At 38.6% G+C, this 144,179-nt stretch overlaps 2 protein-coding genes across 5 annotated transcripts; both read left to right on the plus strand.

The window, feature by feature from the left end:
• The first annotated feature begins 4,010 nt into the window (after positions 1-4,010).
• Positions 4,011-72,123, plus strand: LOC115781262 (voltage-dependent calcium channel subunit alpha-2/delta-1). 3 transcript variants are annotated; one of them, XM_030730816.1, is made up of 42 exons: positions 4,011-4,278; positions 10,360-10,441; positions 10,645-10,761; positions 22,715-22,774; positions 23,475-23,510; positions 24,410-24,539; positions 30,607-30,738; positions 31,446-31,515; positions 31,770-31,820; positions 32,039-32,138; positions 35,495-35,653; positions 37,022-37,126; positions 38,022-38,100; positions 38,545-38,594; positions 38,698-38,787; positions 38,916-38,990; positions 39,075-39,155; positions 39,542-39,616; positions 40,978-41,037; positions 43,644-43,700; positions 43,956-44,027; positions 44,498-44,559; positions 44,909-44,985; positions 45,853-45,864; positions 47,367-47,375; positions 47,763-47,823; positions 47,902-47,993; positions 49,060-49,141; positions 51,569-51,631; positions 52,174-52,277; positions 52,761-52,850; positions 52,938-53,005; positions 53,093-53,131; positions 53,334-53,405; positions 62,831-62,983; positions 63,127-63,179; positions 63,598-63,653; positions 63,782-63,911; positions 64,539-64,651; positions 65,575-65,657; positions 65,990-66,165; positions 69,677-72,123. In XM_030730816.1, exons 1-42 carry the CDS (start codon positions 4,190-4,192, stop codon positions 69,711-69,713), a joined length of 3,402 nt encoding a protein of 1,133 aa, XP_030586676.1. In that variant the 5' UTR covers positions 4,011-4,189; the 3' UTR covers positions 69,714-72,123. The 3 variants fall into 3 exon arrangements, with proteins under 3 accessions (XP_030586676.1, XP_030586677.1, XP_030586678.1); XM_030730817.1 differs by lacking the exons at positions 40,978-41,037; positions 65,990-66,165 and having other exon boundaries at positions 43,629-43,700; XM_030730818.1 differs by lacking the exons at positions 40,978-41,037; positions 65,990-66,165 and having other exon boundaries at positions 43,629-43,700; positions 63,785-63,911.
• Positions 72,124-83,732: 11,609 nt separating this feature from the next.
• hgfb (hepatocyte growth factor b) lies at positions 83,733-103,851 on the plus strand. Of its 2 annotated transcripts, none has more exons than XM_030732505.1 (18): positions 83,733-83,869; positions 86,533-86,689; positions 86,960-87,072; positions 87,667-87,781; positions 89,473-89,621; positions 91,138-91,258; positions 92,227-92,345; positions 95,823-95,988; positions 96,086-96,219; positions 96,994-97,087; positions 98,247-98,377; positions 99,284-99,313; positions 99,812-99,917; positions 100,474-100,548; positions 100,668-100,817; positions 100,916-101,022; positions 101,419-101,561; positions 102,077-103,851. In XM_030732505.1, the coding sequence occupies exons 1-18, from the start codon at positions 83,818-83,820 to the stop codon at positions 102,254-102,256; spliced, it is 2,142 nt and encodes a 713-aa protein (XP_030588365.1). In that variant the 5' UTR covers positions 83,733-83,817; the 3' UTR covers positions 102,257-103,851. The 2 variants fall into 2 exon arrangements, with proteins under 2 accessions (XP_030588365.1, XP_030588368.1); XM_030732508.1 differs by having other exon boundaries at positions 86,536-86,689.
• Positions 103,852-144,179: the final 40,328 nt, after the last annotated feature.

Genomic DNA, 144,179 nt, shown 5'->3' on the forward strand with positions numbered 1-144,179 from the left:
GTTTGGAGTATAACACATAGCCTTTGTGCCATTTTGTTGCACCCCTGATCATGATATAGACCTGTTTTTAACATCCTATTATGATTTATTCTCATCAAGATAACACAAGATGATTTTTGTGTCTTTCTTTCTGTCTTTTTTTTTTTCATTTAAATACCCACTTTGGCTTTTTGGGGTGGAAATATTATCACCATCAACACAGCTTTAACAGCAGCTAAATGTTTGGCAATTGCATATTTCACCTGATTGATTAATATGACAGCAGAAGCTGGAGCTGGGATGATAGGTCTGGAAATAGAACGTCGGGCTTTGGTCAAGCCTTCGATGCTCTATTTAGCTGTAATTTCAAGGTATGGCCACTGTGAGGCAGAATTGACTCAAACTAGCATCTGGGGACAGTCGCTTGGCAGCCGACTGCAACTGTAAAGAAAACTTTCATGGTTAAAAAAAATGGGATGTTCTTAAAATATGACCATCAAAATTAGAGAGTTGAAAAAAGGCTATCAGGAAATGGGTCTCAGGAAAGAAACTCTAACATTACTTTTGGATATAGAAATACAAAATTAACTGTAAGGTGATGCAAATAAAATTTTAAGGGTCAAGAAGGTAGAGAAATAACCCTTTTCTATGTATATATATATATATATATATATATATATATACATAAGCAGTGAAGGAAATTATATTTCTCAATTATTTTACAATACTGTTATCAGGAATTGCATTATTATAGATAAATTATTTAGCTGAATGAAACTGATTCTAATTTGAATTTTGAAATTCTTTTTTTTTTGTCCATGATGTGGTTTATTTAGTGAAGCAAAAAAAAAGAAAAAAATCAAACCAAAAAACAATTTACTCCTTCTAAGTCTCATGTTTGAAAATTAAACATTAAAACTTAATTGCAATTATTTCTCTCTCTCTTCATTTGCTCTCAATAAATGACATTGCATATGTAAAAATTTTCACCTTGAATATATTTCATTCATCAGTATCGAATATGAATTTAAGTGTTCCCTTAATCAAATAAGTGAATTGATTCAATCTAAAGAAACACATCATACATTTATCTCATCGCTGCTACATCTATAATCAAATGTAAATGTGCATGGGTGTGGACACACTTAATAAACACCCAATCATTGCTATATCTGCACGCTACTGCATAGATGCAGAAAAGGGAGAGAGGGGGAAAGAAGATTGTATTGCAGCTGGTTTATTCTTTAAAGGTATTTCAAGTCATTTTAATACATTACCTATAGGTGGCAGTATCCTCTGCCAAATAATCCTAGACCCAGTGCAGCTGCTCTTTGACCAATTATAGTTCTACACATTATTTACTTAACATCATCAAACAATAAGTCTACAGGTTGTGCTCTGATGTCAATATTAGCTTTGAGGCTATTATTCACAAAGGATATTCTGTACTGCATGAAGATATTTTCTGTAAACTCCTCATGTGGAGTTAAAAAATATATATACACAAAAAATACATTGTAAAGTAAATTATTTATTGTATATATTCAGGTTGTTTTGGAATATATGATAGTGTGAATCATCTAACTACACTATATGGACTAAAGTACACCTGTATTCAGACAGAGATACACTGTCTTCCAGGGTCTGTCTGACAGATTTTATTCTGGTCTTTTTTCAGTGATTATTTCTCAGACTATATGAGAAGGTATGTAGCAGTGAATCCTTTTTCAGGGTGTAGTGTGAGATACTTGAAGTACTAAATGGGATTGTCTGCAGAGGAGGCCTCCATCTCTCCATCCTCTCCACACTGCTCTTTTCTCCTGTCCAGTTCTCACTATTCACTCCCATCCCATCAGCAAGCGCATCTGTTTCTCTTCTCCTTTTAGGAGAAATGAGGGTGGAAAGAGGTATAAAGGGAGAATTTGGGGAAGGTGATGTCACGAGGTATGAAGGATGAGAACAGTGAAAAAACTGAAGGGGTAAGAGCAACAGTTCAGTACAGTAAGAGCAATGGATAGGTGGGGAGGGAGAAACAAAGAGAGACAGGGGAAAAAAGGAGGAGGGGAGGGTGAGAGGACAAGAGAGATGGTGTGTGGTTGCCAAGCAACAATTGATAACCAAATCCCCAAGCACCGTGCTTGTGCTGCCCTGCCCTCCCTCCAGGCTTGAATTACACACATGTGCAAACACACACAGGCGCTTTCATAGGTTAGGTTGAATCTTTTTTGCGTTAACATTCAGTTATTCACAGTAGTGATGGCAACAATAATTTAAAATCTCAACAAAAAAAAATGACTGCAGTTGTGCCGGAGTTTGCATATACCTTATAACTTTTGAATCTCATTGGGATGCGCAGCACATCTTAATGAATTCAATATTAAAAAACATGATTGATGGGACTGAGATTTATTGGGCTCTTACTGTACTTTGCTGGTAACATTTTACTTGTGCACTGGATGTGTGGAATCAATACAGTTGTCAGCCTAGTAGTCATTCTCATGTGGGACAGTTAGTCTGCTTGCTGTCTAGGATAACTGGCAACGACTGTGCAGTCAGAGGCAGTAAATTTTCCCCTACCTCCACACTGTAGGCAATGATGAAAGGTTTTGAGGTATTTTAAAGACTAAACCCTCAGCCTGTATTTCCCTGCATGTTCTTGTGTGGGTGGTACCCCAGTTGGTCCCTTCCAGTTTTTTATTTATTTATTTTTTTTATCCAAACTGAGGTTATAAAAATAACAACAAAACTGATATATTTGCTACTTAAGCTGCCCACCTGATGGCAAGCACCGACATGGTGCTTTTTTTTGGATTTAAAAAAGGTATCAAAATTTATTTGGAAAGACCGCAGAAATTATGCTGCTTGCTCGCTATATTTTGACACCATAATTTAGCACAAAAAGTAAGGAAATGTATTATTTATTTATTATTATCAGTTATTTCCTTGCTGTAACAATGCTTCTTGGCAACAAATCTACCATTGGAAAGCCTGTTTATTCCCCCTTAAATGTAAAGAAAATGCATTTGTGGGCTGAGCAGCAGAGTTGAGGACATGGGGTGTGCCCATGAAAAACTTCTCTGCCAATGCCAAACCGCTTATTCTGTTATTGACTCTTGTTTGGTGTAGTTTATTTTATTGGATGATTGAAGCCTGAAGAAACAAGACATATTGGCAATTTAACAATTTATTCATTTAACAAAAGGGGGCTTCAGAAGCATGTGGAAGAACCATACAAAGCCACAACAGCCTGGCACCTCCTCATCACCAGCTTGGTCACACACTGCTGCGGGATGGCATCCTATCTTTAATCACCATTTGTTGCAAATCAGCCAGTGTGGTTGTGTTGGTCACTCTTGCATAAACAGCATTCCCAAGCTGATCAGTGGGATTGAGGTCAGGACTGCAGGCAGGCCATTCCATCCTCTCCACTCCCAAATTCTGGAGGTGGTTTCTGATAAATCCTGCCCTGCAGAGGTGCTGTGATCTTGAATAATAGAGTTCGGTCCCAGACTGTGGCGATGTAGGATTACCACTAGCTGCAGAATCTCTTCTTGATATTGAGATTGCCTCCAATGATGACAATCCTGAGTTTCAGCACATGGAGTTACCAGAAGCTCCAAACAAGACTCGGTAGCAAAATAAGCTGTTTGGCATTGGCAGAGTAGATTTGGCAGGTTTTTCATGGGCGCAAGACTCATACTCAACTCTGCTGCTCAACCCACAAATGCATTTTCCTTACAAATGTGCCACCATTATGAGAGCAATAGTAGATTAATTGCCAAGAAGCATTATTACAACAAAGAAATAATTAGCAAAACACTTTTTTGTGTGTGCTAAGTTTAGCTTTTATTATTATTGCCTACAAAACTACAGCGTTTTCCCTAATTGCATTAGGTTAATTAAGGGACAGAAGAATGGGAACAACAGAGAGAGAGAGAGAGAGAGAGAGAGAGAGAGAGAGAGAGAGAGAGAGAGAGAGGGAGAAAGAGAGTGGCATCACATTCAGCTCCAGTACCTGTTAGAGCGCTGGATGGCCGAGCGATCAGATTAGAGGTGTCAGTGTTCGTTTATCTGTGAGGGAGCGACAAACGGCTAAACGCGCTGCTTTCGCACGTCGCTTCATTCAGCGGTGGTGGAGGGGAGTGGAGCAGATTGTATATTGACATCCGTCGGGGAATTTCCCCTCGTTTTTTTTTTTTTTTTTTATACAATGGATTCCTGCAGGGTACGAGCCTGGGTGTTTCTGTTCCTACTGTGGCAGGACGGTTGTTGGGCATCGCAGTTTCCGACACAGCTCATGTAAGTAGGCTACAGCTCTTGTAATCCTCTTTCGATCAATTAATGTTCTGGCTTGCAGAGAGCTTGTGGTTTTGATACAGGGAGCTCCCACCCCCCCTTTTTTCTTTTCTTTTCTTTTTTTCTTTCTTTTTTCTAATGACACACGGTGTGTATAGGCTGTATGGTACGCGTGGGTGTAAGAGTGGGGTGGGCAGGTCGTTTCATTCACGCGCCGGTAGTCATTTGGATAGAGACAGCTATTTTTTCACACCTCTGCCTGCTCACATTGTTACGTTGATTAATTTTGGTTACAGTAATCAGCAGTTTGTCGCCGGTGGCTTGGCGAGCCGTGACAGCTCCTCTATGAAGTTGTAGCCTGGAGGAGAGTGTCTTTGCTTGGTCCTGCTGCTTTAGCCAATAATAAATGACAAAAGTTGGCGTTTTTCTTATTGGTCAGGAACGAGCTTGTCTACCCTTTAAGGTTATTCCTCGGTACTGTAAACTGGAGTAAGACCCCCCGCCCCTAATTTCTTTCACAATATTTCTTTTAATATAAATCTGTATACAAAAGTATGCTTAAGCAGCATTTAGAGGGTATTTAAAGTATAACATATAACTTATTATAAATGTATATGTTACATCTTGAAAAGGTGCATCTTCCCTCACAACAGGGGAAGGCCTTTTTCATTTCTCAAAAATCCGCACTTGCATTTACTCCAAAAAACTTTTGTCTGTTGTTAAATTAGGTAGCTCCGTAGATAATCTCTAAACTACTTTAGAAAAAAAAAAAAAAAAAAAGATTCCACCTGTGAAATAATATTTAGGCTATTCAAACATGACCTGCGAGGAAAGAGATTAAATGTAAATATGTCAATATGCTTGTCAGAGAGGAAATTACATTGGGGGTGGGGTAGGAGTTGGGGGGATGGGCGGTCTTACACAGGTTTTACTCTAGCAGTAAAATAGCCCAATATGGCAAAATTTGTAAATTTCTCATGGGTTTCCTTTTGATATTGTAACTCTAGAATCTGAATGACAGATGGAAAGTGAAAATTTCTTGTTTACAAACCATAAACAGTATCAGATTAAACTGTTGCTGAAATGTTGAATGGCCCACACTGGGCTGGTCGGTGTTTAGTAAGGCTGCACTTTTTTAATTGGAACAGTGATCGATGCAGCTGCAACAAGCAGCCAGAAGATACACAGGTCATTTTCAAAAACAGTCGGTGAAGCTTGATTGAAATCAAAGTACATTTTGCATATATATATATATATATATATATATATATATATATATATATATATATATATATATATATATTTCTGCAATTAATTTGCAAGGACAATCCCCTTACTCTTATTTTGAAAGCTCAGTTACTAATAACCAGCTAACCATGGTCCGTTCTGTCTTGTGTTCTTCAGACTTGCTGGCAAACTGGTCAGGTTCCCATTGTAGTGGTCCTCAATATCATTCAGCTTCTTCTGTTGAGAGGATCTCATCTGCAGAGAAGAGGTCATCCTCTCTGTAGAAAAGAGGACAAGACTCCAACTCCACCTTCTTGAACTGCAGTAGTCCTCCTTTGGCGCAGATCCTCTCAGAGGTAGAGGGCCACTCTGACCAGAATTTGCAGCAGGTGGAGAGCTGCTGTTCAAGATGGTGGAGACGGAGACTCAGTGGAGAGACATATGATTATACTGCTTGAGTTATTTATTTGTTTCTTTGTTTCTCACCCCCAGTCCCGTCGCCAGATCTCAGTCTTAAGGGGGGCTTATGAAATCCAATAGGGGGAGCACCACTATTATTAGCTTGATTAGTGATCTGGCTTGGGTGGGCGGGCCAGGGTGGGCCCAAGCGTATCAGTGGGCGGGCACGGCCCCCTACGGCCCGCCCATAGCGACGGGTCTGCTCACCCCCCTCCCACCACAAATCAAGTCTCCATCTATACACCTTTGTATCTTAATGTCCCCTCTTCTTTTTCAAATGGTTGCTAAAACATTTTGTTTAGAAGTAGAGGACGCTGTGGGGATTGCTTTGCAGCCCAGATCATCTATCAGATAGTCCTTGTTCTTCATACTTCTTTCCTACCAAATGAGCGAACAAAAAGTAAACATAAAAAGTGATCAATAAAAAATATGACTGTGTCCTGCATGCTTTTCTGCACTGCACAATACCAGTAAAGGGATTTGTGAGGAATAATTTATAAATGGGAGTATGTCTAGAAAGAATGGTAAAGAAAACTAGAAGAAGTTTCTTTTTTTTTCTTCATTTTAAAAGAAATTGGACTGTGCAAGGCAATGAGATATAACAGAATTCTTGAACATTGCCATAATGAGCAAAAGAGACATTAAAATAACTGTATTTTACACTCTGTTTTATCAAGTGCATCCTCCTGGATTGCACTGATCAAATGGATGGAGAGAAAACATTCTCATTATGGATAAGCAGTTTTGCAAACTGTAAACACCTGCTGTTCTGTCTCTTGATAATCCTAAATAGCTCCGTTGTTAAAGTAGCCGCTCTGGAGACAAAACATTTTGCATTACCTTCGTTGTTTTAAGCAACAATTTAAAGTGAACAGAAAATAAAACTGGGGCAAAAGCTTACTTTAAAGACATCGCATGGGAGTTTTTGAAGCTATTGCTCTGCTAGGAATATTTCACAGCTCTATAATTTTTTATCTCTAGTTGTTGGAAAAATAATTAAGGGTCATGAGGTGGTCAAGTCAGTTCAATCCTCAAACCCTTAACTTCACATTAAAGTGGCATTAATTTATTATTATCTAGGTCATGTTGAACAGGAGCTGAACTGGCCACCTGGGTGTCAGAGTCTTCAGAGTGAGAGCAGGCACCGCTGGTTGTTTTGGTGCAGCTGGTGTTTCCATGCCACATTTTGCTTTTCTGTCTGGACTGGACTGCTTCAGTCTTTGCCTCTATAATGATGCGTAATTAGACTGTGGTTTAATACAGCCGCCCACCGAGATACACATCATGGACCAGCTCATTACTCTCTCAAGTTCCAAAGTGATTGTAACACAACATCTGTCTCTCTTTCCTGTATTGTCTCTTTTCCTCTCTTTCTGTTTTTGTTCTCATTTGCTCTTCCTGTGTCTGTAATACGATGTAGGGCAATGCCTGACCCAGTTGCCATTGGTATACGTATTTGTGTCTGCGTGTGTGTGTTTAATTATCCAGCATTGTACTACAGGCTGCAGTAATCAAAGCCCAATGCCCAGAAACCAGAGCATAAAAATGTTGCTACCTCAGCTTAATGACATTGACTTTATTAATGTTTATTACAGGCATCTCTGAATCACCATTTTATTTTAGCCATTGAAAAGAGCCGTCCTTATGATGAGTGCGAACGCTGTGAGAGATGATGAAATGACACAGATCAGTGTACTTGTTTTTGTATAGAATAGATAAAATTAAACTAGATGGGTGACAAATATTAGAAAAAGGTGTTAGGCCGCCGTGTGCCATGTGTAACCAGAACAGCTACACCGTGACTTGGCACTGATTCTACACGTGTCTGAAAGTCTACTGGATGGATGGAACACCGTTATTGCAAAAGATGGACCCTCATTTGATGATGTTGGTGGAGATGCTGTTAAGGGCATCAGTTCAAAACTTCCCATAGGTGAGAAAGGGTTGAGGCAACAAAAACAATAAGACATGATTTACACACATTTCATACCATTCAGTGACATCTTGTGCCACCAAAGGGTGGGTGCATTGTCATCTGAGAGAAGGTGACTTCCATCAGGATAGATATATTTCATCAGAGGGAAAAGGTGATCAGTCAGAACACTTTTGTATCGATTTGCAGTAAAGCCTAATTAAATAGATTCTTTTAACATTTCAAATATAAATGTGAACTGATAGATATGGCTTTGGGGTGTAGCATTACTCTACTATTTTCCTTTTTTGCATCTCATATTGCAGTGCTTGGTTTCCATGTATACATAAAGCAGAGAAGAATACAAAGACCTTAATTCATGTGAAAACTGGACCTGTATTCTGCATCCTCAGACTGAATGTTTTATATAAATTTCCGACCAGTGACCAACAAAATATTCCAGTCATCCACATTGTACTTGTAGAATAATACATAGACACATAGCCTAGTTATCTCATCTATCTGTCAGCACCAGAGTGTTGTTTTTATCACTGAGGAGATTCCACAGAAGCTACAGTTAGGAAGTCATGTGAAGGTGCCCTTTGCTCTTCTGAATGATAAATTCCTGGAAGCACACACATAAACTGTAAGTCACAGTTGACTTGTCAGTGCTTCAGGCTTCAAGAGCTAAGGTCCACCAAAACACACACAGTGTGTACACAGTGCAGGGTTTTGTTATAAACAGTGGAAAAAATGGGATAAAATGTGTTGCAAAATACTTAAAGAAATGACCCAAACCCTGGCTGATACTGCTAAATTTACAATCCAAATAAAACTGGATGCAAAGGCAGAGAAAATTATATTTATTTTGGTGAGGTTTTCTCCCAAAAAAGAAAAAAAAACAAAAAACAAACCTACGCAAACAATTATGACTGCAACAGATCAACACAGAATAAATACAAAATATGACCAACAGCCCCATAAACACATGTACGTAATTTGTATTAGCCAGTAGGCTGTAGGTTCAGTGGAAATAACTGGCCTACATATGACTGGTAATATGTCCTTTCCTCAAATCATTATAGAATTTAAGAAGGTATACTTTTTTTCAAGTTGAAGATTGAGAAGCAAAGATATAAATCTCCTGACTTACACTAGTAAAGCTTTCCCTAAACTACCGAATTTCACATTTACTATTCCCTGTAGTATTCCCTATCTTCCGAAGTGTCTCATCTTTCTCCACAAGTGTGCTTGCTTTGAATGTTCCTCATTCACTGTAGATTTTGTATCCCTGATGCATTTTTTTCCTTGCTTTTTGATCTTCTGAACCTTTCTGTCTTGCCAACCCCCTCAGCTGTACTAAATGTCACGGTCGATGTTTTTCACGTAGTAAATTGAATGACTTTCAACACGCTGCTGCAATGACAGTTTTTGAAAATATTTTCTGAGTATAAATATCTGATTTTCAATGTTTGTTCCAGTGTGTGTGTGTGCGTGCGTGTGCGTGCGCATGTCGCTTCACCTTTGGAGACGATCACAGCTGAGTTGTGAAATGGAAGTTAATGAGAACATCTCTATCCTATCCCCTATACGAACCTGCTATCATTCTCATACACTATTAATGACAGTGTCTCATCGTGCATGTGCACTCAAATACACTTCCGCAGGTATGTCAGTGCAGCATTCAGTACACGGTAAATAAATGCATGTACAGTACCAGTGTGTCCAAACTTTTGACTGGTACTGTAAATGTGTAGAGTCAGATTATCCTAACAAGTCACTGTATCACCTCTTAGGTTCTTGACATTCTCCTCTTGCCAGTCATCATCCATGGCCACTTTATTTTGGTGGCACAGAGTGAGTAATGGGGGAGGATGAGACTAAGACAGTGTGTGGCACAGTGATAGATGTACTATCACTACATAGAAAGTTAAAAAAAAAAAAAAAAAAAAAAAAGATAAGCATCAGGTGAGCAATTTTAACTCAAGTGAGTTGGTACCATCTTTGAGTCTGTTGTTTGGTTGCTATTATATGTACATCAATGGCACCAGCAGGCTGGAAATGATTAAAGCTCTTTGAGATACACAAAAGCATGTTGGTCTTAGATACCTCCCACCTCTGTGGTTGTCCACTCACATCACTGTCACTAGTCACAACAATAACTGACACTTGTCTGATTGGTTGACTTCATGTTTGATCTCTCTGAAAGCAATTGTATTAGTTGACATTCAGTGACACATGCTTTATTAGATGACATTGTGTTTGTTTCTGGTGATCTGGGTTTGATTGGTTGACATTTTGCCTGACCCACACGAGTGATTCTCTTTGACCTTGTTTGTTTTGGCGTAATGTGACCTGATGGTCTTTTTAGATGATAGATATAAGATAGCTTGATGGACAGTTTAATTGAAATGCATGCAATGTCTCTTCTAAACTGGTTATATCTCAGTTACAAGATTGGTTGCATGCATTGTTTTGTCCCACAGGATTAAAGAATGGGTTGATCAGATGCAGAAGGAGCTTGTTACCCTGGCAGACACAGCCACAGCTGGGAAGAGCCTCACTCAGGTATAAACACCAGACTGACTTTATGTATGCATAAAATCAGAGTATAACCTGATTTTTTAACATATAAGTCAAGTCCTTGTATTTCAGTGTTATCATGCTTATTTTTTTGTGAAAATATTTATCTGTAACTAAAACAAATAAGTGTGTAAAACATCCTTTTTTTTGTATTAAATCAGCAATTGCATTTGTCTTTGTCCATCTAGATTTTTCTAAAAAACCAAAACCTCTACACTGTGGAGCAAAACGATGCGGAGGAGCTAGTGGCCAGAGCAGCCAGGAACATAGAACAGCTGCTACACAAGAGGTCTGCTGCCTTGGAGGTAAAATTCACTCCTCTCAAAGGAGCCAACTGTCAGTTTGCAGTTTGTTTGTAGCTTCTGATGCTGTGCAGGACAAACTCTTCAAGTGCCACGACAGAGAGCAGTTTTCCATCTGTTCTTCTTTTAGACTTCACCATGGATATTAAATAATCAAAATGTGATGGTTAAAAACACCGAAGATAAACTTAAGTGCATTAGCTTTTGGTGACATGGGGATGTTTGTGACATTCAGTCATTGTAAAAGTGAAGAATAACAGGGGATTTCTGATTCGAGTCAAAATAGCAACAGGAATTCACTTCAGGCACATTTAATTCATTTCAGATCAGGGACAAAAATCATCATCATAATAGCAATTTGAAAAAGATGATAAGAAATTAAGTAACTTTAAACAAACATAACACCCTGTGCTATGTTTAGATGCTGTGACAGTCACAAAACTAAAAGCAATCAGATACAATAGCTTTCTGTTTTCTGAGCTGCAGGACAGCATTATGTCAGAAGATATAAACTGCCACACTTGTAAAGTCACGATCATGTGAAATAAAGTCAATAAAAAAAGGTTAAAGTAAACATATGCTTTCAGTGATGCAAATTAAATAAAGTTTGCTGAATTAAGTGATGCATCTATGCACCAGACTGTACTGAAGAAATGACCATTTGCTCTTTGAGTAATAGAACAGAGTTGACACAGAAAAGAGATTTAAATGTTCGCATTTATTACTGGAAATACATCTGCTCTTTCTTGACTGTTTGCTTTCAAAAATAGTTATGCACACTTCTGATAGTTTTGTTTTGATGAGAGAATCTAATTAAAGGAATTTGTAATCCTGAAATCAAAGTATTGAGACTGATTACTTGTTTGATTTTTAGATTATACATTCAAAGGGCAATAATATCTACATACAGTAAAATTCAGTTGAATATCTAATAAACAGACCTACCAGAACTACCACACTTATATTATGGGGAGAAATTATACATTATATGCCAAACTGAATGATAGTCTTTTCCTAAAGTAGAACAAAATATGTAACTGTAATAGGATTATTGAGTAAGCCGTGAATAGTTAAGTCGAGTAATTCACAAGTTATTGCCCAAAACGTAACACATTATGTTACATTCACACCACCATCTGTGTATTATCTATTTGTTTGCAGATTCGTCTGGCTAAGTTTTCCAAGTGTGGTTGCTGCTTCTTTGGTCTAAGTCCAGGGCTTTTAAATGGAGTTTCATTCAAAACATTTTAAGGGGTTTTAGCAACACACTGTCTGGTGCTTCTCCAAACCTAGTTGTTTAAAGTAAACAGCTACCTAACAGTTATTCAGAACAACCATTTGTAGGTTTCCATGTTGTCACAATCTAAACCTGAGCAGTGTTTATGACGTCTTCTTGTGGTCTCTTTAGAACAAACTAAGGTGATATGTGCATAAAGATTTATAAATCTATCTTTGCTCAATAGTAGAGGATAGACACTGAATGTTAAAGGAACAGTGAGTGAAGCATATACTTGAAAGAGCAGAGAACAGGGACTGACATCTTTCTTCTTTCGGACTGAATGTGGTAATGAGAGCCTCGACCCTGGGGATGTTCTTCCCCCAGTTTCTTTTTCTTTCTTTCTTTCTTTCTTTCTTTCTTTCTTTCTTTCTTTATATATATATATATATATATATATATATATATATATATATATATATATATATATATATATATATATATATATATATTTTTTTTTTTTTTTTTAGGTCAGAGATTCTCATCTCTACTAGGCGTTTGAGCTGTCTTTGAACACCACTTTGCCTTTTTAAGGCCTTACCATTGTTGTCTTATTAGTAATGGAAAGGGTTTGTTCATGAATGTTCATAAACTTGTGTCCTGCCAAGTGTCTGTCTTGTGTTTGTTAAGCAAAGACACTCATGTTCTTATCATTTTTCCAAGTACTGGTGCCATAAGATGTGTAAGCAGCAAAGTGAGAATTGGCTCTAGTGCACAGACAAGCGATGGAAGACAGCAATGGCTGTAAGACTGGACAGTGCTACTGTGTATTTTTTGTGTGTAGAGTTCATGAGGGTGGGTGGTGGGTGGGTGGGACATCAGCTTGATGTTGACAGTTGATCCAACCCCCACACATTGATCACGTCTCACTCTTTATTATTACTCATCTTCTGAGTAACCTCAAGGCACACCGATATTGGATTCTTTGTCATGAGATGTATGGATGAGGAGATAAAATGATAAACGCATACTGGCAAAAACAGGCAGGTCAACATGAAAATAATGGATCTGTGGATTGACAGACAGATAGATAATAAGCAATGAGGAAACAAAGAATGCTGGGCCTAGTCTTTCTGATACTTATAGACCTCATACAGTAGCAGTGACAATAAACACCAGCAAACACAAATCAGAAGATGATATACAGGAAGCAAAGAGTCCCAGTAGATTTCAGTTGTGCTTTGAGATTTTTGCTGACCAATCTTCTAAGTTAAAGGTGGGCTTTTGGCTCTAAACTTTATTAAGCAAAATTCAGGAAGCGAATCTTCATTGCAACTGGGACTTCCTTTTTTTTTTATTCAGTGCCTTTGATATAGGGCTGGGAGTGACTCGCAATGTCAATATAATTGGAAATTGCCCAAGGCACTCAAGCCATTTTCACTTACTTGACAACTGCTTTCAAACTTTTATCCTTCAGTTGGCTTTTGTCTTTCTCTTTCTTTTGTCTTCTCTGTATCTCTTTATCTGATCTCTAACTCTGCATGATGGATGACCTTCCAAAGGCCACGGTTTACCTAGCCACAGGTGTGTGAAATGAGTGTCTGTTTATGTATGTCTTCTCATACTTTCATAAATAAGCGTGAGGCAGAATATAACATGCATTATTAATGTGTACTTGGCTGAACACTACTAGGAGAGATCACTGTGTCAAAGATTTTACAATGGATAACGTGGCTTAAGCCCAATGGGGATACTCAAGCACTTACACATGAAAGCATTCATTGTTTAGATTGCCCACTTGACCCACCCACTATATTATCATTTGCTACATAGTAGAATCAGTAAGGGATAATGGCAGACAGCTGTTTGATAGGGTTTAGAGACTGTACTATAGCCACTTAAACACGTATAAGCCAAAGAGCCAAAGTACCAACAACTTCTCAGTACACACCTTCACAAAAACAGTTTGATGCTGTTATACTGTTTTAAAATTGTACTTAGAATGATATCATTTTGAAAATGTTTGTCAACTATGATTGACCACTGAGTGAAATTGTGTGATACTCTCCAGACTGGATTTACTTACCTAAACATGCACATCTCTCCCTGGTACATCGTCAGCTCGTTATCTCTGTCTTTAATGCCTGAGTTCACTCTAATTAAAGCCTCAGTTACTGATACAATTGAATTGATGTTACAAGAGACAAATTCAACAAACATTGACGAAAGGGCACTGATGCACGTTCACACATCCAACTAATGGTGGTTTATACAAAATTTCTTTGTTTAATATACTGTTCATCCAGTGCCTTGTGATTGTGTGGGTTCCCTCTTTTTTTTTAGATGTTCAAATGAGGTTTTGAAATATCTGGCAGTGACAAAATTTGTCAAGTAGTTTGCTTCATTGATACCATCACTTGCATGAGTATGACATAAGGACTTACCACAAATGAAATCAATTACACACATTTCTTGGTGAGGTAATATTTCATAGGGGCTTAAGGTCCTTATTTTAAAAAATAAATTACTGCCTGACACAGCTGCAAATTAGAGTATTTACCCACCATTTTTATTCCTCAAGTATAAGCTCTTTGTACTTTTTTGTATCAGATGCACCATCCATCCAGGCACAAACTTTTTTGCAAACCCAGAATGGACCTGCACCATATTTTACAAGTTCCTACCAGTTTTGGTGATGCAGGCTGAGCATTACTTTAAGTAATGCTGCATACTGGCTGATTGTTAGATGCTTGCTCTTTGAAAGGGTTATTCCTGCACATAGAAACCACATTTCAGCTGCAGTTATTTGTTTTTACTTGAACAGTCTGCATGGGGTAAATGTGTGTCTACAATATGTGTATATGTGCGCACAATTCCTCTCTTCTCCTTAGGTGAAGGACTCTATCCATTGACTAATGAGCCACTCCACAGCATTACTTAGAGTGATCCCTCAGCCTGAAAAAAGAAAATTCTACAGGACACAGGTGGTGGTGTGTGAGACGGTTGGTGCGTGTATGTTTGTGGGTTGATGTGTTTTTGCAAAATAGCATGTCTTCATTTTGCAATGTTGGCAACATGATTGTGGCACTCCCTTACAGAAGAGAATTTAGCAACATGTGGGTGAAATAACTAATTTGATTTGAAGGTATAGAAAGAGCACTGCTAAAGCCCTACAGTATGACCTCCAGTGGACTACTCATGTGCATGTTTCTGACCGAACTGTCAGGATCAGACTCTTTGAGGATGGCATGAGGGCCCAACATCCTTTAATGGGACTTGTGCTCAGAGACCAGCATCGTGCAGTTCGATTGGGATTTGCTAGAGAACAACAGAACTGGCAGGTCTACCACGTGTGCCAATTCTCTTTATAGATGATTTTGCATGCATCATAGCGATTGCCTTGCCGTCTGCAGACTCTTCCATGCCTGTCGCATGTGCTCAGTGTGAACTTGCTCTCATAAAGGCAAAGACAAAAAGCAAAACTAGGGAAAAATCTGTCACGAAGGATAAGGAGAAAGAAATGGTCTGTGCCCACCACGTACAAAACCATTCCATTTTGGGGGCTGTCTTGTTGTTGCCTTTTCAGTGTGCCTGCTTTCACTTTCATTTGCTGAAAGCTGAGGTTGACTCACCATGGGTTATCCTTCCTTACTAGACAGATTTATATCCCTGAAGTTTAAATGACTTTGTGTTATATTGTTATTATCACATGTTCCTTAAGGCTGGTCATCCAAGTCAACTCTGGATTGTACCTTTCATTCATTACCTGATATACATGTGTATAATAATTACATATAACAACACAATATGACACAGTATGATATGCCAGTCCCATTTCTGTAGATTAAACATATTTGAAAAAAAAAATGTTTCAGCTGTTGTTAGAACACTTTCCAATATTGTTAGCAAGATGCAGTAATAATAACTCTCAGACTGCAGTCACAGCAATAACTGTATCATATCGAAGTCACACCTGTAATACTGTCACACACAAGATTGCCATGGTAATGCTACACAGTTCAATTATCCGGTTCCCTCTGTCTGAAGATGTACTTTAAGTGTTTAATGTGTTATTTGTACATCTCTTTAATAGAGTCTTTGTACCCCAGGTGTTGGACCATATTTTTATTAATCTGCTGCCTGCTGTCACAATGTTATAATAATGAGCACAAGATGTGTTTATCTCTCTGTGCGTGTGTGTGTGTGTATGTACCAATGTGTAATACAGTAATGAGTAATGGCTATGACACGATCAGAGCTATCCCAGTCTCCAGAGCAGATGTTGCTCAACTTCCCATCTTCATTGTGCGCTGATCATATTAAGCAGGCAAAAGGTATGTGCGTGTGTGTGTCTTTGTCTGTGTGGATGCTGCTTGTGTGATGACAAAAGGCGGGGGGAGGGCAGTGCAAATGGAGAATTCTAACTAGACTTATAGCAGGCCAGGGACAATAGTCTAATTCATTAATCATGAAGAAATCCAAACTGTGTTAGTGAATCACAAAATGTATTACACAGTATTTTGCTGTCTAAAGATGCTCTTTCTTCACAATTAATACTGATCAATATCAATTAAATGAGGCATGTAGCATTTTTCAGAATCAGTGTTTCCATACTATGTAATTATTACAGTAATTGAGATGAAACAAGGTAATTCGGATCAGCTGTCTTACACTAGCATGAGTGCATCGCTTCCATTCTGCTTTCAGCCACTGTTACTACCATTCATCTTTTTGACATGTTAATTCTTTACAGATCAACTTTGTAGCACTTTTAAATGTATCTTTCACTGAAATGGGTACTAACCAATAGACATGTAAATAATGATATTTAATAATTGTAATAAAACTCATCAGTCTCATAATCATAGGTAGTAAATCCTCAATACAGTCAGTCTTTTGCCTTGACAAACTAGCCCAGACAGGAAATCTTAAAGAGTAGGAAAAAAAATGAAATGAAAATATTTTGAAGATACTAGAAAATTTTAAAATTTAGATGAAGCATGAAGCATAAGCACGTAACAAGTTACATACTCCAGATATCGCCACACATAATAAAAATACAATGAGGTATATTTTTCTGACATGTTACAGTGTTCTGCATGTTTATGTCACAGTTTAGTACATGAAGCTTTACCCCGATTTCAACAGAAAACATCTTTAAAACACATCTTTCACTAACTTAAGATAACAAATCAGTTAAATAGGCTATACCTCAGTGTTAATTAGATAAAAATAAATAAGCTGGGATTTTTGTAACAATAGAGTAAGGATTGTACTCATGATTGACTAAATAGATGCTTCACCTTATAAGTATGGAGAAATCACTTTCAGGTCTCTTGGAGTCTGCTTAAGTGAAGCATGCACAGTTGGCTCCCTTCTAGTGCAGCAGCAAGTATGCAAGGTTCCTTTAGGTCAGAGTGATTGTAAATCGAAATAGCCATTTGAGGACGTATGAGAGGCTTTGGGAGGACCCTCCAAGCAGTTGTGGCTGCTCAGCCTTGCAGCGCAGCTACTGCACTACAAGGACATTGCATTGTCCGAGCGGACTGGAAAGAAAGATATTAATGCCAGCTACTTATCCATGGTGTGCACAATTCTCCAACTCTGTGGTATAGGCACACTTGGTCTCTGGAGCTTGAAAAAGGCGACTGGACTTCTTTTTGTTTCTTGAAGACGTTTCACCTCTCATCCGAAAGGCTTCTTCAGTTCTCAACCAAATGGTGGAGAGACCCAGGTATTTAAACCCCTGTGGGCGTAGTCCCCTGGAGGTGGTTATGACCCTCTATAGGCACACTTAGCAATGCATCTTTGAGATACATGCATGACAACAAAAAAATCCAGAGAAAAATAAATGAGATTGGGAGATTTACTCTGCCCATCAGCAAGTCTCTCCCATGGGTTTTCACAGCTGCAGATACCTCAGCTCTGTCTCTCTATCTCATGCTTTCTTCCTCCCTTTACCTATCTCACCTCCTTTTCTTTGGGTGCTTCAACCTTTCTGTCAGCCTCCTGTTCCAGTACACCCAGTGTTGTCTCCCTTTTGTTCAGATTCTGGCCTTTTGTCACATTTTTCTGTCAAATTGATATTTGAAATCAATCTTTTGGCTATCTGCTCTGACATCTCTCATTGCTTTTTCATGCTCACTCTGTTCTTCTGCTGCCTATCGTGTCTTTCTCCATGCAACTCTCATTTTCAACTCTTGTGCTTAATTGTATTACTGCTATCCTGTCTGTCTGTTCTTTCCACTGCTTCCCAAAATATTTTTTTCATGCTTCCCTGATTCTAATCATCTTGTTTCTTACTCTTTTTGTCCTCCTTATTCCTCCTTGTGCATGAAGTATCTATTTATGGATGAAGGTATATTTGTTGGTCCTTTTCCTAATACAGAAACCCAGCCCGTTGCTCAGTTAACCATCCATAACCCACGCAACTATATGTTTATGTCATCCCAGTGTTCATTCTTATAAGCTATGTTTTAATGAGCTTACTTTGAAGGCAGTGATCATGCTGAGTCGGAGTATTGTTTTTATCTCTCCACACTGTTTTTTGTGTTAATACATCTGCTCATTAATTATGTCCAATCCCTCTTCCCTTTTCAGACTCATCACTTTCTTTTTTCTTTCTTTTTTGTCACACCTCCCCCATTTTTACTTTCTCACCATCCATTTGAGCCACAGCTCATTATGGCAAGTAAAAAACACGTATGTGGACACATCAGAACTGAGGAAGGGTAAAATAAGAGTGAATGTGGGTGTTAATGATCATTTAGACTGTTACTACTCTTGTAAGTATTACTTTGTTGTCTGTGGGAGTGGGGCAGTGTGCACTGAACATCCTATTGATTTCAGTGTCTGAAGCCTTTAGACACACATGCAGACACACACACGCATACTCATAGGGTGTCTGGGATGCTCTGTGAGGTTTAGCAGAGCCTGTCTCATCTTCTCTGTCTATCCTTTAAGCTGTGCTCTGCTTTCTCACTAAATGCATGGTGGGCTGCCGGGCGGCCCTGGCAGAATGACAACTAAGAGTGGTGAGAGCAGGGCAGAAATATCTCTCTGTGGGACTAGCAGGACTATCCAGCGCTCAGGTCAGCTCTCAATGGCAGTAGAACAATGATCCCATACATCAGTGACTATGAACAGTTAAATGCTGTATCTGCCCTATTTGGCTCTCTGAATATTGATATGCACAGCAGTTGTTGCAGTCATCATGAGGTTATTTTTATGTTCAGCTGGGATTAAAATACAGCTAACTAACATGTTTCAGTACTGCGTCCTGTGGATTTTATCGAACATTTTTGCCTTAGACTCCATTATTCTTATGAACCTCCTCTTCCCTGTTCTCCCTGAAATCTCTGAATCATCTAGTCCCCCTGAGTACAAGACCCAGTTTTAATGTTATGTTGAACAAAATGTAACTCGGTTTTTAGGTAGACTTAGATAGCTTTTAGACTTTTAACCAGTTCATTTTTCAGTGGGAGTCCAAAAACAACTTCTCTTCCCAAGAATTGCATGCCTAATTCCCATTCTCCCTGTATCCATGCAGCCCTCTGCTGCCTATTGTATGACTGCAGGGGAGTGATATCTCTTCTCGGGTCTCTAGTGGTCTTGCACTGAAAGAGTGAGCTCATTATGGTGTCCAACTTTCACAATTAGTGAAAGTGAGACTAAACCATTAGGTCAGGCATGTTGCAGCAAGTAATCTATTAAAGTGCAAATTTGTGTGTTTTAGCAGAGTAACAGTGGCTTCTAATCAGTGGGCAGAGACAGAAATTTTCAGTAGCGCTAATGAATTGTTGTGTTCAGTCAGAGAGTTTAGCTGTCACTCATTGAGTGGCCTCTTCAAATCTAGATTCTATAGTGCAAAGCACATTTGACTGTGTTTTTGCTTTCTTTTGGTAGACTGATAACCTTTGTGTGTATGCGTTTGACAGAAAAGAGAGATAGAGAGGGATGCAAGCAAAATAGAAGGGTAATTAGGTATCTTTCCTCGCACACTCATTCTCACACTCCCTCCCCCATATCTCCCAGAGGGGAGTGGAGGCTCGTCAAAGCCCTGTCATGAATTTTTAACATGCCTGTTGGTCTAGTCTCTTAGGAGGTATGTGTAGATGTGTGTGGTTTTTGCATGTGCATGTTCATATACAGTCACACAAACCATTTCAGTCTTATATAATCCATTAATGTCAAACAAATGGCTTAAGTATGATGCACTATGTATCGGGTGTTAAACAGCTGTTGCTTATACACATGTATCATATCTGATAAAATGTTGTGCTGAGGGAGAAGCCCAAAGGAGAGATCATATAGAGAGATCCATGTTTATGGACCACTTTAAATGTGTGTTCCTGAATCTTTTTTCACTGATACTATGCAAGCATAACATTTTGTGATCTATGGCCTGGTTTTATGTGTATGTGATAAAGCTCAGTTAGTGCTCTTGTGTTACGCTAACATGACGCGATGCTACACTGTTGACATTTGGCACCTTACAAATCTCGCCAGTAAATCAAGAATGCTCCATCTTTGCTCGGCTTATCTGCTGAAGGCATTTATGTCAAACTTAGCAGAGTCAAGTTACTGTGTTGGGCGGTCTCATTTTGGGATCTCCCTGTTGCTAAGCAACATCATCAGGGGCACTAATGTCACTCTTATCTGTGACCTCATGATGATTTCATAAGTGCATCAGCATAGTTTTGAATCATGCTGAAGTACTCTAGAGCACAAAAAAAATTTTTTTTTTAATTAAAAAAAAAAAAAAAAAAAAAAAAAAAAATATATATATATATATATATATATATATATATATACATACATACACCACTTTAACATTTGTATACACAGTAGAAGACTAGTTAAGTAGACTAGTGCACAAAATACCAGTAGAAGAAAGGCAGTCGTGACCAACACAATTTTATGTGGAATAAAAACAAATGCTGTCCCTGTACCATGTGGCTATGCTTCTAATTAAAAAAAAACAAGATACCTTATGTCTGTCTGCCTTATGGAACTGCCAGTCAGACATCACTGCAAAAACTGCAACTTTAAGTAGCGCAATTAATTTAAGTATGCAGAAGTAGTCACTGACATAGTCTAAACACTTTAGTGACTGGTGGTTGCTGGCATCCAGCATTTGACTGTGATGCTTGCTACCATCAGACACTCATAACTGGTAAACATGATTCAGCACTTGATGCAGTGATAGAACACGCTTTTTTAAAAATGTACAGCCTGTATTGAGTACAACACTTGTAATAATTTCACTTTTTCACTGTTTTGTGTTATGGTCAGTGTGTGCATGTGTGTATAGCTGCAATAGGGTGTATATTTAGCTGCTGACATCTAGTGTATAAGAGTTGGAGACAAGTCTGGAACAGAGCCCAGGACTGGAGGCCAAAGGAATGGGACTGTTGATCAAAATGAAACGATCGCCGACAGCAGACACATGGTCACAGACTCACTTATACGAACATGCCCACACTTAGTAAAAACACAAATTGACAAATACTATAAGCATCTCATCCAAAGATGTATCTGTCCAACATGCCTGTTATACTTACATGCACAATCCAACAGATGGCTGTCAGAGGCGAATGTAGACAGTTTATCGTGATCATGTAAAAAAAAAGAAAAAAAGAAAAAAATCTGATTCTAATATTCAAAATGATTCTCTAAGGCTATTTTAACCTTGCTGTTGTGAAGGAAGGTTTCTCGCCCAGCTCTCTGCCTTGATTTCTGATTGTAATTTTGTTCTAACCTCTTACCTTTTCCATCTCACTGTCTCCCTGCACATAGTATCAGTTATGAAACTCGGCGCAAGATGTCTTAAAAATTGATGCAAAGCTCACGGTTAAATTAGTCCACAAATCACAATTAAAGTGTAGAAATAAAGTATTTGTCTCTCCTCTTTTTTTTGAGACATTGTTTTCTTGTCAGCATGTTTCTCAGTTCTGTTCCAGTATAAAGAAGATGAAATAACACTTTGATAGATTATAAAGTAAGCATTGCCTTCAGTGTGTAGTACTATTGGAAAGCAATATCTCAGTATGTCTAAACATCAGAACATTCATACAAAATTTTATTCTTGTAATTAGTGATAAACATTTATTTCATTGGATGTATACAGAACACATCAGTACATACTTTGTTCGCAGAGGGAAGAAATGTGTTGTTATTATGGCTTGTACTTAAAAAGTAAAGAAAATAAAAATTGTATGTGTATGTGAAATTGCAGATGACAGATGAGTAGACCAAAGGTGGGGTTAATTGCATTTATATTTCTTTGTTAATTTCCAGTTTGATTGACAGCCTTTTAAGTGGGTAATTTACTTGTTCTTCACTTTAGTCACTGATCCATTTCTTCCAGCACTGACCCCAACATTTTTTTTTTTAATTCAGTTAGCTCCATGTTTCATATATCACACTCTCTGTCGCACGCACACTTTCAGGCACACACCCACACACTACTTTCTTACAGTACAACCTTTTCATTTTGACATTCTGACACTCTGTGGCGTGGCCTTTAGCGGACAGTGAGTGCTGCAAGACCTTGATAGCCCTGTGGTTTGAGCTCTGCAAGTGAGATCATAATCATTTCTCTCTTGTCTCTAGGGTGCTCTCCACTGTGATTTCTAACGCTCTCTTTTGCTCAGATTTTCTAAAATGAGACAGATGTTTTGAAGGAGGGATACCTGGTGTAGTTTACAGTCTAAATCCTTGTCATGTTTCACTTCCCAGAAACTGGCCACAGCTGCTGAAGAGTTCCAAATGAGGCATCAGTGGAAGGATGATTTTGAGGTAACAAGGAGAGAAAATACAGAAAAAACAAAACAAAAAAAAATGATGTACATATATACACCTATTATGCAGTATGTATAGTATAGACATGGGAAAACATAACGAGACACAGATACACAAACAGTGATACATGTAGTCTGGATTTATTAGACATAAAGTAATTTGATAGTGTGAATTGTCTTAGAATGTTTTCAGCTGTCATTAGCAGTGAGTACAGTTCCTTTTGTTAGCTGGTTTATTTCTCATTATACGCCGTGTTATGATACATGCCCCTCATTTTCAATGACAGATACTTTGCCTTCTAAAAACACTGGCGGCAGACAATTATATGAGGAAAAAAAGCATTGCTCAGGAAAAATACTTGTCACTTAGACTGTTATTACATTGCTCTCAGTGGGCAAAAAAAAAAAAAAAAAAAAATGCTTACCTGGAGCATTGCAAATGGCTGCAGGGACAAAGGGACATGTGTGAAATATGACCATATCTTATTTGTTTAAGTGAAAAAGCAGGCTAGTGTCTTCATTAACAAAAAACAGAAGAAATTAATGGCATAACTAATGGCATAATAACTGCTAACAAAATAAAGAACAGCTCAGAAATGGATTAAGCATTAATGGTTACATAAATGTTAGGCTTCTTTGTGCAACACCCTGAAGCATCCAAAAAGCCTTATTCGTGCTTCTTTGTCACTTGTTAACAGGATGATGAAATTGCCTACTACAATGCAAAGGACAATGTGAGTGTGCCATTTACTATTCCTTTTGTTCTTTCTCTTTAAGTTCCTGCAAATACATAGGTCATACATGCATCAGTAATGTAGCCCCCCCCCCCCCCCCCCCCCCCCCCCCACACACACACACACACACACACATACACACACACTCACACACACACAGTCTCATCTTGTCTCCTCATTTTACTCCTGCAAAATCCACCACATTTGTGCCTGTTTTCTCTCTTATTGCCTTAGCTTTTTACTGCAGCCCCCAGTTTGCTGCTTCTTGGAGCTTTTCTTCCCATGTAGCTACCTCTCTGTCATCCCTCCTTTCACCCTCTCTCAGGTGAAGAGGTCTCTGCCATGTTTCTCCTCTAATTGACAGATGAGATGTATGAGCTGACTAGGCTCTTGCTTTATTAGGAAGCAACTGTTCGTACTATCTCTCCCTCCCCCTCTACCTCTCTCTCCACCTCTCTACCACAGTCCCTCTCTACCCTGCTTTTGTTCATCTGTATCTCATCTTTTCTTCCCTGTCTCTATTGCTTTCATTGATGTAAATTGGCAAATGCACGGCAGGAGTTATAAATCTCCACAAGGGGCATAAACAGTCTGAGTATCTCCAGCTTCTCCTTCCAAATGAAGATGAGAAAAGGGGGAAAAAAAAGCAAGACATCATCATAAAAACAGTCAATAATGTTTTTCTTAAAAAAGAATGGAGGGTGTGAAAAGTGCAACAATGATAATATCAAAAAGAGGAGTTGTGAAGAATGTACATTTAGACTGTTGTTAAAGTCCTGTTTTTTAAGTAAACCAACATTGCTTCAGTAATTAATATTAAGGTGTCTGTTATGAAATCTTAAACCTATGGTCAGAGTAGCCAGAGCTACTGCTTTTTTATCTCTTTTCTTTCTCTTCAGCTGGATGCAAATGAGACAGAGGGAAGAAAGAACAGGATTCGACCAGACTTTCAAGAGGACCCCTCATTTAAACGTTTGACTGACTACAACCACACAGCTGTCCACATTCCCACTGACATCTATGATGGCTGTGAGAACATCGTCTCTCTCTCTCTCTCTCTCACACACACACACACGCACACACGCACACCAAAGTGGTTACCATGGATACGCCCGACACACCATCCCATTATGAAATGCTGTTTACAGATTGTGCCTCTAGCAAACTTGCCCTTAGCTAAAAGATTGTTTCAAAAAAAGAAAAAAAAAAAGAAAAGAAAAAACCTCACACACATAATATGCTCTCCTGTAGTAATCTGCTGTCTCTTAGCAAAACTGCATGTCCTCAGAATGTAAGCGAACAGACGTTCCTTCAGCTGAAAGGATTTATGTGTGTGTGTTAATGTGTGTATATTTTCCCTTTTTTCAGGAACAATTTTGATATTGAATGTTTTAATTAAACATTTTAGTGGTTCTGCGGCTTTCAATTTAATATTTCATTTGACCATAGCTACAAAGAGAAGTATAAATTTAAATTAATTATGAACATAAATGTTGCAGTTTTCTAATGTCTCCAAAGAGTTCTATAATATAAATAAATATAAATATATAGATACTGACTATATTAGATATATATTTTTTGCTTGATTAGATACTTTATACTTGCTACTCTTGTTTTACACTGTTACACATTAAAGAACACAGTAGAACAGTTTAACTACACTATACACTGGATTGCAATTCTAACACAATAGTATCAGCTGCTGAAATATATCAGTGTATAAACATGAACATTTTTACAACATAGAAGGGTTCATTTCACTACACTGTCACAGAATCTGGTCCATTTCCTGGCTGCTACTCATTGAAGGTTGGTGTATGTTTACTGGACATGAAAATAGTTTCTCTAAATGGAAAAAAAAAAAAAAAAAAGGGCTTGAATGATACCCAAAGCATCGTGTATACTCATGATGTCATGATCTATGTGCTGGAGGAGAAATATGCTGAGCTTAAGACCTGAGCATTACCAGATGGAGCTGTGCAAATATCTGTGTCAGTCACAGCAGACATAAAAAGCCTAGCCTGCTAGCTCACACTACAAAGCTCATGCAATATCCAATTGTGCCTGTGTGAAAATACAGCAGGTAGCTGTATCTTGCCGTCTCGCATCCTGCTAGAGTATGTCCATAGTGAGAACATGTCTGAGGCGCAAGGCTTGTTGCGTACTGTTGGACAGCAGTAGTCCGAGGATGAAGAAACCATTAGCTGGTAACATGGATTGGGAGATATCTTATTAAAGAGTATTTTTGCCCTTTTTGTTATAAAAGTACATTTCTGATCATTTCATCATCATGTGGTGACATTTACCTTGAGTGATACAGCATAATTTAAATCTCGAGAGTCTCTCTGGCATTAGCACAGCTCAAGTTGAATGTCAGTGCCTGGCTGAATATCTTAAGTGTGGTCTGAATTATGTAATAGTTTTAAGTGGCTTTTCCTTTTTCTATCTTTTAGATTTCAACTTCTGGGGTGATGTTCTGAATATAGTGTGACTTACAATGAGAGCAATAAAGCGTTAAGTGATTTGCTCAAGGATATGTCACTACGTATGGTTCTTGAAGAACTTCAGTATCATTCTAGTCTAATTGCTTGCAGACTGGAATGTTTCTGGTTGATGTGTGTTTGTGTATGCTTATCTGTGTTTCCATGAGATGGATAACTGTGTGTTTGTGTTAAGATGTTCAGTAATTAGTGTAGTGGAAAGTAGTGCGTCAGCAGTGACTTGGAGGGACAGCAGGACGGAGTGACTTCCTCAGCATGGACTTCGACCTGCTGGGGAACCGTCTGGCCCCAAGGTTACCTGCTTCACCTTGCTGCTGACCCCAGACACAGGGGCAAAAAGAGGAAGTGGAGATTGGAAATGATAGCTGTCAGGTTTTGTTATCTATGGGTGGACAAGCAAGTCTAGTTTATTAGCATTTCGTTTGAACTTGCTGTAAATTTGTCAATTTTTCCCTGAGATCCCCGTCTGACCTTTAATCTGGGCTGGGTGCCACAGCTACTCATATTGCCTTTCTCTCAAGGATGCTGTTTATTGGTAGCCTGTAATGAGTATGCATAGATACACTTGAGCTTCTGGGACCTACCCAGGAAGATGAAAGAAGCTATAGGTGTGTATGTGTGTGTGTGTTTATGAACGAGAACTAAAACCTGGTGGTACATTGTGGAGAAAAATCTCAGGTACAGAAAAGATGAACCTGCAATTTTATTTTGAGGTTGAGACAATTTTTTTTTTCAGATTTAGGTTAAAATTAGAAACAGTAGGATTGTCTTGCTACTGAAAATTAATTGAAATTAACTAATATATTCAAAAAAGAGCAATGTGAATAGGGAGAAAAATGTATGTCTTAGAGCAAGCACACGGGCTCATATTGTGTCAGATATGGGCACACATGGAGTATGAGTATGTATTTGGTATTCCAAGTCAGAAGGTTCATACGTTATTGAGGTTTCAACTCTCCAATTTGATCTCCACCTTATAAATGTTCCAGGAATAGCCTTTGCTCAGCTGGAGAAAATTAGATTTTCCGGGTAAAGCGGGTGACAAGTTTATGAAATCAGACTCACATGTGTGAAGGGAGTATTGGATGGGATACAGACATGACAGAAAGATCACAAAAGTGTAATCTATCCATTGAGGGATAGAGTGCACAAAACAGAGATATATAAGCAGAAGCTGGACACATGTTGTGTGTATATAAAATCTAGATATTCAATATGCAGACATGAAAAAATAACTATATATCTCAAAGAGAGCATGCTAAGCTAGCCAGCAGTTTTACCTATTGCTGTGAAAAATTATTATCCTCCTTCTTGATTTCTTCATTTTTGCATGTTACATGTTTCAGCTCATGAAGCAAATATTAATATTAGACAAAGATAACCAGAGTAAATACAAAATGCAGTTTTTAAATGATGATTTTATTTATTAAGGAAAAATAGCTATCTTCATTTTGTTTTGGGGGTTTTTTTTGCCACTCAGAGCTGGACTTGCTGGTGTGTTTCAGATCATTAACCTGCTTTAAGTGTGCTTGAGCTTCAGGGTACGAACTGATGGCCGGACATTCTCCTTCAGGATTTTCTGGTAGAGCAGAATTCATGGTTCCGTGAAATTACACACAGGCCATCCAGGTCCTGAAACTGCAAAGCAGCCCCAGACCATGACACTACCACCACAAAATATGAGTGCTCGTATATTTTCTTTTTATGAAATGCTGTGTTTTGCAGCAGATGCAACAGGACTCAAACCTTCCCAAAATCTCAACTTTTTTCTCATCAGTCCACAGAAAATTTTCCCAAAAGTCTTTAAGATGTTTTTTTTGGCAAATGTGAGATAGTCTTTGTGTTCTTTTGGTTTTCTCCTTGGAGCTCTCCCATGGATGCCATTTTGGCCCACTCTCTTTCTTATTGTTGAATCTCAAACACCAACCTTAACTGAAGCAAGTGAGGCCTGCAGTTCTTTAGGTATTGTTCCAGGTTTGTTTGTGACCCAGACTGTGGAGGTCTTTTTTTTTTTTTTTGGTTTGTTTTAATTTCACAGAAGTGCCTTTCTACTAAAATTATTCCTAACTAGCAAAAAACTACCTGATGGGTGTTTGTGCCAGGCTTGCAGCATGTTTTCTTTTTTTTTTTTACCATGTATGGCAAAAAAATGCTTAATGCTTTAATTTATATGCTTAATTTATCTTGTTATTCTTGTTTTACCACTGCACATAGTCAGATGACAAAAGGCTGTTTATGAACACATAAAGACAGAATGATATATACATGTAGCAATGATATTTGTCTTCTTTGCAAGCTACACAGTCAAGATACACAGAAACCTGTTCAAGACAAAATCTAACCTATAAACCCACTGAATATATACTGAATACCCTACCTGTATACTTTTGACCCTGTATGTATAGTTTTGACCCGGTGTGGATTAGAGGAAATCCAAAATAATTTCAAACTTTTGCCCCCAATTCTTGTTTTTTAAAGTGTCTAAAGATGTATGCTTTATAATCAATACACCCTGGGAAAAGAATGGTTCAAAGAACTCATTAAATGCCAAGATCACCATGACATTCACAAGATCATTACTGCAAGATTCACACAGAGTGTATTCTTCTGTCATAGGGAGCTCAGCAGACACCTGTCACCTTTCACCCTTGGGTGTTCAGTGGGTGTAGTGCTTATGATTGGGATTCAACTGCCAGATTTATCGACAATATATACACAAAATCTGCTGTTTGTTTTTCCTCATAACTGCCTATTTTGCTGCATCTCCCTGTCCTGTCATCCAAAAAGCAATTTTCACCTTAGTTTTTGTATTTTTGCATGGCATAAAAAAATGTAGCCGATAAGCAAATTTTGTGCAGTTTGCACCTCAAGCTAATACCTGCTTAGCATTACCTATATAGTGAGTTATATTTATGTTAGCAAATATGTGAGGTATATTGTATTCATTCAAATATCAAACTGTTCTTTTAATTATTAATGGTGGGAATATTAATGTCTTGTACTTGTGACTTTCTTATGTTGAACTTACTATAAATAGTATCTACGCATGCTGTACTGTAGCTGTATAGAAATCTTTTCTTTATTAGCATTCACTGCTAGACAGTTTGTAACCGTTGTTTGTATAAGGGAAAGACTGAGATTTAAAGCAGTGAAAAAATAGAGAGAATATATATCAATCCATATTGCATATTTTTGTGACTTCTATTGCATCCATGATGTCCCACTGAAATAAAGTCATCACTAGGTGTGGATTCAGTGTGGCATACCAAGTGTATCCAGGGAATTCATTAGTGTCAGTGCCAATATGGGCAACCTGAGGACAGTCTTTCCCTTATGAAGCAGCAGTGGATTTTAACTTATTAGAGATTATGACTAACTCAGGGATATTCACAACCACTGAAGACATTAAAAGGCAACATATTACTAGTTAGAGGCTTGTAGTTTGCTTGTGTAATGCCATAACTTGGTCTGTCAGCTCAGCATATGTGAATATCTTCTCACTGTATTGAACTACGTATCTAGCTGCTTGGCTAAAAAGAGTGAGCTTATGCTATCTATCCAACTGCCTATCAGCCTTCATTCAAAAATTATACATACGGTTTGCAGTTTTATCATCATCTAACAAGGGCAGTGGTGTTTTTTTTCTTCCCTCTTGCCTTAAAATTCTAAAATTTAATGCTTAATGAGAGAAATGCATTACTGTGCGTGCACACACTGTAGGCTCTCTCCCTTTCTATAATGAAAAACATGCACTCCTGGCAACCGAGGCTTCATTAACTCTTCACTCTAGAGGAATACATGCAAATGAGCGCTGTTTGCTTTGCACATCAATGAGCCACGTCACACTCAATACAGGATACCCATATGTCCTACACACATGCATGCTACACTTCTACCCACATGTGAAGTTGTACAGAGTCGCATAAAAAATATATGCAGTGCCACATTAGTACAGAAGAAAGAAAGAACACGTGAAAGATAGTAAAAAAAAAAAGAAGCGAGAGGACAGACAGAGTTGGGGACAGCATGTGTTGTGTCTCCATCCATCATCAGTCTTAATGTGGCTCTGAGCTGTCTGGGTGCTGTGTCATTACATCCATAATGCCTGTTGCCTCTCACAGCACACACTATCCATCAAAAGCATGCGCGCGCACACAATAACTCCTGCACACTCAGTTGTGCAGATTATTGGGTGTTTTAGGTAAAACAGTTAAATTGTGTCCATTCAAAGCTATTACTTGTCTAAGTACTATTCCTTGGTATTGATGCCTAATGCAAGCACTATCTGGTTGTGCTAGAGTAATATTTGGTCATGCTCTGCTGGGCAACTGGGGTGACAGTGAGGCCTGTGTGTGAATCTTAATGAATGTGTTAATCTGTGCTGTGCACATGTCTTTGCTCTGCCTTCTAAGGATGATTGCAGAAAACCATCAAAGACATTCGCATATTTGTATTACAGCTGTGCAAAATTAAAATATAATTACTGTGTAATATAGTGAATTCTGTTTGTATCAGTGTCTTCCAGACACAGTTGTCTCTTATATGCATGTTTTCCTTTGACATATGAGTTTGTTTATGTGTATCTGTGCTTCCAGCCACGATTGTGCTGAACGAACTAACCTGGACGGAGGCATTAGAAGATGTATTTAGAAAAAATAGAGAGGATGACCCGACCCTTCTCTGGCAGGTGTTTGGGAGTGCCACAGGCCTGGCTCGTTACTATCCAGGTAGCTTATGTTTTTGTGTATCTGTTCATATAATTCTGAAAATGTGTGTGCTTTTACACACATTGCTTAGTAAATAAGCTCAAACTTGAACTGATTTTATGTTGTGCCTGAGGTTGTCTAGAGCTGCTCCCTCTTGTGTGAGTGTTTTCTTTGCCGAGCTATTTCTATTCATGAGATTCCCTGTCATCATTGACTCTATAGCTTTATGAGAAAGGTTTATGTCTAATATTCATAAATTTGCATTGGCCTTGATTTATCTTCTTTGTTCCTTTCTTTTTAGCTCTTAGCATGCATGGCAGGCAGTCACACAGTCTCAATATACTTACTTGTTTTTATGGTGTCCTTCACTAATAGCTGTACATCGCTGATTATTAATTTATGTGCGTTTCCCTCCTCATAATTTTTTTGTGAGCTTAAAACATGTTATAATGTAGGTAGTTTAATAAACTGATTGTTGTTTCCAACAAGTCGACCTTCATTATGATGCAAAATTTGCTGTTTCTTGTCTATAAAATGATTCCAATATCCTGGGCAGAACATGACACTACATACGTATTTCCAGATTTTGGCAGATCAGCACTCAATCTGACAGTTAGATGTGTTAGAAATTAAGCCAAAATAATAATTTGGGGTGGGGGTGGGGTGGGTTGTTTCAGTTTGCTTTAATTATGATGAAGTCTCAACACATATCTATTCTCCTCTTTTAGCTTCGCCCTGGATGGACGCCCGTAAGACTCCTAGTAAAATTGATCTCTACGATGTCCGCAGGAGGCCATGGTAAGAAAACCAGCTCAGCTCATTGCTTTGAATACCAAATTGACCTTGTTTCTTATATTTGAAAACTAATTCTTATTAACATTGCATTATTACCATTTTTTAATCCTTATTACTTTATTCTATATTAATATGACAATGAAAATATGACTCAAGTTATTGTATTTTCTGGTGTTTATTATTATGTAAATAGTTGGCCTTCAGAGTATGTGTGTCTCAGTCCAGAACTATGTTTGCATTCATTTATGACCATCTAGGTACATTCAAGGAGCTGCCTCACCGAAAGATATGCTAATTCTCGTTGATGCGTGAGTTGTTTGATAATCTCACTGATCCATAACCTTCCCACATCCATCATGATTTCCCCTGATTGTAATGCATGCCTTTCTAGCTTTGCCACATAGTGTAATGTATTTCCCAAGGCAGAAGCAGTTCTAATTACATTGAGTAAAATCTCACAGGACAAGAACTGAGCAGACAGATTGCTGTGAGAAGCTGTCAGGTATTTCTTTTTTTTCTTTTTTAGGAGTGGGAGTGTGTCTGGCTTGACGCTAAAACTGATCAGGACCTCTGTCAGTGAGATGCTGGAGACTCTTTCTGACGATGACTATGTCAATGTAGTGTATGTGAGTATTAGAAACTGTCCACTTGCTGGGTTACTTGGGTGGTCTGTTTGTTCAAGGTGACGGTTGGGGGGGATGCATTATGAGAAACTGGGGCTGAGAGTGAAAGATGGATTCATAATGTGTCCATGAGTGGGCTTGTGAATTTACACGCCAATTCATATCCATTCAGATACATCTTTACACATACACAACAAATGTCCATACACAAACGCACACGTATACACACAAATAAAAGAGAGGCAGAGAGATGGATGGCCAGTAACGAAATATGGATTTCTCTCTGGTCTGACCACCCTGAAACAGGCCTTTAATGAAATACCCACTGCTCTATTTGGTGTACAGGATTAAAACTCTGCAGTACATGCCCCCATCGAATCTCTGGGCCCTCAGATGTGGCTGCAGCTGTGTATGTCCATTCCCACTGCTCCTAAAAGAATTAAAGCTGTACCTCTGACTGGAGTGAACCCCAGGAAACATTTATCACCCTCTCATTCTCTCCATCATTTGTTCTTTTCATCGCTGAGTCATGCAATTCCTCTCAGCATTTCACCATATACCTCCATTCATCTCTTTGTGTCAATGAATGCCCTTCCTCTACATTGTATGCCCCCACTTTTCTATGCACAGCACAGAAACTTTCCTATTTTCACTATTTCTCCTATTTTTTGCCTTTACTTCACCCACCCATCACTTCCATTACCTTCTTCCTCTACAGCATTTTATTCTCTGGCCATCTATTCTAGGCATTCCACACTTGTGATTACACTTGAATGGAGCCAATCAGGAGATTGTGTGATGCGTAGATGGGTGCCTGTGGAGGTGTTTATTAAGATAGGTCTTTGTAGAGATTGGAGCTGTCTTTGTTCCCCTTGCAAATGACAGCCATTCTGACTCTGTTTCCTCTCTCTGGGGACTTTTTGTCTTAGACATAATGCAGTCAATTTCATAGTGGACTTGTGATTCTGCAAAGATGTGCAATTATTAGATTCTGTTGGGGAGCTTGGTGTGTGTGTGTGTCTTAAAAATGAGATAATGAGAGAGATTTGAGCAGACACTGAAATCCAATTCAGTTTTTGACTTTTGAACTTGAACCCTTTAAAAGTACAGTACAGGAGATATGATCAATCAGTAGTCCAAAGAATTAGCAATGCACCTATGGTTGTATTAGGGTGCTAAAGAGATCATTTAGGATTATTGCAGTTGAACCATAAGCATTAAGACTATTTGTTTAAAACGAGTAAACAGCACACCCAGATTATACCATCATGGTCAATAAACTGAAGTTTGGGTTATAATTTTAACAACAAATTTCAGGTCTTGTTTACAACCTGTAAGATTGCACTGCTACTTCTTTTAATTGTTCCAGGCTGTCTTTTTTTTTTTTTTTGCTGTTTTATGCAAATTTGTATTTTTGGATGTCAGCAAAACCAGCAGGAAGGATATCCAAAACGACTAAAGTCAAAATGAAATGGAATTAGAATATTTCTGCCGCAATATATCAGTTACCTAATAGTAAGTCAGTGTCAGTTTGCTCCTGTTCCAACAAAAATCATTATTCCTTGTGTCAGTCACCCTCTCTGTTTCTTTCTGTCGCTGATTCACACATTTATGCACACGCACAAACACACGCACGTACTCAGTCCCCGATGTCTGGCCCTGAGGGTGTTGTTACCTGCCACTAAATCATTAGTCTCTGATATTACCCATAAATCCCTCCTCATTAACAGTAGCCCAGGGACTAAGGTGGCATTTGGTCATGGAAGATGCTCACACTCGTTCTTCACAGCTGGTCAGGTCAGAAGATTGCTGATGGCTGCCTTTCTTCCTTCCCTTATCCTCTCTTTTTGTTTTTGCCCTCGTTTTCTCATGTTCCCACACATCTCACCACACGAGCCTCCATCCCATTTATCCAGCCCATTCAGCCATGTTTTGCCGGCATCAGTCCTCTTAGCCAGTGTCAGTCCAGTGAGCAAGCCAGAGTAGTAAACCAGAATAGAAGACAGTCCAGTGGGATTAGAACTCGAAGATTAGTCTTCTCTCTTGTGTCATCACTAATCCATTCCCAAGGACTGGCCCATCACACATACATGTAAGAGCTGTTGTAATAGGATCACAGCAGAGTAGTGGAATTTGCGGTAGACTGCATTCACATTTGTGTGCAGGGCCAATAGCACAGTCTTACAAAGAAAGAATAGGATTTTTTTTTCAGTAATTATAGAGGACACTTTTTGATATATAATGAAATAAAAATCAGCTAGAAGTCTGTCACATACACTTTGTGAGGTCATTAGTTGCTACAGGAGAAACACCTTATCATGTTCGTACCCCCCCGCGGCCCCATGTTCTCTTCCTCTCACTTTCTGCTCCTCACCATCCCACATTCTAGTCCCACCTTCCTCACTTCTGCTTTAGATAGATTATGTGATAACAGATTCCCATCTGCTCTGCACAGTCAGTCATGTGAACTTCCATTGTGTTTGTGTTGTGTGTGTATATTTGCTCTTGTTTAACGTCTTTTTTGTCAGGCCATAGCCAATGTTGCATTGCTTTTTGGTCCAGTAGAGATGTGTACGTCTGTTATTGTCATTCTAAAAGGAACTTCAAGGCTACCTGGCTCCCTGGAAACACACACAGACAGACATGCACACATACTGATCAGGGCACACATATATTCAGGGCTCTTTTTGCCTCCCTGCTTGTCTCTGTAGATCAGTGTTTCAGCCTCTCTATTGGCCATCTCACAGAGACACATTGATTAGTTGAGATCGATGAGGTGCAGTATTGTTTCAGAAGAGTTCTGCAACACAATAGATTGCTGGGAATGGGACAGCAGGCTGCTGTGCTGTCCCGTGTCCTTTGTGCGCTATCATTAGAAGTTATTTTCTGTTGTTTAATTTATGCTGTCTTTTTAATTATTGCCATTAGGAGCTCTCTAAAAATGCCTTTTTTTTCCTTACTCCTAGGCACTGTAAAAGATTTAGTTCATAAGTTCAACTTGAAACAAACCTCTCTACAGACTATATGCTTTAGGTACATTTTTGGGTGGAGTGTTTGTGCATGTGTGCACTGTGAGGTGAAAATGAGCAAGTCTCACCTTTAAAAAAAGATGATGATGCTGCTGTATAACAGAATCTTGTTTCCATGGGTACCGAATCATTGAGCTCTGAGGATGTGAAGCAATTAGTGGAGCTTGATGAATGTGTCTGTTTACCACTGCCTGATAACAGCCAAGGCCAGGTGGTAGTGTTTGTGTGTCCGTGTGTGTGTGCTGCATTTGTGCAATTTGCTGGATTTGCACACATGCTGTAATTGTAGGAATGATTTTCAGGTCATAACTCCTGGCCTCTGTTTTCCAGTTCAACACCAGGGTGAAGAAGACGGCTTGTTTCGACCATCTGGTTCAAGCCAACGTGAGGAACAAAAAGCTGCTGAAGGATGCTGTGCAGAACATCACAGCTAAAGGAATTACAAATTACACAAAAGGCTTTGAGTTTGCTTTTGAGCAGCTCTCTGCGGTAAGAAGAGCGTGCTATTTTGCCAGACTTTGGGCTGATTGTGAGCACAAGTTGTAAAGCAAGTTTTGAATGAATGTTGCCTGTAATGCGTCCATGTTTTGACAGCCTCAGATTGTTGTGTTTTACTGCCATCTGCTGGTTAAATATGTTACTCGATTGCCTGGTGAGTGACAGAAATAATGCAGTGTTACACCTGCGTACTGGTCAAACAGTCCCAAATATTACCTCCTACGTTTATTTCCTAATCACTTTTTCGTGACCTGAAGGAAAAAGTCAAGAGAAGCAAATACACCCGCTCTTACGCTAGACTCCTTAATATTGTGAAACTAACGTCCAGAAGATGGACAACAAAATGTGCATCTCAGTGATCCAGTGCTACTTCTTTTTCTCCTTCTTGTTTAGAATTTCTTTAAATGAACTAAAATTTGTCCCAACCTGAAATGCACTTCAGTATAGCTCATATTCTTGATTTAGAGAGTCTATAAATTTGTGTTCTTCACGCAAGAAGCAAATTTCATTACAGCAGTGTAATGTTCATAGTCCACCTGTAGGTTTAACAGCCTGCTGTTGAAAATTCAAACCCAATCAGTAGGTTATAGCTTGAAATAGAAAACATACTTTTAATTAACATTCGCATGATCTGTGCCACTTTGATTATTTTCATGAATGGCAGTCGCTATGAATTATGGGATGTAATTGTCACATTTCCTTTTATAAAGGATTGTTCAGTGTATTCTGTACTAAAGGAGGTAATAAAGGAAGCACTGAAGCACCTTTCAGTGTAATTATAGAATTCAAATGTATTATTATTACTAATGCACAGAAACGTCCAGTTTCTTCCCTCATTTATGAACCTTTCCTAAATGAAATTGACTATTCAACACCATCCTTGATCTTTTACTGAATAATATTAATGCAGCAAGTTAGAAGTGTTGCATATTTGATGGGATTTGGAGTAAGATGTTTAGACTTTAAAGCCCTCCAATGGATCCAAGAAGCTGCGGTGTTGATAACATGTCCTCATTTTGTGTTGGACAAAGCGAAGCATGAATGGCACTACATGAAAGGCAGAAGGTTTTAGCCACTGGGAAAAATATATAGAGTTTGTCTCCTCTCACATAGGCCTTAGCTACAGTAGAGGCAGCATGGTGGTGCAGTGATTAGCATTGTTTCTTTATAGCATGAAGGTCCTGGGTTCAAATCTGATGGCTGGCTGGGGCCTCTCTGTGGGTTTTGGGAATGTATGAATATTTCTCTCTGGAATAAATTGTGAGATGCTCTCAAAGACTAGTTGACTGAAGATGACCTCACACAGCACATGTGGCTAAAATACATAATAAATAAAAACTTGCTTATTTTCTGTGATAGACTAATGTGAGCAGAGCAAACTGCAACAAGATTATCATGCTGTTTACTGATGGAGGAGAGGAAAGAGCCCAGGCCATATTACAGAAATACAATGCTGACAAAAAGGTATACAGGACACACACACACACACACACACGTTTCCATCATTATAGAGAACAGTAAACTGACTAGCATTAATTCCCTGGAGAGCCAAATCAACCCTGTCTTTACTTTCTTAAGATAATTCTACCATACTTTGAAAGTTAATGATTAACATTATAGGAGCTTGCTTTTTGTCCAAAAAAGGGAAGCTTGAGTAAAGAGATTTACATCACACAATATGAACAATACAAGCACACACCTACCGACAAACTCAAGTGTACATTACCTTTTGGAAGTCCCTTTGGGTTGTGTTTCTGCATTCACATCCTCTTTATGCAAAAAAAAAAAAAAAAAAAAAAAAAAAAATTGTTCACAAGGCAGATGAGTGTGTGAAACTAAGGCCTCACACATTTTCCAAAATAGTTGGGATGCTGTGCAAAATATGAACAAAAACAAAACAGAGTGATTTTGCAGATGAACCAGGCTAAAGTCCAAAATTTCCATTTCTCACTTTTTTATGTTTCTTCTAGATTAACATGCAAAAAGACTTTCATTTATGACTTTAGTTGTTTATTTACAGTTTATGCATCAGAAAAATGAGGAGTGAAAAAATGTCAGTGGCCTCCGCCTGTAAAACCATTCCTGTTTTGGGGGTTTTCTCACTGTTGCCCCTCTAGTGCACCTGTTGTTAATTTCATTAACACCAAAGCAGCTGAAACTGCCCAGATCAACATCCTAGAAGTTGTACCCTCATACAAAAAAAGTGTTCCTTTAATTTTTTTGAGCAATATATTTTCAAATAATACAGGCTTTAAATGGTCTGCAAATTATTTCATTTATTCAGAGGGTTTACACAATGTTGCATTATTTAACATTGTAAGACATAAAGCTGTAAGATTTTTTTAATTCTATGCTTCAGGTTAGGATCTTCACCTTCTCAGTAGGACAACACAACTACGATAAAGGACCCATTCAATGGATGGCCTGCTCGAACAAAGGTACAACACAGATCCTGACGTGTTTCTGTGCTTAAACTGTTCTCAGTATTGATGATGATGAGAACATGATGTTCCAATAACCAGATGAGGAGGTCCACAGAGTGATCTCAACTAACTTGGGGTGTTTAAGGACAGCATAACACACAGTAGGAATGTCTGAAAAGGGCACAGCATTAATGGGCAACACCAGAAAACTGTCTTCAGTCCTGTTAGTCATTTGCTCTTCTTCAAAATCTAAACAGCTCATACAGGGATGACTGAACATTATTCACCCTGTAGATGATGCAAAAGAGAAGGACAATCTCATTACTGATGCACAAGCAAGAGCTCTGGAAGGCAATTATTTCATGTATTATTTTCTGTTAACTCAGCTGACACAATCAAATTTTATGTTGCACTGTATTAAAATACTTACTCATTTATAATATATTGTTTCCTAAACAGGGTACTTCTATGAGATTCCTTCCATTGGAGCCATCAGAATAAACACACAGGTGATTATTATTATTAAGAATGTTATTTAATTTTGGCCAATTAAAGAATGTATTTTATCCAAAATAAAGTGGAATATTAGATGGTGTTATGTGTCCCATTTAGGAATATCTAGATGTTTTGGGAAGACCTATGGTTCTAGCAGACAAGCAGGCCAAGCAAGTCCAGTGGACTAACGTATACCTTGATGCTCTGGTACACTTTTGTAATTTATGTTATAAATTTATATTTCTTATGAAAAAAATCAACCGTGTTGCTCAAAGTCTTGATTTACGCTACTGAAAAATATTACTGAATTGTGCTTTTGCTTGATTGTCAATCAGGAGCTTGGTCTCGTCATCACTGGAACACTACCTGTCTTCAACAGAACCAAGACTATAGATGAAAGAAATGGAGAGGTATAGTAAATAAATGCATGAACGGATCAGTATATGCCTGATTGTTGTATCTGTCCTTATCTTTTCTCTCATACTTCCCATTAGCGACAGAATCAGTTGATTCTTGGCGTAATGGGGATTGACGTGTCTCTTGATGACATCAAGAAGCTCACGCCACGCTTCACAGTGAGTGTAACACCCATACCTGTTTGTGATCACATGCATGGAGACAAATGTATTTGTTGTAAAGGGCCAGCTTTACAAGACTTGGTCCGTTGTAAAGAACTTGCTCAGATGTTTCCATCTGGAGCAGTTAGTGAGTGATGTGATTCATTAGATGGCTTGTTCTTTTACAGTCTCTGTTTAAAAAAAGGTCACCCACAGATAAGAATGCTTTTGTTATCAGTTACTGGTCCGTTGTTCTGTGGTGTACTCATGTTTTTTTGGACCAGTGAAGCCCTTCTTTTACACTTTTTTGATAGTGCCCTGCCATGTCGTAAATGTATCAAAATCATGGGATTTTCTGGACATAAATATTAGATTCCTTTTTCTCTGTTCCTGTTTTGCATCAGATTGGTCCAAATGGATACTACTTTGCCATAGATCCCAACGGCTATGTCTTGCTGCACCCCAATCTCCAGCCAAAGGTATGGCATCTGGTCTTATACATAGCTTTGTGCGGCTCAGTAGGTCCATGTCTGAAAGCATTACAGTATATTGGAACAATTTTTCATGGTTTCACAGTAACTGTTTGCACTCAGTGAATATTATTCTAGTTAGCATATGGTGCAGGCTCCTTTCAGACTTTTCCACATTCACAATGTCACCTCATCAGTCTTCATAAAGTGAATCTATTTCTCAGTTAGAGTATGACTTGATATCATCAGTCCTCAGATATTGGCTAGAAGGTCACCCCCCCACCCCACCCCCATATGGGATTAAATAGATATGTAGACTTGGCAATGAACTGATATATATTTTTAAGAATGGAAGATAAAAATAAGCCCTTTGGGATATTATAAAGATAAAATGTTTTACAGTTACAGCCTTAACTAAAATTTGACTTACTCCTCTGTCATGCTACTGCAAATTTTTTTTTCTTTCTCATAACATAAATTAAGTTTTATAAATAAAGATTGTTTTTAGAATAGCCATTACTGCATCCAGTTTCAGCCAAATAAAGAATTTAATATTGTAGTTTTGAAAATTAGATAACATTTAAAATTCAAATACGAAGGAAATGCTTCCATGTAAAGCAAGGAGAGTGCCACCAAGCATACCAACTTTGATGCAGTCTTTCTTGAGCTGTCAAAGGCCCTGACTCGTCTTACAATTCCTTAAATAAATGCATTAGGGCTTTTTGCCACAGGTATGAATTAAGATGGGGCCCATCATGAGTTAACCAAAACCTCACATGTGGTCTTGGCCCACTTTTCAGCAAATCTTTGTGCATTTCACTACCTGCAGCTTGAGGCAAGCAAGCACTCGCAAGGGCAATATGCTGCCCAGAAATTCAGAAGAGCACCTCTTAAATCCTTTAAGATGCACTTCATCTATCAATCTGCTCTCCACACTCAGATCCATTAAGACTAACATGCCTTGAGCCACTTATTTTAATTATTAGTTTAAAAAGTTTTTTAATTAATTTGAATGTTTTCAATCCACAAAAAAGCAAAACAAAGAAACAAAAACATATTATAATCGCAACTTTTTGCTTCTGAAAGTAAAATTATGTTTACAGACAGTAGTTGAAAACTTCTATAAATAGTAAACATGGGAAAAATGAAGAGACTGTGGTTATGGCATGGAGTATCTTTATAAATGTTTATATATTCATGTCTTTCTCGTTTTAATGTGTATTGCAGAGCTAAAAAATATTTGTTTTCATTTTTTGCAAGCTGGTGTATTTTTTTCCCTTTTTTTTCTCTCCACCACAAAAAATATTTCATCTGTCTCAAAATTCAGAGACATCAAAGTTTATCTTTGCATCTTTTCATAAATTTCCTAGAAGAGGATTCGTTACAGGAAGCTCAGACTCAATAATAAGTATGCTGCCACTTTTCATGAGGTGAGATAAAGTAGATCTACTGTAGTTTGCAGAAGTAGTCATGTAGTATTTTCTGTAGATGAAGAGATTTCAATAGATGAAGAAGCAATAACCATAGGGAACTATCACCTTTTGCAGAGAGTATCTGTTCTCTATATTAATAATGCGACTATATGACTTCAGATTTCTTTAAATCTGTAAATCTGTGAGCCAAAAGCAACCTTATCGTAATAACACAGACACTCAAACATACATAAGCATCAAAGGTATCTGAATTATCACATGTTAATGCAGCATTCAAACAAGCTAGTTTCCCATCAGCCCTCCACACTTTTTAAGTATGTAAGGCTCACTGTCTGAATGGGAGATTGTATGAATACTGATGGGCCTCTCTCTTTCATACTGTCTCAGCTCTCTCTGTATTTGATTATGTTTGTGCATATTTCATATTCATCACACAGACTTACCCTGCTGCTAGTGTTTTCATTCTGATCTCACATCCCATCTCTACTCACTACATTGTTGACATACAGTGCTCCCCTACTTTCTTACCCTTTCTTTTCTAACTCCTTATGTCTCATTTGATCTTTTTTTCTTTGCTGTTCACACCATCCACTGTTCCCATTTCCATTCACTTCATTTTCTTTCCTGTCTAGCTTATGTTTGATGTTTAATTCTGTATCACTCAGTGTTGTACCTCTTGATCTTTTATTCTTTCTTTTCTCGTTTTCATGTTGAGATGCTTCGTCGTCATCATCTTCCTTTGTTGCTTCAATTTATTTCACTTACATGTAAGAACCTCGACTCGTGCCCTTTAGTGTAAATGATTATTTCAGTTATTGCTTTTCCCACACTTTATCTTCATTTTAAAACTGAACAAAGCAAAGTTCTTCTTCTGTCTCCAGCATAGCCTACTTTAATGTCAAACTCTGTATTATTTGATTTGCAGTACTGCATGTACAATGTATACCACCATGCAAGAAACTATGTAGAAAACGTCACTTGAACACTGCTATGCTCTCACCACATTACCCTTCATTTTGAGTGAAAAACTAAGGACAGACTGGTATCAGATTCCATGTATTGCTGTTTTATAGAGAAGCACAAGATTACTGCTACTATTTTATACCACCATAAAGCCACTCAGACGTATAGGGTTTTTAAGAGAGGACATTCATAGAGTTCAGTGTCACTTTGTATCAAATCTGATTCAGCTGTGTCTGATGTCAGATACATAGTCAAAGTGCTGCCATATGTTAGCCTCCATTTTTTTATGCCCACGATTTGACTAGATTCATGTGTTGAGGAAAATTAATGAAGTGACCAGAAGAGAACATCTTAGTACAACTTACTGATGTCCTTCACAAATTAGTACAGTAATACCTAAATCCTGGTGTTTCCCAAACCTTTTATCTTTAACCATGCTCTAAAAGTGTTAAAATGTCCAAAAATGATTAAAAAGCACATTTTTGTTTATAATAATATTAAAGAAATCCTAAAAAGTATACATCTCTGCTAGCTGTTAGCTATATATGGTAATAACTGAAGTTTCATGAACAACATGCAGGGTGAAATTGGAAATTTATCAAAGGAAATAATTTCCTTGAGAGTATTGTTGTCTAATTGCTAAAGTGTCTAAACAGTCACAATAATACATATGCATGCACATTTAAGTTATCGATAAAGTAACTTAGCAGCTGGGTTACAGGTTGAGCTCAGAGCACAGTTTCCATTTTTTAGTACCTTAAAATGAATTTTTTTTGCCATTTATTTGAATAAAATCATTTACAATTAGGGAAAAAAGAATAAGGAATGGAATGAAGGAATCTCATATAGCTGCTCTGACCACTTCAAACCTGCTCCTATAAACACAAAAGCAGTTTTCCTGGACAACTTTCTAACAAGAGAAGCCACAGGTTCTTGCAAATACAAAATTAGCTTTTAAGAAACAGAAACAGAAGGAAGTGACATCAAACAGTGCAGTGATGCAGACAGTGCATTATAAACATTATAATTCACCAAACATGCACCATTATAAACCATAAGCAAGTGACTATGAACAGTGATAACTGTGCAGCCTTGCTTTAGTTTGGTGTCACTCACTGGGTAGTTACAGCAGGCTGTGTATAAGATAAGACAGATTTTATTGTTTTATTTAATCTAAAAAACCCTAAAATGTATAAAAACTTATTTTTGTGGCTTTATTATTCTTACTTTGAAAATGTTAAAAGCAATATGATTTTATTATAGCTTAATCTACCTTACTTGTGCATTTAATTGTCAAAATACAAAAGAGCCTGTTGTAGACTGATGGCGAATAACAATAACTGGTGAACAATAATATTGTCAAATGGTCCCCTGGAACATTTTTCTGTATCAGCTCAGTCGACTTCAGATTAATTGATACGTCCGAACAGTTTTATATTACGAAACTAATATTTTTATGTAAACAGTATTTCAAGCTCAGCTAATCAAAAGTCTAAAGATGAATCAAGCTTCTTCTGTGTTTTGACTGCACTGATCCTGTCTTTTGTCTTTAGATTGAGTTGCTTGTAGTTAAATTAATCTTAAATTATGCTTCTCTTCAAAGTGAAACGTTATCCTTTCCACAGAATCCTAAATTTCAGGAGCCTGTTACTCTGGACTTTCTGGATGCTGAGCTGGAGAATGACATCAAAGTGGAGGTACAGTATGTAGAAACACAAACGCCCCCATTCTCCTCAACCAAACACACAAGTAAAAGCAACGCTTGCCACACAAACAGATACGTATCCAAATGTCTCATCATGAAACTGCTAATCTTAGTCTTTGCAAGTGGTTTTCCAGGTGACCATAACTTGTTGATATGAAGTTATGAGACAAACTGTTCAAATTAACTGATCATCAGTGAATCATCACATAAAAGTGTAACTACACAGTTTTGTTTTCTCTATGTGTAGATCAGGAGAATGATGATTGACGGTGAGACAGGAGAACGCACTATTAACACGCTGGTGAAAGCTCAGGATGAGGTAAGGCAAGAATACTAAAGGGGATTAAAATATCACAGTGACGTAAGTGATGGAAGTTTATACAATAGACAAACCCAGGCACACATTACATTATAATTTCAATGCAAAATTATTTTAACTTTATGAATGAAGCACTGAAATTCCTGTCAAAATGCTGACATATTAAGGCAGCAGTTAGTATAAATATGTTTTAGGTACAATGTGTGTTAAATTTAATTGTATTTTCTGCTGCAAGATGTCATTATTTGTTGTGACTTTCTATAATGAAGATCCTCTTGCAGTGGGGATTTTATGGACTATCCACTTATACAAGTGTGGTGCTACTGATGTGCCAGACTTTCTGGATTGGGATGAAAATAGTTTTTGATTATTTAGTTATTTATTTTTCAAAACACACAAAAAAGAGCTAGATACTTTACCATTATAGAACCAGTCTGAATTCTGTTCTTTGTATGCATCATCTCTGACAGAGGTATATAGATAGAGGAGTCAGGACCTACACATGGGCACCAGTTAATGGAACAGACTACAGGTGAGACATATTACAAAAGAGATATTTTGTAATATCTATTTCTTTAAGGTTGGTCAAGCTGCTTTTATGTCAATTCAATCCCACTAACTACTGAGACATCAAATGTTGGAGGATTCTTCTTAAGCCAACAGGGGTCACTCTCTTGTTTCAAACATCAGGCTCTGTTGTTTAAGAAATACATTTAAGGAATCATATGTGTAATTCACCAAACATGCACCAAAATATGTTGTTTTTTTTTCTGAAAAACAGAAAAACAGCATTTAAAAACAGCACTGGTGCACTGTACAGTTTTACTCAAATTACCATAAAATGTTACCTTTAAGTGTGACTGTCATCATATTTTCTGCAGCCTGGCCCTTGTTTTGCCTAAATACAGTGAACACTTCATTCAAGCTAAACTGGGGGAAGATATCAAACAAGCCATGTGTAAGTATGACATACACAGTCATGATAACCAGCATGCAAACAAATTATTACCCCTATGCATACTGTCTTTGGATAGTCTCTTGAGTATCCCCACTTGCTTTATACTGCTTGCTCCTAGCTGGACCCATAGCAACTCCTTTGTATTTACTGCTCAGAAATCCCTACAGAGCTTTTCTTTTGTAGTGTAACCCACTGGTCAGTCACCCTTCACTCCCACACAACCTCTTCCACATGGTTTCCCTCTCACATACCCAGCTCAAGCACTGAGTCTTTTGATCCTGTCTCTTTTTTGCACTTCCATCCTTCTTTACTCCCTTCATCTGGCCCCTATTCTGTCTTATGTGAAGAAGAGGCCTCTCTCATCTCCTCATTATCACCTCCATTACTAAACTGGTTGTTTTTTGCACATTACACTTTTAAAAATATTTCTGTAGCCAATTATATCTCTCTTCCTGTCATTAAGTCCAACTTTTCCTTCCTAAATTTTTAACAGGGTGATGACCTACCTTAAGCAGACATATCTTGGGATTTTTTTTAATATCTAATCTGTCCTCACCTCACACTCTTCATTCTTCTTCATACCCCAACTCCCTCTCCCTCTTTATTCTTTTTTCTTCAGCCTATTTATTTATTTTCATACTATGCTCCCAAAGCTCTCTGTACAATGCAATCTGGCTGCTTCTTTTAACACGCCAGAGCATAGCGAATATAATATTTAGTTGCTTATAAATCACCAAAACATAGTTCAAGCACACGCTGACACATACACACACATTCTGCATGCCACTCTTTGTACAATTTCTCGCATTTTGATTGTGATGCAGCTTTTTCTCTCTCTTCTCTTGCTTCTACACTGGGATTTTGCAGCTTCTTCTTGGGGCAAGTAATCGCTGTTCTGTGTCCTCTGTATTCTTCTTGCTATGCGATGCCCTTCCACTGCATAAGCTTGTCTGTTCTTAATATGTTGCATTTCACAAAATATTGTTAGGGATGCTCGGGCTTATAAAAGCATGGGTGGTCATTTTGATCAAAGGATCTAATTAGCAGAAAAAAAAAAACACTGGACTCAGCACATAACTGGCTTTAGTTATTTTTTTTTGCTAACTTTGATGTAAACACCACAAAGCATAAGCAACTAATGGTGTAGCTATGAACAGATGAGATCTTGACTAACTCTTTCAGCCTCTGTATCACTCCCTCGCTTGCCATAACAACTCTGTCACTGTGCCATAAATGCTGTCAGAACGTTTACAGGCCCGTTAAAGAAAGTAGCATGCTGTGCTTTAGTGCCACAGTGTGCTCTGATAGGAAGATTGGACTCTAAAGTTCTCCATACAGCCATATTGAGTTTCCATTTGGAGCCAGACCACCAAACCACCACCTTAATCCATCTTACCTATTTCCTGCAATACTTGGTTTCTGCAGCCACTTGTTCTCCTACTATATTAGATTGTCCTTAAAGCAAAGGGTGAGCATACTGTAGATTTTTTTTATTTATATATATATATATATATATATATATATATATATATATATATATATATATATATATATATATATATATATATATATATATATGTATATATATATATATATATATATATATATACATATATATATACATATATATATACAGGAATCTTGCATTTGTTGAATGCATGGTCTAATACTGCAGTAGAGGAGGTGGTGACAGATAAGTAACGAACAAAAAAACTGCAGATGAATGAACATGTGGAAAGCCATGGGACATAAAGACACCCTTTCCAGTCTGTAGAGAGAGAGTGACGATGAATCTGCTTGTTATGTTTTATATGTGAAAGACATTGTTTCATCCTGAACCAGATTTCCATGACCCCAAGGAAACTCAGTGCTCAGTAATTGTTTTTGCAGACTTCACTGCGCGAGTCAATATATTTTAAAGGCAATGTCCAAGATCTCTTCATTTTAAGAGACTAGTGAATGATGGCCATTTATACCTATCATGTCATTTATATGATAAGAATTACCAGACAGTTTTCTTTTAATAAAATCCAGAATCATAGCAAGCGACACCTTGGAAGAAATTTTTTTTTCTCAGACTGTTGTATATTTACATCTTATTTCCTTGTATTCACACGGTCTACCCCACCTTTCATTGTTTTTACATTTTACTTTTCTACAAAGTGCAATCAATTCTTTATGTATATATACAAGATTTGTCTATTAGAGCTATTATTTCAGTGTAGCATAGTATTTTATTACCTACTGTAGGGAATATTCACAAATCTCAGCATATTTTCCCAGGTATGACATCATTTGTCAGATGACAAATTCATTTGTATCACTCTTTGTCTTTCCTACTTTCACCTCTCCCCTGTTCTTTTTCTCTGGGGTCACAACAGGGCAAGAAGGCAAGTATTTCTCAGACAGTTATTCTCTCGTAGCTTCCCACCCTAACTCCATTCACACTCTCTTCCTTAATCCATCACCTCATATCTGTCCAATTCTCTTGTGTCTGTGTGTGCCTATGGATTTTGGAGCCTGTTATGGAATGTGCACTCTTGTTTCTGTGTGTAAACCAAAAGAATTTCTGTTTGTCTGCTTGTCATGTCATCTCATAGTGCAGAAGTTCATATGTAGTCATCACACATTTAAGCTACTTAATTGTGGAATTATATATATATATATATATATATATATATATATATATATATATATATATATATATATATATATATATATATATATATATATATATTTGGATACTATAATATCTGAGAATTTGTCTTTTTTTTAAGTCATGGAGACCTTACAGCAGGAGAGGTTTGATGAGTTTGGTTACACCTACATTGCTCCACGGTGAGTGGTCTTCACATTTACTATACATCTTCGATATACTATACTGGAGATTCCAGCTGACCAATATTGTTTCTTAAGGGAGTACTGCAAAGAGCTGAAGCTGTCACTCAACAACACCCAGTTTCTCCTTGAATTCAACCAGTACATTGATAGAAACACTCCAGATGCTTGTGAGTCATCCATCTTTTTCAGTGTTGTTTCACTTGACACATTTGTGCTGGTTTCATTAGTTTCCTACACTGTTTCTACTCATAGTATATATATATACCTAAAACATTAGGCAGTGTGTTGCATTCCCAAAGGTGTGTATTAGTTGACATTTGTATGTATTCATGCATGGAATATTTTACACTTTGTTGTGGTCTAAAACATTTTCCACTCTCAAATCTTGATGACCAGGATCTCAAGGTCAGAGCACAACTTTGGCCATTGGTTACTATACTCTAAGCAGGATGATATCAGACTCATCGACTGAGTTTCCGAGAAGCCTAATGCTGTCATGCCACACAATGACTCACAGTGTTCGATTTGTCATCACCTAATGGATCTCACCCCAAGTATGGCTTACCACCATCATCCAGCTAATGGATCAATGTACCATGATCCATTTTAACCCAAGGTCAAGTCATATACTTTGGCATCGATGCTCTTTTTGCTGCTGTTTATGCAGCACGTTGAGTCATTGTGAAATGTTATGGACATGATTTAAAACAACACTCAGGAGATGTTGTGTTGAAACCATATGGATAAAGAAACGTGCCTGAATGATTTCATTTTGAAAAGCACGGTTTTGAGATTTTAACTCAGCATCTTGGCATCATCTCCCTCCTAAATATACAACAGCCAATCCTTCACAAAGTCCACCCGCTTTCTGAATAGTAATAGCCACGCAAGTCTCCCTGCTGCATGGTTTTCGGACAGGTGCCATTAGATCTTTTTTTTTTTCCTTCATTTAACTAGAGAACAACATTGGCTGGACACAGCTGCTATTTTTCAGACCCTACTTTTACCTTCATGATAACTAGTTTTATTCTTACATTTAGCAAATGAGAAGGTCTGATTGGGCTCAGTTCACTGACGCACATTCCAAAAGCATAACTTATTAATGTTCCCTGCCCAGACTTGTAAACAATAGACTGCAGCTTTTTCCATTACTATAATTCACCTGTCACACACTGTTACTGTAGTGCTGTAATGCCTGAAATATGTAAAATATACCTTGTCTTTAATCCATAGGTAATGTATCCCTTGTGAGTCGGCTGATCCTGGATGCAGGTCTGACAGCTGAACTGGTTAAACTTTGGAACGAGCAGTCGATGTGAGTGCCAAAACTTTTAGGTCCTGTCTGTTATAAGCAATGCAGATAATTAAAGCTGAAGGTCTGCTCTTCAATAACATATTGATTGTTTGATTTTAAATGAAGTGGTGCTCAGAGGCAAAAGGGATATATTAGTAAATCTCTTGTGTATAGCAGTTTCATCAAATGTGTGCAAACATACATGAAAACAGTATATAAGGTAAAAACAGAGTTTGTACAATTCTGTTGAGCTTGAAAGTCAATAGTTGGTGTGACCACCTTTATTCTTCAACACAGCCTGAACTCTCTTAGGGAAGCTTTCTCATTTCTTCATTTCTTTGAGTGGTCTTCAGGAATTGTCCAGAGTTCTTGAAGGACATTCCAAAGGTCCTCTCAAGCTTTTCAGATGCTCTTGCATGGTGGATCAAAATCAGCTGGTACTTTTCAGTGTTTTGAATTCCGTCAGTTTTGACAAAATCCCCAACACCACTGGTTGAAATGCAGCTCCAAACAATAACAAATTTTCCACTATGTTTTGCAGATGGCTGCTCCATACATATTGATGATGATTTGAACCAAAAATTTCAAATTTGGGTTAATCACTCCATGAAACTTGTTGCCACTGATATTCAGTCCAGTTCTTGTGTAATTTGGCATAGCTCAGCCTTTTCTCTGTTTCCCTTCCTTAAAAATGGCTTCTTGATAACCATTCTTCCATTGATACTATTTCTTACGAGGCTGCATCACACAGTAGATCGATCAACTGAACGGGCAGATATATCTCTCAAGTTCTGTATTCTTTGCTATTTCTTATGGACATGACTTTCAGATATGATTATCTGCTGTAGATTGTTTTAGAGGCCTGTCACTTCTTCTTCTGGCCTCAATTTCTTCCTCAAAACTCAATTTTTAAAGACAAGGTTTCTGCTAAGAGGTCTTTGAGAATCACCTTATTGGTGCAAAAATAAAATGTTATGCCTGTCAAACTATGATGTATTTGGCATGTTTTGTAGAATTGACTAAAGAAATGGAGACAAATGTATTTTTCAACAGGCTGAGAATGACGAACCACCTAAAGATACAATTTAGAATTGTTTCTTTGCTAAGTCTGTCTCTTATGTATAGAGATGACACAGGTTCATCCCTTGAGTGTGGGCCTTCTTTTATGCTTCAAAGCTCAGTGTTAAGTGCCTTAACAAACAAACAAAATTCCTCTTAAATGGTTAGCTAAAAGAACTGGACTGAAAATGAGTGAAAAAGCAGTCAATGTCCAAAGACAGACTTTGAAAGACCTTCAAAAAACCTGGGGAAGTATTACTCAAGACCATCCATTCATCTACCCAAAAACTATGGACCACTACCCTGCCCAGATTGGGGTTACTGGGTGGGAGAGGGCCTCGCCAGCTAGTATCTGATGGTCAGGCCTTAGCCCATGGGGCCAGGCTGGGCTCAACCCAAATAAGCCACATGGGCCACCCCACCAGTGGACCCACCACCCACATGAGGGGCCATAGCAGTGTGGTGCAATGTGGATCAAGCTCGCCTCAACACACAGCTTGGGTTCTGGACTCTGTCTCCTGGAGAGGGGTTAGGCTCTGTTCCACTCTGGAGTTGCCCTTAGTGAGAGGTGGCAAGCAGATATGGGTATAGTTGTATCCCCCCAGTTTGCCATCTGCATACTGGGGGTTTTCCCCAGTAGATGAGATGGTTGCTTTGCTGCATCTCTGGGCTGGTGAATGGCTTTCTTGGGGTCCGTGAGAAAGGTGCTGGAAGGTGCCCCATCTGGTAGCTCCAGGGGGACTTCAAGTGGGCAATGACTGTGTGATCTAGAGGGGTGTAATTGGGAGGATGGGCCTGCCTGAGCTGAACCCGAATGGTGTTGTGCAAGACCACTTAAAAAAATTACAAGAAAGTCTGGCTCCTTGGAACGAATATAAAGAAATGATGGGTGGCTCAAGACTTTTGCACAGCACTCTATACATATAGAGTACTGTGCAATGGAAAACTGTTCTGTTTGTACACCACTGTGCTGAACTACCATAGCTGATGATTACTTCATGCACAGTTTATTGGCTGAGTCAACATTTCACTTCTTTCTTCTCGGCTATGGATGATTTGATCACAACTTATGAGTGAAATATGATGAAAGCAAAGCATAAAATGCATATTACACCCAACCATACTGTGCTCTGCCAAGACGCTGTTTTGAGAGGAAAATAAAATAATTACATCAGTGTGTGCTTTTATGGTATGCCCCCTTGTCTGAAATAATCCCAGCACACTTTTACACACACTGAAGGGTATCTGTTTAACATTATGACATATAGATACAAGTGAATGGGTGTAAAACAGTTTGTGTCTGTAGTCTGATCTCAGTTCACAAATGTTCCTTTTCTGTAATTGTGAGTGTGATTGACTTTGATTTTCTGTTGCTTTCCATGTTCTCAGGGATGGGATAGTAGCCAGGTTTGTAGCCACAGATGGAGGAATCACAAGAGTCTATCCAAGAAGGTACTCTGTTTTTTTTTTACTCTTAGTTTCTCTGCTATCTTTAGCTTTGGGAAATAGCATTGGATGCTTTCCCCAAATATCTTGTCGTGAAAATGTGTAAAATGAAAATTGATCCAGACTGTAATATTTTTAGGTTGAATGCTTTTGGCTGCTTTACTCACCTGCTTCGCTGGGTTATTTTATAGAGCATGGAGGATTAAACTCTTTTAGCTGAACTCCCAGAGCTTGCCAGGCCAGCACAGGACAGGGGTCAAAACTACAAAAACCACAGCCAAATACAGCAGATTTTCCTCAATTTCTCCTTAATTGCCTGAACTACATTTAGGGGCTCCACTTTTTCAAAAATAACATTGTGACTGAAAATGGATGCGTACAGTCTTTCTTCTCACAGTAAAACATAATATACAGTTAGTTATTGCTTTTGCTAGAAGATTTTATATATCACCTATCAAGGAGTGTTTAGACAGATCAAACACATTTACTTGATGTTTTATGGCTGTAATAGACCACATAATATTACACACCTATATTAATGTTTTCAGCGCTGGAGAAGAGTGGACTGAGAATCCCGAGACATATGAGTCAAGCTTCTACAAGCGGACCCTGGACAATGAAATTTATATTTTCACAGCTCCATCTTTCAATGGTAAGCTTTCTGAAAGGTTTGGATTTGCATGCACATTTCTGTGTGTAAGGATCTTCAGTGTGGTCTGGCACTGAGCCTTTTCTGTTCTCTACCTTTGGACGCCATCCCAATCCTACTGGCAAAGATCAGGCTCTCAGGCCTCTGATATCACTCTCTTTATCCTTCTCCTTTTCCCGCTGTGTCTTGAAGTGCTCATCCCCACCTTTCCTCCCTCCTGTCCCGTATACTTCCTGTCATCTCCACTGATCACTCTAACAGACATCAGAGCAGTGATGAAGCCATGCTTAAAGCTACAGTACATGTGACTGGATTAACACATGCTTGCTTTACAGAGCCTGCTCTTGTAAATTACGGTAGTTAAAATGTATGGAATTTTGCACTGAGAGTAGACCTTTCTCTCTGCCTCATGCTTTTAAACATGATTTCAGTTAAATTGCCACGATAACTGTTCATCTAACCTTGTGCATCTTTTCCAAACTGCAGCAGAGAGCAGAGAGCCTGTGTCTGAGTCAGGTATTCTAGTGAGCAAATCAGTGGATCTTGTCATTAATGAAGTCACACTTAAACCAGCAGGTCAGTCTTGCTAATTCCATACTGATTGTTTCCTATGATGAAACGCAACTGAAACGACCTCTGTCTGATCTGCGGTTTGTTCTGCAGTGGTGGGAGTGAAACTCAATGTCTCATTCTGGATGAACAGTTTCATGAATGCTACACTGAAACTGAATGTAAGTTACATTTTATTGTTTAAAATATCTGACATATGTATCTATTACTGTGCTTATTTTTTTGCCTCACTCATTTTTACCTTTCAGTGCAAGGATGAGATTTGTGGCTGCCTGAGGAATGACAAGGTACAACCATATAAAATACTACTTATAAAACACACTTTAAACCAGCTAATTTTAGTAATCTAAATATCATCATTTTTTTTCATTTTTAACCATTATTAACTATTACACATAGACTGAGCCTGATTCAAATATATTATATTATGCATTTAAATACGTATTTTTTCACATTTTTTTCATTTGGTTTTTCATTTTGGTTTTCTAGCACGTGGACTGTGTGATTTTGGATGATGGAGGATTTCTTCTCATGTCCAACAAGGATGAGTACATTACCCTGGTGAGTAATCATCAGCAATCTTTACATTATTGCAGCCATGTAAGCATCACTAACTTCACTTTTTCTCCCTACAGACTGTGATCATAAAAAGCTGTGGTCACAGGTTTAGAAAGGGTGAAATCTAAGAGTTTGCCAGCAGTCATGTTTCTTGTCTTTTCTATTCATTTTTCTACTTGTCTACATACCCAGCTCCTCTTACCTTTGACAGAGAAATTCATCAATCATATATAAAGGTCAAATAAAGGACTTATGACTCATTTACAACAATGGCCTGTTTGCTTTTAGCTCTACTTCTCTACTACAGCAGTACACCCATGTGTCTGGTAAAGTAAAGCTCTAGACACTGGACGAAGATCAAAGGAAAGGCTCCGATGGGTCTTAGTCAATCATGGAAGCTGTACTGAACTGTTTCCCCTGTGTATGTGAGAAGTCCGCTCAACTGTGTTAACTCCACTCTTTTAGGCTGCCTTCAGCCCCAGCCTGTCAGTTGTAGGATATACTGTGGGTTCAGAAACATTTCATGTCAGTCAAGACAGGACATCTGCTGTCTTTGATCCATTCTACCATCACAAAATCTGACACATGCAGTTTACTCTGAGTATTCTTTTCCACATTGTGAAACATTTGATGCCCTCAGAGACTATGCAAAACTTTTTTGTTCTATTGGAGAAAAGTAGTTATATGCTGCAACAGTAGTTCTATGATCCATAGACAGGAAACCCTCATTAGGCTTAACAGCACACCTCTTTACTTTACTTTAAATGAAGGCTATAATATTAGCCTTCATTTAACAAGGAAGTGGAACACAAAATGAGATTAAGAATCTCATTTTGTGCCTTGGATTCAGATATTTTATCTAGGATGTTTTTCAGTGGCGGAGAAAACTTACAGTAAATACTTAATAACCTGACTGCTCATGCACTGCGTTCACCATTAAAGTGCTCTCTTAAATCAGCATGAAAAAATCCTGTGACAGTGCCCCCAGTCTAGCATCAACATGTGTGATTAGTGACTGGAGCGTACCACCACTCTGCATCTGAGCACTGGATAATGAAAAGGTTTTGTCACACATACCTGTAGCAGTGCCACACATCATGCCGCAAGGCTGCCTTAAAGGCAAAAATGTATATGTCATTCATATGATTTCCATAATAATTTTGAGAGTGATAAGTTAAAGCTCCTTTTTTCCTTTTTTTTTTTTTTTTAAAAAAAGGCGGTGTGATTTGTTTAAGCCATTCATTGTTTCAAGAAAGATGATTCAGCAAGATCGTATGCCCTGTGTGAATAATTTGTTGGGATTACAATACTGTGCATAAATGGTACTTCACATAATACCATCTGATTGGTCTCAAATTCGTCCTGCAGCATAGCAGCCACAAACATACATTTAGAAAGAACCCTCTTTAGCCACAAGTAAAACAAAGAGTCCTGCAACAGATGGCAAGGCCCCACAGGGTGCTGATCTCAATGTCACTGAGTCACTGTGGGATTACATGAGAGGCAGAAGACTTTGACACAACCCAAATCCACAACAGAACTGCGGAAAGCCTGAGCATGTGTGGAAAGTTCTACATTTCTCTGAACACCTTACTTGGCAAGCAAAGTTACTATTTTGTACTAGAACTACAAGAAAGGTTAAAGCTTAGTGTGGAAAATACAAAAGTTTAATTACTGAAACAATATGTATTTGCAGAATAAAATAAAAAAATATATATACAGGAAATGATGTAAGTTAAACATCAGTTTTGTCAAATTTGTCAACACAACAGGCATCAGAACGCTTTGGTGCACATGTGTTTATTTAGACCAGGATGTTAGTGTGACTGTGGCTCAACTGTCTCTGCTAAGTGTTGTGTTTGTATTGTAATACTTTTTCTGGACTTCTTACATCTTTTCTGGGGAAATTTACCACATAGTAAAGCAAAGAACACTAAAACCATTAAAATTAAAAAATAAACATGGAAAAAAATTAGGTTACATTATAACTAACCTCATAAGAACCAATAGATTCATTGGTTATTAAAACTTCAGTAAATACTGCTAAATAAATACTGACCATTGTGAATTACTGTTAAAGTAGAGAAGTTGATGATGATTACTAACCATAAGTAATGTTGTAATTTATGTTTGTGTGTCATTGTTTCCTGTAATAGAAAATCACTTCATGGAATATGCTTCGTATACTGTATTGTAACATTGCAGAATAAAATTAGATTTCCACTCCAATTAAGAGGAGGTAGCAAAATGTCAAAAAAGTAACTTAAAGGGCCAAATTGTTTTATATTTTTGACATCAAATCGCGGGCCGGAAGTAGGGGACGGGGCCGGAAGCGTAAATGTTTTCCAGCTTGTTTATTTAAGAAAAAATCCAGAAAATTAGTGAATGAAGGGATATTTTTTTATTACATTTTTGTATTATACTTTCTGAACACTCTACCTGAAAAAAAAGTTTTAATTTGTTCTTGAGTGATCATTTTGTACACTTTATTTAAGAAAAAATTCCAGATATCACAATGTATGGGGAAAATTGTTTTGTTACTGTTCTAATGTTTCAGAACAAAAACTTTTATTTTGAGAAAATATTTTCTATTTACCTATAAACCTTACCCAATTCTATCCTGGTTTTTAACTAATTAATGATCCAAAGGAAAAAAAAAATCACAGAACACTTAAACTTCATGAAAATTCTTCATAATTATTAAAAAGTATTGGTATCAGTATCGGCAATGCTGGCCCTGTGTTTACTTGGTATTGGGTCAATACCAAATCTTGCAGTATCGCACACCACTACCAAGAAAGTGAGAAGTGGTTGTCTGGGAGCGGGAGAAGATGTCTGCCAATTCGTCACTTATAAAATTTGGCTACATAAATCATAAGGAATATATTTGTAAAACAACACTGTGAAAAAAAGCATACAGCGCCATGTAAGTTCTGCAGTGCTTCGCTATCAGACTACATCCAACGTTTATGGTCACCTAGAAAGGAAGCACAAAGAAAGGTAAGCTATATGTAAGCGATGTTAGCAAAGCTAGCAATCTGCCTCTGTACTAAAATTCTTTACCCAGCCATCATACAAAGACATTTTGTCAATATTAGCTATACATATTAAGTTAGCTAATGTTGTAGAGTATATACTGTATGTCTTAGGGTGCAAGTTTCCATTTCTTGTCAGCTATTTGCCACCTAGCTTGGTGCACAAGCTAATGTCACCTAATAATGTTTGTGAAAACATGTCGGATAATCGGACATTACTGATTTAATTTAATAATCTCGGACGAAAAACTTAAAATCGTCGGACATGTTGACCAATGTGCTTCTCCTCTAACTTTGCCAATATATTGCCATTAAATAAATCTTGAAAACCACATGGCTGAATTATTGTGCGGACGTGTTGACCAATATGTCACACATGTCCAACATGTGACAGCTCTTTACTATGAGCAATAGGACTTGAGTCTCAGTGAGAGCCATTCTTTGTTTTTGTAATGCTCTTTTGAATAGCAAAAATATAACTTAATTGATCATTTAAAAAAAATGGGCCCTATAAAAGGTTCTAAAAGTATTTAATTTAACTCTGATATGTGCATATCCCCTTAAATCTAACTCAGTCATTGTGTTTGTGTTTTTCAGACACATTGATCTTTGAGGTGGAGAACTTGATGGACAGTAAAGATGAAACTGGCTCAGAAGCCACGAATGTGAATCCAGCCAGTGATTCACCACCAACCAAATGCCCTCACCTTCTGTCCCGCTACAAGGCACACAAGAACCGCAGCTCAGTCCAGGATTCAAGTATTGTAACATAGATAAGCAAATACTTTGATGGCATCCGTGACTCTGACAGTCCATTTGTCTTCTGGGCCAAAAACCATGCCAGATTTCCACAACTCCAAAATTTTCATTGAAGGTGCTGTCAGTCCCTGCCTCCTCTGCACCAGCAGAGAGGGTTTTCAGTAGAAGAGGCATTATAATGAGACCCCATCGTACACGTTTAGGTCACAGAATGTTGCAATCTCTCATGTTTCCAAAATGTAACCAAACTTTACTTTAAACTAATTTCCATTGATGTAACTTTTGAGGTGTGCATCTACTACTTTATTGCAACCACTGTGCAGCTATATGGTTATCCTTGGTATTGAGTTTGGACTTATGAAGAGTGTTTTGCCACTGCACAGTGATCTAGCTAGTGGTTGACTGCCAGGCACTACGCCTTGCTGAGGCGCCTTCGCGCCGGGCTGAGGATTTCACCGCTTCACTTTCGGAGCTCTGCTGTCACTGCAGTTAGCAAACAGGAGGGCACCCCGTGGACTCCGCCCCGCCTAGATCACTGCTATCGTCGCTTGTGCCTGTATCATTTCACCGCAATTTGCAATCTACCACAGGGCATGGGCAGTTTCATTCACAATGTGCACACATGATCTTGTTACGGTTGTGCACGCCCTTGATATCACTACAGAAATTGAAATGACGACCGGCATGAATGCAAGGAGAAGTAAGAGGGAAAATGAAGATCAAATGAAAATTTCAGAAATGTTCAAATTGAACATTTAATGTAAATTTTAGGGCTGCAACGATTCCTCGAGTAAATAATTAGATTATTAAAAATCCTCGATACAAATTTGTTGCTTTGATGTTTAGTTTGCAACTATCAATCACTAAAATAATCAATAGCTGTGACTAGTATTCAGAAAGGCTTAGTCAAACATTACTTTTCAGCACCAGTGGCGATATTAAAGGCCTTCAAAAAAAAAACTACAGTTCCCAGCAAGATAATGTTACTTCCTGTTGTTGCATTAAAAATGAGATAGTTTATGCTCACAACATGGTGACTGATATTCGAACCTAGGAAGGTGCTTTTAGCAGCTGATTGATAAAACACCTGGAAACATTCTGCATTCTGCAAACCCATTAGTGGATAGAAATGACACTCTGGGACACATTAAATGCATGGTATATAAGTGTTACTCTTCTGGATTATATGCAAAAATTATCACTCTATCGCTCTAATGAGGCCTGATTTAGAGTTCTGCATCGGTCTTACGTATAACCGAAAATCCCCTTTAAATCTAACCTGACATGCACCTTGAGAAATGTAACTACATGTCCACAAAGACTGTGATTACTGTCTAGGCTTCAGAGGTGCTTTCCCGGTTAAATACGTAGGCCCCATCACTCAATTAGTAAGCGGGAGCGGCATTTAGTAGTTAGCATTAGCTTGTTAATTTGCATTTGCATTAGCCCCGGGCTAAAAAGAAAATTCTGGCTAGAACCCTGACTGCAGTTTTTTAAGGATTGGCATATGATGAACCTGCTCCCAATTTAACAGTTGTGTAATTTTATGGTTGAAACACGTGCAGTTAGGCCACTGAATATCTGACTTATAAAAGCTGATACATTCATTCAAAAGCAAACTTAAAGCTGCAGCATGTAACTTTTATAAAAAAATATGTTTTTTACATATTTGTTAAAACTGTCATAGTATAAGATAGATAATCTGTGAAAAGATTGAGCTCCTCTGCCTTCTCCCAGTGCTCCCAGTACTAACTGCAGAAATATGCAGCTTGGTCAGAAACAACCAATTAGACCCAGGAGGAGGGTCTCAGCACCGTCAATCATGCTTGTATGCACGCTGCTATATATATATATATATTAGGGGTGGGACTTTAACGCGTTAATTTCGATTAATTAATTACGGGGAAATTAACGCGTTAAAATTTTTAACGCATTTTAATCGCGCTTTGCACCGTGGAACGTTTCTCAGTGCGCGAGTTCCCGGCATACAGATTATATCGACGCACAATGTCCAAATTAGGGGCCGCATCCTGTGAAGGACCCGGCCCACGTCTTTCGCAGCCCACGAACACCACAAAGGCCGGAAGTGAGCGGCTAGCCTTCATATCAGCTGCCGTCACCTCTGCGTAGCTCATGTCGCCTAGCAACGTGAGTGTGAAGCACAGCTGTGTAAAAGCAGCTGTTAAACGGAGAACGAACTTTTTCTCCTTTTTGTGGTTTAATTTTAAGTCTTTAATTCAAAATAAGCTGTCAAAACAAGCATAACACATTTCAAAATCAAGGAATACAGCTGAGCTAATGATTAATTTCCAACTATAACAAGTGAGACATTAATGTTGAATAAAACTATCCAGTTATGATGCTGAACTTTAATTTCAGGAGTTTGCTTATCACAGGAGCACTTCCACCCTTCGTTGGTCTGTGTAGTAGACTGGTGGGAAAATAAACAAAATTTTGAAGTTTAAGCTTATGTATATTGATTCATTCATCAACTAAACTTAAATTAATATTTCTCATGTCAAATATTGAAATGCGATTAAAATGCGATTAATTTTGATTAATTAATTACAAAGCTTGTAATTAATTCGATTAATTTTTTTAATCGAGTCCCACCCCTAATATATATATATATATATATATATATATATATATATATATATATATATATATAGCCGATATGGTCTGGTACTGCATACCACTAAAAGATTCTGCACCAGTACGCAGTACCTGGAAGAGTGGGAGTGGCTGTCTGCTGTAAAGCCGTCATTCAGAACCAGTAAATATTTTACACTAATATTGATTGAAAACCCACGAAACAGCGAGTTCACGAAAAAGCTAACCGTGAAGTAGTGAGGGATTACTCTAACTAATTGTGTTTCATGTTATTCTGCTCAGTTTCAACAACACAGAGTGAAGCATGGGGGTGGATCAGTGATGGTTTGGGCTGCCATATCATGGCATTCCCTTGGCCCAATACTTGTGCTAGATAGGTGCGCCACTGCCAAGGACTACCAAACCATTCTGGAGGACCATGTGCATCCAATGGTTCAAACATTGTATCCTGAAGGCGGTGCCCTGTATCAGGATGACAATGCACCAATACACACAGCAAGACTGGTGAAAGATTGGTTTGATGAACATGAAAGTGAAGTTGAACATCTCCCATGGCCTGCACAGTCACCAGATCTAAATATTATTGAGCCACTTTGGGGTGTTTTGGAGGAGCGAGTCAGGAAACATTTTCCTCCACCAGCATCACGTCGTGACCTGGCCACTATCCTGCAAGAAGAATGGCTTAAAATCCCTCTGACCACTGTGCAGGACTTGTATATGTCATTCCCAAGACGAATTGACACTTTATTGGCCGCAAAGGGAGGCCCTACACCATACTAATAAATTATTGTGGTCTAAAACCAGGTGTTTCAGTTTCATTGTCCAACCCAACCCCTATATATATATATATATATATATAGTTTATAGTATAAAGTATATATATATATAGTATAGTATATATAGTTTTTGTCATAGTACCGGCAAGAATTTAAGACTACTTTCACCCCTGTATATATGTCTATGGTTCACACTCTCCCCATTGCTCTCTGCTCCGCTACAGCTTCTCCCCGACAGTAGAGCCTGTCATGAATGCTCAGACTAGTTAGCATGGCCACTGATGATGGCAGATAAATGGTTTTCCTGGAACGGTAAATTGTTTCTCCGCCATTAGTACATTGAGCAGCGCATACACGAGGAGTGATTGACAGTGCTAAGACCTTCATCCTGGCTCTGATTGGTTGTTTTTGACCAGGAGCGGCGCATTTCTACAGACGGCAGTAGTAGCTCAGGGAGGAGGTGGAGGAGCTCCACTTTTTCACAGGTTATCTGTCTCATACTGTCGCGACATGGAGACAGTTTTAACAAATATGTAAAAAAACCCAGATTTTTTTATAAAAGTTACATACTGCAGCTTTAATCTGTATGAGAGAGAAACTTGTGGCTTTAGTTCTTACTGTCGATGATTGTGCGCCATTTTTTCAGTTTTACACATTGAGCTATGTGGTTTTTAAATAGCACCCATTTTTTTTAATTGTTGTTGGTTTAAAAACAACATAACTTTATGTATTGTTTATGAAAGGCAGATGTAAAGAAATGTAAAGACTATTGTGATGAACTATGAATAATTGCTTTTACATTCTGTGATAAATGATGGAAGTCACTCTGGAGTATTAAAGATGGTAAACTATATTTCAGCTCTGAGTGTTTAATATATAGGTGTTTTTATAGGAATGTGGATCTTTCAGATCAATTTGAGAAGTGATTTTGATTTTGATGGGGCATTGGTCTTGGTCTCAACGTGGTCTCGGACCCTAAAAGTCTTGGTCTTGTCTCGGTCTCGATACACTTTGGTCTTGGTCAACATTAACGAATTTATGAATGCTATCCAACTAATACACACAAATTGTTTGCTAACTAATAATTACTCTTTTTTGTTGTCAGTTAAATGACAATTAACTAGAATATAACTGTCAATTTGCCATTTATCAATCATGTATTGTAAAGTTTTATCAAAAAAGATAAATAAATCAAAAATACTAAACGGTAATAATTCTGCTGCCAAAGTACCTTGAAAACTACTGTACTGTATGTGTGCAAGTGTCCATCAAAAAAATGTTAAAACCGTCTCTCTTTAATTTAGTGACTCAAACTTATTACACATTACAATGCATTTTTGTAACTAAGTGATGGCTCTGTTGAATTATTATAACAGAAATTATAAGTCTAATAATATGAACACCAAGATTCTTGAAAAATGTAGTTGACCATTGTGTTGGGTTGATAAATAATATCATGCAGGACAATGGGCAACTTATAAGGTATAACCTGTTTAATGAAACATATTCTGACTTTAACATGCTGGTTTTTTTAATGCTGTTAACCTCAGGCATATATATATAAGATAAAAAGCTATACATAATAGTTTGTTCATAGTTTTATTATTCAGGTTATTGGAGTTATGTTGGTGGAGAGCACTGTCTTAACATTTTGAGCCAAAACCTCTCAAAGGTTTTCAACTGATTTAATATCTGCTAACTGGGAAGGTCATAGCATATGATTTACATCATTATCACGCCCATCAAACCATTCAGTGACCCCTTGTGTCCTGTAAATGAAGGCACTGTCATTCTGTAAGAGTGCAGTCACATCAGGATAGAAATGTTTTCATCAAAGGACAGAGGTAATCACTTAAAATAGCATTATAATGATTTATAGTGATGCGTCTCTTTAAGGGGACAAGTGGACCTCAACCCTGCAAGCAAAATGCCAGCCAAATAGTGCCAGTTTTTCTGATCATTTTAATACCCCAGCCCACACCATCACAATCATCCAAAATTTCATACAGATGCATCCTGATGTTCGAAGCACACAAATAAAGCACAACACAAAATTTTATTTAAAAAAACTTTAAATTCCTGTTAGTGAAAATAGGACCCAGCTCTAGCCTTCGTTTTTACAAAACAAGTTTTACTTTTACACTGCTTTTACTCTGTGTGTGTGTGTGTGTGTGTGTGTGTGCGTGTGTGTGTGTGTGTGTGTGTGTGTGTGTGTGTGTGTGTGTGTGTGTGTACATCTGTCTAGATAGGTCAGTTTTTTGGTGAGGTGGATCCAGTGCTGATGATCAACCTGGTCAACACCTCCCTGTATTCCTTCAACAAGACTTATGACTATCAGTCTGTCTGTGACCCAGAGAAAGACAGCAAGGCAGCAGCAGGACCCCGCTCCGTCTATGTGGTTAGATATTTCAAATAAACTACCACTGTGCATTACATAGTAATAAGTAAAAAAAATTAGGATTTATTAATTAATATGATTTACGAAGCCTTACTGTCTTTGGTTTGGAATTTTTTTCACAAATATTGCTTTTCCTTCTCCAGCCTACCATTGCAGACATTCTCAGTATTGGCTGGTGGGCATCCACTGCTGCCTGGTGAGTGTACAGGTTGCGTGCTTGTGTTTCTATGTTTTGTTTTGTGTGTGCATTTTAGAGTGGGAGTACTCTTGTATTTTAGGGTGGGAGTTTGTACGGGAGTGGACTTGCATGTTGTTGAAGGATGAAGTTGGCTGGGTCAGTATAAGACAAGGGCAGTTACACAACATGATACTGCATCATTTTCTGCTTTGCTGTCCAACTGCAATATAACCGGCTTTTAAAATAGAATGGCTGATACTTCCCATGACATTTACATCACCAGTTACTCTAACCTTAGACAGATGTGTTGCTTTTACTAAACAGCTATTGGTTGAACATTGTGGAAAAAAAAAAAGGATGTTCAGAAGATTTGTTGCCTCCTACATGTGACTCATTTTGTTTTTGTTTTTACTTTTTATTGTTTTTTTTTCCCTAGGTCAGTACTTCAGCAGCTCTTCTTGGGTCTCATGTTCCCCAGTCTTCTAGAGGCAGGCAAGTAACATAAGCTGTGTATAACAAGCGGCCTTGGTTTGAAGAGACAGCAATCTATCACTTCAGTTTTAATCTCTGAACTTTTTTAGCAATCCTTTTTCTGTATTAACCCTCTCTTTTATTTCCAGCAGAGTCAACAGATGATGACATATCAGATGCCATGTTTAAAGAAAGCTGTATCACAGAGCAGACTCAGTACTTCTTTGACAATGATGAAAAATCCTACTCAGGTGTCCTGGACTGTGGAAACTGTTCCAGGTATTTGTGTTTGTTCACAACAGTCCCTATATGCGTCCATCTCAGTGGACCTTTCCACTGATACCATAAATGACTTTAAATGTGTGTTGTTGAAGATTTTCAGCTCCTTGCTGAGCGTCCATCTGTTTAATGGCCTGTGGGGATTGATCCAGAAAAGCTTCGGTTTCCTGGCTTCTTTCTGTTTTGCAGCCTGATTTCAGGCAGCTGCTTTCTGATGAGTTCTGATCACACACAGGTTGCCTTGATCTGTCAGAGCCCGGAATTGCAGAGGAAAGCACAAAAAGCCTTTTTATCTGTTTTTCTTCCTTCACACTCTGGCTGTATGTCAGACTCACTAATACACACGTTTACAGACCACGGCACATTTACTTTGCTGTAACCTACGCTTTGTGTCACTTTGGGCTCTCTGAGGGGGTTAAATATGGGTGTTATGAGTCCCACGTGTCTGATGCTTTACTTCCCAAAGTTAACAACTGTAGACACAGATACTTTAATGACTACCATAAAAAGCCAATCCCATGAGGAGAAAGGTGGTATGAAGTGTGCACAACTGAACACATACCTGCATGTACATGTCCTATATATTGCGCTGTATTGGTGCCACATTATATATGTTTTGTTTTCTAGGATGTACCGTGCTGAGAAGCTGCCAAACACCAACCTTGTGTTTTTAATCACTGATGCCAAAGAAACATGTTTGTCATGTGACCCCGGGCTACTGCGACAGGCTGAACAGCCCTGTATCCTTTCACTTAGCTTATAAAAACTGAAGATAGATTTACACTTTCTTTTGTCTCTTCAATCCTCCATAAAACACCTATATAGCAGCACTTTAACCTCTCAGTACAAGGACACACACCTAATAAGTGTGCAGTGGGTTCCCTCTGAGTGTTCAGGTGTAAACCGTAAACCAGATGCACAGCATATGAAAGCTGGTTTCACATTACTCCTAGATTAAATTTCTATGGTTAACTTCATTTGGGCTGCAGGTTGCCATCAGGTTAAATTAGGATTAAGAGAAGGGGTGTGTGTGTGTGTATGTGTGCATATATGTTCAGGATATGTGTTTGACAGATGTGTCTTTAATGTAGGTTTCTGTTGATGGAACAGTAAAAGTGTCATCACCAGAGGTCACAGTGGGGCCACCACAGGGGTGTCCATTTGCTAATAATAATTCCATCCAATATATGCAACACTGACATAAATATTATACACCCTATTGCTGCCACAACACATTAAAATATTATAAACAGTAGTTCTAATCAGTGGTTAACTCAGCTTTTGTCATAACTCTACCGTGGTTATGTTGCCATGTGTAAATGACAAAGCCTCTTTCATTGGTTCCATAATACTGTTTATCTATAAAAAGTATATTTTTAGGAATACTGAATTATTTTGTTAATCTCTGTTAGATGTGAATTGGAAATTTGCACAGTTTTTTCCTTTCCACTGTTGCCAAGTGCTTCCTTGTAGGGCTTGTCAGATTGTTATGTGTTCATTTATAATGATGCACCATTTGGAATATAAAGTACCTTGGCATGACTGGTGTTGCAATGTGCTGTTATAAAAATGAATTGAAGTGTTTGAGTGCATAAATTAGCAGTCAAAACATTGTTGAATTGTTAAAATAAAGTAATTTAAATTTTTCTGAATGTCCATTCAGCTGAAGGTCCAGATCCATGTGAGCTGGCTCAGAACCCCAGATATCGCAAAGGGCCAGACGTCTGCTTTGACAACAATGAAAATGTAAGACAGAGCCACATATGTGCCCTGTGCAGAGAATATTGCTGGAAACAGCTCTATTAGCCAGACTACACAATCTCTGTCTGTTTTTCATCAGCAATTTGCTTTCTGCATAGATTGAAAGCTTTGTCTAGTGTCTGCCCTTCAAGTCTGCTTCATATTTGTTTTACTCATTCGGTTTCTTGTTACTGATCACTTGGCAATTCTTTCTATTTTCATTTTAATCTTCACTCATTTGTTTATATTCTTTATGCATTTTATCTTCTTGTCATTCATCTTTTTTCATTCTTGTTTTATGTTTCTGCTTCCCAATGGCTGCTGCTCTTGTCTGGTAGGATGAACCTTTGTGCCCTGTCAGCCGAGGTTCTACAATGAGATCTACGCCCTTCTTGTTACTTGTGGTTTTGATTTCAGGGTCCATTCCATCACACAGCTTCAAAAGGCTCATTACTGGCATATTAACCACTCTGATCTTCACAGTTTCTTGGCAACTGAAAAGTTCTTGTCAAGGGTAAATCAGACTGTCAATCCTTAAAGCTGATTTGTTATGTAATTTAGTTATTCACTATTCAGTTCCATTATGTAATATTTGCTGGGCAACACTTGGTCATTACCTATTTAAAAGGTTTTATGATCACTGAAGGTCCACCTTCCATCACGATTTTTTTTTTTTTTTCTTAATCGAGGCTGAACCACTTAATGACTGTCTAACACAAAAACTTAAATGAATATATATCTAAATTTACATCTTACAATATATCCACGACTATATTCATATATTCTTTACAGCTATGTTGAGATGTTATACTCATTAAAAGTAATTAAGATGAAAGTAGCCAACCTGAAAAAGGAAGTAAAAAAGTATAACACTGCTTAATAAACAGTTTAGTTTTTTTCTTCGTTGACTATTTCTCTAACTAACAGAATGCTGCTTCTTTCTTATATTGTATATTGGCACAATTTTGTAAAAAAACAAACAAAAATCATTGCAAAATGTTACAATCATTAATACGCAATTTGCAGATTTTCTTTTTATCCTTTTCAGTCTTGCTTTCAAAAACAGCGCTCTACTGAGTCTGCTCTTTTGAAGATCTATAATCTTTAAATGGCTTCTGATGCAGGGAATTGTTCTGTAATCATTTAACTTGATCTCAGTGCAGCCTTTGATACTGTTGACCACAACAATTTACTTAACAGGCTTAAGGTTTTGGCTGGTATCTCTAGCTCAGCAGTTGACTGAGTTTCTTCTTACTTATCTGATAGGATTTTCTCTGTCAGGATTAGTTCAGCTCTAACATTGCCTTCTTACCCAGTGGGGTTCCACAAGGTTCAGTCCTGAGCTCATTATTATTTTCCTTCTACATGCTTGCTTTAAATGGTAACATTCAATCTTTCATGACATTTCTAATAATTTCTATGCTGATGACATTCAGCTATATACCGTATTTTTCGGACTATACGTCGCTCCGGAGTATAGGTCGCACCAGCCAAAAAATGCATAATAAAGAAGAAAAAAACATATATAGGTCGCACTGGACTATAAGTCGCCCTTTTTTTGGGGGGGTGGGGGGTTGATAGAATCCGAGACTTAGAGCAGAAATTCCATCTTGAACGGCAATTTAAAATAATAATGGATTAAAGAACAGGATGAACACGGTTACGCCTACGTTATGCTAACGTAGCACATTCAGCTACATGACGCACAACGAACACGTGTTCGGTATGTTAACGTAACATTAAGTTATTCAGATAACCATAGCATAAAGAACATACTAACAAGTTAACCAAACCATCAATCCATTGAATTCTTCATCCTCGGTGTCACTTCTAAACAATTCCGTACACTCCGTAGACGAAGCGCCGCTTCCTCTTCTGTGTCGCGTTAGTCAGACTCGTCGTCAGCTGCAGTTCCAATTATTCCAGCCTTTCTGAATCCCAACAGGATGGTTTGGTTGTCACTGAAGCCCATGTTTTCTTGATCCATCCAATGACTTCCAGGAAAGTTGGGTGGCGCATTCTCCCAGTTGCCGTTAAGCTGTGCTCTCCATCCATCATCCACTGCGCCCACAGGTTACGCAAGACTGCCTTAAAGCTCCGGTTCACGGAGATGTCAAGTGGCTGGAGTATTTTGGTTCATGTGTTATAAATGTCACATATACGTCGCTCCGGAGTATAGGTCGCACCCCCAGCCAAACTATGAAAAAAAGTGCGACTTATACTCCGGAAAATACGGTATGTCTTTTAAGCCTCACCAGCTGGATAGGCTGTCCACTGTTTAACCCGGATTAGTAATTGGCTCTCTACCAATTACCTCGTTTTAAATGCCAACAAGACTAAGACAATGATTATAGATCCTCCTGAGCTATAGCCCAAAATCAGCCAGGCTCTTGCCTCTTTTTGTTCAACTGCTAAGTCCAGCATTCATAATCTTGGTGTAATATTTGATTTTTCTCTGGGCTTTGACTCGCATGTCAAATCTTTATATTGTTCCTGTTTCTTTCATTTCAGGAACATTCCTAAATTGTGACATATAGTATCTTCAGCTTAACTGCAAAGAATTGGTGCCAGTCTGTGGCACCAACGTTATGGAACATTTACCATTACAACTATATTTAGTTGACTCTGTGGACTCTTTTAAAAAGCAGTTAATAACTTTTTGGTTTATTGAATTATTATTAGTTATTTATTTTAAACTACCTGTTCATTCTATAGTGTCTTATTGCATCTTTTTATTGGCTATTATGGCACTTAATTCTCATATTTATTTTATTCATTTTTTTTTGTGTACAGTGCTTTGTAACAGTGAAAATCACACAATAAATAAACTTTACTTACTTACTTTCTTAGAAGTGGATGCTCATGTGTCATTTGAGCTGAATCTATATAACAAAAGAACAAATTGGATAATTTTTATGCGAGATCATTAGGTTACCACCCAACTCTGAACAATTTATAAGACATCTAAATATTTGGAAAAAATATCACGCATATCTTTGTGAACTCTGCCTTTCATTGTGCTGTAAAGGAGTAGAACATATACACAACAGGCCACCAATTCATGGGCCTTTTTATGTTTATATTATGGAGAGGCCATGCTGGGAAGCAACAAGGGAGGAGAGGAATGACGTAGGAAGTAGATGAACGGAGTAAAAGTAGGCCGTGTCCTTTTTCCTCTTCCCATCTGTCCCATTACTTTTGGCTAAGCTCCTCATAGTTTGTGTCCAGGCCAGTCCATTTTGTCACTGGAGTAAACAAAGGAAGCTTCACATGGCTTTCCTGCCCTTTGAATAGAGAAGACCCCCACCTATTTCTCCTAGGCTTTTGGCATGCACAGATATCCTGAATACTCCCATTAAATAAAAAAAACACCCACTCACTGAAGCTGCCAGGTGCAAAGCCTATGCACAAAGATTGAGGTCTGAAACACCTCTACATATTTCAACAGAACATTTAAATTTATATTTCATTTTGGCAATATGCTTGTTTGCTTTCTTGCTGAGAGAAATAAAACACTAGAGCCCATAGCCACTTAACCACAGAGAGAGCTAGCGTGCCTGCACCTATCCAGGAAACACACCAGGACATAACACCATAAATTATTACTTTTACATGTCAGGTTTCATATGTGTATAACTAATGATACATAAAGAATTGATATGCTCTTGGTGTGCTGGGTAGATGGTTTTTGTCATCTGGACTGAGCCGCAGTGCCAGTTTTGAGTATTTCTGAGATGCTAAACATAACGTTCTTGTATTACCAATGTTCTAATTTATCTGTCAATGAGAAAGGGAGGAAAAAAAACATATTTCTCTAAAAACTGATGTATCCATTCAGTGTGAATGGTAGACTTGATATAACACAAGGCAGTAGAATATATTATGATGGGATATGATAGGGTAAGACAGTGTAATCATGAAGTGCTCATTACTGTTATTAGCAGCAGTAGATATTGGTTGTAGCCAACATAGAGCTTTTGAATGTCAGGGAAGACTGTTTCTAATTTGCTTGATTTGTCCAACAGGAAGACGATTCTGATTGTGGAGGAGGGACTTGTCTAAGCCCGAGCCTTTGGCCAGTGCTCGGGCTTCAGCTGCTGCTGCTGTGGCTCATCACATCTTTACAACACTCATGACCCCTACACACATTTACGCACACACACTGATCATCGTGTCATTTCACAGGAGGCCAGAAGACACTCGAGTTGCACCATACAGGATGTATGCAGAATATTTGCAATGAGACATTTTTATTTTCTCAAGACCAGTATCAGCATTTCCATTTGCCAATGCCAAAGGGTGCTCATTCATTACCTCCTCATCATTTTCAAGAAGAGAGACACATTTACTGTGCTCAGCTGCACTCATTTTCATGATATACTCCTTAATATTCTCCTATGGTGCAAGAGTAAGAGCTAACCAAACCCTTTAATTCTGCCTCATTTTCTCTCGTTTGTCGGATTTATTTAGAGGAGGTTGAAAGAAGTTATCCCCACTATGAAAGAAGTTATCTCCACTATGCCAACTAAAAGCCTGTATGTTCACTGACAGCATTGATTTGTGTGGTTGTCTAGATTGTTTGTTGCTTGTTATATTCATTGTGTATGGATCAGTATGCTGTAAGGATTGTTTATTTTGGCAACCAGTGCAAGTATTAAGAGTATCCCTTTTGATTTGAGTGTTTTTAAATGTACTTTACCAACCTATCTACATTTCATTTTTTGTACTCAAAATCAGCAAGCATTTTGTGTCTAGCTAGGTGTTGTATTGTAGCAGCATGTGCTCAGTACAGAGCTAAAGACAACACCAACTTTTTTGACACCAAAGCTCCACACAGTACCAATGACCACAGATATCTGCAAACCTACTAAAGAGAATCTGCACAGTAGTTGAATTTTAGATATTGCTCAGATCTAGGTGTACATCAGTTATCAGTAAACAAGTTACGATATTAGATAGATAGCATTGATATTTCACTAAGGGACAAGTGAGTTCAGGTTGCATCCAATGTGATAATCTATTAACACTAGGACTCCCAAGTTGGTCATTTTGACCTTTTTTAAATTTTGCAGTGTACTATCTTTGCTGCTATGAATCCCATGTAACTATAGGACCCTGACTTTTCCTAAATATGTGTATATTGCATTCTAACATTGTCATTTTATTAAATACACAAAAGAGTTATGAGTGTTTCTACTGATGTTCCTTGCCAGAACCATCTTTACTTGATTGGTAACATTACAGATCCATGTAGTCTTCACTGTTTTTATTTATTATGAATTATATTTGTATATATGATATTAATTTATCATAAATTTAAGCAAATAATGTATGGCGGTCAGAATGACCATCCATGGGAGTTCTAGTAGTTCTAAAATTCTGGGAGTTCTAGTGTTAAGATATTAAAATTTCAAATATATTTGTACTTCAAGTGACAGCTTTGGTTGTCTTCAGTTTGATGCATCAAATTCCCAGTGCCTACGTAGTAACTCAAACAGTCTGGTATTTGAATGAAGCAACACATCAGATTTGTATTCTTACCAAGTATACTTCTATGCTAATGCTTGCTGCAGTTTAGCAGAGAGGGTAACCCTTGCAGTAATTTGTTATGAAATGGTCCAAATCTGCTTCAGTTATTTATTTATTTATTTTGGCTTGTTGATAGGTGATGGAAACAGCCAGTGACTCTGATTATGGGAGAAGAATATTATTTTCCTCCCTCGCCAAAACAAACCTAAACCAGACTTGAGCTCGCTTTCCAACACCTCTCTTTATTAATCCTGTTTCTGTTCCCTTTCTGGATCGCCAGACTCAGGAGCCAAGATGATTTGTGAATGAGATCAGCATATCAAAATGACTGTTTCTTTGTTTTATTGCTGTTCTCTTTATGCTTGTTTCCTCTTTGTGTTGCTCTATAAGTGCTGTGAAGCAGACGCTGAAGGCTCAGTGTCGAAATGCTGCAATGTCATGGGATGAGCTTGTTCTGTGTTTGAACTCTGTCTATGCCTGTGATCAGCATCAGGGCATGCTGGAGAGAACTTTGAGAGCAATGATAATTTTACATTGCCTTACTTTGTCTTAGGTTTTAGGAAGTAAAGATAAAAATCACACATAGTTTAAGCATTTTTTTTTCCTTTTTCCATTTTTTTTTTTTAAAGAAAAGTTAAGTTCTCTCCATCTTGCCTTCATGGTGATATACTGGTGTGATCAGGTTATGCTGTCTTACAAAGTTATGTGTTGACTTGTGTTTTACCCAGAGGGTCCCGTGTCTATGTGCAGGCATGTGTGTGTCCCTCCGATATCTGATTGTGCTTTAATACCGTACATGAAATACTCTTTTGTGGAACTTCACTAGCCTGAATAAATTTTGTATACATTTGTACACTAATACTATTTACTGTATAAAAGAGAAAATGGAAGAAATGAAAAAAATGTTTATAATCCGGTGTTGGTTATTGTGCATATATAATAAATTCACACAAAAAATGTATTAGTACGACCCTGAGATTCTCCTTTTTTTGTGCACATCTGGTCAGTTGCTTTGGCTCCACTGGGAGCAGTCCAAACATGTCATCCTTCCTGCTGACAGAGACAGCTGCTGAAAAAGAGAGAGCATCTGCATTTGTGTTTCTCGGTGTCCATGTTGGTGTGTGAAGGAACGATGTGGGTGATTTGAGCTTCATCACATAGCTCTGCACACTGTAATTGTTTTCTCAGTTCCTAATGATCAAAATACAGAAAAAAAAAAAAAAAAGCGTAATCTAACACCTGGCTGAAAAAAACTGTTCCACTCCTCTCTGTGGTTAAAAATGTCATGCCTGGTGTACATCTGACCACACCCCGGATCTCTGATGTGCGGGATTTGTGGTTGGGTGTTGTCAGCCAGCATTATGTCTACATCACTACACCACCACTAATAGTCAGGTTAAACAAGATTTCCAGGGGCTTAGGTATTAATTTACTAAATGTGCTGGCTGATGTGGGTTGAAATGTGTAAATGTCTGCAGTTTTATTTCATTTTATCTTTTCTTACAAGCTCAAATTTGAATCTAGTAATGAAAGCACTTCATTTACTTCAAATACTTCAGCATGAAAACACACTTGATTAAGCAGAAGTTTGCATGCAGCATATACAACAACTGTACAGTTGAAATTCCCCCCCCCCAAAAAAGCTGAATTGTTCATTCATTTAAAAGGGGCAGCACAGTGGTGCAGTGGTCAGCACTGTTGGTTCACAGCAAGAAGGTCGTGGGTTTGAATCCACCATCACAGTCAAAAGACACACACTTAGTGGGGTCAGGTTAATAGATGATTCTAAATTGTAAATACACTGTAGGTGTGAATGTGAGTGTGAATGGTTGTCTGTTTCTCTGTGCTAGCCCTGCAACAGGCGGGTGACCTGTCCAGGATGTAGCCCACCTCTCGCCCAATGGCAGCTGAGATAAGCTCCAGCCCCACTGTGACCTGAATTGGAAAAAGCAGAAGAAAATGGATGAATGTTCCTTTAAAAGATATGACGTGCTTGATTTATTTATTTATTTTTCTTGTTCCTTCTCCTCCATCTTCCATCAAACACAGATATACACAACCACAATCATCCATTTTAACATGATTTATGGCGTGAGGAACACAGGGGCTCTTCCAAATGAAAATCTTAACTGTAAGAAGCATGTCAAACAGCATGGCAGAGAGTACCCCACTGAGTCCTGTCAGAGGCCTGTGTTTTGATTTTTGTGATGCCTGCTGTAGTATTATTGACACAGACAGCTCTGCTATCCACTGCCTGCAGCAGTAGTGGAAAGTCAGATGCTAACACCAGTGAGCATAATGCACACTTTACCTGATGGAATTTGCGTTTATCTGATTGTAATAAAAGAATCGGTATGGCCACAGTTTGGAGTGGTGGGCATAAAAATGTTTGTTTTTCTTGGAGACGTGTCAGCCTGGGAGGTCTTTGCCTGTGTGCTGTACAGCAGTGAGGTAGGGCAGTTGTAACGGGATACCCTTGTAAATAGGCACAAGGTCATACCCTTTAAAATGCCTGGGTTAAGATGTTACAGACAAGATAAATAGGGACAAGTTACACATCTCTTTGTAATACTTCAAAAATCAAAAAGCTTCCTTCACAAATTAATTTTTTTAACATGTTACACAAATTTAATAAAAGGTAACAATCCCTTATTTTACTGGTTTAACTTACTAACTGATCAGCACAGAAAATGTCTGCACATGCAGATTTACAAATCAAAGGACAGTTGTAAAGACAATTAGAATCCATTGTTTTTTAAGGATTTCCATTGGCTTAGATGAATTCAAGACATTGCTTAGTTTTGTTTTGTTTTCTTTCATTATTCCAACATGCCTATTTCAGAAGAACAGCATTACTGTTGGGTTCCTCAAGACAGAGCATTTCACTCAGTCTAAAGCCTTTAGTGATTCATTTGTGGTTATGTTAAAATCTTAGAGTTACTTTTTTTAGATTTGTTCCACTAATTGCAGGAAGTGACACATGAGACTGGTGCTGCTTCAACACCATGACCCGTGACTAGATCTGCAAGGATCAGCATGTCATCAAGTACACTCCTCTAAAGTTCATTAACTCTATTGTGATAGTAATATAACATCCATTTGCGTAGACATTTACCGGCAAATGCTTTTTTTGGAACAGTATTGCTTAATGACGCTCTAAGTTTAGCTCCAACAGCCTTTGGGTCATGAGGCTCCCGGGGCAGTCAACCCACGTCTGAATAAACTTCCCTGAATCTGGTTGATATAATGTGGTTTACATTAACTACAACATTTTTAATTGGCACTATTTGTTTTGTTTTTTTTTTTCTTCTAACTATTAAAAAAGTACACTTCTTGTAAGCAGTGACATAGAGGTCACAGTTTTTCCATCACTATAAGAGTTAGCAGGGCAGGGGCATGAGGGTCACTAAGGTTTTGAAGTGGAGTCAGGAAAAGTTTTCCAGTATCTTCTGTGATTGCTCCCTGAGTACGTGGGTATATTTGTATTTTCCTGTGAGACCCCCCCCCCCCCCCCCCCCCCCCCCCCCCAAAAAAAAGAAGCTTGGATCAAACAGTATCTGTATATAAAATCTTTATGTTTATGGAAGTTCAAAAGGATTTAGCATGCTGCAAAAGGAAAAGGGAGAGTGTGTCAAATAAGTTGTTTATCACATGAAATGATCCATGAATACATGAATATTTTTTACTTTTTTGTCACCTGTTCTTATGAACCCCTCCACACCCATGAGCGCAATGTAAATCAGAGACAGCCTTAAAAATATTTGCAACATGGTGAGAAAGATGTGTGTTAAACAAGCTGAAGGTCAAACAGAACATCAAACATACACTTGGCATGGACTGTCAGGAAATGCCACAGTCTTTCCAAACCCATAAACATGACCACACACTTGTCTGTTCTTCCTACCTTGTTGTTTTCTCTTCTTTTCTGTCAGTTTATAGCCATTTGTTGATACAGTACATATCTGTATGTGCGAGGGTGTGTGATTGGCAGGCGTAACACTGGTAAAATCCAACCAGGTGAACTCTCTCAACATGACACATTCCACTCCAGCCCCTACCGAGGCTTGATTTGTGGATTTTCTCTGTGTTTAGAGTGAGGCCTAACATGTATTAACTGGTAACATGAGGTGTTAAGTTTGTTGGGGCCATGTGCATTCACTAAGGTTCTTTCCGTGGGATCAGATATTTTATAAGTCTCTTAAGATAATAGCTTACATTTTTGTGAATGACCTAGAAACTGTAAGATTTTTAAAGGTATCCTGTTAAATCTGTGGCCACTAGTAGCAGAGTGTAGTAATGTTTTTATAAGCTCATTCCTGTTTTGTTTATGTTCTGCACATTCACAAGCAGATTCTGCATCTGGTTTCACATTGTTCCACTGATCAGCAGATGGAGATACTCAAATGTAAAGCAGTGTGATGAGAGGCAACATGCCACACAACGGTAAGGAATCAGATTGTAGCTATAAGAGTGGATGCAAACAAAACAAGAGTCAGTTCCTTGTAAATGAGTAGTAGCCTAATCCGTTACTAAGAAGTATTTAAAAGTGAAAGATATTTTTGAATGGTGTACCATGTTTCCAGTACTGTCTCATAGCAGTTTACAAAGTAGTCACAAAATGTATTCGACTTATTAGCCTTCGTGGACACATTTTTTTTATTTATGTTTTGTGTTTCAACATTTATTCATGTAAAGTAACATAACAATTTTAAGTAATTCCTCAAAATAATGCAACTAATTCATTGGATTACATTTGGAGAAAAGGTTTTAAACTAGGCGAGAAAGCCTTCTACAAGATGAAGCTCTCTCCTCAGGTTTGATGTCAAGAGCATTTTGAAATGTTGAATAACCAGCACTAAAACGTGTACTTGTCTGACAACATGACCACCTGCTTCAATTTCACTGACTGCTTGCAGGCTTTAGACTCAAGCTGCTTAGAACAATACGTGTTAATTTGATTGGCAGATGAGAGGTGATTCAAACACAATAATGACTCAAAAACAGTGCCCACAGTTTGAGTGCCTATTGACATACATGAATGGAGCCTCCCAGTCTAGACATAGAGGCAGCTCCTTTAAAGCCATTGCTACCTTGAAGATGTTGGACTCAAAGCTGTTCTGAGATTTTAGTGCAGGGCTATATGTGTAAGATATAAATGGGTATAATAAATATTATATTCTACATATATGCTTTTTACTGAAAGTAATATATTCTGATGTAATGCCTTTGTAACAATATCCCAATTAACCCTCTGTGGTCTAAGTCATCATAGGTAATACCTCAAAATATGAGGATAGGGTAGGAGGATTTTTGTGGGAAAAAAAAAAAAAAAAAAAAAAAAAAAAAAATATATATATATATATATATATATATATATATATATATATATATTCCATAGTCCCAAATCCCCAGTAAATTCCTGATGAAGGCTCTTAGGGTCCTGTTGATCTTGTACAGTTCTAGATATTCCAGAAGCCATGTGTGAGGCATAGAATCGTAGGCTTTCTTGTATTCAATCTAGATGGTACACAAGTTGGTCAGTCTTCATTTAGCTCCTATGATGCCTGACAGGAGCTTTCATGGTGTGCTGAGGAAAGTTACTGGCCATTGGTTGGATGGGACTCAAAGCTGTTCTGAGATTTTAGTGCAGGGCTATATGTGTAAGATATAAATGGGTATAATAAATATTATATTCTACATATATGCTTTTTACTGAAAGTAATATATTCTGATGTAATGCCTTTGTAACAATATCCCAATTAACCCTCTGTGGTCTAAGTCATCATAGGTAATACCTCAAAATATGAGGATAGGGTAGGAGGATTTTTGTGGGAAAAAAAAAAATATATATATATATATATATATATATATATATATATATATATATATATATATATATATATATATATATATATATATATATTCCATAGTCCCAAATCCCCAGTAAATTCCTGATGAAGGCTCTTAGGGTCCTGTTGATCTTGTACAGTTCTAGATATTCCAGAAGCCATGTGTGAGGCATAGAATCGTAGGCTTTCTTGTATTCAATCTAGATGGTACACAAGTTGGTCAGTCTTCATTTAGCTCCTATGATGCCTGACAGGAGCTTTCATGGTGTGCTGAGGAAAGTTACTGGCCATTGGTTGGATGGGACCCTTCTGAGGATCCTTGGGGATCAGAAGTCCCCCTTCGGTAAGCCATTTGGGGTATGTTTCTTCCACTAGCAGTTGGTTCCTTTATGCTGCCAGGCACTCATGGAGTGCGGTTAGCATATTTAGCCAGTAGGTGTGAATCATGTCAGGGCCTATTTGACTCTTTCTTGGATGTCTGCCACTGTGATGGTTACTGGATCCTGTTCAGGGAGGTTGCTTTTGCTCTTAGATCCACTAGCCACTGAGCATTGTTGTTATGTGTTGCATTCCTCTCCTGTATACTCTTTCAGTATTGCCCCATCTTCAGCCTTGGTTGAGGGGCTGTTCTTATATTGTTCCCCTGCCACTGAAAGTACACATTGGATGCTTCAGTGGAGAACAGCTGGTTTATTCTTCTGGCTTCTATCTTTCTGGTATACCTCTTCAAGCGGTTAGCCAAGGCTGTGAGTCTTTGTTTGGCAGTTTTGGCAAGGCCAGGCCTTAACACTGCTTGGCCATCATGCATTACCATGAAAACGGCTTCTGATCTGTCCCAAATTAATTTTGTATCATGGCAGTGAACTTAAAACATATAGCTAGCTAGAGACAATGTTCAGCCAAAAGAAGAACAAGAATTCCTGGAACAGATTGACTGGTCCCAGAGAGCGTTGAGCTCAGCATCACTGAGACAGTTTGGCATTACGTGAAGAGATAGATTAATTTCTCAGAGACACTTGGAAAAACCTACCTTACATTTTTAAAAATTGTATGCAACGCAATGCTGTTTGAATTGCAAAACATGGGTGCAACACATCTTGATTCGATTAATATATTTTCCTCTTAACTACTGCATTAATTTCAAAAGTATGATCCATTTGATTGGTGCTTTTGTAAATTACTCATAAAAGTGAAAACAATTTCTAAAAAAAAAATGTCAATAGAGAGACAAGAAGTACAAAAATGTCATTTGGTTGTAATTGTTGTCCACGGACAACTTAGCAGGCCTTCTGCTAGAAAACATGGGGCAGCAGAACTGCAGCAAGTGGTGCTCAGAGACCTCACAAAGCTGCTGTCAGCATTTGTGGATCTAAATTATGTTGCTGCTTCAAATTACCTGTGTGTACAGTATGTGTGTTTGTGCGTGCCTGTGTGTGTCTGGGAAATCACTCAGGTGGGTTCTAAAAGAACCAGACTGCTTGCAGTTTCACCTGCTCTACGTCATGTTCACAACAACACACAACATGCTGATTATGTGTGTAGGTCTGACACAGACACACGTGGGATGAAATGTACCTGCTGACCCAGAGCAGCTTCATCCTCTGTTCTTTAATTTTACTGATCATCTTTCCTCCTCTGTGTGTCTAGTTTTACATGAATCACGTGGGGGTAAATTAGCAGTGAGCAGCAGACAAGACAAGCTGACTGTTAGCAGATGTTTAAGAAATGAAGAAACACAGGTTTAAGCACTAGTTTAAGACCTGCTCTCCTATTCCCCCTCATCTTCAGGCATGCATGGTTTGATACCTTGGCTCTATGTTGTAGCAGTTGGAGTGGGTATTCTTTTGCAGAATGTGAATAGTTGGAGTTATAGTGTGTTTTGCCTCTAATTCCAGATTTTGGATAGTCTCTTATTGTGTAACTGTCGTTTAATGCTCTTTATTATAATCACTTCATCGATTAAACTGCATCTTATGGAATTAAATTCATTTTGTGTGGTTAGTGATAAATTTCATTTCCACCTCTGTTTAATTCTCAAGTAAACCAATTAACAAGACCCCCTGGGAAGAATACAGATACAGTAAATCTAATCAGACGGGTTGTTTAAAAAATGAGTGTGTGTATGTAAGAGCATGACAATTAAGTAGTTTTTCCTTTACAATAAATGCTGGACACATAAACATGACCTATTTGTCTGTTTTTCTTACAGTTTGTTTCAGTGCCGCGCACATTTGAGTGATCTGCCGTCAAAGGACTAGCACAATAGGCTCAGCGTGGGATGTTGATGTGTTTGTGTCACAAGCTCCATGTGTACTATGCTAAAGGATGTGTCATTTAAACAGTTAGGGTTTTTGTGGATATACAAACTCACAAGGCCATTTTGCTCATGAATTGTTCCACGGCTCAGTCTCAAATGTTCACATCAACACCCATAAACACAGGAGGAAGGACAGACAAAAGGCAGAACGAGGACTGTGCTCTTGAACCAAACGCACTCTCATGAATTGTTTGAGATGTAATATTTTTCATTATAGAAATGATATTGCTGAAGTTTCCGAGTTTGGAAAATTGTCATATAATAGGAAACTGACTGCAGACTAACTTTAACATCACTTTTTTCCATAAAAGAGAGAGAAAGAGAGAAAAAAAAATCAATTTCCATGGCACATCTGCAGATATGAACTTGGATGACTCAGCAGTTTAAGATGAGTCATCTATAAAAATTTGGTCTCTACTTTCTGTGATCGATACAGTTTCAGTATGTCAGTGGCAATGACACAAGCAGTTGTTCACTGTTGAATTATTTGAGAGGAAAATCAATGGCATATTGAATGGTTTGTAACTGTAATGGTTGTATGATCCTCTTTAAAGCTATTTTTAGGGACATGTTGGTGACTCAGTTCACTATTGTGCATGATAATGAACTGATCTGTTAAAACTCCAGGTTTGCATGTCTATTAGCTGCCCACTCTCCAGCAGTTTCCTTAAAAAAAAATCAGACTCAGAAATAAAAATGAAATGGAAAATGAACTTGAAGGCAGACAACGGGGCTGCAATTAAAAAGGGCTGGTATTACACGCGTTTTATCTGACGTGCTATATTTTTAATCTGTTTGTACAAGCTGTGTGTGTGTGTGTGTGGTTTATTTGTGCTGCCCATAACTGTTAGCAGATCACAATTACTAGCAGTGACTATAATCGCATGCACTGACAACAGGAAATGTGTGTTTGTTTAAAGGAGGATCTCTTGACACAGTATCTGTGTTTACAGTGTGTAGCCCCAGCACTGTCATCACTAACTCCAACAGGCAAACACATACACACTAACACAACCCCTAAATTTGTCTCTTTTCTAATTAGACTGAAATACCCGAGCCACCTCTCCTCTGCACGCCCACATTTCCATCATACTGAGTCCCTTTCTGCTTTACATCGCTCTCTGTCTCCCTCAAACTATTACCCTGTTGGTACGCTATTCCTTCCTTTCATTTCTGATTCAATCCACTTCATGTACATAAGCACAACTGGCTGTAATCTGGAAGAGAGACTGGAATGATTAGAGGTCACAATGGCGTCCAACTAATTTGCTGCAGATGAAAATGTCCACATAATGGGGCTTGCATAAAAACATGTGCAGAGAAATAATAGAGCACAACACAATGCACACAAAATTTCCAAACAAATCTGCAGGAAGTCTGTTAATACTCCACACACTCCACAAATATGCACACAGACAGCACACTGCTTTGCACTGTACCTCCCTCATAAAGAAAATATATTTTCTCACATAACTTGTCATGTCTACTCTTATCATATCAACTTCTTTATTCTCCATATCATCTCCATCTCTTATTGAACTTCCTCCTTTCATTGCCAGCTGCATGAAGATAAGTTTCTGGCAATAACTGGCCACAGATGTCAGGAGTCTTGCACGGTGACGGCACTCATGTGAGTAAAGCAGTGGGCTACTGGGTCTCTCTCTAATTTCCATCTTCTAGCAGAAGCTGTTGCTCTCAGACTCAGTGAAAACACCCACTGGATTCTTGCTAGGAGAAGTCAGTAATGAGATTGTGGTGAAGAAGGCTTTCTGTTGGGAACTCAAACTGGTAAAGGTTATCCAGTCATCTGCTGCTCGTTATGTGTGAGCATGCGTGTTTTTAAATCTGTGTGCATGTGCATTTTGGAAAGACAAAAGAAAAAAAGAGTTGGAATCAGTTTGCCTAAAGTATGTAGTGTGTGGTTTAGTTCTATATGTATGTAGATGAGATATAGTACACACAGAAAAAAAAAGTAAAGAAAGGGGGCTTGCGTATTGCTCCAGTGAAAGTATCTGACTCATGGCTGATTGTTTATTATTGCAAATGACTGTAGTCCTCTCAGGAAGCCACAGGAGTATTACTCATTGCACCAAAGAGAAGATAGCGATGGAGTCTGTTTCCTCTTACATATTTATTTGTCTATTCCACTGTTTTGTTTCGCACACATGGTGCGATTTTTAAAGAAAAGACCAGGAATTCCCATAATGCAGTAAATCCCCGCCTGCCTTGTGATAACTAACATGATGTCTATTTACTGTGTGTCTCATCAGGCAGTTACCCGAGGGCTGCAGCGATGCTCTGTGAATGCAGCATCAGAGATGTTTAGAGAAAATGCCAAGGCCAGCTAAGTGGCATGCTCGCTATTGTGTGCTGTCATCACTGGAAACAGAGATGTCACTCAAGAGATGGATGTGACGCACCCCCATCATTAACGTCACTTCTTAGAGGGAGGGGGGAAAGACGGAAAGTAGTGTAAACAACCTCCGTGTTCTTTACACCCCTATTAAGTTTATCTTTGTTGACAAGTGCCTGCTGATGTCTGTTTTCTTGTGGACACAATGTTCCTTGGTGAGGTTGTAAAAAAGGCACAAAAGGGTGACTGAGTAGAAAAAGGTGAGTAAGTGGGACAGGTAAAGAATCTGCTCAGAATTATCAAAAATATTTATAATAATTGTCCTTTTATAGAGACTTGTAGAAAGGCTCACTACAGTGTGTCCATATGTGTATCTGTGGTAGCACTGCATTTTATTAGAATCTGAAGTCTTCTCTAGCCTACACATTGTTGTCAAAAATTTGCTCGTCTGCCTTCACACTCATATGAACTTGAGTGACATCCCATTCTTAACCCATAGGGTTTAATATGAAATCGGCTCACCCTTTACAGCTATAACAGCTTCAACTCTTCAAGGAAGGTTTTCCACAAGGTTTAGGAGTGGTTATGGGAATTTTTGACCATTCTTCCAGAAGTGCATTTCTGTGGTCAGACACTCATGTTGGATGAGAAGGCCTGGCTCACAGTCTTCGCTCTAATTCATCCCAAAGGTGTTATATCAGGTTGAGATCAGGAGGTCTTCCACACCAGACTTGCTCATCCATGTCTTTATGGACCTTGCTTTGTGTACTGGTGTGCAGTCATGGTGGAACAGGAAGGGGCCCTCCCCAAACTGTTCCCACAAAGTTGGGAGCATGAAATTGTCCAAAATCTCTTCTGTTCCTTTCACTGGAACAAAGGGGCTGAGCCCAACTTAAAAACAATCCCACACCATAATCCCCCCTCCACCAAACTTTACATAACTTGGCACAACTACCATCCTCCTGGCAACGACCAAATCCAGACTTGTCCAGTGGATTGCCAGATGGAGAAGTGTGATTTGTCACTCCAGAGAACATCTCACCACTGCTCTGGAGTCCAGTGGCAGTGTGTTTTAGACCACTGCTTTGCATTGTGCTTGGTGATGTAAGACTTGGAAACCCATTCCATGAAGCTCTCTACGCACTGTTCTTGAGCTAATCTGAAAGCCACATGAAATTTGGAGGTTTTTAGCAATTGACTACAGAAAGTTGGTGACGTCTGCACATTATGACCCAACTCTGTCATTTTACGTGGCCTACCACTTCATGGCTGAGTTGCTGTCATTTCCAATCGCGTGCACTTTGCTATAATGCCACTAACAGTTGACTGAGGAATATTGAGTAGCGATGAAATTTCAGGACTAGACTTGTTGCACAGGTGGCATCCCATCACGGGACCACATTGGAATTCACTGAGCTCCTGAGAGTGATCCATTCTTTCACAAATGTTTGTAGAAGCAGTCTGCATGCTTAGGTGCTTGGTTTTATACACCTGTGGCTATGGGAGCGATTGGAACACCTGAAATGAATGATTTGGATGGATGAGTGAATACTTTTGGCAATATACAGTAATGTATGTAATTTATGGATTAGATAAGGTTTCCCGTTGATACTGGACCGTTATCAAAATTCGCCACAATAAAAGAATATTTATCAATGCTTTTCCTCTTCCTAAACCCTTTTAAACAAAAGACAGTGGAAAGTTAATCAAGAAAGAGAGAAACAGATGGCCTCAAATACAATATTTACTAAGTCACAGGGTCTGAAGACACAGATACATGTAGCTGATATAAAGATCAGTTAATCGGCGTTGTTATTGAAGGTTTGGTAATGTGCATGTGTGTGTGCGTGCGTGCTTAATTGAAAAGTGAATGGTTGTTGAAAGAAAAGAAGTGAGAGAAGAGAAAAAGTGAGAGAGAGAGAGGAGGAGAGATAAGCAGACTCACAGAGAGAGAGGAGAGAGAGCGAGAGAGGAGGGAGGGGGAGGCGAGGAAGTACTTAGAGAGAAGACGCATCATCTGTGCAGTGGTAGGAGCAACATCTCCTGGTTGCAGTTCGACAGCAAAGGAAGCAGCGTTTCCGATTTGTTTTCCAGAAACCGTTGTTGCGTGACGAGACGATGCGGATTTACAAGCTCGTGTTCGGATTCATTTTCATCGTTTCTTGCTCCGGTAAGTTTGTCGAAAACTACTTAGAACTGCTCGCATTGCTGCCTAACGAATGACAGCAGAGTCAGTGTGTGAACGCACTGGTGTGCGCTCCCTGCAGAACAAACTGTCAAACATGAGTTAGGAGCTCCTTTATTCGTCTTGCTTTATTACTGTTGCATGTGATATTCGGATAATATCGTGGTCCTCTTATGTTTTACTTTATATAGGTCTGTGCTGCCAGTGTTGATTATATTAGTATCTTAGAAAATGATCACAGCGTGCTGTTTTATAGGTTAGCGTTATTTAGAGTCAAAATACATCCATGGCAATATTTCTTAAGATGCCCGTTCCTCGAAGAAATAATCAGTTTCTGTACTTAAGTGAAAAGAGATGCTTCTGTTAAGAGCCATTACAGCAGGAGATTTCTTTTCATTCTAACTCCGGACTAGTGCGAATTACACAATATATGGAGGCTTTGAGACTTAGCTAATTGGACAACTGGATAAATACATTTGATGATAAAGAATCTGCTTATACGCTAACCCACTGTCACATGAATTGACCTATTAAAATCGAATTAATCGTTCAGTCACCCTGTAACAGAGTGCAACTTTCGCGGTTCATTGCTCCCTGGCACCCAGCCGGGCAACTCAAGCTGACAAGAGGACAAACAATAAGCCTCTGGTCCTCTGTGATCCTCAGCTTGCTTACCACATCGTAAACCATCCAGACACTGAATCTGTAACCAGCTCCGATGTGTGACGTCTTCTCTTCAAGTGATTCAACGCTTTTTGTTTGTATGTTCTCTGTGTGTTTGTGTGTGTGTCAGACTCGATTTCATTTGGGGCCAGTGATAAATGACTGTGCATGCTATTAGATCCTGCAGAGCTAATAGCATGCACAGTTAAAGCAGACTTCTTCACACATAAAGGGTTGTGCAAAAGTCTCGAGCCACCCCTCATTTCTTTATATTTTGCAAGGAAAATGGGAAAGAAGCGCAGCAATTTATTGAAACATGTGCAAACATAAATGGAAATTCAGTATATATATATATATATATATATATATATATATATATATATATATATATATATATATATATATATATACATACATATACATATATATTTGGTACGACCACCTTTATTCTTCAACACAGAAAAAGCATTCTTGTCAGTAGTAGTCTTCAGGAATAGTTCTCCAGGCTTCTTGAAGGACATTCAAAGCTCTTCTTTGAATGTTGGCAGCCTTTGGTTCCGTTCTCTGTCGAGATGATCCCAATCTACTTCAGTAATGTTGAGGTCTGGGTGCTCTTGAATTGTGGGTTTTTCTATCCGGGTATGCTTTTACTGCATGGCAGTGTGGTTGTGATCATTGCCACGCTAAAAAAGAGAAGAAAACTGAACCATTGCCTCTCAGACATTTTCCAGATGGTATTTCCTGGTGGATCAAAATTTCATAGTACTTTTTTGTATTCATACCACTAGCTGAAATTCAGCCCCAAACCATGACACAGCCTCCACTGTGTTTTATAGCTGGCTGTAGACACTCACTATCATACCTCTCTTCTGACCCCTTCCATACTTATTTAGATTCATCACTCCATAAGACTTGTTGCCACTGATTTTCAAAGTCTTGTGCAATTTGGCAAGCCTCAGGCTTTTCTCCCTGTTTCCCTTCATTACAAATGGTTTATTGACAGCCATCATTCCACTAAGACCATTTCTGATGAGGCTTCAGTGAACAGTAGATGATAAGGGCCAGATACATCTCTCAAGTCCTGTATCATATCTTTGCTGGATTTTCCCCATTACTTTCAGGTACTGTTCATATATTGTAGATAGTTTTTTTTTTTTTTTAGGACTGCCACTTTTTAGTTTGTTTTCCACCTGACCAGTTTCCTCAGATTTTTTAGGGACACACTGCACACCATGTCAAGATAGTTTTTTCCTAACAGGTTTTTGGGAATCACCTTGTTGGAGCAAAAAATACAATTTTATGCTTGTCAAACTGTGTTACTCATAAATTAAAGTTTTTTGGTACAGGTTGCATGTAAGACAGTACGTGAAGATACAATTTAAAATTGTTTCTTTGCTAAGTCATCCGTTATGGGTAGATACAACACTGGTTCATCACTTGGGTCAGGTGCTTTTCTTTTAATGCTTGAATGATTTGTAGGTTTTGTTGTTTGTTAAGTGGCTTAACAAATGAACGAACAAACAAACAAAAAATCCACTGAAAATGCTCAGGTGCAGAAACTGGACTTTAAATGAGTGGAAATAGTCACCAGTATCCAAAAAAAACAAACAAAAATAAATAAATTAAAAAAAAAACTTGAAAGATTTTCATGAAGCCTGAAGAAAAATTGGCAAAATATAAAGAAATGAGGGGTGGCTCAAGTCTTTTGCACAATACTGTTTAATGCTGGTGTCAGATTTTCTCTAAACAGTTTGTTTCTATTGTTATTATTATTATTATCACCATTGTTATTAATATTCATTACTATTATTTTTATTATTATTAGCAGTAGTAGTAGTAATAGTAGCCAGCCAGCTGTGTTCAACCACAACAGCATCAGGCTCTCCCTAATGGGCCTTTCTCTACCTATAGATGAGTCTTACTAAAAATGTAAAATGTAAAATGCTACTGAATGGTCATGACCACATTATGTAATTATGTATCAGAAGGCAGAAGAAATGCGCTCCAGGACTACCAGAAAACTGACAGCATCCAACTGATGGTCCATTCTAATTCCTCCCACCTGACCAAAAGCAAGAAGATGAGCTTATCGAAGTGTGCTAAAGCCTGCAGCCGCAACAAAAGGCTCCCGTTTACTTGCAGGTTTGTCCGCCCTAATGGCGTTACCGTTTCAGTTCCAGGATATAACTTTGGTAACATGGGAATGGCTTTGAGTTCATCTTCCTTAATTAATGTCTGCATGATACATTGTTTTCATTTTTAGTTTTGCAGGCCTCTCCTTTGCATGCTGATGAAATACCTGCCGTACAGGTTTCCTTTTACTTCAATATGCCATAAAACTGACCATTGTAATCCTCACTCTCCCCCCCTCCTGTTTTCTCTGCCTCCTTTCCAATCCTCTTTATTCTCTAGAGCATTTCTCTATGATCATAAAAACAGGAAATGCCAGTGGCTGTCCTTCGACAGGAACTCACCAGGCGTTCAGAGCCAACAGAACATGAACTACCAACTCTATGAAAAGAAAGGTGCTCCGCTTTTTCCTCACCCAGCTGATACACAACAAGTGTCTCTGTTGTCATCGTGTCTCTCAAACTGAAAAAAACATCCTCGAGGTAGTCTTGCATAGTTAGGGAGCACTGCTTCAGTGGAAGTTTTGTTGAGTTAGAATTTTAGGAAAATACCCTTTTCATACAGTAAATACCTATTTTAGAATGATTTCAGCTTTGTGATGATGGGGACCCTCAAGGGGGAAGACAAGGAAGGGCAAGGACTATTGTCGTGTTTATTGGTTTAGGCCACATTATGGTTCATTTTCTATCATTAAGCGGTGTTTATGTAAACAATGGAAATTCCCACCCCTTTTCAGTCACACTGACAATAACTGTGAACTGTGAACATGCTGGCTGTGTAACATATTTTTCTGAATCCAGATTTTAAAGAAGATTGGGAAAACAGATTTGACTTTTGGCATTATCACTTCTCTGTTAAGCTCGATGTTTCAGCTGAAAATCTCCTTCTGTCTGTTTTCTCTATTATCTTTTCTGGCTCTGTGTACAAAACACTTATCACACTTACCAGATCATTCTCTGTTTCTTTTTTCTCTTTTATATATATTTCAGACTATGTTAGAGAATGCATTGTAGGAACAGGTCAGAGTTACAGGGGGCGGAGGTCAGTGACTGTGAGTGGGATCCTGTGCCAGGCCTGGGCTTCTCCTATTCCTCATGAACACAAGTAAGAATCTGATGTGCTTTACACCATAATGTCAAACAAAATAGTGTTATAAGCGCTTTCTTACTGTTAGTCTTGGCCTGTTAGAAATGCAATTAGCAAGTAGCTAGAGGCTGATCTGTATGTGTGCATATGTGTATATGAGTATGATATATTAGGGGCTGATTAGGCTCCTGGGAACAGTCATTCATCAGAACTGACCTCACTGTAACGCCTTACACAGTCACAGATCATTTCCTGCTTTGGACCTACTGTTTATCTAGATGTGTGTGTGTGTGTGTGTGTGTGTGTGTGTGTGTGTGTGTGTGTGTGTGTGTGTGTGTGTGTGTGTGTGTGTGTGTGTGTGTGTGTGTGTGTGTGTGTGTCTTTTACTAGGATTAGAATTATATCTGATATGCCACTTTTGGTTAAATTATAGGTACATTCCCTAACTACCTAAATACATTTTTTTCTGACAAAAAACATTGTTTCCTAATAGGAAAAAAGTTAAAATAATACAATGCCAGTGAAGGATCACAAAGGAGAAATTACCACTGATCTCAGTGAACCCAACAATGTAAATGCATTAATCTACGCCTATGTAATTAAGGTGCATTGCAGATGTAATAGTGGCAGAGAGACCAATGTGGTTCATTGAACATCAAAGATGACTGTATTGTGCCTTAGCCATACCTTATCGCTGAACCTTCTTTTTAAAAACTTTTTTCCTCTTTTGTTCCACATTATTGCCATTCTGGTCATTATTCTTTTTATTATTTGAATATTTTAAGATTATCCAAGAAAAAAAAATCTATTAATTGCTTGATTTCCAAAGAAAAAATACATGAATAGCATTGAACTTTCACAAGAAGAAAAAAAAAGTACACTGCCCTCTCCTCAGAGGTTTTAAATAACTCTGCTAGGCTTTGTAGTGTCGAATCAAAGCCAGCAGTGTATATCTGCACCGCCAGTGAACCTTCTTTATCAGGCTGTCATTAACTTTCCTGTAAATCAGGTAATTAAACTCAAGCACTTTGTATGTTTTATCAATTCCTCTTACAGACATGGGAAATTGACATACATGCACACATGCATGCATGCACACACACATACACACAAGTATAAATAGCATTTTTATCAGTGCAAGGTTCCCCCTCTTTTTTGATTGCCCACCAAAGACCTTCTCATTTTTGTACCTGTCATTACCGAATTTAGTGAAGGACTATTTCATAACTTTATCTTTTCCTCATCATGTGGAAAAACACAGCTTGTCTCGAAAGCTACGCTCACTGTGTCCATCATAACAGCTGGTGACCACAGCCATGTGCTTCCCTGATGTAAAAGATATGAGTCATCTGTCAGTGTGTTTATGTTACGTTCAACGCCAGCCTCACGGAAAACTAACATTGCTTTTAAGTATTAACCTGTTTTCCCTAAAAAAATACCAAAATGTGTCATTGATGATTCAGTCCTTTGGCATAGTTGTCAGTTACTTTTATTTTTGCTAATTTCAATCGGTCATGTTTATAGAACAGCACTCTTGTAAATGAGCGAGGAGTAGTCATTCTGTCAGAGATTAAAACCAGAGACCGCAAACTGTGACCTTTTGGTGTTTTTCAAAAAGAAGTCGCTCTGCATGCGAGCTGAAATACTGCATTTGGCAGCAGGTCTTGGTACATGTGCTTGTTTTGTAACTGCGGCTCTGCTTCTGACAGATTCATGTCTAAGAGGTTCAGGAAGAAGGACCTCAGGGAAAACTACTGTCGCAACCCAGACAACTCCACTGTTGGCCCGTGGTGCTTTACCACCGACCCCCGGCCACACCTCAGACATGAGCAGTGTGGCATACCAAAGTGTTCAGAAGGTGGGTTTTACACACAGGCACACACATTCGCACAAAATATATCTGTGTATATATACATGAGTGTGTATTAATCTTAAAATAATACCCATTTCACAATGTAAATGATCTCACCAATTGAGGCCTGATCATCTGAAATGGGCCGAGGCAAATTAGGCAGTAACGTAGTTGGACTAAGCAACATTGACCCTAACTGTGCTCTCTTGTATCTGTGTATGTATATATGTGTATATATATACATGTGTGTGTGGGTTCTTTACTTTCTGAGGCCAGCTGCAGCTGTTTCCAGGTGTGTGGTTCAGTTTACACTGTCCTCTCTCATTCCATCAGACTTGGGGTTTGTAAATGGTTTGAACCTGTAGAAGCTGGTGTTGGAATGTTACAGGATATTAATCCCCCTGTCATCTACTCAACATGAATTGTTAGCCATTATATCTATCCCTGTGGCATACATGTGGTTGTGATGAAAGAGTGCCTTCTCAGTGTGTTTCAGCCTTTATGTTATATCACACAATGTTACTGTCAGGCACTGAAGGAGGGGCTGATAATGACCTCTGTTATCTAATCCTCTGGGATTCATGCTGTCAGAGGGGTTATTTCCTCAGCATGCATGGCACTGGATCACTTTAATGAGGAGCCAGGTTGTGGTTCGATAGGATAAAATTGGAATCCTTCTCGCTCTTTAACTCACATGTTGTCCCACTGAGTTATCACAAGTTGTACAACAAAGGTAATGACTTTTTATTTTGATAAAAAGCCTGTGCTCTTTCCGTAAAAAAAAAAATGACTGGGAGGGTTTCTCCTGAAATTAAGTGGTCCTAATAGGAAACATACACACAGACACGCAAACATGGCGTGTACAAGCACAAATACATGTGCAGCATGTGGACTCACAAACATCTGTTTCTAATCTGCATCCTTGCTGTTGTTCACACTAGACAGTGTATTCTACTCACCAGGCAGAAAATGAGGCTTTGTCTTTATCAAAGAAATGTTTGCCTTTTTATAAAGGTTTCATAATGGGGCTTCATTAAAGCTGAAATGGGGGGGGTCAGTAAATACTGACTTTGAATATCATTCTGCTTGCACCAATTGCACCACCATGTCCTGCTTGCTACTTTATACTTTTACCTGATGCAGCCTGAAAAGACCTTTGATTGGCCAAAATATACTGAGGAGGTGCAGATGTTTAGTTCCTGCGCAGACAAATTGAAATTCCAATATGCTGAAAGATTATTAACCACTTTCTTGTCTAGTGATGCTAAAAAAAAAAATGTTGCTTAACCATTTGGGGATCAAATATCACACACTAAAGTGTAGTTGATGTTTAAGTTTATTCCTTTGTCAACCCATGGCTATCCTACTAAAACTATCATGATCAATTTCGCTGATATTCTGCACATGTAATTTTTGATAGATCGACTCAGTGCTTTTTCTAAGATGTTTCTAAGATGCCTGTTTGTGGATGAATGTGTCTATGTGTCTCTCTGTGTGCGTGTGTGTCTCAACTGCTGTGTAGTTGAGTGTATCAACTGTATTGGAGAAGATTACAGAGGACCAATGGACCACACAGAAAGTGGAAAAGAATGCCAGCGCTGGGACCTGGATGAACCACACAAACACCTGTACCACCCCAAGAGGTGATGCTCACACACACACACACACACACACACACACACACACATGCAGATTCACACTTGCATCAGCATTACACAAACTTGTGCAAGCGCTAATCTCACTTAGGCCCACGTCCACTTACATGCGTGCTTATAGCATGAAAATACTTTATGCTTTAAAACATTCATAAAAGAATTAAATGTTGTTGTTCCACACTTACTTTGGAGATGAAGTGATTTGGACTCAGTGAAAACTTTCCCCAAAGGAATATTATTGGAATCCAATGTGTGATTGTGTGTTTAACAGTGGTATGTTGGAAAATGTTGCTTCATTCTGACTTAACTGCTCCAAATTGCTTTAACCTCTCACTAGATTATGAAGCAGACTTGGATCTAAGCTGTTAGTTAATTTATACCCGTTTTAAGGCTTCCATATATTTTAATCTGTATCAGCATTTCTTACATGATCTTTGAGAATGTGTGTGTACATGTCAGCTGTGTGCATCTGTGTCAAGACAGCCAGTTGGATGGCAGGTGGTCTAGATTAGAGGAGACTCGTTAACACATCCTTAATCATCCCACTGTTTATGTAAACGAGGTCCCAGACTGCTCATAGCACACTAATGTAATGAGAGGGTCCCACAGACTGATACATCATGCCTAGTGGCTACAGGCCTGAAGGGATGTGGGACTTTGGGATGACTTACTGTAGAACACCTGTAGTGGTGTAACTTATTATCTTCCTCACTCCCCTGCGCTCAGAACAGTTATTAATGTGTCAGTTGCGTGCAATGGTGACTTGTCTTTCAAATATTTTATACTGCTAGTGATTCAAAAGGAAAATAGTAACATGGATCTCTTGACAGGGATATATTGTGGCAGTTAACATCAAGGAGTCCTCCAACAGTGTGATATATTTTTTTTTTTGCTGTGCTTTTCAGTCTTACACTGATTATTTTTGCACACTTATTTTTCTGTCTGTTTTGTATTAGGTACCCTGACAGAGGACTAGATGATAACTATTGTAGAAACCCAGATGGACGCCAAAGACCCTGGTGCTTTACCACAGACCCAAATACACCCTGGGAGTACTGCAACATCACAGTTTGCGGTGAGCCCTCATTCATGTTTGTTTGTGTGCGGTTAAATCCATTACCATTTGTCATGCATGTTACGGAGAAATCTATGCTTGCCTGTTAGTGGCTGTGTTTCTCTTTAGCGCAGGTCAATGAAGTGTGACTGACTCCATCAAAATTTACTGCTTCCTGTACCTTTACTACTCCGCCCCTCTTTTTGGTTTATGCTAATTAATACACAAACACATGCAGAGTTCCCCCTCTTGAGGCTGGCTCTTGGTTACGTCTTCTCTGATAGCCAGAATGTTTATTTTTTCCCCGCACCACTGGCTGGCTGTTTATTGTTCTATGCCAGCTCTTATGTGTGGTAGTCAAACTGCGCGGGTCTCAATTACTGCTCTACATTAGCGTCATGTTACACATGCAGACACAACACCAGGGTCGCACACACTACAAGCAGATCGCTTTCATTGCACCTCATACACTTAGTGCAAGCAGTGTGATTGATGTCTAAGAGCTTGGTGTGTACGTCACATCTGGCTTTGTGCTTTGTGTATCTTTGCACTTGTAGTAAACCAGCAAGCACATACTAGGTATGTGCTTGCAGTTGACCCCGCAATCAGTGACAAGTCACTGAGTCAATCACTGGATTCTTCAAGAACATAAAACAGAAGCAGAGCTGCTGTTGTTGTTGGGCTCAGCTTCATTCTCTTTGGTCTGTGACTGGCCTGCTTTCCTGGTAGAATCATCAGCAGTCCTGGCAGCATGTTTACTAACCGGCACTCCACCATGTGGACCCAGTGATTCACTATCCCCCCTTATTTTCTCCTCTCTAAAATTGCCTCCTACCCAGGGCACTCTACCCTTCTCTCACTCTTTCTCTATTATGGAAGCTTTTTGGGAACAGACCAAGTTTACGACCCAGTTAGTCTTAATCAAAACAAGGCACGCACAGAGAACAAGATAAAGTGTTCATTTGATAAGGCCTCTTCTTTTGTTTACTGTCAAACTAGTTCAAATCTATTTTTATGCATCCACTATGGAGGGAAAGTCTCTGTTTTTGAGACTTGATGATCTGCAGTTTTACACGTTTTTGAGTACAGTTGATCAGGTTAATGAACTTGTGTAATGAGGATCTCTTTGAAGACAAGCATAGCAGACTCAGTTTGTTGCCTTGGTTGTCCAATTTTAGCCTATTTTAAAACCACAGCTATTCTGTTGAAATAAGGTAGCCATGGCACTAAGACCATTTGGCACTTCAAAGACATTGTCACACTGAATACTTATATAATCCCGAATCACTGACTGTTTGCTAATATTGATATCATTGTGCACTAATACAAAGTGAATATATCTAGAGAAAGGGGAATTATATTGACACAAAACCTGGGGATGAGGACACAGTGTAATTTTTGGGCCAACTAATTTGGCTACCATCAGAGCAAATAGTTTGTTATAGTCTGAATTGTAGATCTTGGCAATTGGGAGATCAAATTCTGCACTGTGTGATGAGGGTCTAAATTTATCAGGAGACAGTTTTAACCCCCCCACCCCCACCCACCCACCAAAAAAAAGTGGCTCTCGGCAAGCAGTACTTTCTGAAGATTTAGACCCTTTCATGGTGTAGCAAGGAACAATATCCAGTTTTGTTTTATCTATTATATTAATCTTTTCTACAGAATTGTTACATACCTAACATTTTGAAAAGCTCAGTTGTCAATTTTTGCAGAGGATGACATTCAGACTGACATTCTGTTATATCAGCAGACTAATTTGTTTAATCTTCCTGGCCCCGCAGTGCAAATGCAAATTCTAACAATGGAGGAACTTGTACCCCTGTGAAGGTTCCTGAAACCTCTTCCTGGAATATCACTCATGGAAAACTATTTACAAATTTCAGGCAAATGGAAATGTGTACTGTATGTGCCATGAGTATTACAGTATCATTTTTAAAAAATATTTCTATACAGTTCAAAGGTTCAGTAAAGGGCCATAGCTTATATAAAGTTTGCCTTATTTGGAAAATTTCATTTTCAGTGGGGAAATAATTATTTGATCTCCTGCTGAATTTGCAAGTTTTCAACTTGACCTGCCGTGTTTGGAGGAAGAGAAATGCTGAGTATGACCCAAAGAACATGATCCCCACAGCAACAATCCCCACAACAATCCTATATAAAATCTGTGGCGGTAGCTGAAGCTTCGAGATGCCAAGCATCAGCCAAAAAACCTAAAGGGTTTAGATAGTTTCTGTGAAAAGGAGCAGGCAAAAATCCCTCCTGAGATGTTTGCAAACATGGTGAACAACTACAAGAAACATCTTACCGCTGTGCTCGCCAACAATGGTTTCTCCACCAAGTATTTTGCTTGGGGATAAAATTCTTATTTCACTCAGTTGAATGCAAATCAGTTTATAACGTTTTTCTAATGTGTGTGTTTTTTTTTTTTCCGGGATTTTGGTTGAAATTCTGTCTCTCAATTTAAATGAAACTATCATAAAAATTAGAGACTGTTCATTTTTTTTGGAAATGAGCAACCTTCCAAATTCAACATGGGATAAAATAATTACCCCCCCCCCCCCCACACACACACACACACACACACACACACACACACACACACTGCATCTCTCTCTCAGTTCACTGACCTCTAACTCACAGTCATTGTTTTCAAACTTTCTCCATGCACCATTTCAACTTCTATCAGTTCTTCAACATTTCTATGCACAGTGTAAATTAAACTATTTGCAGTGTGTCTTTTTTCTATTTTAGTGCAATCTTAAATAGAAATTTGTGCAGACTCAAAACTTAAGAGTTGTTTATAGTGATGCAGCTATAATTTTTTATTAGTATTTTTTTATGTTGAATGAAAGAATTTGTTAACTGTTGGGAGGTTTAATCTTGTAGCTTTCAAAAGTTTTGCATGATTTTTCCCATCTTAAGATTTTCTGATTTGGGTTAAGCATCAGTAGTGTTTTGTAGTCAGTGTTTATTTCTATTCATATACCCCAGAGGTCATTGAGAGGATTTGTATATCTAGCAAATGTAAATAAAGATTGATTTTGGGGGTCATGCTGAAACACCATTTCTGTTTTCATGCTGAAACACCATTTCTGTTTTCATGCTGAAACACCATTTCTGTTTTCATGCTGAAACACCATTTCTGTTTTCATGCTGAAACACCATTTCTGTGTTAGCTGCAAGAACACAAGATCTTGCGTACTTTCTAAAGTATCTAAAATAAAGTGAAGTATAATTTTAAGAAAGTGAAATAGAAATGAGAATAAAATCCATAAGGTGGAGAGATGGGATGTGTGGGGAGACATGGGACTGATGGATTGGATGTCCCAAGTCTACCTGAAAATTTTTTTCTTTGTAAAAATGTGCAAATAAATATGCAAAAATCTTGTTAATAACCATTGCACCATTTTATGTAGTTGCCATCACAGCAATATAAAATGCAAATTCGGGAGTCGTAAAAATAAAAATTCCACCTATCTTTTTTTTTTTTTTTAGAAAATTCTCCTAAAAGTAATGTGGTGGAAACGACCGAATGTTACCTGGGCAGAGGAGAGGGTTACAGGGGAACAGTAGATGTGACACCCACTGGACTCACCTGCCAGCGCTGGGACTCTCAGTATCCCCATAACCACACATTCCTACCTGAAGCCTACCCCTGCAAGTGAGTCAGAAACTTACATGATACAACCATCCACTCACTCACCCACATGCATGCACTTAGATTACAAGATGGCTTTCTTTTTTTTTTTCTTTTCCAGGGACCTGAGAGAAAACTACTGTCGAAATCCAGATGGTCAAGAATTCCCCTGGTGCTTCACTACAGACCCAAGAGTCCGCACAATGTTGTGCATTAATATCCCTCAGTGTGGCACCCAAAACAGGCCTGTCAGCGGTGAGAGACTCAACAGATTTATTTGACTTTGACAGGAGCAAGGGAAAAGACAATTTTCTCTCCATCGGAAGCAGAGAAATGTATGATATTTTCATATTCTGAGAGAGATCTTGTAACCACACACATCCCAATGGAAAGCTGCAGCTCTTTAAGACTGTGGGAAGGACTGACCACTATGTATCACACAAATGAAGTCTGACAGCAGCTCAAGATGGTCAGTTCTTGCTGGCCAGTTAAAAACGCAGTGTAAGGATTAGTGCTGGTTGGGATTCTTTTTGGGGTAGATCTGGAAGTTAAAGATGTCGATCTATAGCTGAGTACACAAATTCAGTTTCCCTAAGGGAATTTAAGGGGTATTTCTTTGAGACTGAGTGACCTTGAATTTGGATTATCAAACCACTCTGAGGCTGTGTTGTGGTTTACCCTTGAGGGTTGAATACATTCCCATATACAGTATAAGTGAAATTAAGGGTGACGGACAGCTAAAAAAAATTATGAATGACTTGTGTTTTTCTAAGTTATTACTGCGGAGGATTTCCTTTGTGTTCCCAGCCAAACATAAACTAGGTCCAATGACAACTATGATAGCTCAACTAAGGGTTGTCTATTCTTTTGCTAGCATTTGAACTCGGTTCAGTTTTTTCAGCAGTGCTACATACATAAATGTATACTTCTCAAAAAATGTGTGTAAAAATGTGCCATTATTTGTTTGTATGTGTGGTTTGTGCCCACAAGGCGCATCTAACTTTTCTATCTCACTGTGTCCAACTCTAGACTGCTATGAAAGCTTTGGAGAGAATTATCAAGGACAGCAGTCAAGGACTAGATCAAACCTGCCCTGTGCTCCCTGGAGCGACCACAGCAACAGGTCGGCCCACTGGATCCTCGCTACTTCCTAATAACTTTCCCAAACTCGACTATAATGTAAAAAACAGACTTGCACCATTAAGAAAACTGTAGGCAAGCACTACTGCCTAAAATAGAGATCAAACTGTCACACAGGTCTAGAACAACAAAGCGTAGGAGGCACTCAGTAAAAGAAAATGAAAACACAAATAATGATCAGAAGATGACCGTATGCACAAAAGTCCCAGCATGCAAGCGTGTCTGAGTTTTCTAGAACCATGTGTGCAAATCTGAGACATGGTGTTGTTTTAGGGAGGCCCCTTATAAGTGACCTCTAGTTAAGTGTTGCTGTTGCTAGTCAATCAAGGAAAACCCCTTGTTCGCAGAGAAGAAAACAACTCCTGACAACACTCTGACTAGCCTCCCCAACATCTTTTTATGGCTCGAGAACGGTTTTCCTGAAAATGACCCAGCTGAGCAAGAAAGACTCCCAGAGATAACTTGGCTGAGGGATATACTCTTTACAACTCACCCTTGACCCCAAGCCGCTCCTTTACAGGAACACTTCAAAGCCACTGAACTCCACTGCCTGACTCTTTCTAATGGGTCAGAAATCTGGGTTAGGAAGTCACAGAGAGAACTGGCTGCGCCAGAAGGATAACACATATAAATATGGATTTTAAACCCTTGATTGCTGTGAATTCACCACCTTATTAGTCGAGGAATTTAGTGTAAGGAAGGATTTAGTTTGGGGCTTTAAAATTCTAGTGAGAATGCTTCATGTGTGGGATACGTCTGCACGAGTATTATGTGAATGTAGGTGGGAACATACTGTCTAAGTGAGTAATTCCTTTGCAAATCACCTCATTATCTTGTCTGGAGGGAGAGAGCCTACACAGCTGTGTATTTGATGGTCCAGATCCTATCTGCCTAAATTCATTCAGCTTTTACAAATAGTTATAAATCAGTAGAAAGTCTTTTTTTTTTTTTCAAAAAGTGCCTAATTATCTGTTAAGAAAGAAAGAAAGAAAGAAAGAAAGAAAGAAAGAAAGAAAGAAAGAAAGAAAGAAAGAAAGAAAGAAAGAAAAAGATTTTCTTTTGTTTTCATGTTGTCTTTTGGGCTTACTAAATGTTGATGAAAGATTAGTTAAGGGATCATTTGGGTTTCTGTGTTTGTTCAGTGGTGAGAGGGGCATGCTGATGGCTGGCCTGGAAGGAAACTACTGCAGGAATCCCGATAAAGACAAACATGGTCCCTGGTGTTACACCAACAATTCTGCCATACCCTGGGACTACTGCAATGTAAAACCATGTGAGTAGATGTCTGCACACAACAACACCTTCAGTGACACACACAAACACATAAAGAGAGACATGCTTAGAAGTCAGTGAGATAATCTGTAATTGAAGGGTTATCATACTTACTTCATACATACTTTAGAAAAGACTGAGCTAGCGTAGATTTGTGTTCACCCCCCACCTTACACACACACACACACACACACACACACACACACACACACACACACACACACACACGATTAATCTGCAGTGGGTAAGTCTGTCTAAACTCACAGGAGATCCATACTGATCAGAAAGCCCGAGGGTTTTGTATGGACCACGAGCCAGAGGCGTCATGTTTCTAACTGGCTTATAAAAGTCTGTAAATCTGTTTATACCCAACTTTTAAATTAGAAGACAATAACCTAGTTGTATTTCAAGTTTTCGGATTCCTTCTCACACACTATTTTGTAAATAATGATGTCGCATTTCATATATTTTAATATATTACACTTACCATCTGTTATCTTGTCAAACCTCTATGCAGTATAAACTCCATTATCATGCATCCATGTTTGATTACTTGACACGGGCATATTATGAGTTTCAGACTATACATAAATTCATGAAACCTGACCTTAAAACTAGGAGAAAAGTACTTTAAGCTACATAAATAAAACATAACCTGTTATGCTCCTGTGACGTCTGATACATCTAAAAATCTAAAACTAGGAAGCAGCTTCCACCTGCAGGCAAACTGCAGCCCTTTAAGGCGCGTTACATTCAATTAAACATGACATGGAAAACAAACTCAAGGGCCCTGATAGCTGTGGCGCTATGCTCACTGTGAAATTCACACCCCTGTGTGTAGGCTGCTTCTTACCTTGTATGAGTTAATACTCCCTGATCACTTGCTTGTCTCCTCGCCTCTCTGCAGGTAATGCTTCACAGAACACCATCCCACTGGGTGAGAGTCTCTCAGTGCTCATCTGTCTGCCTGTGTATGCAAGTGGCTCAGCTGCTGAACTGCATTTGATAGGCTACAAAAGTTGATGGAGTCCTTTTTTATGTCCAGCTATAATGATGCATGAGATAATGGTGTTGTGGTGGCATTTGTTTCCCTTTCTGTGTGTGCATGTGTGTCTCTGTGTGTTGCTTTAAGCTGAACAAATGATGAATCCTTCACTCTCTTGACATTACAAATGTGTTCCGTTAACATCTTCAGTAATCACCTTAATTATTGGCCTCATTGGTTAATGTTTTATGATGATGATTGTGCTGGATCATTAGGCAGTGCCTTTGCATTGTGACTATGTAAACAATATATGTCAATGTTAACTATAGTGTCACTGTGTCTGTGAATGCATTTTTATGGCTATAATTTAATGTAAATTGTGTGTTAACTAGACATTAACATATATTTAATATATATTTTGTAATGTATATTTGTGCTCTACTTTTCAAGGTGAGTGGAGCCCTGTGGGCTGTTTTGTCCATAAGAGAACGAGGATCGTGGGAGGAGGTCCAGTGGGCATATCAGAAGGCAGCTGGATGGTCAGCATACAGAAAGGGTATGGTATTTAACATTCTACACATTTTCCTCTACCACTGAAGAAGAACAGAGGACCATCCTGCTCAGACTACCCTTGAATTTATAAAAAATAAATAAAATCTGCAGGGTTGTTAATTCTTTTTCTTTTCTGTTCTGTTGACTGCTGCAAAGTTAGGATTTATGTACAGGATATGTTTTTTTTTAATCGTATTGGTCAGTCAGTGTATACATATACAAATAAAATGTGTTTAAGAGCAAAAGAAACAGATTACCTGTTCAAGAACATCAATTATAATACTTTTATTTCTCTGAGTAATGTAAGGAAACAGCCTGTTAAGTCAGATTGCTAAAATACTGTTTACAATGTAATTATCAGTGATGCACTGCAGTATTAGTGAAGTTTAAAATGTAATGAAGGACATCTTGTGATATGATTCTATGAATTGTATTGTTAGGTTGTTAGAATGACAAAATTTTTTCTCCCCAAATTTTGTTTAACAATGACACGATTTCAGGTAACATAGGGTGTCTTAGATCTTACCTCAGTGTGACATTGTGCTTTGTGCTCTACTCAGATCAATGCACTGGTGTGGCGGTTCACTAATACGAGACGAGTGGGTACTTACTGACAGGCAGTGCTTCTCCTCGTGGTAATATTGTCATTTTTTTTTTTTTTTTTTGCTTAAACCTTGAAGGATCTGAGCTTTTTGAAGAGTAATAAATGAGCAATATTTCTGGCTGTATTAACTCCTTTCTTGTGCTTCTTCAGTGTTCCAAACCTCAGTGAGTATCGAGTGTGGCTGGGAGTCTCTCATATTCAAGAGGGCACACCTGATTGGTCCAAGAGACAGGAAGTCAACATAGCCCATGTGATATGTGGCCCTGAGGGTTCCAGTTTAGCCCTTCTAAGGCTCTCTAAGTGAGTGCCTAGAAGAATGATCTCAGGGATATATTGATATATTTTTCTATGTTTGTGATGCTGATCATGATTTGTACTGTACATTGTATGTTTGTCAGGCCTGCCCTTCCCGCAGACAATGTCCATACAATTCAGCTGCCTTTGGCTGGGTGCGCCATCCCTGAAGAAACAATATGTAAAATGTATGGATGGGGAGAGACCAAAGGTACAAATATTATGTGTGTGTGTGTATATATATATATATATATATATATATATATATATATATATATATATATATATATATATATATATATATATATATATATATATATTATAGCTGTTATATATTATATATATTATATTATAGCTATTATAGCTGTTATATACCCACCTATTCTGTGGTTCTTCTGGAATTGCAATGTATTGCATTTATGTTACATTTTTCCAGCAGCAGGCCTCAAATATTCTTTTTTTTTCTTTGCATGATATAAGGTTGAGGTGTATTCTGTATATAGTTGCAATATGTTAACCCTGGGCTTATGTTAACACTTGGGTTGCATTGCATTGTGTTTACTACAACAAAACAAAGGCAATGAAGTGCAATTTTCAACTCTTTCAGGCACTGGCTATGAAGATATGCTAAAGGCAGTGGACCTCCCCATTGTCAGTAATAGCCGGTGCAGAGAGATGCACAGAGGAAACCTCCACATCACCAACAACAAGATCTGTGCAGGAGGGAAGAGGAATGAGGGAGTGTGTGAGGTAAACTGTTGTAAACAGTTTGTATTATTTTCCTAAAGAAGTGTTTTGCTATTTAAACACGAGGTCAAATGAATGTTTTAGTGATCAGAAGGAAAACGGCACACTAGAATTCATGCAGTGCATTCAAGCCTTGTTGGTAAACAAGAACAGGCCTTTAGTCCTATGGCTAAAGTAATTGTTCCCAGTTTGAAGCTACGTGGGTATTAGCGCCTTTGTTTAACACAGTGCTTCCAAAGCCCAGTTTGATCTAAATCTCAAACAAATGTTATTTGAATCCGTAGGCTTAGTATTCAGTCGGTTGTAAATAGAGCAGCTGGAGACTGTTGCGCTCCAATTTCATCAGCTATCAAAGACTTGATTTTGTGGTTTTTGGCTTTAGAAAAGAGATGCCCATGTTCAGAAATACTATCTATCACAGAACATTAAAATACATTTTGATGTCATTTGACTGTCAAACATGTAAAACTGTGATGATAGCCACAACTGTATTTCTTTTCTTTCTTTCTTTTTTGCAGAGGGATTATGGAGGCCCTCTGGTGTGTCAGGATGGTGATATCAGAGTTATAGTTGGAGTAAGTGTCCATGGCAGAGGCTGCGCTCGGGCCAACCAGCCTAGCATTTTCATTAATGTGCCCTACTACACACAATGGATCTACAAGGTTTTCAGATATTACCCCAACACTGACACCGTCTGAAGACTTAACAGAGAATGAATCAAATTCTGAGGACTAAAACAGATCTAGAGCCTCCACTTAAGTCCAGTGGTGCTCTCAGGATGCCTGGTTTATAATGTTTTGCATACCAACACAGTCCAGATCAATAGGAAATTGATCTGAAGTTATACTTAAACTATGATGTAATATTTAAAAGCATCAATAATAAGAAAGAGTCATTGATGGCAGTTTTGAAGCCCAACATGGATGTTATTCTTATTTTAGCCATACAGTAGGAAGTGAAGTGCTGGAGCATCTAACAAGTCAAGAAACAGCAAAGTAGGGCTTTGACTGAAGTGGGAGCAGAACAGGCAAACATATATCTGTTTTGTTTTTGTTTGTTTTTGTTTGTTTTGTTTTGTTTTTTGTCCATTTCACAATTTCATTTAGGTAGCAATTCCACCATAGTCATATGTGTGTATGTGAATACTCTTGATTCCTGGCATTACTTGAATATTTTAAATACCAAATTCAGTGGTTCAGCAGCTGCTTTTATAGAGTACGTTAACAGGCCACTTAAAAACTATCCAGTGGTAGGGCAATGCTAAGGGCACTCTGACCAAGCATCTCCAGGAGCTTTGATAAAGTGGTCCTTACTGTAAATACTATTTTAATGAGTGTGTTTGTGACACTCTTAATTCATTTAGGTCTTATAGATCTATGAGAACTCAGATGCTGTGGTGGACAGATAAATGGCATGAAGTGTTCTATCAGTGTGTTTTAGCTTTTAGCCAAATTTCTGTTTCATTATGGGGGCAAATAAACAGAAAACCTGAAATAAACTGCATCTTCCTTATTCTCATGTTACCATAGTACAACTGACTGAAAGATGCTCTTTGCTTTCTGTGTAAATAAAATGAGTGGATGGTTAACCAGTGTTCACAGGATTTGAAAAACAAACTTTTTTTTTTTTAACATTTATGTGTACACAAAAGCTCTTTCTGTACAGAATTTACTATTTCCTTTAAAACGTTGAATCATCATCAGTGTGTCTGGTTTTTTTTTAAGTTTTGAATTTGTGTGTGTGCGTGTGTGTCTGTATTTAAAAAAAAAAAAAAAAAAAAAGAAGAGAAAAGAAAAAAAGAAAACAAGTGCAGAGGGAGAGGGTGTGTGAGTCTGTGCATGTTTGAGCCAGAATTAAATGAATCATCTCCACTCTCAGACCTTGGCAGACCCCCCCCCCTTTTTGATTCCACCCCAGATAGTAGTGTGTCAAAGTCTGGTGGTTCTAACTTTGTGGATGGGATGTGATCTTTGTAACATTACTGTCAGTAATGGGCTTCACTGCGACGACTGAACAAACAATGAAACAAGTTGACACACTTGTTTTCCAGTGTCAGTGTTTGAGATGGCTTTGTAACTACATCAGCTGTATGTCTGTATGGGAGTAGGAAAATGGTCTGTGTGTAAGTTTGTATGCGTGAGTCTGTGTGTGATTGTGTGCACACTGAAAAATGCTGCAAGCTGCTATATTCTACAGATTGTACAGTACTGCCTTATAATGTATAATATGTATTGTATTGTATGCATTTACTATGAACTTCATTTTATCCAGTGCTAAATGTTAAACCCTGTTTCAGCAAGTTTTTGAAATGCTTTATGGTGACTGTCACTATATTAAACTCTTTTTCTACCCATCTGTGAATTTCATTTTTCATTTCATCTTTTGAATGTAGCATTCTTTGAAAGTCCTGTTTGTGTTCTGAGTACATACGTGTATAGTCGCAGTCAGTTTGCTGCTTAATTAATACAAGGTTGTTATATTTCATTACCAGAAGATGGCACCATAGTAGCATAGAGACTATGGGGATGGCTTGGTAATCTTCCTAATCGCCCCTCTTCTCCCTCTCTCTCTCTCTTTTCTCACACACACAGATACACACAATCCATACAGTCACATTTGCTTCCACTTGCACACACAGAGGCATATACCTACCACTGGTTCCAGCCATGTAGCCGTTCTTGATAAAACACTACACCACAATAGCAGAATTTTGCTGTCGCCACATTCAGAGTCTCATAGAGTGGGAGTGTGCGATAAATATGAGGGGGCATTAGAGTATATGTGTGAATGTGTGTGTTAGAAATGGAATGCATAAAGGTGAAAGAGAGCAGCGACTGAGAGCTGGAGATTAAATGCTGAATCCATTGATGCTGTATTAAGAAACTTATGGAGCAAGCAGAAAATACACCAGGATCGACACTTTCTGTTGCAAGGTGTGCATTGCTTGCTGATGCTGAGACAACACACGCACACACATGCGCGCGCACACACACAAACACATGCATACAGCTGGGACAGTATAGTATCTGTGATAATGCATACTGTAGAGATATCAAAGAAAGATGACGTGTAGGAAGTTTGCTTTCATGTGCGGGTCAGCAGAGAGAACAGAAAGACAAGAAAATGTAGATATAAACAAGTAGACACAAGAACACCACCTCCACCCCCACTCACCCCCTCTGTGGTAAAGTGCTACAGCATACAGGAGGCTAATAATCCACTGAACATGGCTTGTGTCATGGCTGTTCAGTCTTGCATGAAAGCACAGTCTAAAATGTGGCAAAGAAAAATGATTAAGAACAACAATCAATCTTCAAACAACAATTAGTTATAGACAACGCAGCAACGTGACAACTTAAGGAATAAAATGAGACACTTTCATTTCTCTCCGGCTGGCTGGCCATTGAAATTCAAACACAGTAGCAGGATAGTTTCACATGCTGCCACAGTTGGCTGACGACTCCAGGCAGATCTGCTTCTCAATCCCTCTGTATCTGTGTGTTACGTATGTGACTAAATGAAAGAGAGGGAGCGGCTGGGAGAGAAAGTCAGAAAATGAGAGAGGAACTGATTATTCTAGAGAAAGGCTTTTATAAGCCACAAGACTCCCATTACAGATCATTATGTTTCAGATTTAGTTAAGAATATCTTTCATAATCTAATTGGGTTGTCTTTGTAATGTCATTTAACCTCTTTTTAGACGCTTTCTCTTCTCTCTGTGGAGTCTTCAGTTTTAGGCCTCTGTTGTGCATGTGTGTGTATTTGAGTAGGCTCGTGAGTGTGTGTGTGTGTGTGTGTGCATAATTGTCAGATTATTATTACTTCCAAGGGTAGACTTACAGGAGTTTGGGGGGGGGGGGGGGGGGGGGGGGGGGGGGTCATACCAAAGCTTTTAAAAGTATCTATCTCCTATCTGCATTTCATCTTGTAACATGACACACCTTTCCGTCCTAACACTTGCTGATACTCACTTTTCATAGCATGTTCAGTTTAAGATACATTTTAAAAGAAAAAGAAAAAACCTCACTTTTACTTTGAAAATAGCACTGAAATTTGAATCCATTTAGTCTAATTTTCATAATTTGATAATGGCTGGACCCAAAAAACAAACTTAAACAACTGATGTGAACCTTAAAAAATTTATTTACACAAATGGAACTATTTACAAAAGGTTAAATAGCAAAAGGGCGGTGGAAAACTGAAGTGGTGGTCTGGTCGGGTCTGGAAGTGGAGAGAAAGAGGATTAGCAATGACTGGCTAGGAGGAGGCAAATGCAAAGGCGCAGAGTGTGACTGAGGAGCGTTCTCACTTGAAAGGTGATGGTGAATGGCAGAGGGAGGGTCTGTAGGCAGGCAGGCTGAGTTCCACAAGTGGTGTGGATTCAGGGGTGGAGAGCGGGTAGGCAGGTGGATTGCTGGTAAGTACTGATATTTAGTCCTGAGTATTCTCAGGCTTGGATGGCTGCACAGTGAGGATCCAACTGTGGATCTAAGGGAGTTTCAGGTAAATGTCTTGAAATGGGTGACAGGTAAACCAGGCAAACAACTAAGAAGCAGATGAACAAGACCAAAATGAGACCTCAAGGACTGTAATCTAGGAGGGCAATTTAACAACACAGTGGCCAGGATGATCTGCCAGAGAAACACAGCCACATCCAGTTCTTAAAAACACAATCTGGATGACGATAATGGATGGTGACAAAGGTGTGCAACAGCCAGCACAGGAAAATGCTGCTCCACCCATGGGTGGTTACACAGGAGTCTGCAAACATCTCCACCCGAGGGCCAAGAAGAGACAAGGAAAACAACACCACCCCAGCCAGACCCAATCCTAACACTAATGGTGTTCTCTCAGTTGTGTCACATGGTACCTTTTAGGGGACCCGGTGAGAAGCTTCGCAGCAGCATTCTGGACTATTTGTAAGCGATCCTGAGATGATTTGTTTAAGCAGAGGAATAACGAATTACAATAGTCAAGGTGAGATTCAATAAATGCATGTATAACCATTTCCATTTCACTTCGAGACACAATATATTTAAGACAAGCAATGCTGCTCAGATGATAAAAACAAGTTTGTACAACTAACATACTTCTCCAAGGTGAATGTCTGATCAAAAGTAACACCCGGATTTCTCACAGTGCGGGCAAACAGAAGATGAAAGGGGTCCAAGATTTTGGATTACTGTGGGAACAAAGTTTTCAGATCAGAACTTCAGTTTTTTTGTGTATTCAGAGATAATTTAATATATTGACACCAAGAGTGAGTGACTCATGGTAACAAACCCAGAGAACCTTAACCTGACACTGTATTTCCCCCTAGCGCTACAGTATGTTAACCCACAGCTTTGTTTCGATTGACTCTCACCTGCGTTCAGGTGTTTTTAAGCAAATTAGCTCCACTCTGCCTCACCTTTCCAGTTCTAAACAGCAGATAAAATTAGCATCAACTGGGGGAAAACAATGGAGCATTTAGCTCACTTAATCAAGTGCACCAAAATATGATTTTCAATAAATGCAGAGATTGTGTGCTGCTGAATGTGTAAACGGGTAAATGTTTTCGCATCTGAGTGTGACGCGGCTGGCATGAAATGAGCACCTCTATGATCCTGCACCAGTCCGTCGTGGTGAAGAGCGAGCTGAGTGTGAAAGCGAAGCTGTTGATTTACCAGTCAATCTACATCCCTACCCTCAGCTATGGTCATGAGCTTTGGGTAGTGACCGAAAGAATGAGATCGCAAATAAAAGAGGCAGAAATGAGCTTCCTCCGAAGTGTGGCTACGCTCTCCCTTAGAGATAGGGTGAAGAGTGCAGCCATTCGGGAGGTGCTCAAAGTAGAGTCGCTGCTCCTCCACATCGAAAGGAGCCAGTTGAGGTGGTTCGGGCATCTGACTAGGATACCTCCTGGGCTCCTGGATTGTTATACAAGGGCAGTGCACTGGCTGAAGAATATTTGTGGAGAGTTTCACTGTTGAGTTAAATATACTTTTAAAATTAGTGCCATTAAATAATGTTTATTATATGATGGGTAGAAAAAACGTCAGGACAAGATAGACTAAATTATATCTGCAGAAATTAAAGGTGAGCAGCAATTTATGTACAACCAGTGCCATAAGAATGAGTTATGCTTCCATACTTTTCATTTTGGTGGTCAAATGTTTTTCAGCACCGTAACTGCACAGTGGCAACCTCAGTCTGGCAACGACAAGATGTTTAGGTGTCTTTCATATTTTTTCATTGAGAAATCAAAAGCATAGCGTAAACTGTAGACTGTTTGCAAAGGTTCTGGATGACTCCAAAGTCCCTCAAGAAGCAAGTCTTGACACTGCCCACTCATCTTAGTAAAAGGCTCAGGGCATTTTTTTATTTTTTTTTTTATTTTGCCTAATATGGCTTGTTCCGAAATGAATGAGTAAATCCAGTATCAACTGATAGAAAAAAAAATGCACCTCATAAAAGAGGCTTGAGAAGTTTGATAACTTTGCAAAGAAAAATTTAAAAGATATATTAAAAATGGTACACATTCACAACAAGACACGATAATCTGACAATCTGAGCATCATCATGATCAACATCTGGCTTAAGATGGATACAAAGAGCCAATAAAATGATAAGTATGTACTACAATAATGAGAAGATATGCTAGAACACTAGAACAAACTATTCTGTGTGTAGTGCACATACATTTGTGCGACAACACTGATCATTATAATATATCATATCATCCAGAGGTTGGACATACACACTTGATTTGCAATGTTTTGCCTTGAGCAGTGATTTTGCCAGTGCACACAGATTGTCAAGCTCAGATAATGTAGTCTTATAAAACCTTGCCTGCGTTCATTCAGCAATTTCACGACATCTCAAGGTTTGTATCGATGGATATGGTAAATCAGTTGCTGTCGCAGTGGCTGTGTTGATATTAATCATTAGTTATTCAACCAGGACCACAGGAGGCAGCATGACATACTAAGGGACAGACAGGCAAGAGGCAGGAAGGCAGACACGCAGCAGGATGAATCATCAGAAGGGGGAAAAAGGCTGGGGGACATTAAACATCATAGTCTGGGAGATCACAAAGTCTCAAAGTGACAACTAACTTCCAGGTTTATGCCCAGAGGTTTCACATCAAAAATGACTTTCCATATGAAAAACTTCATGCATTTTCTGATTAGATTATGAGATTCTCCTTGCCTGCTGCACATTACTGAAAAACAGGGTCAGAATTATCTGTGAGGGGAAGTACACGAGCAGAAAATAAACATTAACAGCATAGTATATGTAGTATATTTCTGCTTCAATCTTAAATCCCATGCATGGATTTTCTTGTATGCTGTACAACACAGCCACAATATTTGCTTTCTTCTGGAACAAGGTGCTAGCAATGCCTGCACTGTCTGTAATATAGTATAAATGCTGATACAAGGATCTGCCATATTATTTATTCAGAACAATCTTATCCATTATCCAGTAACAAAAAATTTAAAGTGATGTGTTACTGCACCAGTCTTTAGTTTGTCAATCTGTCTGACAGTCTTTCCGTGTCTTTGCCTTTCACCTTGCCACTATCTGTCTGACTCTTTCTATCAGCGACACAGGGATGCTTTATCTGAGTAAAGTACACCACAGTGCAGTAACATCTCCCAAGACAGCCAGGGAGCTGATAGGTATCACTCTACAAACAGGCTGTTCCTCCTAGGACTCTACACACAGATAATGCGCTGCTTTCTCTTGCACCTTTTTTCAGTTCTGTCTGCCTGTGTCTCTGACTCGGTCTCTCTCCAATCCCCAACCCCCACCGACCCAGTCTGTCTCTGTCTCTCTCTACATGTATCTCTCTTGCTACTGGCCTCCCTCATTCTATCTTTCTCCCTCAGGATGATCTCATGGGGATAGAGGTGTACAACCTCTCCCGAATGGAGATCCTGCAGATATTAGCCTTCTGTGTTCTCTCTAACACCACCCCCTGAGTGAGCAACATTAGTGCCGTATTAGCGTACAGTGAAATTACACAAGTGTGTTTGCATTTGCGTGCATTTGTGCTGGATGCCAGCTGCCCTGCAGTGTGTGTGTGTGTCTAGTGCGTCACCCTGCTTTCTCCGGCCCAGGTTCCCAGTGGTGTTCGGCATATGTTAACCATGGGACACAGGCTACAGATAAAGCTATGCATGCTACCAACTACCCTTTGACGTCATAGACCTCCTCTCCTCCTCAACACTTTGTACTTTTCATGATTCATTAACAGTAATATGGGATACACTGATTAAATCTACTTGCAAACAAGCAAAACACACTCAGACAAATACTCATAGCTGTGCACTGCAATGAGGTGATTGCATCTTAGAAAAGATTAAATTTTCCATTTATATCTCCAAAGCAAAGACCCTTTCTCCCCAATAAAGTACCCACTGACAAATAAAGAACAAAAGGAAGGTACAGAAGAAGCAATGCTATCTTGGAAGCAGTAAAGCAACTCACTGACAAGATGGGCACACCTGCTAGCCAGCATAGCTGTGGCAGTTGAGTTAAAGCAGAGATCAAAGACCTGCAAAACTCAACAATCCAGCGCTATAGAACTAGTCCTGTAACAGTGAGTGTCAGTGAAATCTTAACACCAAGGTGAAACAGGAAAAAGAATGTGGATAGCTCTGAGGTTGCTACTAAAATGTGGATATTTTCACTATAATAAATGTATAAAAATCACATGTACTAAAAAGAACATAGGACAAGAAGTAGATGTGTGACCAAAGATAAAAGAAACAAGAACAGCGAGGATGACAGATAAGACAATGTACACAGAAGAGTGTTGATATGGTTAATGACTAAAAAAACATGTTTATTCTATTGAACATATTTTATAATTCATTACCAATATTGCATACTGAAGGGACATCAGTTTCTTTGATACTTAGAAATGGTTAGTTTTTGAATGGCTTGACATCCAAAATGTCAATAGATCTGATATCTCATAACTTTTTAGACCCCTGGTGACTCAAATATCCAGACAGCAAGCAATATTCCTGGTTCAAACCAAATATTGCAGCAGAGTCAAAAATTGATTTCTGGTTAATTTCTCTCTCTGTGATGGACTTTGTTTCTGATTGCTGCATGTCAGCGGTGCCTCTCACAAATCGCTCTGTTATTAAGTTGATTTTTTAAAATCTCCTGGTGTTCGCAGCAGAAGAAAGGGAACTGGAAATTCAATTCCAGTTTAATAAAGTGCCAATCAATTTTTGATGGTTCTGAATCCATAATATCTAATGCAGTATTCTTAAATGTTCATCAGGCTGAAGACAACTTCACTAAAAGAGAAAGGAAGCAGGCACCTACATTACATATACCACAGCAAAATGTGCTGCATATGAAACTTGACATATAATGTATAGCCTATTACATCATGGATAAATTCACCTTTTCATGCATACAACACTGTTTTTTTTAAATAATTACAGAAAGATTTGAAATATTCTGATATGATATTAAACAGTAATATGAAAAACAACATGAATTGAATTTAAACATAACTACACTATATTGACAAAAGTATTCACTCACCCATCCAAATCATTGAATTCAGGTGTTCCAATCACTTCCACAGCCACAGATGTATAAAACCAAGCATGCAGACTGCTTCTAAAAACATCTGTGAAAGAATGGGTCGCTCTCAGGAGCTCATGGTCCTGTGATAGTATGCTACCTGTTCAACAAGTCCAGGTGTAAAATTTCCTGGCTACTAAATATTGCACAGTAAACTGTTTTTATATCATATTATATGTTATAACAAAGTGGAAGCGATTGGGAACAACAACAACTCGGCCACGTAGTGATAGGCCATATAAAATGACAGAGTGAGGTCAGTGGATGCTGAGGCACATAGTGCGCAGAGGTCACCAACTTCAATCACTACAGATCTCCAAACTTCATGTGGCTTTCAGATTAGCTCAAGAACAGTGCGTAGAGAGCTTCATGGAATGGGTTTCCACGACTGACCAGCTGCATCCAAGCCTTACATTACCAAGCACAATGCAAAGCATCTGATGCAGTGGTGTAAAGCACGCCGCCGCTTGACTCTAGAGCAATGTGTTCTCTGAAATGATGAATTACACTTCTCTCATCCATCAGATCTGGCAATCTGATGGATAAGTTTGGGTTTGATGGTTGCCAGAACTGCATTGTGCCAAGTATAAAGTTTGGTGGAGGGGGATTATGGTGTGGGATTGTTTTTCAGGAGTTGGGCTCGACCTCAACCTGATATAACACCTTTGGAATGGAGCAGAGTCTGTGAGCCAGGCCTTCTCGTCCAACATCAGTTTTTGATCTCACAAATGTGCTTCTGGAAGAATGGTCAAAAATTCCCATAAACACACTCCTAATCCTTGTGTAAAGCCTTCCCTGAAGAGTTGAAGCTGTTATAGCTGCAAAGAGTGGGCCAACATCACATTAAACCCTGTGGATTAAGAATGTGATGTCACTCAAGTCATATGCGTGTATTGTATGACAATACAATAAAACAGTGGCATTTGTGAACCAGCTTCCTTTATGAATATGTTGGACATTGATAGAAACACACTTAGGTGCACAGGGTTTACTATGTGGCAGACAGATGCATGTCCAGTGGATATGCTGTCTAGAGTAACATTTACTGCCCACAGACACACAAAAATATTGCACGGCCACTGACAATTAAAAAGCAAAAACAAAACTACAACAAAAACACTGGAATAAGAACTACATAAATGACTCTATATTAAAGCCATTTCTACTCTAAGGGTAGTTCAAATGGAGAGCATAAATCACAATCATTGATCTCAAATCATTGATATCTGAGACATTACAATCTCATCCTCAAGAATGGGTGACACATGGTGTGTTTCAAAGGGAAGTCCTGCAGGCTCTCTCTCTCCATTGACCACTGGCACCAGAGCCACTGCTCCCTCCTGGGCTGCCACAAAAAAAAAAAAAGAAAATTATTCACTTTTTACCAATGAGAGAGTACAAAGTCTTTAAGCCAATAAAGCAGGCTGACAGTTTAAAAAAATACTGCCACTAATTATATTAGCGATTAGACATTTTACATGCAAACAGGTCTTCACAGTTTGCAATATCAATGTAAACTATAAGAAAACAATACACAAGTATTCTGGTTGATCAATGCATTTGTCATAGTTGATGAAAAAGTGAGATAAAAGTATGGCAAGTGGAATGACAGATAAGCCTAGACATAAGCATTTTTGACTGCTTAAATCATAATTAAGGTCATCTTCAATGTATCATTTTAGAGCTATTTTTCAACCTAGACTAAAGATAGTTGTAAGAATGTGAAGTGCCTTCTGCTTTCTGAGTTGACTTGAGCACAAACAAGGGAGGAAAAAAGCCCATAATGCTCTGTTATTTTATAAATGTTGTTTTCTAAATATATGGAGCAGAAAATCTGCTAAATTAAGTGTGTGTTGTGTGTGTGTGTGTGTGTGTGTGTGTGTGTGTGTGTGTGTGTGTGTGTGTGTGTGTGTGTGTGTGTGTGTGTGTGTGTGTGTGTGTGTGTGTTAATACCAATATTAACACAGGACTCTCATTCCATGTGTCTATTTAGAGAGTTACTGATGTGGATAATCAATTTACCTCTTACATTGAAATGAAGATAACTCCAGGCTTCAACAAGTGTACATTTACTGTTTATTACAAAATCCTATCTTTGCATTTCCCCTGATAATATTACCTTGATGAGCTGTATGAGACACATGAAGGTCTGCTTTCAATTCACTCACAATAAAGCTTCAAGTGACTCCAAGAAAAACAAAATTGTCTGTCAGTTCTTTATATTATTGTGGGGTAACATTTGGAAATCAGTGTTTAAATATTTCAGCTATGATGGTCAAACATCTAGTCTAGCTTGAAAAATGGTTCCAAAATGATGCAATGAAGATTTAATGTTGTGGTCTCCTGTACATTGTGTTCAACAATTGTTTTATATTATTCTTTTAACAATTAGAACATAATAAAAACCAACACCTTCTTGTGTGCACTGCAGGCAGGTCTTAGGAAGCTCTGTCACACAGAACAGCAGGGAAGCAGTTAAGGCGAAGAAAACATGTTTTTCAAGGCTAACAGGTGTATTTCCTGACGGACTCATTTTTGCTGCAAAAAATATCTCCAAATAGAGTCATCCTTTGTGGCACAATAACTGCAAACAGAGATTGTTTTGAAGCTGCACTTCACTGTTCCGCTGTGGAAACATTAAACGGTAAGACGCTATATGCTGACTTTTTAAAAAAATAAAAAGCAGCATTATAGCCATTATAGCAAAACTCAAAGATATCCAATTTGATCAGAATGCTAGTTTTAATTTTTGATAAGTACAAAAAAAATTAAAGTTTAGAAGGTACTCAAAAGTCCAAAACTTAAAAATAAAAACAAAAAAACCCTCAAAACAAAAAACACAACCGTATCCCAAAGGCTAAACACAAGGAGTGAGAGCTTAAATCTAAAAGGCAAAGAGGATGGCACAGGGAAGAACATGGGCAGGCACATACGATACACAGAACAAAGGAGACAATGTGACAAAGACAAAGCGGGGACAGGAGTCTTTATCCTCTGGGAACTGATTGGAGATTAGACACAGGAGGGATGGAAAGGAGACACAGGTAAACTCAAGTCACAATGAAGACAATTAGATAAACAGAAAGTCAAAACCAAAACAAGACACCAGAGAGCATGAAATGACCCAAAAGACAGCCACAAGACACAAACACAGAGGAACACCAAGGAGACAAGAATAGTAATGTCACAACAGAAAGCAAAATGTAATAAATTCACAAAATTGAAATGAGTCATAAGAATAATAAAGCCCTGACAGGAACCCAAAACAGAAAAATAAAAATCTTCAGCTACCATAAGATAAAACACAAACCAAGTTTCAACAACAAACAAAAATTCAAACCTTAAAAACAAACATAACCATTTCTAGGGACAAAGACGAGCTTTCTGTGGTGTTACTAAACGTGTGACTAAATGTGTACTAAATGTGTGAGTCTTGTAAATACAAAAAACAAAACAAAACACTAATGTCATGTTAAAGGACCATAACATTGTTGCGGCAGAAATAGAATGTGACATTAAGAAAAAAAAATTCCAACTGTGTAATTCCCAGAGGTGGCAAAAGTACTGACATTCTGTACTTAAGTAGAAGTACAAGTACTTATGTTAAAAAATACTTTAGTAAAAGTCAAAGTACTGGTTCAACTTCTCTACTTAAGTAAAAGTAAAAAAGTACAGGCTCTGAAATGTACTCAAAGTAAGAAAGTAAAAGTAGTTCTTTGGAGGATGTTTCTACCTGCTATTTTTGTGTAAAACAAACCGAACCTCATTATATATTATTGTAATAACATAAAATAATATTACATGAGAATACAAATGTTATTCCAATCTAAATTTTAATCCTAATGAATGCACTCAGCTTGAATCTGTTCTGTAGGACACAAACTGTTAAAGTGAATTTAAACACAGCTCTGTTCTCTGTGTCCTCCATAGTAGACGGTGACTGTGCTTCCACCTAAACACCAACATGAGGATACTCAGGGGTTACAGTGGGATTCAGAAGCTGGAGGAACCCTAAGATCAGCTGTAGTGGCTCTGCATGGGGAGAAGAATCACAACTTTCTATTGTAGCTGCAGTAAATGATGTTGGTGTGCAGGCTGTGATCAGCTGACCTGCTGCTGCTGCTGCTCTGAGGTTTACTGCTCTGTGTGGATGAACTGAACTCACAAAGATGTAACCCAGTATTTCACAGCTATCTGCTGATCTCCATCCCCTACACTGACAGCATACAGGCTGTAGAAATGTTGGATTCAGTGAATGAATCTCAGCATCAGCAGCTTTGATTCAAACTCATCTCTGCTGCACTGATGTAACCTGTAACTCTGACCATGAACACAAACACTGTGCTCCAGTCCAACACAGAGCTTTACTGTAAATACAGTACAACAAGCTAACCTATTTATTACACACTAAACTGCAGTATTTTCATACAATCTTTGAATTACACAAAGTCAGCATACTTCAGTTTATTTTCCAGTCCTTACCTTTAATTCTAACCTCTCTTCTTCTTTTCTGTCCTCTTTCTCCATCTCTGAGTGAACTTCTCTCTCTTTGCTCTCCCTGAAATACAGCAGCTCTTCTTTTAGCTAGCAGACAGACTGTGTGACAAACTGCACACACTTTGTGTGTTTGCTGATATTTGTTGAGCATTTAGAAACGCTGCATTTACCTGCCACACGTTACTCCCTTTATGCTCGCTCCTCTTCAGTAGCGCTAGCTAAGCTGTTTATGTGCCGCAGCGCAACTTACGGACTCGGTCTGGCCCGATTATAGCGCTATAAATGATACATTAATTACATGGGTTTGCGTATTTAATCCCTTTGTACGAGATCAGCCCCGATGATGAAGGATACACCAGTACGATTGTCTCTTATGTGTTATTATTCCTCCGTTTAGGCTCAGATCGTTTGATGTTTGACGGCGCACTGACCGGAAATGCAAACTTCTCTCTGACGTGTTAAAAAGTAACGAGTCTGTTTGAAAATGTAAGAAGTAGAAAGTACAGATACTTGTGTAAAAATGTAGGGAGTAAAAGTAAAAAGTAGTCAGAAAAATAAATACTTAAGTAAAGTACAGATACCTGAAAAATCTACTAAAGTACAGTAACGAAGTATTTGTACTTCGTTACTTCCCACCTCTGGTAATTCCGGTAATATGGAAAGTGGAAAACAGTTAATGTAGCACAGTAGAATTTTATCACCGCCACTTAAAATGCTCTAATAAACACATAAACTCAAAGCAACTAAGTTACCACTATTTTTAAGTAAAAATAAACTGCTGTAAATGATTTTTCCAGGATTCACTTAAATTCTTATATTATTATATTATATTCTTATATTATATTGCCTTGTTAGCTTTTACAGTGTGGCAAGAAAAACAGAACTGGATGAGTGGTCATCTTTCATATTACAGGTGTGAACAAAAAGCATACGATAGTGAAATAAAATGCTACTTCAGCAAGGTCACTTTATTTTTTATGGAAAATCTGTAAATTAACAGAATTTTTCCTATAACTTTTTACAGAATTTTCCAGTTTTTTAAATACATGAAATATCAGTGCAATTACAAAAAAGGTCTAATGTAAAATAACATGAAAAACTTGTAACTGTAACTTGTAAATACTGTAAAAACACAGCCGCAGATTGAGCACAATTTCACAAAAATGCAGTGTTTATTTAATAGATAAAAGTTAAATTTTAAAGTTTCTGTAAGTTTACTTTTTTACTTTTTACTTTTTTTTTTTTTTTAATTAATCAACTGTCACCTTTATTCCACTATATTGAGTGTTAGTTCTTCAGTAGGATGCACTGAATGGATAAATAAATAAATATTTGGACAAAGAAAACTGGGCTGAAAGTCTAATTATAGAAAGACCAGAACAAACTGCAGAGTCTTGAAGTCACATGGCTACATGTAAAGTAAACCGGACAAAATATGGATCCATCTGCTCAAAGGTATTATGAACCTTGTCTATCCCCACAGCCTCGGCAAAATGTGCTGAACGATTTTAGCCGTTAATATGACAATCAATTATACATGTGTCAGAACTAATGGCCCTAGCCAACACAAAAGGACATCAATGTTGAACTGCAAGACCAACGGAATTGTTATAGGAAGTGTAATTTCCCTCTCTAGGATACTAGAGAGGATTAAACTAGAGGCCTTGTGGGAGACTGGAATTGTTTTTCCTTTCAGTGGGGTTATCTCAGGTAACAATTATTCTAGTATTATTATTAAAGAGCTAAAAATGGCCCATACAGTCACAGCAACCTGAATTCAGCTTCCATTGGGTATTTGCGTGTGTTTGCGTGCGCGGGTCGTGTGTGTGCATGCATATGACATGATTGTGCATGTGTTTATGCATTCATGTGTGAGTGTGCCCCTTGGAGACTTGTGTGCACGTTTGTACAGTGACGTGTGTGCTGATGGAGGCAGTTGGTAGCTGGGATATGTGTCTAAGAAGAAAGCAAGGTGAGAAGACCTCCTTAAATGTGCACAGCTCTGCAGAAAACAACTCTGACATTTGTGCTGGAGCACTCCAAATAAGCACAGGATAAGTAGGTCTGTTTTGTCATTTCAAACTCTGCATATATTTCACTGTGTTGAGCACTTTTTTAACAATATTTTGTTTGCTGCGCATTCAGAAGGTGCACTCTGCTCCAAATGTGGTTTGCGTCTGTCACAGGATTTATTATCAAGCCTTTTTTCTCACTCACTGTCTTTTTCCCGCAGGTTTAACCAGTCTCGTTATAGTGCCACTTCTTCATGTTGTGAATGTAAAAGTTAACAGACACATACACAAGCACACAGCCACAGCTTCACTCACACATACGCCGCATGCACTGACAGTTTTAGCAATCCTCCGTGACAGGGCATGTACATACACAATCCCTTACTTCATGTGACCCCTTTCCTCTCTGCTCTACTCTCTTTTTTTATCAGCCCGCACTTCCATTTCATTATGAATGTGTCATAAATTACTGCTTTGACTGTGCTTTCTTTAAATGCAAACACAATTTAATATCTTTTTATTCACGTGTGGTGGTTCTAACAGCCATAGTGCTCTCAGCATAATCAGGTCAATCACTAATACTCCTCATTATCCGGTACAATAATGGCAGACATCCACAGACATGGATGACATTTATTGCAACTCTGGCAACAGAGCAAGCAGCTGTGTCTTTCTGTCTGTTGATTTATGAACTGTCTCTTCACACTGACAGCTGTGTTCTTCTGCACATACAGTATATATAACTACACTGTAAGTTCATATGTGGGCATACTCAACCTGTCTGGTTTCATAGTGTATAGCATGCATCTACTTACTAAGTGCTAGTGAACTTGATTTGCATGCTGCTGTCTGATGCCAAACATGCTGCTGAATTAATTAAAATATCAGCCACAGCCGCACTGCTAGCTTCTAACCAAACTGGGTCTATTTTATGTGTTCCTTCCAAAGAATCAGTATGGGAAGCCACTAAAAATATGTCACATGCCAGTGATTATCCCACCGCAGGGTGCAAAAGCTTCCCATGTTATTTTAAGTGACTGTTTCTGACAAATAAATAAATGATTTTTTTTTTTTATGGAATCACATTTGCTGTCAGTAGACATGTGCCCCACTGAGTGCTGGCTGTGTGTGACTGAAGCTGATGTGAGTGTTACCAGACAGCTCCACAGCTACCTGTGTTCATGGCCTGCCTCCCTGGCCACTTTTAAGAGGTTGGTTTGTGACAGAATCATTTTAGGCCCCTTTCAGACTTTGAGTTTGATTAATATCACAGATGGATATGAACAGAGAAATATTGATCTCTCTTATAACTCTTCTTTTTCAGATGGATCAGATGTGTTTAGATGTGGAGGACTTAGAATTAAATAGCTATGCCATTCAATAAGTGGGATGATGCTTTTGCAGTGTCAGTGCTGTTTATGTTTATGCAGTAAATGGCAAGTGACTATATTGCTGTATAATGTAGCATTTCAAGCAGCATTCTTTGGAACAAACTATCCAGTTACACTTGTGTTTACACTATTAGCCATTAGCTTTAGCTGAGACCAATGATGTGCCAAGTGAAAGTATCAGAGTTTTTGTAGGCCAGACACATGTATTCCTCCTTTGTGAGCCATATACATAAGCAGGGTGTGAGCCACCTTTACACAGCTAGGCTAACTGCAGGCTGATCAAGGTTCTTGAAATATATAATATAAAAGCACTGTGCAAAAGTCTCATAATTTCTTTATACTCTGCTCAAAAAAATTAAAGGAACACTTTGAAAACGTGTCAAATCTCAAAAATGGGGGAAAAAATGCGGGATATCTATAATGATATTGACTGAGTAATGTGTTAGGAATGAAAGGATGCCGCATCAAATGGCTGAGGTATGCTAAATTACACAGGAAGTGGACTGAAAATCAGGTCTAACAGAGTGATTAATCCAAATTGCCATAAAAACTTATGGAGGAGGTGAGGAGAGAGGTACAACAGTGAGTGCCTACAGCCATCTGTAAACCATGGTGGAGGCTCTGTCATGGTTTGGGGCTGCATTTCAGGCAGTGGTGTTGAGGATCTTGTCAAAATTGATGGAGTTCTGAATACAGAAAAGTATCATGAGATGAGCCACCATGCAATACCATCTAGAAAACAAGGTGGCCATACCAAATATTGACTTTTGTTTGCCTTATATACTGTGTTTCCATGTTTCAATAAATCACAGCACCTATTTAACATTTTCCTAGCAAAACATAAAGAAATGAGGGGTGACTTTTGCACAATAATAGCCTACTATGGGAATATACTGTACTTATAGGGAACGTAGAAACACTACCACCTAGCACCCTATCAGCATGTCTTGACAGCCAGAATCGTGGAGGCATTTGAATTACTTTATACAGGACAATACACTTTTTGTAATCGCAAGAGATTTCTCTGAAATTGTGAATAATACGTACAGTAAATGGCCTCAAGAAGAATCCAAAAACATGGTTCAAACATTGTAAGAATCTTATCACAGTTTTACTTTAGGCAAGTAGACCAAAATGAAGGTAAAGGTAAAGGTAATAAAACCAAGCTGGCCAACAATCAAATGTTAGAAATCCAGAAATTAATGTGAGTCCATAAAAAGGAAAGCCTTGATTCTAGTGTCACACTTGCAGCTATTGAATAGCTCTTAATTAAGGGACAGGGCAGGATTACAGTGGCACTAGATGACAAGAAAACTAACATGTTCCCACATGTAATCATCTCAATTTACATTTTATGTTTTGATTCATAACTGTAATGTTCCTGAAAATATTACATGTACTTTTGAAGGCAGCTATGCCTTCTGGTTGTCCTATGTGCCACTCAAAAATCTCTTTATCTATGCATGTCTATGACTATTTGTGTATCTGTCTCTGTATTTATGTCTGTGCCTTTGTAGTCTAGTTACTGTGACTGAGCAGCTCTCTGTTTATGTTTATCGTAGTCATGCAGGAGGACTCACATCGGTCCACTTCTGTCCTCTGACAAGCTTGCACCCTTTAGACCATTTGCCTGAAATTGTGTTTTGTGTATTTCTGCCTCAGCCTTCTGTCAAAATGAGCAAGTGGACTCGCCAAACAATTTCACACAATAAACAAATATTTCTGACCTTTAAACACAGAAACACAGAGGAGTAGATGGTTATGCAGGAGATAAAAAGACAGAGAAAGGGCAGAGGATACATATTCATGTTAAATACCCTTAAAGATAAGTTCAAGTAAGAATATATAATATTTAACTACACTTTGTTTTACATAAATAAACACAACTGTGACATCATCTCAATCAATATTTTGACAAAACTAAAATAATTTATATTGTACCTTTAAAGAATAGTAACATGTTGCCTGCTTGTTTTCTAAAGCAATTTGCAGTACTCTGGTGTCTTGTGTGTTACTTCAGCTAGACTCTATGGATAATATCTCTTGTCTCAGCAGTACCTAAAACAGCTTGTATCTCCACAAGCAGCCCCTTGTTTTAATATACTGTTTGTCAAATGCACACTGCCGGGGGGGCTGGGGGGGGGATCAGGTTTTCACGTGTGAGGTGTGGGTTACATATGCTGGGGATCTGGTCATCAAGATGATTGTGTGTTCCATATACAGTTTTGCTCAAAAGTGTACACATAGGGCAGCACGGTGGCGCAGTGGTTAGCACTGCTGCCTCACAGATAGAATACCTGGGTTCGATTCCACCTTGGCCCAGCCCTCTCCCTCTCTCTGTGTGGAGTTTGCATGTTCTCCCCGTGCTTGCGTGGGTTTCCTCCGGGTACTCCAGTTTCCTCCCACATTCCAAAGACATGCACTTACTGGGGTTAGGTTAATTGGCTATTCTAATTTGCCCATAGGTGTGAATGTGAAAGGTTGTTGGTCTCTCTGTGTTGGCCCTGTGACAGGCTGGTGACCTGTTCAGGGTGTACCCTGCCTCTTGCCCTATGACAGCTGGGATAGGCTCCAGCCCCCCCGCGACCCTGAACAGGATAAGCGGAAGCGAATGGATGGATGGAGTTTACACATACTCGTCATGGCCATGAATGTCATGGAAATCTGGGTTTCTAATGATTTTTTTTTTGTTCTTTTTCAAGGTTGATTTTACAGCATCTTTAATGACATTAAAAAAACACGAATTGGGTGCACAAGTTTGAAATTATTTTGGATTTTCTCTAATCCACACATGTATAAATACACCCCTACTAATATTTGGTTAAATGTCCCTTAGCAAGTTGCACCTCAACCAGATGCTTTTGGTAGCCATCAGCCACCTTTTGGCATAATCATGGCTGGATATTTGAGAGACGGGGCACACCCTGGACAGGCCACCAGCCTGTCACAGAGCTAAGAAAAAGTGAGCAGTGAACATTTATTGCGCACATTCAGGGAGGAACACACAGTCCAAAAACAGGGAACGCAATTCAGGAGCCCTGAGCAAAACTTGGACCAAACTGGGGAGAGCGCAGCTAAGAGGGGCAACACAACAAAGGGCAAGGGGAGACTCAGACAATAAATAGGGAGACTGGAAACAACCAGCAAACACAGCTGAAACTCACTGGAGAAACAAGACTAGGGAAAGTAAAAACTGAACAGTAAATAAATGGGAGAAAGGCTATTAAAGTAAAGCTAAATATAACTACAATAAATAAACAGGGGAACATCACAGACAGAGTTTACAATACACGGGTAACATTGGGGAGGCTGGAATATAATCGACCCAAAACGCTGGGTTAATGACCACAACACAAACAATGGCATAAATTTGAATAGACACACAAGATTTCTCTTGCTGTTTAAGTATTAAAACAAAGCTTTCAGAAAAGTTGGTGAAAAACAGTACCCATCAGCAAAAATGTTACTGCAACACCTTCTCTACCACTGAAAAGACCTAACTGGTCATTTCCACTTCTGTTACCTTTTGAAACTCAAGCATAGTCTGCTTGGCTGGGGTCAGCATAAATTCAGCTTTAACACAGGTTTGATCCTGGAAGCCTTTTGGGCTTTACCAATGCATTCTTCTCTTTTAATGTGATTAAAATGAAAGTAATACAAAGGTTGTTTTTTTTTTCTCCACCCCTTAAGTACACAGGAAAAGGGCAGTTTTTTGTTTTTTTTTAGTAAATGTAGTCTGAATTTAGCACTGAAATATGTTACCGGCAAATATAATGTGATTAAAGTAATGTGTTGCACACAGCACTGCATATCACCAGTAAGCAGCCTCACTGGTTCACTCACAGTCCACACTGACTGTGTAGGAGTATTAGGAATGGTTTGAGCCGCAGCCTAATCTTAAGAAATAAAGAACAAGTCAGGCCCATCAGGTTGTGTGCATCATCCATGTAACTTTGTTGGTATTATGTCTTGAGCTTCTGTGAATATGCATGTTTATCCAGGTGTTACTTCTCTGGACGTCAGATAAAATTAAACAGAACTACTTGGGTTATGTAAAAGATTATGGTCTTGACGGAAATACCCCTTCCATGATGTTTCTAGGTGAAGGGAGCCTAATGATCATATTTATGGAACTGATTATATCTGATAAGGACTATTCAGTGGGCTAATAACAGCCAAGTCAGCTGTTTACTAGTCTTTACTCTGTCAGTGAATTCTTGTCAGTCACCTCTTATCTGTGCTTCAGCAGCACAATAATGGAATGCTGTGATTGACTCAGATATGATTGGAACGAAATCTGTGGACTTTCATTTAATTTTGTTTTTGCTGACAATAAGAAAGCAAGTGACAGACCATCAAAAACAAAGTTAGTAATACACACACACACATAATACATATATATATATATATATATATATATATATATATATATATACACACACACATACATACATATATATAAACATACAGTACATACATATATATATATATATACATTCTCACACACACACACACACACACACACACACTTGGTAGTACTACGAGGTTGGATCTCCTTTTGCCTTCAGAACGACCATGAGTCTTTATAGCACAGATTCACCAAGGTGTTAGAAACATTTCTTAGAGATTTTGCTCCATATTGACGTGATAGCATCACACATTTGCTGCAGATTTGTCAGCTGCACATTGATGATGTGAATATCCTGTTCCATTACATTCCAAGGGTGCTCTATTGTATTCCAATGTGGTGACTGTGTAGCTCATTTGAGCACTGTGAATTCACTGTCAGTTTGAGTTGAATTAAGCTCTGTGACACAGCAAGTGGAAGAAGCCTTCAGAAGATGGGTACACTGAGGTCACAAAGGGATGGAGTTACTATTAGTTACCATGTTTATATGATATTCTTTATATATATATATATATATATATATATATATATATATATATATATATATATATATATATATATATATATATATATATATATATATATATATTCTGACCATACCATCCAAAATATCAAAATATCATCAGGCTAGGCAACATTTTCCTCATCTTTTTCTGTCTGATTCTGGTGAGCCTGTGTGAAAGGCAGCCTCAGGGTCCTGATCTTAGCTGATGGGAGTGGCACCTTCTGCTGCTGTAGCCCATCTGCTTCAAAGTTCAATGTGTTGCACATTCACAGATGCTTTTCTGCATACTTTCAATTCAATTCAATTTTATTTTATTTATATAGTACCAAATCACTACAACAGTCACCTCAAGGCACTTTATATAGAAAGGTAAAGACCCTACAGTAATACAGAGAAAACTCCAGCAATCAAACAACAAACACCTGGCAACAGTGGGAAGGAAAGCCTCCTTTTTAACAGTAAGAAACCTCCGGCAGAACCAGGCTCAGGGAGGGGCGGTCATCCCCTACAACTGTTTGGAAGTGAGGGGAGGGAGACAGGTCAAAAGACATGCTGTGGAAAAGAGCCAGAGATTAATAATAACTAATGATTAAATGCAGAGTGGTGTATAAACACAGAGACAATGAAAAGAGGTGAGTGAAGGAGAAACATTATGGGAACACCCCAGCAGCCTAGGCCTATTGCAGCATAACTAAGGGAGGGTTCAGGATCACCTGATTCAGCCCTAACTATAAGCTTTATCAAAAAGGAAGGTTTTAAGCCTAAGCTTAAAAATAGAGAGGGTGTCTGTTTGCCAAATCCAAGCTGGGAGCTGGTATCACAGAAGAGGGGTCTGAAAGCTGAAGGCTCTGTCTCCAATGCTACTTTTAAATACACTAGGAACCACAAGTAAACCAGCAGTCTGTGAGCAAAATGCTCTATGTGATATGATACTATGAGGTCTTTAAAATAACATGGAGCCTGATTATTCAAGACACTGTGTGTGAGAAGAAGGTTTTAAATTTAATTCTAGATTTAACAGGGAGCAATTGAAGAGAAGTTAAAATGGGAGAAATATGCTCTCTCTTTCTAGTCCCTGGCTGTACTCTTACTGCAGCATTTTGGATCAGCTGAAGGCTTTTCAGGACAACCTGATAGTAGTGAATCCCAATAATCCTAGCCTAGTCATAAATGCATGAACTAGCTTTTCAGCATCAGTCTGAGACAAGATGTTTCTAATTTTAGAGATATGCGCAAATGCACAGTCCTATATATTTGTTTAATATATCCATTGAAGGACATATCCTGGTCAAAACTTACTCACAGTGTTACTGGAGGCTACAGTAATGCCATACAAAGTATCTGGTTACATACCATGTTTCTAAGATTTGTAGGGCCGAGTACAGTCGGTTTTATCTGACTCTAGAAGCAGGAAATTAGAGGTCATCCAGGCCTTTATGTCTTTGAGAGAGTTCAACTAATTGGTGTGTGTCATCTGGCTTCATGGATCGATAAAGATGGTATCATCTGCATAGCAATGAAAAAGTATGCTATGCCTTCTAATAATGCTGCCTAAAGGAAGAATGTAATTGGGTCTAGCACAGAACCCTGTGGAACTCCATAATTGACCCTATTGTGTGAACAAGACTCTCCACTGACATGAACAAACTGGAGTCTATTACACAGGCATGATTTGAACCACTGCAGTGCAGTACCTTTAACAACTTGGTTGTTATACTGTATGTGGTTATTTAATCTTGCCTTAATTAAAATTATTGTGAGCTGTGATTCTTTATCCCATGTTGAGCCACTACAATCAATCTTAGGGTCCCACCACTTTTTCACTTCTACTTGAGTAAAGAAATGGAATCAGTACTTCAACTTTTACTAGAGTATTTTTTAACACAAGTTTCTGTACTTCTACTTAAGTACAGAATATCAGTACTTTTGCCGCCTCTGTCAGTGAGTGTATATTTAAAATTTGCTGAAGTATATGGAATCCCCTTTATATCATGTGATGTCACTGGCTTAATAGTAGCAGTCTTTATCTATATTGGCTGAAACATTAATGTTTCAACATTTTGGTCTAACAAGTGAAAAATCCCTGGTTGCATGAATAAGGGCATCTGGTGTAATTAAAAAATAAAAAATAAAGGCCTGGCAAATTAAACATGCTGTGTTATCTGTAGTGACAACCCCTTGTGAATAAGGGAGAATTGAAAAAAGCTTCTATAACTATCTGTGGATCTGCTGGATGCTCTGTTCTCTCTGAATATCTTGTTCAGTCCCTTTATCTAGGCATCCATCCAGCACAGAAAAGCACTAGATCATGCTTTTGTGTAAGGTACAAAGGATGATGAGCATGACAACTGGAGAGGACCTGCACTTCAGCCTCACACTGTTGGGGCTTCTCCCAACCACCTCAAAATATTATTGTCAAATAGCCCACCCCATAGCCACTTTTGGAAGGCTTCTAAGCATGTCAGCAATAGTAAATGTAAGTTCCAAATCCAAATTCAGAAAATTCAGAGATAATAATATAGACTAAGAGGTGCTGAAAAGGCCCCAGGATCCTCTACCTAATTGGAGGCTGAATCTGTATGTCCTTCACTCTGTCTGGTGTGCATGTGTGCGCACATGGAGTATCTCACACACTGTAAACACTGTCGACAACCTTTAATGTTTGTGGCTGAGGAGACGTTTGTGTTTGAGGTGGTGTTTTAATGTGTATGTATTGGCTTGTGTGTGTGTGTGTGTGTGTGTGTGTGTGTGTGTGTGTGTGTGTGTGTGTGTGTGTGTGTTGGGGGGGGGGGGGGGGGGGGGGGGGGGGGTGTCATTGACAGAGGTCATGTCCAGGAGAGGATCTTTATCTTTCTAATCGTGTCCACTAGTTTCTGTGACACTATTTGAGATAGTGCTTATCTGAGCTAAAGAAGAAAATGTGGCCTAGATTGTATTCATAGATTGGATAACAGAGGACATTTTAGATTTTTCAGGATTTATAAATTTATGTGAGCTAGTGCTTAACCTTGTTATTTCTGACATGACAAAACCACTGCCTACGGCAGGAGAAACATTTTAGTTGAGTTAACAGTTCAGACAGTTCATCACAACAGTGAAGCTCCTCTGAGACTGAAGACCCCCCCCTCCACACACACACACGCACACACAAATCACAAAGCAATAACAAAAACAGCTCTCTGCTGTTGGAGGTGTGCCTGTGCATGTCTCTGTTTCAGAAGTTCTCATGTCCTTATTAGTGGTAATGAAGAGTTATGAGTGTGTGAATGGCAGTAATAACAAGCCTATGAACACTGACGTGCTATTAGTCCACCTGAAGACCAAGCATAATATATTACAAACACAACCATCAGGTCCTTGTTGCTACAGTGTTGTATTAATAATTATATCACTATTATATGAAAGCAACAGCAAGCTGTCCTGTTTTCCTTGACTGACCCCTGACTGGAACGCAGTGACCAATGAGAGCAGAGGAAAACTCATTATTATTCATTAGAGGGGAGGTCAGATGAGGGGACATTACTGAGAAATAGATCCTAAGAGTGGGTGGAAGAACAGAGAGAGGATGTTTTGAATGAAACAGAACAGCTAAATTGCAGCTGTGCCTTAGAGTCTGGTGAGTCATACATCTAGACAAATAGACATGGGAGAGAAATGAACATGAAAAGTGAGACAATGAGGGTATAAAGTTTGGAAATGAAAAGTGCTATCTAAACTTTTGAGAAATGCAGGTACAGCTTTTCTTTTGGTCAGCATAGCTGTATCCTTTTAACAAACCCAAAGAGAGAAAGAAAGAGAGTCAAATCCTCCCGCAAAAACAAAACAAAACACTAGTACACTAGGCAGATTTCTAAAGTTTTCATAAAATATCCTCTCAATTGCACAAGTAATCACAGATATTTTTTCAACAGTTACACTGAAATTGCCAAGTCATTCTCTATAATTATTGTAGGGTCTTTACCTTACAATATAAAGCGCATTGAGGCGACTGTTTGTTGTGATTTGGTGCTGTAAAAATAAAATTGAATTGAACTGAATTGAATTGAATCAGAATATTTAGCACATTAATATTTTGTTGCATCGCAATGCAGATTCAGTTATCGTGATGCATACAGTACTTGGGGAGTTAAAAGAGAATATATGAAAAGATGTGACAAAAATTGTGAATACCAAAAACACTTCATAAATATTTGACTAATCACATGATTCCCAGACGCTAATTTCAGCAGTAATACTTTTCTTTCTTCAGCAATAAACTGTAATTCATTTAGTTTATGAAGTTTCATACATTTTGTAATAGCAACCTCTCAAAGGACAAGCGAGGAAAACGGGGAAACACTGAGCAGTTGCTACCATCAAGCTTTGGTGCAAGTTGTTCAGCTCAAAATTTAACAAGGACATGGAAGAAGCAGACCGTGGCCAAGTAGTAGATGAAGGGCTGGAAATAAGTACCATACTGGTGGCAATTAATAGAAAGTCTGAGGTTTTCTCTAAACTCTGCACAGTTACTGCAGCCATAGCAGAGATAAGAAAAGAGATAAGGGACCGTGCTATATGCGTGAGAATGACATTGCTTTATTTTTGCAAGATTTAGTATCTGCACCGGACACAATGAGTAAGACTTGGAGCCAAGTAGGTGAACGAACAACATGAGGCTAGTGAACCTGCTACAGGCGGCTGAAGGATCATACCCATACTCTTTTTTTTTTTTTTTAAATATCTGATTCAAAGACAATCAAGGCTGACAGGTAAATAAATGGAGAGGGCACAGTGGGTTGGAATGTAAAGTGATATTAATGCCCCACTGAGAGTGCTGATTGTAAGTTCCTCCAACCAACAGGGACAAGCTGAAAGTAAACTAAGCGGCCGAGGTGAGGAAAGGCTTATTCCACCAAAACAAACAGGATTTTGCTGAGGAAATACACACACACACACACACACACACACACACACACACACACACACACACACACACACACACACACACACACACACAGTACATTACCAGTTTATGGACATTTCTATAAATGATAAAATTCCATGCATGGTTAAAAAATATGGCAAAACATCCATAAAAAATCCATACAGAAAATTCTTTAATTTTATATTTGAATGGATTATTTTTTTTTTAGTGTCCAAAAGAAAGGAGGGACTACAATGCAGTTTTCTAGCAGCTATGGAACTGTCGAGACTTGTAACATACAAAGAACAAACCCGTGTAGCTGTTCTGCTGATGCACAGGATTTTCTTGAGACATATTGGTTAATTTCTAAATACTGTGGAGAAGTGACAGGAAACAACATGTATTTGTACATGTGCACTGCCAGCTGACATAATTTTTACTTATCCAAATGAGTCTATGCTACAAAATGTCCCTCACATGAAGACTATTATTATGCTAACACTGCATTAAGATATCTGACTTTCTTAAATTAAACAGTGACAAAACTGAGATCCTCCTTGTCGGAACAAAATCCACCTTATCCAAAGTTGGCAGTTTCTCCCTCACCATCGACAGCTCCTCAGTTTTCCCCTCCCCTCAGGTTAAGAGTCTGGGTGTCATCCTTGATAGCAGTCTATCCTTTCACTCCCATATCAATAATAGTACCCGGTCTGCATATTTTCACCTACGAAACATAAATCGCCTCCGCCCCTCCCTCTCCTCACATGCCACCTCCATCCTTGTTTATAGTCTTGTTACCTCCCGTATTGACTATTGTAATTCCCTTCTAATTGGCCTCCCTCACAAATCCCCCCAGAAGCTTCAAATTCACAACTCAGCTGCTCTCATTATCACCAGAACCCCCTCATTTCACCACATCACCACAGTCCTACAGCAGCTCCACTGGCTTCCAGTTAAGTTCAGAATGCAGTTCAAAATCCTCCTGTTCGTATTTAAGGCCATCCACAACCTTGCCCCTCCTTATCTAGTTGAACTTCTTCACATCACCTCCTCATCCCGCACCCTTTGCTCTTCCTCCTCTAGCTGCCTTACTGTTCCCCCTGCCCGCCTCAGTACTATGGGGAACAGAGTTTTCTTCCACTCTGCTCCCCAGCTATGGAACTCTCTCCCACCAAACCTTTGCAATATCGACTCTCTTCATATCTTCAAATCTTACTCAAAACTTACCTGATCCAAATTGCATACTCATACTTTTGGTCATTTTAGTTTCTTGTTTGTGCTTTTTGTGGTTTATCTTGTTTTCACCCCTGTAAAGTGTCCTTGGGTGTCATGAAAGGCGCTTCTAAATAAAATGTATTATTATTATTATTATTATTATTATTATTATTATTATTATTGTTGTTATTATGGTTATTATTATTATTATCATTATTATTATTATTATTATTATATGTACTGGCATTTGCATAATGTTTTTCTGGTCTCAGTGACCACTAAAAGTGCTTTTAATTTATAAGTCACATTTAACTTTTCACACCTATTCACTTAAGCATTTAAGTGCTGTATCTACCTTGAACTCACCTATTATGGCCAGTTTAGAATCAACAATTAGCATAATTTGCATGTCTTTGAACTGTGGGCCTGAGTGACTGAGTACACACACAGGCACAGGAAGAACATACAAACTCCACACAAGAAGGCTGACAGAGGCTTCTGCCTGGATCTAAGGTACAAGCCTCGGAAGCTGTGGCTCAGAGAGTAAAGCTGGATGTCAACGAGTTGCAGGGTTAGTGACTAAATCCCCAGTCTTTCCATGTGCCTCAATTTCCCCGTGACACTGAACACCAAGTTGATCCCAATGGCAGGCAAGCACCTTACATGGCAGCATCACTACTGGCATGTGGGTGAATAGAATACATGTTGTAAAGCACTGCGTAGAACCATGACAAAAAAAACGCTATACACAGTGAGAGCTGACATTTAACAAAAGTAGAAGTAGAACTAGTAGAACTGGGCAAATTTTAAGGCTGGTAATTTAATGGTCCTGGTTCAGTGTATCCAGCATTTGAGGGTTTTTTTTTTCAGAGTTTGTAGTTATGTTTGTGATCCCTGGTTTTGTTTGTATTTTTTTCTTCACGTATTCTTTAGCTCCCAGTTGCTTTAGTGTGTCTTCCTTCGCCGGTGTCCCATCCTCTTGTGTCAACGCTCCTATGTTAAGTTCTTTCAGGTGTCTGTTTTCCCTGTTTAGTTTTGCACTTCCTAAGAGTTTGTGGTCCTCGTGCTTTGCCTTTAGTTTTACTTCCTTTGTCTTGTCTGCTGTGATTTTGTTCACCGGTGTCTCATTCTCCACAGCTGTTTCCACTTCTGTGTGTATATTGTGTCCATCCCCCCTTGCCCTATGTTGGATCCTCCTTTATGCTGTGTTCCCTCTTTGTTCTGTGGTTTTTCCTACCTAGTTTCTAGTTTGTTTTGTTCCTGCCTGTGGTTACCAGCAAATAAAGCTGAGTTTTAAGTTCACGTCCTGTCTCCTGAGTCCTGCATTGAGGTCCTAATCCTTAGTTCTTAATGCTAATCTGGATCAAGTTAGATTTTTCTGACTTTTGCAAGCAAATAAACCGATCTGAACAATCAGAGCGCTGCATTTAGCAACATGTGAGCTCATAGCTGAAAATGCACACCAATATACTGACACACAGCTAGACACTGGGTCAGTCGGCTCTCTGAAATGATTTCTCTGCTCAAACTGCCCCACTGACATCCTGAAATACGTACAAAAGTGGCCATGATGCGGCTACAGGATCAAACCATGAACCTCTCCCTGCTGCTGCTGCTTCATGAGAGTTGGATGAACCCAAAATCTCTGTTTCTTCCTTTTCTTGTTTAGAAATGTCAGGATGTCATTACATCATCGCTTGATGTCGGCTGCATTTTTTTCACAGTGCGGTTTATGAGGACGAATTAGTCGCAAAAACACAAAGCATTTGGTGTGTATGTAGGTGACAAGTTCGCATTCGGAAGATTTGGAATTTCAGGTCATTTTTTCGCAATCACACGAGGAACAGGTAAGTTAATCAGTAACTCCCAGGTGAGGGCTTGGAAGCAGGGCAGAAAGGCCAGAAGGAAACACCTAGGAGACAGGTAAGTACACGCCCAGACACAAAACCCCAGAGTGAGAGGAGAGCAGAGAGAAAACAAATGCAAGGAGAGAGCGAGAGAGAAAGGCAGGCCAGCACGGGAGGACCTGGGGACAATGACACTGTTTCTTCATTTTCTTGTTTAGACCAGCTCATGATCGCTTGATGTCGACCTAATTTTCCTCGTAGTGCATTTCGTCTGGCTAGAAACAGCAGGAAAACCACCTGTCGAAACTCGGCACTTAGCAAAAGATATGTTAATCATAATAACAATAAATGATGTTATAACATTTTTCAAAACATCCGACTGGAGTTCCTCGACGTTGGCCCCGTTAGTATTTTTTTCTTTAAGCTACTGAAAAGTTTCAAGTCCAACTTTTTTTAAGATGCAATGGCACAGTTGGAATAAAACTCAGACTAGCTCAGGTATTTTTTCCTCTTGGGTATGAAATACTACTTTACCTGGTAACTAAAAGAAGCATGTGTGTGTGTGTGGGTCTGTATGTGCGAGAAAAAGTGAGAGATGTTATGCTACTATAACTTGAAAAGGTTTGGGTACTTGGTACTTGGACAAACAGCAATTTAGGTCTCAGCCAGGTATATAAGTGATATATGGGTAAGAGTTACTATGTGCTCTCTCTCATCGCTCTCTGTCTCCCTCTCTCTCCTCCTCTTCCCTGCTCTCTCTCTCTCTCTCTCTCTCACTCTGTCCTAGTGATCGTGACTGTACTGACAAAAGCTCTCATCTGGGGAAGATGGTTGCTCTCTATGTGCAGACACCCTGGTTGCCGGGGAAACCAGTCTATAGTTGTGAGCAAGAAGCAACGTAGGCCTCTGCAGTGCAGCAGAAAAACAGCAGCACAAGTCTGAACTTGGAGTGACGGCATGCACAGCAGCAGTCATCAGGATACACACAGTCACACGGTTCTCCAAACTCTTTCTCGCTCTCGCTCTCTCTCTACCTCCCTCCCGCCTGCACCTGAAGATATAACACACAACAGCTCTGTTTTGCGTGTAGGCGTGTTTCGCCGTGGCTGGAGCTGTTTGCTGCGTACCATCAACAAGTCAAGTCACTTGGAAATCAGAGTGAGAAGAAGCCCTAGAGTAAACACTTGATGTTCGCTGTTCAGTGTGTAGTTGAAGAGTGCTATTACACAAGAGCTAAGCCAAACAAAACTGTCAAATATACAAGGCACCAGATAAATTTATTTATCCAACAAAAACTGAGCAGCATATGAGAGAAATTCTGTATTACTATTACTTTCCAAAAAAGCACTTTTGCAGTGGCTGCTTCTTAAGCATTTTTTTTTCTTGTTTCTTTTTTTTTGTTGTTGTTGTTGCTTCTGTCTTTTCAAGAAATGGCAGCTTCTAAACTGCGTATTTGTTTTTAATGCAAACTCTATAGGAATTATAAGCAACACAACAATAGCAATTTGCAATAAACACATTCTAGATATAGTTTTTCATGGGCCACTGGGAAACACCATGGTGTAATTACAAGTGTACATGTAAATGCTGCAATGGGCCAAATTTAAACGAGGTACGGTTTTTGCATTTTAAGATTGGAAAGTCACTGAACTTTATGATCTCACCCTGTATACTACTCCATTTTTGCCATATATTAGTTTTTCAGCATTTGTCACCTGGGATTATAGCAGCGCAGCAACAGCTGTTTGCCTGAACTGACCTTGAAGGCTTTGGGACAGTTAATGTTATTTGACTGGGCAGAGAGCCTTAGCTTCATAATATCCTATTATCATGCTACAAATCGCATGATAATGACTTAAACAGAACTAATGACTGTGTAACTTAAATTCAGCCAGGTTACACAATTGTGTGCAACGCACTTATTTTTCCATTTTGTGCAGATTCCAGGTTAATATTATGGCTTTTGAGAGCTATTGCACACTATCTTGAAAAGTACTCTATGTAGTGGTACTATACACAGGTTTAGGTTATTTTTTAAATACCAAATGGAAATCATAGGCTTATTTGATGGGAAGATTTGCCCCATTTTACCATCCTTTGCTTGTAAACCCATCCAACAGCCACAGCAGTCTTTTGTCAGTTTAATATATATAAAATTTAGAAGTGACTGCCTGAGAACAAAACAGCTCATTGGAAGAGTCATCACCTGTCCTGTCAGCAGTGGTATTTGAATCTCTATTATTAACCAGAGAATTAAAAGAAGATCAGTTAGAGTTGCTTAGAGACACCGTCAGCTAAAACTCAAGGCTTTCTTTCGCCCTCTCTCCCTTCCTTATAATTTCCTCCTTCTGTGTATGTGTATTTGCATGACTGGCATGATGGTATGGGGCTTTATAATGCTGACGGGCAGAATGAGAGCAGAGGGAAGCTCCGAAATGAGAAACCACGAGAGGTTGAGAAGGGGGAGAGGATGCAATCGCCTGTCAGTCAGAGCTCAAACCTTATCACTGGCAAAAAGACAAAGAGAATGAATAAAAAACAGATGCATTTGCTGGTGTGCATGTATGTGTGTAAGTAGGTGAGAGGGGATTTAATAACACAAAACAGGGTTACATCTAAATTAAGTCTATTTGTCAGGAAATGCCAGCCACTGTGCCCCCTGGCATTGCTATTGTGAGGAGTGTTGCCTTGCATATTTTAGCTGGGACTGATATTGTTTGAGGTGATTGAGACACATGAGCCTCGTTAGCAAGGATTTTCCTCCCTCTCCTTTTCTGCTTCTTTACATGATCGGCCAGACAATCAAGGATAAAAGCGCAGTGGAAAAGAGAAAACTGCAGACGTGATAAAATAAGAGCTACTCTTTGCTGGCTTTAATAAGTTAGGTGTGTGCTTTGATTAATGAATCAGGAAGCTCTGACATGTATCAGCACTTTTCACTAAAGAGACACTGTCACTTCACAGTGCCATTTGCAACTGCTGAACACAAGCTCCAGTCCCATTTAAGGTGACTAACCATAAGTAATGCTGGTGCAGCATATTTTACTTATATTACTCATTATTTTTTATTTTAGAATTTTCTTTTTTATTGCTTTTTCACTCACTCTAGAAAGCAATTCATTTTACTACTTCTTGTATCAATCCACATCACTGCCAGGAAAGCACTGCCATGCTATTTCCAGTGAAAAAAAAAACATTAAACATTGCACATGTCCACAAAAAGGAGGATTTTCACGTTCTTGTTACTAAAGCATGGTTATACCTTATGAGAAGAGGTCTGTCCAAATGTCCAGGCTGAAGATCCTTTCCACCTGGATAATGCTTTTAGTATACAGTTCATGCAAAGTCTTCATTAAAGGGAGTTAAGGATCTCTGTTTCTGACTTTGATTTTCAAATATTCAGTAACTGCATGTTGGAGTTGAAGGAAGCTGCACTGTCTTAATTGAAAGCAAGCTATCTTTCACACTGCTGCTAGAGGTTGGGGTTTATTGCATTGCATTTTGTTGCTCATTGTGTGAGACATAGTCACTCCAGGTGACTTATGAAATGCAAGTGACATTACTATTTGATGAGTAATTCAGTAATTCAGTTACTGAATTTAGGAAAAGGTGCATGTTATATTACTGTTTTACAGGCAAGTCTAATGTGATTCTAGTACGGTGATTTGTTACACGTTATCCTGAACACTGCTAACACTGTCATGTATCCATCAAGGTTTCTTTGTGTACCTGCAAAATCTTCCTAGTGCCTGGCTCTTGTTAACAGCAGTCTTGTGTCTTAAGCAGGATATCAGTGGCTGTCCTTGACCTTTTCTTGTCTATTAACATCCTCTCCTCTTCCCCATTATGGGCAGAGGAACGAGATGGAAGAAAGGGCAGCTCGGGGGAGATGAGGCTGAGGTGTGGGTGGGTGTGAAATGGGAGACAGAATCAGTGTGTCTTAGTGTGTGTGTCCTGCTGATCAGCAGTGTTCACTCTGCTGGAGTCCAGAGTGAACAGCGTTGCCTTCAGGAGCAGAGTAATGTATTCAGCTGATGAGCTCTGCTGTGCTCTGTAAAGGGTTCTCTCCAACGTGCTCCTGTGTGCTTTCCCAGGGTGCAACATGAATAAACACTCTCAGGGCTCCCATGACTCTTACTTCCAGAAGCTGAATATTTTATACTGTTTTATTTTATTTTTTTTACTGGGGCAAAATGCTAATCAGAGCAGCCGCAGTTTTAGAACAATAAATATTGAATATAGTAACATATTCAGAATAAGTGGGTGAATTGTGTGTTAGCATTATGACAGAGGCGGGTAGGCTCTCTCTCTTTTTTTTTTTAAATATATGCTCTGCAGCTCTAGCCTGCAGTCTCTGCCCAGATACCTGCCACAAGCCAAGCACCAGTTTACAGTTTATAAACAAAATCGCACACATACACACACTTGCTTGGGGCAAACTCTTAAATTGGATTGAGACTACAAACTGATCAAAGCATTTTGTAGCAGGATTGATGCTCCTGGGAATCCTAACCTGCTTGTAAGAAAGCTTCCCAAATCCAACACACCCATTCCAAACCCTTCTCTCTCCAGCCCAACGCCGCCTCCGAAACACATACACAATACTATGTGCTGGTATCTTTTTTCAGACCACCGTGCTTGTCTGGTTTGGTCCCACTGCCATTGGTCACTGGCTCAAATCAGGACACTATGTATTCCATGTGTTAAACATACACAAAGCCAAAATTTGGTCTTCTCTCAAATCTATGAAGCCTTCCCAGATTTCCTGATTCTCAAAGATACACTGCTTTCTGAATTGAGGATTTAACTGTTGACAGAAACAACAGAGTGAATCCATCAAATCATAACGACCAAGCATACACCTGAAGGTCATGCATGATTTTGCAATTAAGATAAATTATATTATTTTTAGTTGATGTTTCATCCTCAGACTAGTTGTACAACATGGTATTAGTAAAGAGAGGCCTATGCTGTAGCCAGCAGTGATGCGGTTAATGTGATTTAGTCATCACTTTGCAACCAGAGACATTTTACCTCAGACTGTGACTAGAATACTCCATACTTAAACATAAGCCACATTTTGCTCCACTTCCCTTCATTTAAATCTGATGGCATTTAATATCAAGGTGTTATGCTATGGAAAAGTCCAAGAAGCCACATTTTTTTGCAAAGTTTCCATCTAGGCTGTCCAAGAAACTTAAGAATACTAGGACTGTCCTGTCAATTAAAGCTAGTGCTCAGCCACCCACATACACACATATATCATCCCTCACTTAATTCTCACTCTCTCCCTGCTCTCTGTTAAGACAGATGCGTCAGTGGGACAATAATGGAGTGCAGAGGCATATGAGGGAGTCCTGAGATGACAGAGAGCTTGGCGTTCCCAAATCCCCCTCTACTGCACCATGGCTCTTTGTCACACTATAATCCATTCTTACTCTCTGAGAGGCTATGAAGGAAATTCAGAAAGAGAGAGAGACAGAGAGGCAAGAAAAAGACAAGGAATAAAAAGCAGAACTTAATAGATCTACAGTTTTAGCTGATCAACATATTGCAAAGTTAGCTAAAAAAAAAAAAAAAAATGAATAGTGAATATATTTAAAAGAGGTGAGCTGTGCCGAAAGGGAGTCACTCAAAGAAAACCGCTTGGAAAAGGGCTATGACTCAGCTGCACAGGCAATTAGGACAAGGTGCAATTCTTAGACAGAATCCAAATTAAAGAAAAGCATTAAGAAACTGCGAGAGAGAGAGCGTGAGGGACAATGAGAATCGAAAGACAGTCAGTGGCCATTGTGTGTGGGTAGAAAGAGAGAGTGGGAGGGAGGCAAAATGAAAAAATAAGTAAGAGCGGAAGACTAAAGCAATTAGCTCATTTGAGTTGACAGAGCAGAGCCAGAGTGTTTGGAAGTGATAAGGTAGTGAATGTACAGCACATGCAGAAGGCAAAACAACTGCATCTTCACATCCTCCTATTAATACCACTGACACGCCACTGAACACTCTTGTTCCAACATACTCATTTACACACAAATACATATACACACACACAGACACACTGGCCCGGAGCACATTTGCCAGTCCTAATGGTCTGCGTAATTCAAACACAACAGAGAATTAGTGTTAAAATAAAAACACATTTATGCCCCCCTGTGCTTGTCAGCAGGTTATTTCCAAGCTGATAGTTTGAATTTGTGAGAGTGATTTGGAGGGTAATCTTCTGTGTATTAAGATAAATGCTTCTCTTAAGAACACATAATGATCCCCCATACAGAATAAAACCTGTGCTTGTACCTCTCATTGATATTTTTTTCTTCAGTGCAAACAAATTGGGCTTCTATAGCTTTCAATTACACCGGGCGCATAATTGTCATTTATCAGGCTTCCATTCCACAGTATAATTGGAGTTGCTCTAACATACACTGACCAGCATAGACAAACAGGCACTCAAGCATGTGTAGGTAATGCATAATGCTGATTGACAATTGTTCTGAACAAGTTTAGTATCATTGTTAATATCAATCAAACTCTAACTCTGAATGTCTATAATTTCGCTATCTCAAGCTCATTTGATCTTCTTGTGACATAGTGGATTTTATGTCTTCATTTGATACATAGCATTTGGTTACTATAATTTACCATTGCTAGTGTAACATTGCATCGCTTACTCTTTTGACTTTACAGTAAATTTTAAAGTATTGAAATCTGAGGAGTTTGACGCTTTGTTTCATTTACTGTATTTTTTTTACTACATTGCAAGTTTAAGTACAGTTTGCTTCACTGATCTGTACTCAAATAAGTTCTGACTATGATATCTCTCTTTAATGATGCTCAGGGTAGACTGCTGCTGCTGCTATTACTATTTACTACTACTACTGCTACTTTTGCTGCTACTACTACTAATAATAATAATGGTCATATGAAGACTAAGTTACCTGAATGCAGTTCCTTGAGCAGCCAGTTGCAACTGAATTTGACAAAGGCTTACTGTTATGCCCTACACTATATACACTCACCAAGCACTTTGTTAGGTACACCTGTTCATTTCTTTATTTACGCAAATATCTAATCAGCCAATCACATGGCAGAATCTTTGTCATGTCGACATAGTCAAGATGACCTGCTGAAGTTAAAAAGCGCATTAGAATGGGGAAGAAAGGTGAGGTAATTTAAGTTACTTTGATTGTGGCATACTTGTTAGCGGCAGATGGGGTGGACTGAGTATTTCAGAAACTGCTGATCTACTGGGATTTTCCTGCACAGCCATCCCTAGGGTTTACAGAGAATGGTCCAACAAAGAGAAAATATCCAGTGTGCAGCAGCTCTGTGGGCAAAAATTCCTTGTTGATACCAGAGGTCAGAGAAGAATGGCCCAACTGCTTCAAGTTGATAGGAAGGCAACAGTAACTCAAATAACCACTTGTTACAACTAAGGTATGAATAAGAGCATCTCTGAATGCACATCGAACTTTGAAGATGGGCTACAGCAGCAGAAGATCACACCAGGTGCCACTCCCATCAGCTAAGAACGGGAAACTGAGACTACAATTCGCACAGGCTCACCAAAATTGGACAATAGATGATTTGAAAAATGCTACCTGGTCTGACAAATCTTTATTTCTGCTGCAATATCTGGATGGTAGGTGTAAACAACCTGAAAGCATGATCATGGATCTAGCCTACCTTGTATCAAAGGTTCAGGCTAGTGGTGGTGCTGTAATGGTGCGGGGGAGGGGGGGGGGGGGGGGGGGGGGTCTTGAACACTTTGGGCCCCTTTGTACCAAATGATCATTGTTCACAAAGCTCAGATCGTCTCAGATTGGTTTCATGAAAATAATGATGTTCCCTATATTCAAATGGCTTCCAGAGTAACTAGATCTCAATCCAACAGAACATCTTTATGATGTGGTGGAATGCATTATGGATGTGCAACTGACAAATCTGCAGCAACTGATTGATGCTATCAAGCCAACACAGATCAAAAGCTCTGAGGAATGTTTCCAACATCTTGTTGATTATATGCCATAAAGAATTAGGGCAGCTCTGAAGGGGAAAGGAGATCCAACCCAGTACTAGCAAGGTGTACTTAACAAAGTGGCTGATGAATGTACAGGCCACTTTGACTGTAGTGAACTGGACATCCCGACCTTGTTTGTAGCGTTGGCTCCTTTCTTCTCATTTTCAATACAATTACCTGCCAGATATCTGTATCAACAGACTAATCAAGTATTTTATTTGGATTTAAAATAAAGTTTTTGTTTTATCTTACTAATAGCAGCTATCTTTGTATGTCTGACACACCCATATCGGCTATGCTAACTTAGTTTGCTAGAAAAAAAATCGTCAAACTGGTGAATGACATTATAGAATATTATGGACATCTCATTTATGGTCACAATGAATGGCATCTACTGAAGAATATTGTGAATTACACCTGTAATAGTAAGTGGCCCTTGAGCCAGGAGATTTTTCGCTGTAACTGGAATGAATGAATGAATAAATTTATATCACATATGCACAACAAATGATCTGAGTGATGTAAGGAGCAGTACTAGCAATTTGGCCAGTCACTTTTTCACAAATTTAGGGTTTGTGGTATTGCAGCCAAGATATGTTTCATTTGAGTGTTGCAAGATCAGTGTGCCTCTGCTCATTTGGAAGGATGCCTTACTTTAGAGTGAATGTCATTTTTGCAAATTCCTTCTACTGGATCTTAGATGGTTTAGATTCATGGCATTCAGCATCCTGTATTATTAGATATAAGGCACTTAGAACAGTACAAATTAAATCTGTTCTTATCAATTTCCAATGCTAATTTAGCAGTAGTACATAGTAGTATGTACATCCAGTTTTACCAAATGCAGCCTATACACTGCCCAGTTCCAGCTTTTGGAAACACAGGATACACAAGTTTGTTGCTGTATTCCACTTCTGACTGTATTAAGAGTTGACAGAGATTTGATTTTGTTTTCCTCATTTTGTCTGTAGTCTGCAATGAAATACTCTGGAGACACACACATCCCTGTCTTGCTGGTACATGTTACAGTGTGTTCTTTGGATGGTACACACAGAAGAACACATCTGAGCTGTATTATAGCATTGCATGTTGCATTTTCACTGTAAATGGAATTACACTGTTAAACTGCAAAACTATGCAACTAAACTGACTTGGTAAATTGCTTTCTCGTGTTATGTGTCATGTAACAATGAATTGTCATTAGAGGTCTGCTTTGTGTGATTTGTAAAAACAGTACAAATGATTATTTTTTCCTTTTTCACATCATTCTCTATCTGCCACAGCATGAACTCCACACATACCAGCCACTGAATAGGCCCATTGAGCTTTATTTGGAGTGGCTGTTTAACCAAGGTCCTCAAAGTAAATATGAATACAGTGCATTCTGTCAGGGTCACAGTAAGCTCCCTATTCACACAGCTCCATGTCTACCACAATTTCCTCAACAGCCAATCACCATTGCACTGGAATCCTGGGAAACCATAGCAACCCTGGGGCTTTGGATGTTATTGGCAGGGTCGATGGAATGAAAGAGAAAAGAGGCGGAAGTCAAGTTTAAAGAAGAAAAAAGCCAACTGAATCTATGCAACTGCCAGAACTGTTGCTGAGCTGTGAAGATGTGACAGTGAGTCTGTTGATGAACCTATAAGCTCAAATAGATACTGTTTCACTGGCTCTCTGGCTTTGATGCAGCTCAAAAAGTCTGTACCAACTGAAGTTTCACTGAATTCTTTCTGTAGCTCTCTCTCTCTCTCTCTCTCTCTCTTGCTCGGTCTTTCCCAGTTTGGCTTATCTGGCGTGAATGTCAGGTGGACAATACTGCCCCAGCATGAAGGATGATGCAATTAAAAACTGAGGATGGAAAGGCAAAAAATACACCTCGTTGAGGAAAAATAAAATTAATAACTAAAAGAAAATGACAAGAAAATGGATGAAACGAGAGGCGAATATCTGTTAGTACGTGTGTGTTTTTAAAATTGTAAGATTATGTCAAGATAATTTGTTACTGTTATGATATATGTGTCCCTAAGTTTGTGACATCCAGTCGCATTTTGCTGTGTACATATATTTGTCACCTTTAAGGGGAAATAAATCTTTGTCTCTACCTCACCTGTTGTGCAGGTGACAGACTCTTTGATTGGATGGTTCTCATACTCTCTTTATAGCTAGACTGTGGTCAATTTGAGATGTAATCATACCTGTAAGCATTCTTTTTTTAATGTTAGTAATCCTTGGGTCATTGATAAACAGCCCATTTTTCCCTTGAATGCTTCCTTGTATTCAGTGCCAGAGGAAAGCTACCTAAAGCACTGATTTTGAGCCCTAGAGCAGGTAATCATAATACAGTGTGTGAGCTAGATGAGTGTTTTCTAATACAAATCTGTCGCAAACTCACCCACAAACTCACCCACAACATGTCTGGATCAGTTGGTGGTGAATCATTCATCTTGCAGAAGCTTAGTGGCATATATGTCAGGGAGTGTGCTTCATGATTGTGATATTGGAAGATCTGCTGTGTTTGTAGTTGTAAGAGTTTTGTTTCTTTTTCAAAGTGAGAATGCATATGGTTTTAACAGATCTTAAGGATTAAGTTAATGTTTACCTGTAATATACTTTGTTTTCTATGGCAGACATAAAGTTAAAACTTCTTTTAATCAATCAGATAATGCAATTGTCCAAACTATAGCCTCCAAATTTCTACTTGTGACTCACATAGCTGCAGAAGACAGCTTTGTGTCAATGCAAAATAAAATTGAAAAAATGCAAGTTTTAGATTTGCTTTCATGAGCTTTTTAATTTTACAGTGCAGAGTGCCACATATTAAAGATATTAAAATTACTACGGTGCATCATGCAGCTATCAGTGCTTTGTCAAAATTATCATTAGTGGTGGTAGTCTAATCTCAATTTACAAGAATTATTCCTTAAGCAGATAATAGGGGGTTCTACTGGAACTATTCCCCTTGTATTAAAAGGGTGATTAAGTAAAATGGAAGTTTACAAATCCTTTAAAAAAAAACAAAAAACAAATGTTGAGGCTAAATTTCGAACTAGTTTGTAGCTTTTCCTGTGTGAGCACTTGTACAATTATCATTATAAATAAAAAACAACAACTATTTAACCTCCCCCTTCGCATTCCAGGAAACAGAATGCACAGGTAGCATCTACTAGAGTCTGTGCACCAATGTGCATTTTCTTTTGGATTCTCTGTAAATATATATTGCTTGTCAGTATAGGTTCATGCACGAGTTCCAGTTTTACCTTCACACTCGTGAATGGGAGGGATTAAAATAACATGAAAGACGCTGTTATAGAAGACACTTTCTTTCTTACACACATGCACGCACACACACAAACACAAACACACATGCCCCCAGGAAAATATACAGCACATCAGGCGGACTGACAGACAAAGAAACCTCCAGGAACAACCTCCAGTTGCCACCCCTTATCCAGAGCTGCAGTGGTTTAAAGAGAGCACTGTGGCCTACATTCCAATGACACTGACATACAGTACAGTACAGTAGGATACAGATTGTGTGCCTATTCTGAGGCAACATAAATGTAGTGACACTTTATGTTTTATTTTATTTGCTATTTCCTTTGTGTGGTATGTTTAAGGGCTTTACATATTAATGTTTTATTTGTCATTGAATCAAAGGAGCACTCAGTGAATGTCCTTCCATCTTGTAGTCTCATACCTTCTCCAGTGTATAAGAGAAACCTGGCATCAGCCATAATTAGTTTGTAGTGTCAAAGTAAAACTGACAGCATTGTTTAATTATTTATGAGAAGAAGACCACTCACCTGGTGCACACAGCCGTGTTGAGGAATTAGAAACCATCAAAGCCTCGTTAAGTATATGGAATCTGATTCATAAATGTAATGCATACAGTATATATGTTACGCTGTGCAGCTATTTCTCATTCCTTTCATATTTACCTTTGCCCAGGAGGTTATGTGACAGGTTCAGCTTGTGTGTTTTTCTGGTTAGCAGCAGTTCTCAAAATTTATATATGGAAATAAATGCAAATTTTACCAGGCACGAGGACTGGCCCATCTTTAGAAGTAATTTCATTTTTTTAATGAATCTAGATCTGGATCCAGGAAATGTTGGAAGGATTTAGTTTTTTTTTTTTTTCCCATTGTGAGATGGGGCAAAATTAGAAATTTTGTCTCATATCTATGCAAACACATATCAAATTAAAATCAAAATTGAGAGAATCTTATTGTCTT

Source organism: Archocentrus centrarchus, chromosome 6 (assembly GCF_007364275.1).
Source record: "Archocentrus centrarchus isolate MPI-CPG fArcCen1 chromosome 6, fArcCen1, whole genome shotgun sequence".
Lineage (NCBI taxonomy): Eukaryota > Metazoa > Chordata > Actinopteri > Cichliformes > Cichlidae > Archocentrus > Archocentrus centrarchus.

Bases quoted from the DNA above. Each gene is read 5' to 3' on its own strand.
- hgfb (XM_030732505.1), top strand. From the start codon at position 83,818: ATGCGGATTTACAAGCTCGTGTTCGGATTCATTTTCATCGTTTCTTGC. The intron at 86,690-86,959 runs GTTTGTCCGCCC...TTTATTCTCTAG, and splicing joins AGGCTCCCGTTTACTTGCAG to AGCATTTCTCTATGATCATA. The intron at 87,073-87,666 runs GTGCTCCGCTTT...TATATATTTCAG, and splicing joins CCAACTCTATGAAAAGAAAG to ACTATGTTAGAGAATGCATT.
- LOC115781262 (XM_030730816.1), top strand. From the start codon at position 4,190: ATGGATTCCTGCAGGGTACGAGCCTGGGTGTTTCTGTTCCTACTGTGG. The intron at 63,180-63,597 runs GTGAGTGTACAG...TTTTTTCCCTAG, and splicing joins TGGGCATCCACTGCTGCCTG to GTCAGTACTTCAGCAGCTCT. The intron at 63,654-63,781 runs GCAAGTAACATA...TTTTATTTCCAG, and splicing joins CCCCAGTCTTCTAGAGGCAG to CAGAGTCAACAGATGATGAC.